Source organism: Oncorhynchus mykiss, chromosome 30 (assembly GCF_013265735.2).
Source record: "Oncorhynchus mykiss isolate Arlee chromosome 30, USDA_OmykA_1.1, whole genome shotgun sequence".
Taxonomy (NCBI): Eukaryota; Metazoa; Chordata; class Actinopteri; order Salmoniformes; family Salmonidae; genus Oncorhynchus; species Oncorhynchus mykiss.
In genome coordinates, this window is record NC_050570.1 from 10,074,296 (window position 1) to 10,175,874 (window position 101,579).

The window sequence follows — 101,579 nt, forward strand, 5'->3', positions numbered from 1 at the left end:
TAACGCTTGGGAAATCTTTTTGTATCCAAATCCGGCTTTAAACTTCTTCACAACAGTATCTCGGACCTGCCTGGTGTGTTCCTTGTTCTTCATGATGCTCTCTGCGCTTTTGACGGACCTCTGAGACTATCACAGTGCAGGTGCATTTATACGGAGACTTGATTACACACAGGTGGGTTGTATTTATCATCATTAGTCATTTAGGTCAACATTGGATCATTCAGAGATCCTCACTGAACTTCTGGAGTTTGCTGCACTGAAAGTAAAGGGGCTGAATAATTTTGCACGCCCAATTTTTCAGTTTTTGATTTGTTAAAAAAGTTTGAAATATCCAATAAATGCCGTTCCACTTCATGATTGTGTCCCACTTGTTGTTGATTCTTCACAAAAAAAATAGTTTTATATCTTTATGTTTGAAGCCTGAAATGTGGCAAAAGGTCACAAAGTTCAAGGGGGCCGAATACTTTCGCAAGGCACTGTAATTTGAGTCAATTGGAGGTGTACCTCCGGATTTATTTCAAGGCCTACCTTCAAACTCAGCCCCTCTTTGCTTGACATCATGGGAAAATCAAAAGAAATCAGTCAAGACCTCAGATTTTTCTTTTGTAGAAAACAAGTCTGGTTCATCCTTAGGAGCAATTTCCAAACACCTGAAGGTACCGCATTCATCTGTACAAACAATAGTACACAAATATAAACACCATGGGACCACACATTCACCATACAGCTCAGGAAGGAGACGTGTTCGTTCTGTCTCCTAGAGATGAACGTACTTTTGTACGAAAAGTGCAAATCAATCCCAGAACAGCAAAGGACCTTGTGAAGATGCTGGAGGAAACAGGTACAAAAGTATCTATATCCACAGTATAACGAGTCCTATATTGCCCTAAAAGCCTACTCAACGCAGAAGAAGCCACTGCTCCAAAACTGCCATAAAAAAGCCAGACTACGGTTTGCAACTGCACATGGGGACAAAGATCGTACTTTTTGGAGAAATGTCCTCTGGTCTGATGAAACAAAAATAGAACTGTTTGGCCATAATGATCATCGTTATGTTTGGAGGAAAAAGGGTGAGGCTTGCAAGCCGAATAACACTATCCCAACCGCGAAGCACGGGGGTGGCAGCATCATGTTGTGGGGGTGCTTTGCTGCAGGAGGGACTGGTGCACTTCACAAAATAGATGGCAACATGAGGACGGAAAATGTTGTGGATATATTTAAACACCTCAAGACATCAGTCAGGAAGTTAAAGCTTGGTCGCAAATGGGTCTTCCAAATGGACAATGACCCAAAGCACACTTCCAAAGTTGTGGCAAAATGGCTTTAAGGACAACAAAGTCAAGGTATTGGAGTGGACATCAAAGCCCTGACCTCAATCCTATAGGACATTTGTGGGCAGAACGGAAAAGGCGTGTGTGAGCAAGGAGGCCTACAAACCTGACTCCGTTACACCAGCTCTGTCAGGAGGAATGGGCCAAAATTCACCCAATTTATTGTGGGAAGCTTGTGGAAGGCCACCCGAAACGTTTGCCTCAAGTTGAACAATTTAAAAGTCAATGCTACCAAATACTAATTGAGTGTATGTAAACTTCTGACCCACTGGGAATGTGATGAAAGAAATAAAAGCTGAAATAAATCACTCTACTATTATTCTGACATTTCACATTCTTAAAATAAAGTGGTGATCCTAACTGACCTAAAACAGAGCATGTTTACTTGGATTAAATTTCAGGAATTGTGAAAAACTGAATGTGGAGGAGTTAAAATGGAGTGTCGCCTTGCTAACATCTAAAAGTAGAAGTCACAGGCTTTTTTAATTTCCCCTGAAAAACGGGACATCCGGTTGAATGGGCTATGGAAATATAGACCTTTCTCTCAATGAGAGTCAATATCACAGATTATATTGGCCCTTATCCAAAAGAAATCATAAAAAACAATGTCACAATCTTTGTTCAAAAAACATTTAATTTGCTTTAGGAAAGAGGGATTACAGTACACACCGATTCATTCGGGTTAAGGTAACCAATTAAGAATAAATAACTGGCCATGTTAATAGAAACTCATACAGTCATTAAAATAGGAGATCAAGTCGCTCATCATAATTGTCTTTGTTGACATTCTCTTGAAAACCCCTCCTGGATGAATTCATTATTTCATCTTTAGGTTTGTAAGCAGCTCAGAGGAAGCAGTGTATCTCCTGACCTGGATGGCGTTCCCTTTTTTTGTCCAGTTACCTCGAGCACAAGTTTACGATCAGTTTACCCCACTCTAAATTCTACCCTTAAAACCAATAAGAGGTGAAATAAAAACTGGCATTGGATCAGCGTTGAGGCAACTTGTCTTCCCCAAAAGTGTGCCGTGAAAAGTCAAGTTTTTACCATATTAAATATATGGTAGTGTGCATACAAGTGGGAGGTGACCGTTCCAACACCTTCTGATGCTTGTCCACAACCCTGCTCACACTGAGAACTGTTGACATTATTTGACAGAATATATTTATTTTTTTCAATTGGAATATCAATTTTTTTAAATAAAATACATTGCAATAAGCTAAAGTGGAGTGTATAAGAGATTGTGAACACAAACAAGGCACCATGATCAGTTCCCCTTTGGGAGAGTGGTTTGCCATCATCAGTTCTTTTGGCATGTGATTGGGAAACACAAGAACACTCTTTCCTGGAGTCTGGTTTGTGATGGGCACATTCCCAGACGTTCTCAGCTAGTTTAGCAGGAAACCAGACGCTTCCTATTTGTTTACGTATAATTATTATTTTGTTGTAAAAATGAGCCACTATAAAAATTTTAAAAAAAAAAGTGTCAATCTATATATACTCTTCTGAAGGTAAGATGTTTTGGTCCTCGAATGTCAAAATGTACAAAACATTACAGCTCTCGTGTTATAGTTTAGGACAAACTAAATAAGTGGAGATTGTAGCAAACAATGAGAAAAAACCTTGATTAGTGAGGGGGAGAGAGAGAATGGCCCCACCCAGAATAAACCCCTAGCCCCCATCTATCTAGGCACTTGTGTAGAGCTGAAAGGTCGGTGCTACAACCATATTGCTTATCATTCTTTGATATCTAACAAAAGGGTTAAGGGGCTAGGGGTGGTTTCTGGACAGGGCCTAAAGGGGTAAGGGGTGGTTTCTGGACAGGGCCTAAAGGGGCTAGGGGTGGTTTCTGGACAGGGCCTAAAGGGGCTAGGGGTGGTTTCTGGACAGGTCCTAAAGGGGCTAGGGGTGGTTTCTGGACAGGGTCTTGAGCTTGAGGAGGAAGGGGGAGGATTTGAGGCATCACCCTGGGGTGTTCCGCTGCCTGTAATAGGTGTATCTCGAGTTTTCTTGATAAGCAGCGTTTTTCTCAGGTGGAGTCATCTAGAAGTAGGGCACGGCAGTCAGCTTGTACCACTTGATCGTCTCCTTGCTGAGGTCGAAGTCTTTGAGTGTGAGCGTGACGCCGCCTAGGTAGCAGTTCTCTCTCAGCGACTCGGCACTGAGCACGCTCAGTTGTAGCTCCCGCAGCCCCAGGGTCTCCTTGCTGTAGCCACTGTACACCAGCTGAGGAGGTGGAGGTAGTCAGACTAGTTAGCAGCAGTTTGTATAAGTTAGATCAGTCACACAAGCAGATCAGGAGAACAGTGGCAGGGTAGCCTAATGGTTAGAGCGTTGGACTAGTAACCGGAAGGTTAATAGTTCAAACCCCCGAGCTGACAAGGTACAAATCTGTCGTTCTGCCCCTGAACAGGTAGTTAACCCACTGTTCCCAGGCCGTCATTGTAAATAAGAATTTGTTCTTAACTGACTTGCCTAGTTAAATAAAGGTAAAATAAATTTAAAAAAGTGACACAGCAGGTCAGGACACAAAGTCGTGACAAGTATGACAATTTGCTACAGGGCCCTAATGGAAATGACCAACATGCTACACCGATTTCACTCACCATTTCGTTGAAAGTGGGATTCCTGGTCTTCCTGGATATCTTTGTTTTGCGCTTGGAGGTTTTGTGGGGGTCTGGGAGCAGGTAGGTTTTCACATAGGGGTTAGGGTCTGTCCCCTCCTCAGATACCTATGAGCAGTTAGTTAGTGGAGCATTAGCTAAGGCCAAACTGAGGATTCACGTTCGTAATTCAATCCAATACAACTTTATTCATCCCATCAGGGGCAAATAAATGTCCCTTGAGATATGTTTAATGGTAAATGAACCACCACGCTGCCTTAGCCCCATCTGTAAGGCTGAGGATAAACAGTATAAATTCATTATAAAAATGCTAAAAGTTTTGAGTGGTGCGCTAGTTAGGATTGGGCCCTGTGAGCCACTGTACTCACCAGGTCCCGGATGTGCATGACCATGATAAAGAGTGTGCTGTTCCTGTAGGACACGGACAGCTTCACCTCCCCCTCCACTCTGCCGGAGGTGGGACTCAACGGTGGCTTATCTGCAGAACAAATCCCTCGTTAAAAACTGTAGTGGCGACAATGGTCATACATAGAGAGCGTGGGCTCAGGTTTACCTGGTGCTCTGGCCGTCGTCTCCAATCCTTCCGTCTTGTCGTCTCTCGCGATCGGATGGAAGAATGTGTAGATAAGATCACACTGATAGAGAGAAAATGATCAGTGAAAATTGAGTGCGTTGGGCTTTTTACGTGTGTGTGTGTGTGTGTGTGTGTGTGTGGATGGATGGATGTGGTGGTTAGGTGGGTGGATGGTAAGGTGGGTGTGTGTGTGTGTGTGGATGGATAGATGGATGTGGTGGTTAGATGGTAAGGTGGGTGGGTGTGTGTGTGTGTGTAAGTCACCTGTGTGACCTCTGTGGAACTCCTCAACAGGTTTTGAACATAACCGTTGAGCTCAATCTTCCTCTTGGCCGCCACGTCCTTGATGTGGGTACGGCCCAGCACCATCCTATTAGGGAACCTAGGGAGGAGATGGGGAAAGATTAGTGCACTAACAAGAAGGGTGCATCTGTAGTACAAGTGGGAGCTCCCTTTGGTGTATCTCCCACTTTGGCTTTCTAAGGTCCAATAAGGCAGACTTTCAACCTTCTCCACATGTGTGTCTGTCAGTTTGTGTGTGTCTGTGTGTACCCTGGCAGCTTCCACAGAGGGAAGAGGATGCAGAGCTTGTTGTGGAGCTCCTGGAACTCATCGAAGGTGCGGAAGAGAAACTGGGCCTCGCTCTGCCCCTCGCGCAGGAGCCTCACCACATACGTCTACAGGAGGGGGAGGGAGCGGAGGGGGAGGAGGAAGAGGAGGAATTTGAGCTCATCTTAGTCAGAATTCCATTAATGTTGTGACTTCTCTATATAGTTTGATTTACACAAAGAACTCTGTATGCCAGATATGTGTTCTTCTGGCATCCTATAGGAAAACTAGGCCCTGTCAGTGAAGGAACAGTGAGACCATGGTATATGAAAACACATCAGTAGACATGAATATATGTACGTCTCTGGTTGGAGACTCACGTAGTGCTTGTCGGGGTTGTATCTCTTCTGGAAGGAGAAGATGGAGGCATCGCGGATGCGCCCCTCCTGCTTCAGCGTGTAGGTCTTGGGGGAGAAGGACAGAATGGGCTCGTCGTTGGACGGTAGGCCAGAGAAGCGCAGCTGGGCCAGGTTGTGGATGAAGAAGTTGAACTTGGTGGCCACGCTGCCCAGGCTGGATTCGATCAACCTGGAGGGAGGGAAAGAAGGTTAAACTTCAGACAAAAGGGAGTATGTTGTTGAATTAATCTATTACACAGAGGAAGAAGAGAGACAGGAGGTAAATGGTAGATATAACATGGCTAATAGCAGCATTTCACATCAATGTTTTAGGCTAGTAACTGGGAGTTCTAAGGCGTTCATAATGTTATGTTGCGGTGATGTATATATACACTAGAATACTAACAGGGGGTGCTGTTTTGAAGCCACTGTAAATCCATCTTGGTACTCCACCATCATTGTAAAAAACTATTTGGGAAGCTATAAAAATATATTAGTCTACATGTGTTTTTGCCACGTTTATTCTTAAGAAATCTAAAAATATATAAAACATTTTCTGGATGAAACATTGAATTTCACATTCCTGCTATAGAAACACACTGAATAACAGATTCCCTACATGGAACAACAGTCCCCCCAAAAAATCTAAAGGAAGTTAGGACAGACACTTCAGAACAATCTGAGAGATATAAGAAAGATCAGGAAAAACATTATTTATCCCTTATTTTAGGTACTAAACTTTCTCCATATATACACTTCCATTCATTTTTTAAAACTGGCACTGGGGATATTCAGGTGGGTCTTGTGGGCGTCCCATCATGTCAGAGAGTCTCAGCTTTAGTGGGGTCATATTAGTGTGTAGCCCAAACCGATCAGACAGAAGTCAGACGAGTCTAGTGAGTGTCCTAGAGCAAAACGGAGAACACCATCGTGTTCGTAAGTCTCAGCTTTCAAATAGTTTGATGGACGCTGCAGACGGACGCTGCAGACGGACGCTGCAGACATTTTCGTGAGACTGAATATCAGGATGTCTCATGATCTGACAAACACCGCTCTAGCTCTGTCACCTTTCACCCCAGATGTCTCATGATCTGACAAACACCGCTCTAGCTCTGCCACTTTTTACCGCAGATGCGGAAGGGTGATATCGGTGGATTGATACACAGCCCATGCAAATAAAAACACATCTCTCTAGCTTAAACGGACGGATTTGTATGGGGATTTTATTATTATGTTAGATTTCTGAGGGGGAAGCAACCATGAAAAGGCCAAGGGTTAAAGTAACAATTTTTAGAAAGTACTAATGTTACTGTCCTCACTACAACAAAAAAGTATTTATATACAAGTCATTTTGTCCTCGAAACATTTAAATGAAATACTATAGAATTCAATTCATTCCTATGGGGGACCGCAACACTGGCTTCAAAGCCTCTCATTAGCCAATACATAGTATCAGCAATCCAGGTATCATTACATTATTATTTTATAAAACCATTTAACAAAACAGAACATACAAAGACATCACACAAACATGAACTACATCACACCTGCCCAGACCCTGTGGTGGTTATTTCTGTATTATCAAATGAGGAGAGAAACTTATCACACAAGTTTACACTTCAACTAAATCTTTACTCACTTATTAATGAGGGAGCAGGTCAATACAACACACACAAGGTGAATAGAGTGCTTGAAGAATACAGAGACACAATAACTGCTTAGTCTTGGTTGGTTCCACACCTCCCCAGCAAATCAAGGCATCATAAGCTTCCTTGTTTTCTTCTTGTGGCCAGGTGTATCGGGTCATAGTGGACAAACAAGTGATAAGGACAGTTCCGTTTACTCCCTTCTCCAAGCTAGCCTTCGTTCTCTTCCATCTCCCCACAGCTGTGCCCTTGGAAGATAGTAAATGAAAAGGATGGGCTGAAGATCTGTGGTCACTTCTCAGAGGCTCTTGGTCATTTGCCGTGTGGTCAGGTTACTCAGAAGCAGAGACCTTGAAACAATACAGGTCTATCTGTTCCTCAAGCTTATCTCTATCATGTCCTTGACTACAAGACCAGCTGTGGGGAGTGAACGTGGAAGAGAAGAACCATCTTCTCTCAGAAGCACAGCATTGGCACTAAAGATACGTCTTTACAATTTGTTAAGCATGTTATTGTTAACTATTAATATTAAACAAATCAGGTAAATAGTGATTTATTTCTCACAACCCTTCTCCAAGGCCCGCATTACTCTCCGCCACATGGTGTCAAAACACACCATAATGTTTCTATACATCGCCCACACACTTTCAACACTTAGATAAAGAATTGGACCTTTCCATTGTGTTAATGACAGAGGATTGGTTGCAGTCCAGGGTTTATATACATCCTTGTTATGCTGCCACCAGCTGGGCATTGTGGGGAAAGTCCACAGTTTCCCACTATTCCATTTCAGCCAAGTTAGATTTTATTTGAGACTACGGTTTGCTTTTTTCAAGTGAAACTAATTCAAGCTCCTAAACAGAGTAAGAGTTCAGGTGCATTTTGCACTGTAAGGCAGAACAATGGCTGTGACAGAGGCTCAAAGTGGAGCAGTGCAACTTGTTTCAAGATAATCACCAGAGAGTTTGTGGGAAAACAAACACTTGACAGACAGCACCTGGTGAAGATGGTGGCCTCTAATATATTATGTTGAAGGTAGATTGCGCTTCCTATTTGGCCTTCTTTTGAAGACTGCTCATTAAGAAATGCTAGCGGCCATGATTCAAGCCAAACGAGTTGTCTTGAGGTTGTGTTATGTTTGCACTTCGTACCCTGGGAGGTACTGTTGTTTGTCCCTCCAGAGTACTGTTGCAAAATTCCTGGACCTTTCAATAAATTTGCTGGTTGTCCCGAGATCCTGGTTGGAGGATTCCCGGAATCAGGAGGGAATAAGCAACCCTAAGTCACCGTAGCAACGTTCTGAAAATAGACGCACAATTTTACATCTAGCTAATGTTTTTGGTGCAGTATTTCTCAAGTGAAAACATTTGCAGGAAAAACTAGACGGTGCACTGCATATAGTCAATCGAGTCGGGAAAATCTGTCTGCACGCTCAAGACTGATTGCTGAGAACAATAACATGTCTACAACTTCCTCATCAGCGGTCAAAGTATCGTAAATACTACTACTACAAGCTACATGATGTTTATCAGTGCCCAAAATCACTAGCTGGCAAGCTAAGTTCCAACTCCGTGTCTGTTAATGAAGCTAGCAAATAGTAGCTAGCAAGCACATTGAGCAGCCAGACCACAATCAGCTTGTCAAGTCCCTGGCGAGTGGCGACGTGCGCTTCAGTGCCATTTTGTTTTTTACAACTTTCTCACTATCTATTAATAACTGAGTATGCGTCTGTCTGGCAGAGTTCCATATCAGGTTGGGGGAAAAACAACATGTTCGCAAATGGGTTTTGGAATATTGACAAGTTGCAGTTAGGTGTGTTCTGATTGTTTCATTTCTCAAGTGATTGACACTAGAGTCAATCAGCCCGTGGCCAACCCATGAAGGGTTTAGCGCCAAGGGTTATTTCAACATGACATTGGCGGGCGACGTGTTGTCTTAGGTAAACAAGTCAGAGGGTCTGCGTAATGGGCAGGTCTGTCTCACTCTCAGGAGGTTCTGTCTGCTATATGATTGGATAGAGCACATGCAGCTGTTACTGGGCAAGTGGGCATGATCGTAACCCATACCCAATACCTCAGTAAATTGTAACACAGTCACACAAAAAAAGTGTTTTGTGCGAGAGACTTTATGACCAAAACAATCCTATTAACACATGTTTCTGACCAGGGGTTGGAACCCAAATTATTTTCCAATCATTTAGTTCTGAACAGAACCACTATTTTTTTCATTCTGTTCCACTCTTCAGAACAGCTAAATAAAGTTCTGAACTGGTTCAAAATTAAGTTTATATCCTTCCTTTCTGTACCTTTTTTTTGTGGGGGGGGGCGGGGCTTGACACTAAGTTACTTAACCAAACTTTGTGGATAGAGCAGCTTGCTATGGCGTGGGCACGTTATTTACATGCATTGGACAGACAAGTGTAGGACGCAAGATGCAACTGAAATTTTGCAGGTGGGGAGAGTGTGAAGGAGGGTGGAGGAGGACGGCTTGGCTTGAAGCGCTGGGAATCTTCTTGTTATGACATGCATTATCTGAATAAGGCCCAAAGAATTATACCTACGGAGGACCGGCTTCTATGGAGGAACGTTGAATGTCTTTGTTGGACCAAAACTAGCTAGCTAGCAAGCTTTTCTGTAGAGCGGCACCAGAATAATAAAATAAAAACACGTCTTACCTTTTTGAAGTTAATAAATCCAATGTGAAATGTGAACTTTAGTATCCTTAACTAGCTTTGAAAAAGTTAATCCATTCTCTAATTAAAAATATCTCTCCACAATTTCTGAGTCACACTTGTAACGTCAGTATTATTCTAGTAGAGGGGGAGGGGCAGGAAGCTCACAGAGGCAAAGGTTTTCAACTGGCAGGCAGACACTGGATTAGTTTGAGGTCTTTGCATAGGCGCTTTGTTGCATTTTTTGTGTGACTAAAAAAATGCCCAGAACGTAAAATAACATGAATGACCGTTTCCCATCCTTTTAAAATAATGCTTCTGTTCCGAAACAGTATAGATCACAGTCATTCCCTGGTTTTGATTCTGTTCCTCAAAATATTACGTTATTTTCCGGTTTGGTTCCAACCCCTGTTTTTGACTATATCGATGCCACATAGGCTGTTTAAACCAGATAAGTTGGTTCATAAGGGGCAGTTGATCGTTAATATATGGTAATATGTGTCTCTATGTACCTGGTGAAGAAGATGGTGGCCTCTGCGTCGGTGGTCTGGGGCTGCAGAGCGTCGTATACATACTTCAGGTCCTGATTTCCCGTCAGCTCTGGTAGGCCTGACAACGTCATCTGTCAATCACACACACACACACACACACACACAAATTTGTTTTGCTTTGAGACAGTAAAAAACGGTTTTATAATTGCAAATGCAATACATTATAATGTACAACAAAATGATTTAGTAACAAAAGACTATAAGAACCAATGATTTGAGGAAGGTAATACTGTAGCCAGCAAGGTTTGATTCGAGGCTAGAGTAGAGCATTTGAATCCCTAAGATAACACTCAAGAAATTCCTTGGGCCATCACCACGGCCAAACAAAAAATAAAATACCCAGGCAAGGAGGAGTAATCAGGAGAGTAATCATTACCAGTTATATACTAGGCTGGCATCACACTTTTAAAAACACTTATTTCATGAAGCAGTCTCTTTGTGACCCATCCATCCTTCAGTGGTCCTGCGACTGATCTATCTTTCAGCTGTCCTGTGCACCTTGGCCTCCCCTCCATTGGTGTAAATTATTTATCATGCAAACTCAAGGAATGCCAGGTAAATTCCTATAAAAGGCCAATGTAGTTATACGACTTGAACTTGGTCTTAACTAGTCTGGTCCCAGATCTGGTTTTGTTCCATTTCCGACTCCTCTGGTCGTTGTCACGTTAAATGTTTGGCATGACAACAACCATAGGAGTAGGCTATACAGTACATGCTGATCTGGGACCAGGATAGAACTGGAACTTGAGAGTAGAGTTTTAGTTATTACCAGGGAGAGCAGGTTGAGGATGAGGCCTGAGTGTTTGCGGATGAGGTTGTAGGCCTGGGAGCACAGGTCCACAAACAGCTGGAAGCGACTGGTGGGCCTCTCTCCCCCGTTGATCACGTAGGCCATGTCAGAGGTAAGCACGAATGGAGCACGGTCCCTGGGAGAAGGGGAGGGAGAGAAGGACTCAATAAAACATGGGACGCATGTAACCTGGTTAAATGGTGTGCATAGCGTTCAGTCTGGTTTAAAGCTGGAATCCTTAATGGTGAAACTGCCACGTCTGTTTGCAAAGTTACTACAAACCACAAACTAAGTTCTCTTCCCTCAGACTTTGACGTGCGATAGAACAGCAGAATATCTACTGCACATGTTTATACCACGACACTCCTCACCTCCACTTTGTCAACAAAACCAAAACAACAGTGTTGGGGCGGACACTGTTTCCACCCACTGCAGAGTCCATCTTCAACCAAGCTGGGCCTACATGTCATTTTGTATGGACAGCTGAGAACAACCTACTTTCTGGTTTCCCAGGTCTAAGTCAGAGAAAGAACACTCAGGCCCCATCTGGAGTGCAAATGGTTCTCAGAGCACACGTCCTTGTTGTCAATAAACCTTTACTTCTAGTATTTTAACTAAGCACACAATTGACTTTTACTAAGGAGTGGGAAGAAACAGTAAAAGTTAGGGGGGAGGGAGTGAGGGAGTGTGCTAGAAGAGTAGTGTGTCAGATTTGTTAGCACTGTTGCATGTGCTCTGGAGGAAGCAGGTTACCCATGTTAACACTGTTACAACGTGTGTTCTGCAGGAAGCAGGTTACCCATGCTAACACTGTTACAACATGTGTTCTGGAGGAAGCAGGTTACCCATGCTAACACTGTTACAACGTGTGTTCTGCAGGAAGCAGGTTACCCATGCTAACACTGTTACAACGTGTGTTCTGGAGGAAGCAGGTTACCCATGCTAACACTGTTACAACGTGTGTTCTGCAGGAAGCAGGTTACCCATGTTACAACGTGTGTTCTGCAGGAAGCAGGTTACCCATGTTAACACTGTTACAACGTGTGTTCTGCAGGAAGCAGGTTACCCATGTTAACACTGTTACAACGTGTGTTCTGGAGGAAGCAGGTTACCCATGCTGAACACTGTTACAACGTTTGTTCTGGAGGAAGCAGGTTACCCATGCTAACACTGTTACAACGTGTGTTCTGGAGGAAGCAGGTTACCCATGCTAACACTGTTACAACGTGTGTTCTGGAGGAAGCAGGTTACCCATGCTGAACACTGTTACAACGTTTGTTCTGGAGGAAGCAGGTTACCCATGCTAACACTGTTACAACGTGTGTTCTGGAGGAAGCAGGTTACCCATGCTGAACACTGTTACAACGTTTGTTCTGGAGGAAGCAGGTTACCCATGCTAACACTGTTACAACGTGTGTTCTGGAGGAAGCAGGTTACCCATGTTACAACGTGTGTTCTGCAGGAAGCAGGTTACCCATGTTAACACTGTTACAACGTGTGTTCTGGAGGAAGCAGGTTACCCATGCTAACACTGTTACAACGTGTGTTCTGGAGGAAGCAGGTTACCCATGCTAACACTGTTACAACGTGTGTTCTGGAGGAAGCAGGTTACCCATGCTAACACTGTTACAACGTGTGTTCTGGAGGAAGCAGGTTACCCATACTAACACTGTTACAACGTGTGTTCTGGAGGAAGCAGGTTACCCATGCTGAACACTGTTACATGTGTTGTAAAGAAGCAGCTTAGACCACCGCAGGTAACATTCTTACCTTTTGAAGCTGCCGAACATCTGGGCGTGGCCCAGAAACTTGCCAAAGTCGATGTGGAACATGTGACCGGTGGAGCGCAGCATGATGTTGTCGTTGTGGCGGTCGCAGATACCCAGCACGTAGGTGGCCACGCAGCAGCCCGCACACGAGTAAATGAAGTTCTCCGAAGCCTGGACACACACAGAGAGGGGCAGAGAGTCGTCGTCAGATACACAACATTTTCACACTATCATGCCGAGCCAAACCAAACTGTGCTGGATTGGATTTCTTTGGTTCACATTGCCCTCTTCAGCACTGTTCCAGCAACTATGGTGGACGTGTAACCAGGGCAGCTCAGAACAGCTGGACTTGGAGCCATTCAGCTCAGTGTGAAAAGCCCTACAGTATCTTGTCCTCAATCCAAAAGGAACTCGGAACTCTGAGCTAATGCTCAATAGAGATCTGCATACGTAAATTGGGACTTTCAGCTGAATCATGCATTGATATCAAGGACAAATCAGTGTGTAACATTTATGCATATTGAATACAGACAAGAAATAAAGCGTAGAAGTCATCATCAGTCCCAACCTCACCCTCTGTAAGAGTCTGTGTTAGGGTTCAAAGGTCAGAGGGTAAAGTTTCGGGGTCAGACAGTTACCTTGTCGTACTCGTCCTCAGCGGGGTTGTACTTGCGGAGCCACTCCGCCAGGGGCTTGTCCTTAAAGGAGCCCGTCACCCCATACTCCGCCTGGATCTTCCTCAGGGTGTCGGAGGACGGCACCAGCTCCACCATTCCTGGCAACACACATACAGAACCACGTCAAAACTGCAGGCATGGCATGAGTACACATTTATAAATTAGTAAACCGGATGTAATATGACGCAGAGAACCAAGTTCATCAGCAATCATCTAACAATCACCCAATGAAATCTGTCTGAGACGGTGCAGTGGCATCCACTTTGAGCTAGTTTTATAATGGCCAGAATGGTAGAATCAGAGCCACAGAGGTCGTGTTGTGATGAGGACAAACAGGTTTCAGTAAGTTTCAATCAAATCAGAATGATTTAGCTGGTGATTTGAGTGTGAGTTCTAGTCTGTGTGTGTAGTACCGTTGTCTTTCCCGGTGGAAATGCATTTGAAGTTGACGATGCGCAGGTCCAGTCCCTCCTGAAGCCAGATGCGGTCCATGACCCGGATCATCTGCAGAGCCAGCATGTCCTGCCTCAGGTCCTCTCCCACCTAGTAGACCACACACACATTAGTTACCATCCACAGATACGTATTACAATATTCTCATTAAGGAGTTTCATTCCATCTGTGTGTCTGCAAGTCTGGTCAAACAAAGACTCCCGAACACATTCTATCGTCAGGGTCTGGTGTTATATTATGCCACCAGGTGGTGCCGTTTCAACTATGAAAGACAATGCAAACGAGTGCAGTAACTGATCTCTTCCCTATGGAGAAGATAATGGACAAGGCAGCGTTGATATTAAGCTGTTATAGCATCAAAACACAAAGGGAACTCTTTAGAATGTATTCCTGCATTCCTTCAAGCTTCAAATACTCCAGAAGGAATGGTGAAGTCTGCTGTAAGTCATGCAGAGAATGTGTTCTAGAACGTGTCAAGGTATTTCATGGATTACTTAGTATTACATTTGAGATAAATTGCTTGTCTATGGAATTTTGCATCTTTTCAGAGACTCTGGCGCCATAGAAATATAATCTAGTCGTCTAATCTGATATAAATAGCTATGTTTGGACCCCCATTCACAAAACGTGGCCAGAATAGGAGTGTTAATATAGGTTCAGCAATTTACAAGGCAAAACTGGTCCTAGATCAGCACTAAATATATCCCAGGAGTGTTTAAAGTAGGAATGCTGATCTAGGATCAGCGTGTCCCAGCCACCCACCTTGAACATGACGTTGATCTCCTCTCCCAGAGGGTCGGAGTTCACCAGGGCCAGCTTCAAGGGCACCGCGTTGGAGTTGAAAAAGGAGCACGACTGTACATACACACGTGCGCAAACACACACACAAAGAGAGAGCCCCTGTGGTTAGTTATACAAGCCTTCCTTGGCCCCTGGGAGCACTAGCCTGCTTTAGGGAGACAAAGGGCGGATTTTATTCAATGAGGGGGCATCGCCTAGGCTTGTCTGGTACGAGATTGTGGTCAGATACACCTCTGAGCAAAACACATACTCCAACAACAAATACGACCTCTCATATACAAACACACTTGCCCAGCGGTGAGAAACATGGCCGTGAGAATGGAGCAAAACACTCAGACAGGAAAAGAGGAGCAATCGGGGACAGCACACACACACACACTATTCTAGTCAACGGCCTCTTACAACAGAGGTGGTGGGGGTAACTGAAGTGACCTGTAGATGAAGTGCCAGTCAGCGTTTGGATGGTAGAGGTTATGGTGACGTCACCAGTCACTAGGACGACTACATTATGTGTCAGGGTTTACCGAACATCCATATGCATTGGGTGCGAAACACATTAGGGCGGCTACCCACAGGGCTCAAAATCATATTTACATGATTGTAATTAGTCTTAGCAGAAGATAAATTATCCTAAGCAAAACATTGCCTGTTGCCCAACTCTCTTCCTGGAGATCTACTGTCCTGTAGGTTCTGTCCAACCCTCTTCCTGGAGATCTACTGTCCTGTGGGTTCTGTCCAACCCTCTTCCTGGAGATCTACCGTCCTGTGGGTTTTCAGTCCAACCCTTATTTAACACACCTGATTCTACTAATTAGCTGTTCAACAAGACCTTAACTAGCTGAATCAGATATGCTAAATTAGGGTTGGACTGAAAACCTACAGGACAGTAGATCTCCAGGAAGAGGGTTGGACTGAAAACCTACAGGACAGTTGATCTCCAGGAAGAGGGTTGGACTGAAAACCTACAGGACAGTAGATCTCCAGGAAGAGGGTTGGACTGAAAACCTACAGCACAGTAGATCTCCAGGAAAAGGGTTGGGCAGCCCTGCTCTAGTCTATCAATCCATTCCAAATCTTTAAACTATACATGAGACAGGGGTGGCATATGTTGGTCTTGCCTAGGGCGGCAGCAGAACTGCTAGAAAAGGGCCTGAGGAACACAATTTGCCTCTAATTTACTTGCGTTTGCAGAGGACATTGGCCTGCTCAAAGTGAGCTGCTGCTGTTGGGAAATCAAAACTGTCCAACTCCTTGGAGCAGCTTGATGCACATCAGCCTTGTTACCTTGTACTCAATAAGGAGCGAGCTGGAGGCTGTCTTTACTCTGTTTTGAAGAAAGAATCCCCTCTAGGCGGACACACAATTGCAATGGATTTTTTCGGGCAATTTCGCGGGCAACTATTTATTTATTTTTATTTAAAAATCAGCCAAAAGCTGGCTAACAGAAACCCTGGTATGGGTCATAGTCCATATGTTGTTGAGATGGTAAAAATTATTTTGATGGTCAAATGGGCATTTGCAGAGTGAATGGTCAAGCTTTGGGTCACTCTTTCCATTGGTGGACAATGGCCTTACCTTGATATTGAGTTGTTTGGCCTCCAGGCTGGGGCTGAGGGGCAGCCTGCAGCTGTTCCTCTGGAAGAATGACTGCATCCTCTCCAGACCCTCCTGGAGCACCACCTGGAGACACATACAAATAGTTGAATTACTGTCAACCAATTAACGTTTGACAGCGCTTTATTTCATCGTTTAGCTGATATTTACAACAGAATTACAAGGTAAAAATTGGAAACTTAAACTATTTTTAAATAACTGGTACCAAATGAAATAAAAGTGATTTTAACCATTTCAGTCTCGAGACCCCAGCAAAAATCCTATTTGAATTTATCTGACTTTCAGTTAGCTGCATGTCCAGCCCTTATATTTAGCTTCACAATGAAGTGTTTTATCATTTCCCTTTCAGGACAACCAACCAGGGCTAAAAGTAGAACACAACCCTATTTGACAAACAGTTGCATTCATGAGTTTTATTGACAAATGTCAATAAACAAAATAAAGTCTGCTCAAAATGAATTTACATGAATGCTGTAAACACAGAAATTGTTTGCTGAGTGGGAAATTAATATCCAACTAGTCAGTAACAACTCTATGTGAACTTATTAAACTATTATAGACACTATGTCCAGGGATTTCCTTTTATCTTCTACGTAGAAGAACCTCGTACTTTCTAACAACTTTTATGTAGCTTGTGAGCGTCATAGAGCAAAACATGTTACATGTGCATGTTCGATAGAGTCTCAGCTTTTCATAGATAGCTTTTAGTAGTTTGTAATTCAAACCATTCTGGCCCCGGGTCCCATCCGAGATCCGCCCTCGTCTCACAAACACCGCTCTAGCTCAGCCCCGGTAAATTACACAGACGGTTGGTTGGTACCAACGGATGCCGAAGAAATAGACGAGTTCTATAGCTCAAACTCACAATGTTGAAAAGGGGTTTGAGGTCCTAAATCACAGGGGCGGGACTCATTGGGTTAACAGGACATCCCTACCATAAGTAAATACAAGATGAACAGCTGACTGTAAAATAAAGTATCAACAAGCCCTTTTAGAGGCTCCCTGAGGTATAGGTTGGACATTCTAGTAGTGTTTCCTAGCCCCATCACCTGTCGTGTGGAGCCCCCGGCCTGCCGGACCTTCTCGGCCAGCTCCCCCAGCAGAGTGACCAGGCGGGTCTGTTTGTCCAGCTCATCCCGGAGGCCGGCCCCACACAGACACAGCAGGGACCCCAGCACTTGGTCATACCTCCGGCCAAACGCAGGGTCTAGAACTGCATCTCTCAGTAGCCTGGTGGGGGAGAGAGGATCCGAGTACAATGGATCAAACAAAGCTGTTGATATCGCTAATAGCTCTGTAGAGATTACTGTGGCTTTTTAGATACTACATGTAGTCCTACGACAGTTCCCAGCCTAGATACTGACGTAAAATGATCTGTTTTGGGTGTCCGGGACAAGCACACTACCTCCTGTTCCATAAAGGTCCAGACCACTTAGCAGAGGCCATGTATATCTATATACTATGCTACACAATATATTATGCTATATATTATACTTAATAAATAAGGCCCGTGGGGGTGTGGTATATGGCCAATATATCACGACTAAGGGCTGTTCTTACGCACGACGCAACACAGAGTGCCTGGACACAGCCCTTAGCCATGGTATATTGGCCATATACCACAAACCCCCGAGGTGCCTTATTGCTATTATAAACTGTTTACCAATGTAATAAGAGCAGTAAAAATAAGTGTTTTGTCATACCCGTGGTATACGGTCTGATATACCACAGCTGTCAGCCAATCAGCATTCAGGGCTTGAACCACCCAGTTTATAATATGCTATGCTATGTTATATACACCATATTATATACTATGCTACTAGTTCAGTGGGTGGAGACTCACCAGTACAGGTAGTGGGCGATACTGACGTTGCCCTGTGCTCTGGACAGTAGGAACATGACCAAGGCATTCTTTAGGTGACACTCAAACTTCAGGGCCTGAGAGAGCCAAAAGAACAGGGACAAGGAGATGGGGTGAGGAAAGCATTCAGAGTCACTAACAAAATGATTTCCTGTGTGTGTGTGTGTGTGTGTGTGTGTGTGTATATATACACACACTGTCTACCTGCACTAGCTGAGGCAGGTAGTCGGCCAACTCGTCATCACTGCTGGATTCGATCCAGCTGACAGCCACACTCCTCACCTCTGTGTCAGCAAACCTGCAGGACAGAAACAAAGACCGACAGAGTGACCTTCAACCTATGTTCCTTACAGTAAAGTACAATCTGACTGTCTACCATTTATTGAACTATAGTCAAACAGGTGATTTAAGTAGTATAGGTTACATTCTCTTAGCTCTCAAGCTAACACACACAGAAATATAAAAGACTCCGGTGATATCAACTTGCACCTCCCATTTTACAAATCAAACTTTTTTCTATTGCCAATGAATCAAACTCGAGCTCTCTCAAACAACTTCTCTCAACGTTTCAAAAAAAGTGTATCAAGTGTTCAAGAGAATCTGTGTGTATGTGTACGCCACACGTACTTAGAGTGAAGCAGCTCCAGGGCACAGACTGGTTGAAGCGAGGGCCAGTGATGGAGGAGGGAGTGGATCTCAGCCATGCTGCCCCAGTCCCAGCTGGGGGCGCTGGCCAGCACCTTGGGCAGGCTATGGGTGTAGGCCCGGCAGTGGTGCCGCTGATCCCACAGCAGCTGGCGGTCGGCCCGCGTCAACCTGGAAGAGGGAGGGAAGAGGGAGAGGCATAAACAAAATCAACCTTTTTTTTATTTGTATTTTTTTAACACTTTTATTTTCTCCCCAATTTCATGGTATCCGATTGGTAGTTACAGTCTTGTCTTATCGCCGCAACTCCCGTACGGACTCAGGAGAAGCGAAGGTCGAGAGCCGCGCGTCCTCCAAAACACAACCCAACCAAGCCGCGCTGCTTCTTGACACAATGCCCACTTAACCCGGAAGCCAGCTGCACCAATGTGTCGGAGGAAACACCGTACACCTGGCGACGACCGTGTCAGCATGCACTGTGCCCGGCCTGCTACAGGAGTCGCTAGTGCGTGATGGGACAAGGACATCCCTGTCGGCCAAACCCTCCTCTAACCCGGACAACGCTGGGCCAAACCCTCCCCTAACCCGGACAACGCTGGGCCAAACCCTCCCCTAACCCGGACAACGCTGGGCCAAACCCTCCCCTAACCCGGACAACGCTGGGCCAAACCCTCCCCTAACCCGGACAACGCTGGGCCAAACCCTCCCCTAACCCGGACAACGCTGGGCCAAACCCTCCCCTAACCAGGACAACGCTGGGCCAAACCCTCCCCTAACCCGGACAACGCTGGGCCAAACCCTCCCCTAACCCGGACAACGCTGGGCCAAACCCTCCCCTAAACCGGACAACGCTGGGCCAAACCCTCCCCTAACCCGGACAACGCTGGGCCAAACCCTCCTCTAACCCGGACAACGCTGGGCCAAACCCTCCTCTAACCCGGACAACGCTGGGCCAAACCCTCCTCTAAGCCGGACAACGCTGGGCCAAACCCTCCTCTAAGCCGGACAACGCTGGGCCAAACCCTCCTCTAAGCCGGACAACGCTGGGCCAAACCCTCCTCTAAGCCGGACAACGCTGGGCCAAACCCTCCCCTAACCCGGACAACGCTGGGCCAAACCCTCCCCTAACCCAGACAACGCTGGGCCAAACCCTCCCATAACCCGGACAACGCTGGGCCAAACCCTCCCCTAAACCGGACAGCACAGAGGAGGTTAGGGGTTAGGCTGGGAGCAGCACAGAGGAGGTTAGGGGTTAGGCTGGGAGCAGCACAGAGCAGGTTAGGGGTTAGGCTGGGAGCAGCACAGAGGAGGTTAGGGGGTAGGCTGGGAGCAGCACAGAGCAGGTTAGGGGTTATGCTGGGAGCAGCACAGAGGAGGTTAGGGGTTAAGTATAGAGGTCGACCGATTAATCGGTATCGGTTTTCATAACAATCGGAAATCTGTGTTTTTGGACACCGATTTGGCAGATTTCTTTTTTTTACACCTTTATTTATCCTTTATTTAACTAGGCAAGTCAGTTAAGAACACATTCTTATTTTCAACGAGGAACGGTGGGTTAACTGCCTTGTTCAGGGGCAGAACAACAGATTTTTACCTTGTCAGCTCGGGGATTCAATCTTGCAACCTTACAGTTAACTAGTCCAACGCTGTTACGCGAATGCAGTAAGAAGCCAAGGTAAGTTGCTAGCTAGCATTAAACTTATCTTATATAAAACAATCAATCAATCATAATCACTAGTTGACGATCACATGGTTGATGATATTACTAGTTTATCTAGCGTGTCCTGCGTTGCATATAATCGATGCGGATAAACATCAATGCCTTTCTTAAAATCAATACACAAGTATACCTGCATATTTAGTTAATATTGCCTGTTAACCTGGCTCATTGCGAACTCTGTGAAGACTATTTCTTCCGAACAAAGACAGCCAACTTCGACAGACGGGGGATGATTTAACAAAAGCGCATTTGCGAAAAAAGCACAATCATTGCACGACTGTACCTAACCATAAACATCAATACCTTTCTTAAAATCAATACACAGAAGTATATATTTTTAAACCTGCATATTTTGCTAAACGAAATCCAGGTTAGCAGGCAATATTAGCCAGGTGAAATTGTGTCACTTCTCTTGCGTTCATTGCACGCAGTCAGTGTATATGCAATAGTTTGGGCTGCCTAATTTGCCAGAATTTTTTACGTAATTATGACATAACATTGAAGGTTGTGCAATGTAACAGGAATATTTAGACTTTCCACCCATTAGATAAAATATGGAAAGGTTCCGTATTTCACTGAAAGAATAAACGCCTTGTTTTCGAGATGATGGGTCATTAATATGGTCGAATCCGGAAACTAAGGCTCGTATTTCTGTATTATTATGTTATAATTAAGTCTACGATTTGATAGAACAGTCTGACTGAGCGATGGTAGGCCCCAGCAGGCTTGTAAGCATTCATTCAAACAGCACTTTAGTGCGTTTTGCCAGCAGCTCGTCGCTGTGCTTCAAGCATTGAGCTGTTTATGACTTCAAACCTATCAACTCCCGAGATTAGGCTGGTGTAACCGATGTGAAATGGCTAGCTAGTGCGCTAATAGCATTTGAAACGTCACTCGCTCTGAGACTTGGAGTGGTTGTACCCCTTGCTCTGAAAGGACCACAGCTTTTATGGAGCGATGGGTCACGCTGCTTCGAGGCTGGCTGTTGTTGATGTGTTCCTGGTTCGACCCCAGGTAGGGGCGAGGAGAGGGACGGAAGCTATACTGTTACACTGGCAATACCAAAGTGCCTATAAGAACTTCCAATAGTCAAAGGTATATGAAAAACAAATCGTATAGGAGAGAAATTGTCCTATAATTCCTATAATAACTACAACCTAAAACTTCTTACCTGGGAATATTGAAGACTCATGTTAAAAGGAACCACCAGAAGTTCTCATGTTCTGAGCAAGGAACTGAAACGTTAGCTTTTTTACATGGCACATATTGCACTTTTACTTTCCTCTCCAACACTTTGTTTTTGCATTATTTAAACCAAATTGAACATGTTTTATTTTATTTGAAGCTAAATTGATTTTATTGATGTATTATATTAAGTTAAAATAAGTGTTCATTCAGTGTTGTAATTGTCATTATTAAAAATAAATGTAAAAAAAAAAGATAACGGCAGATTAATCGGTATCGGCGTTGAAAAATCATAATCGGTCGACCTCTAGTTAAGTGCCTTGCTCAATGGCAGTAGGTGAGTCATAGGATGGGTCAAAAAAGACCACTGCTGACAGGGTCATCACTATCTGGCAATAGGATGGACAGCAGTGCGACATTATCGCTACCAATGCCAAAATTCTTCAACCTTACCCAGTCTAAAGCCATCTACTAGTTGGCAACGTACCCTCTGATGATATACCCTTTATTGCACATGTTAGTACGTCCTTTGTAACTTGGTCATCTAGAGACCATACCAGCCATTTCCTTTCAGATCAGTGAAGGGAACTGAACAAGTGCACACTAGCTGAAGTCTCTTGTTCTAAGATAATCTTAATGACTCGGAAATACGCCCTAACAAAACAGATGGCAAAAGAAGAAGTTCAAACCACAGAAGGTTAACATGGGAGTAAATGAGAGAACGCTCAGAGAAAGTCAAAGGGATTAGTGCCTCAGAAGAAATGACTCTCTGTGGAGGCTGAAAAAAGCTAATGGATCTGGCTGGCAGCCTGGCAGAGGTTGGCAGTGGGTTTAAGTGGGCATTTATATGCCCACAATTAAACGTCTGGGGGAACAGACACCCTGGAATGAGAACAGGTCTATGGTCTGGGAGGACTGGCGAGTCATTTGGGCATGAAGACTTGAAACTTCCATCATAACATCCTACATAAGAGTGTTATAATATGAAATTTGTTGCTATAAACCTGGACTTGGAACTACTCTCTGGGTGCAGGTATAGGGCACCAGCCTGCATGAAAAACACAACTAGACAATCATTTGTGCCAGGTGTGATATCTCTCCTAAACAGCTGGGATTAATGTCCCTAGCCACCCAGTAAGGTGTGATATCTCTCCTAAACAGCTGGGGTTAATGTCCCTAGCCACCCAGTAAGGTGTGACATCTCTACTAAACAGCTGGGGTTAATATATAATGTATATAACGGTCCTGAATTTGTTGTCTCCTTTTCTTAATTCCATTTTAAACGTGGAAAATAAAGCCAGTAAAGATATGTCACGGCAGCAGGTAAAGTAAAGATACGTCACGGCAGCAGGTAAAGTAAAGATACGTCACGGCAGCAGGTAAAGTAAAGATACGTCACGGCAGCAGGTAAAGTAAAGATACGTCACGGCAGCAGGTAAAGTAAAGATACGTCACGGCAGCAGGTAAAGTAAAGATACGTCACGGCAGCAGGTAAAGTAAAGATACGTCACGGCAGCAGGTAAAGTAAAGATACGTCACGGCAGCAGGTAAAGTAAAGATACGTCACGGCAGCAGGTAAAGTAAAGATACGTCACGGCAGCAGGTAAAGTAAAGATACGTCACGGCAGCAGGTAAAGTAAAGATATGTCACGGCAGCAGGTAAAGTAAAGATATGTCACGGCAGCAGGTAAAGTAAAGATATGTCACGGCAGCAGGTAAAGTAAAGATATGTCACGGCAGCAGGTAAAGTAAAGATATGTCACGGCAGCAGGTAAAGTAAAGATATGTCACGGCAGCAGGTAAAGTAAAGATATGTCACGGCAGCAGGTAAAGTAAAGATATGTCACGGCAGCAGGTAAAGTAAAGATATGTCACGGCAGCAGGTATCAGCTTATGACAACAGACGCAACAGTTATGATGACAAACTGTTAAGAAACATCCATCATAAGGCCCTACATAACACTACTATAATTGTAACAGTTGTCATGGCAGCTAGTATCAGCTTATGAAATCAGACCCATCTAAGATGCTAACACCCTTGCATAATGCCTTGCCAACTAGCTAGGGTCTTTGCCTAAGACGTTGATTCATGAGTATATTTGGTGTCAGTAGTCACCACAGTCAGTGCCACCTTAATTTGTCCTGTTGTAGGCTGTGTTTACTTTGGCTTAGCACCTAATTCACCAAACCTGCCCTTGATAAACAAATGCCCTACGGCTGGGACATAACGTAATCTTTGTGTATTAAGTCTTAAGCATAGGAACATTTGCATGTGCCCAATTTTTGGGGAATACCTTAAAACCTTGGCTGGATCTCATTAGAACGTAGACAGTGATGATGTAATCATCTAAAACAAAGAAAAAAGCTACACAATACAATAGTGTCTTTAAAACTTAGCTGTTACCTTGTAGACAGGCCAATCCCAAAAATAAGAACTCTAAGCAACCGCTGAACAGTCCAACAGCGGAACAGACCAACACAAAATCATTATGCGATACACACGCCCGTAAGTCAAATGTTTCTCTAATTGATATCGATCAGGATTTCGGTAAAGTTCTAGCCTGTTACATAAGCGGATCTCAAGTTAGGGGGGGGGGGTTGGCCTTACTGAAGTGCCCCAGTAACTCATACGTACCCGAAGGTGGAGGCTCGGCTGCAGAGTTTGTCCACCTGGCGACGCAGGTCAGGGTCAAGCTCCTCCAGGGTGTTTGGATCAGGGCTGGGTCTCTCCTGGGGTTCCACGTACAGCACATCCACCGCTGGGCTGGGGAAGTCCACCTGAAGGGAGTCAGAGGTCATGGAATGGTTAAGGCATCCGCATACTAGTTTTGGTTTGTTCCTAGCAGAATTTGACTAGGCGAAGCGAATGTCTGTGCCTTGTATACACCCTTAAAAATACATTTGGTTGAAAAAATTGAAGAAAGCAGTAATATTACTGTTTGTCACCTTTTTGAGACGCCATAGCAACAACATAGGTAGAATCAATCTAAGCCAAATCAAGAAATCTGTCATACATGTGTACGTTTTTGCATCTAGCTAAGATGTTGTGCCGTGTTTCTCAAACCAGTCGTCTCTCATTGGACAACAAACACTTAATTGAAGAATCCCTACTCTTGACCAATAATCAACGAGTGGGGGCGTAGACATCAGCTGCAGAACTTCGGGTGCCACAAGAAAAATAGTTGTGTGCTCGAACAGCCGGGGAAAAAAATAGTCAATAATGCTGAACACCAAAACTAACAATAACGTCACAAAATATTGTCGTAATATATGCTCAAACTGTTTGGACTGGAAAGCATACGGTAAGCTCTAGGTAGACACACACTTATTAGGTCGCCACAGAAGAGGAAATATGTTTGTGTAAGGGGAGTGTGTGAGCAAGACCTTGGTCCTAAATACTTAACAATAACCAATATATAATAACAAATAAGCATCTTCCATTTTCTTGAGGTAAAAACAGATCTAACATGACTGAACAGGTGCTTGCTTTCCAATGGCAGAATCACTGATTGCTTTGAGGAAGTGTGCATTTAAACAGTGCCTGTACATTACAATATTGCCGAAGATTACCATTAAAGTCAAAGGCCATTCCAGTAATTCCCAATTATATTGGTTGTAAAATTTCACATTTATATGGGTATTCCCGTGTGTGTGTGGTGTTTGTGTATTTTATTTATTTAACTAGGCAAGTAGTGTGTGTGTGTAGAGTGGTGTGAGTGTGTGTGTGTGTGTGTGTAGAGTGGTGTGTGTGTAGAGTGGTGTGTGTGTGTAGAGTGGTGTGTGTGTGTAGAGTGGTGTGTGTGTGTGTAGAGTGGTGTGTGTAGAGTGGTGTGTGTGTGTGTGTGTGTGTGTGTGGTGTGTGTGTGTGTAGAGTGGTGTGGTCACCTGCAGTATGATCCTCTCAGCCAGGTTCTTCCTCCGGCTCCCGGCTGCAGCAGAGGAAGGCTGAGGAGACGTCCACAGACACAGCAGCTTGGTCCCACTCATCAGCACCCTGAAACACACACCTAAGTATTAACACACATAGTCACACACACCACTCTATATCCACCCACCACTCTATACCCACCCACCACTCTATACCCACCCACCCCACCCACCACTCTATACCCACCCACCCCACCCACCACTCTATACCCACCCACCACTCTATACCCACACACCACACCCACCACTCTATACCCACCCACCACTCTATACCCACCCCCCCCTCTACACACCCCCCCCCCCTCTACACACACCCCACCCACCACTCTATACCCACCCACCACTCTATACCCACCCACACACCACTCTATACACACCCACCACTCTATACCCACACACACCCCACCCACCACTCTATACCCACACACACCCAAACCCACCACTCTATACCCACACACCCCCCCCTCTACACACACCCAACCCACCACTCTATACCCACACACCCCCAACCCACCACTCTATACCCACACACACCCCACCCACCACTCTAAAACACACACACTACTCTACACACGCCAACCTACACACACACACGCCGCCCTACACACGCCTCCCGCACACCACCCTACACCCCCCTACACACACACGCCACCCCCCTACACACACACACGCCACCCCCCTACACACACACGCCACCCCCCTACATACACACGCCACCCCCCTACACACACACGCCACCCCCCTACACACACACACCCACCACTCTATACCCACCCACCACACCCACCACTCTCACCACTCTATACCCACACACCCCCCTCTACACACACCCCACTCACCACTCTATACCCACACACCACTCTCATCACTCTATACCCACACACCACTCTATACCCACCCCACCCACCACTCTATACCCACCCCACCCACCACTCTATACCCACCCCACCCACCAGTCTATACCCACCCACCACTCTATACCCACACACCCCACCCACCACTCTATACCCACTCACCCACCCACCACTCTATACCCACCCACCACTCTATACCCACACACACCCCACCCACCCACCACTCTATACCCACACCCCCCCTCTACACACACCCAACCCACCACTCTATACCCACACCCCCCCAACCCACCACTCTATACCCACACACACCCAACCCACCACTCTATACCCACACACACCCCACCCACCACTCTAAAACACACACACCACTCTACACACGCCAACCTACACACACACACGCAACCCTACACACACGCCACCCGCACACCCCCCTACACACACGCCACCCCCCTACACACACACACACACGCCACCCCCCTACACACACACACACACGCCACCCCCCTACACACACACACGCCAACCCCCTACACACACACACCCACCACTCTATACCCACACACCCCCCTCTACACACACCCCCCTCTACACACACCCCACCCATCACTCTATACCCACCCACCACTCTATACCCACACACCACACCCACACACCCACCACTCTATACCCACACCCCCCTCTACACACACCCACCACTCTATACCCACCCACCCCGCCCACCACTCTATACCCACACACCCCACCCACCACTCTATACCCACACACCCCACCCACCACTCTATACCCACACACACACCCAAACCCACCACTCTATACCCACACACCCCCCCTCTACACACACCCAACCCACCACTCTATACCCACACACCCCCAACCCACCACTCTATACCCACACACACCCCACCCACCACTCTAAAAACACACACACCACTCTACACACGCCAACCTACACACACGCCACCCTACACACACACACCCTACACACACGCCACCCGCACACCCCCCTACACACACGCCACCCCCCTACACACACACACGCCACCCCCCTACACACACACACGCCACCCCCCTACACACACACACGCCGCCCCCCTACACACACACGCCACCCCCCTACACACACACACGCCGCCCCCCTACACACACACACGCACACGTCACCCCCCTACACACAAACACGCCACCCCCCTACACACAAACACGCCACCCCCCTTTACACAAACACGCCACCCCCCTATACACAAACACGCCACCCCCCTATACACAAACACGCCACCCCCCTACACACAAACACGCCACCCCCCTACACACAAACACGCCACCCCCCTATACACAAACACGCCACCCCCCTACACACAAACACGCCACCCCCCTACACACAAACACACAACACTCTGAATCCCCAATAGACAGCGATTACACACAATTAACTCTTGAAATAGACCACAAGACTATGCCATACAACACAACAGACACACAGAAATTACACAACCACACTGCTAAAATGTATATGTGGTTGTGCAATACCGTCGAAAGTCAAATAGGGGCAGGGAGACTTTGCCCAGCAGCTCTGGTCCTTTGCGTTGTTTGTTGGAGTCTGGGGAGCCGCTGGCGTTCTGGTTCAGGACCCCGAAGAGAGAGAGAGTCAGCATGGACTCCAATGGAAGCAGGGCCACCGCCATTGGGAAGTTGATCCTAGAGAGAGAGACAGAGAGAGAGAGACAGAGAGAGAGATCAGTTTGAGCAAAGCAAGGCGCAGCATCGCTTATCCTGATCACATAATGAGTAGTTATTTGTGGGACGTAAGGTAATTTTTGTAGATCAGTGATTCTGCGCAGTCTGACTACATATAGTTCCTCTCACACACACAATAGCGTAAGTATGAATGTGCATCGTCTGTGATATGTAATGGTAGTGTGTGTGTGAGTTGGTAAGAGGGTTCAACGATCACATACTCTCACCACTCTATACCCACACACCACACCCACCACTCACTGACTGTACCCTTAAGGTTCTTTGGATAAAAAGTGTCTGTTATGTGGAATCTGTAATTATTACTGGTAATTGTATCCAGCGGTTGACTAAATGATACATGTATTACAAGGTAACAATCCTTTAAATGCTGTCATGTCTTATCAGTTTGTAGTATTGTCCTGCTATGTTTGTGGTGTTTGTGACTGGGCCTGTGCAAGAGATGCTAAGGAAATTTGACCCTAGTTGACATCTGACCCTAAATGGGAAACTCAAGATTGGTATAGGCACAAAATTCAATACAACAATATTATAGATTAGGTCAGCTATTATTGGTTTGTTCAGTTGCTTCGTGATCATGTACACATAAAAACAGAACAATATACAATGAAAATTCATATGGTTGTGTTATGTATAATGTCTTGTCTAACGGTATTGTATTTCTATGGGTAGAGGGCAGTAGTGACGTACAGTTCGTCCCATTTGATGTGGTAGAAGAAGCTCTTGTAGGTGCCGACTTTCTTGGACTGGATAGGCTTGAACAGGTTCCGGCCATTGTGTGTCAGAGCACACATCAGGTAGTACTTCTCATAGCTGCAAAAGAAAGAAAGGAAGGAACTAATTATTCTGGAGTTAAAATCCATCATTCTATAGAGAGAAAAAAAAAAATGGTGTTAAGTTGGCTCTGTTTATTTTCACAGTTCACATTTTTGATGCAAGACATTTTTGACATTATGAAAGACCTGACAATCCATAAGCTCCAATGAGAAAACCAGGCAGTGAACCATTTAGGATTCCAAAAGATTTCCTATTACTCAACGCCATCTGTCTTGTGCTTCAACACAGCACGGTGTGCATGCGTTCACTGTTGCTGGTGACATGATGCATCACTGTGCCTACAGATGGTGTGTGTGTGTGTGTGTGTGTGTGTCTGTGTGTAATACGCTAGCCACAACAGATCAGAACAGTCCCTCCTTAATGATGAGACGATTCCAGCCATGCCATAACGTTGGAGTAACTGTTAGTTCAAGGCTAAATATTTCCGGGCCTCATTTCTCGTCGTGTTACGGGATTAAAATGTTCAGAGTTCCATTGATATGGTGCTCAGAAAGGTTTTCCATGCCTCCTAAAAATGCACTATATGTATACACAAAAGTATGTGGACACCCCTTCAAAACTACTTCACCCACACCCGTTGCGGACAGGTGAATAAAATTGAGCACACAGCCATGAAATCTCCATAGACAAACATTGGCAGCAGAATGGCCTTACTGAAGAGCTCAGTGACTTTCAAATGTGGCACCATCATAGGACGGCACCTTTCCAACAAGTCAGTTCGTCAAATTTCTGCCCTGCTAGAGCTGCCCCGGTCAACTGTAAGTGCTGTTATTGTGAATTGGACACATCTAGGAGCAACAGTGGCTGAGCCGTGAAGTGGTAAGCAACACAAGCTCACAGAACGGACTGCCGAGTGCTGAAGTGCGAAATAAATAGTCCGTCCTCGGTTGCAACAGTCACTACAGAGTTCCAAACTGCCTCGAAGCAACGTCAGCACAAAAACTGTTCGTCGAGAGAGTGTCATGAAATGGGTTCCCATGGTCGAGCAACTGCACACAAGTCTAAGATCATGCACAATGCCAAGCATCGGCTAGAGTGGTGTAAAGCTTGCCGCCACTGGGCACTGGAGCAGTGAAAACACGTTGTCTGGAGTGATGAATCACGCTTCACCATCTGGCAGTCTGACGGACAAATCTGGGTTTGGTGGATGCCAAGAGAACGCTACTTGCTCCAATGTATAGTGCCAACTGTAAAGTTTGGTGGAGGAGGGAAAATGGTCTGGGGCTGTTTCATGGTTCAGGCCCCTTAGTTCCAGTGAAGGGAAATCTTAACGCCAAAGCATACAATGACATTCTAGATGATTTTGTACTTCCAACATTGTGACAACAGTTTGGGGAAGGCCCTTTCATGTTCAGCATGACAAACAGGTGTCCACATACTTTTGGTCATGTAGTGCTAGCTCTTGGACGATGCCCTATGGATGACGGGCAGAAGGAAATAGCCTGCGATTACCAGTGCCTCTCTTTTTTTTAACCCTCGTTGGCCAAACACAAAGGCACAGGCGTCCGGAACACATTTTCCAGTGGCATTTTGGACCTGCCTCCCTCCCACCAAGCCTGGGTTGTGTTCATTAGGCATCAAACGGAAGAACAGTGACCAAAACGGTCACTGCCAGTGTTTTAAAACATTTTCCATTGTGTGCCATAATGAACACAACCCTTGAGTGAGACAGTCAAAATGGGCCACTCCAAGTCTCCACTGCCGTGCAAGATTGTGCTCACTGAATGGAAAGGTTGGCTCACGTCTGTTCCAGGAAGAAAGATGGATATAGATACAATAGAGCCACGGATACTGTTGTGGAAAATGAGATGTGGAGAGAAACAAGAGGTGCAAGAGATCAAAGGTATCAGTTCTAGGGCCAAGTCCTTCTTAGAGGTGGAAACTATCGTTTCTAGTGTCTTCCTTAATGCAATTAAGTCCACTTCAAATGATGGCACTTTTTTAAAATTTTATATTGAACTAAAATATGTTCAAAAGAACTTGACCAGGGCAATAAAGGTGTGGTGCAAAAAGTGAAAGTTATACCAAATGACAGGCACTGACAAGTCCATTCAGAAATGGGCAAACAGAAAGTGACTATTACGATGGGACTGGTAAGTAACCAGGAGTAAAGAATATATATTTTTTTTACAGGGGGTTTCTCTTTCTTGGCTCAGTTCATAACATACGTTCCTGGGTGTGCAACTGTGCACATCTGCAACAACAGAAGAGTCACTGTCCAATTACCGAGCAACAGCACCTAGCAGACATTCCAGCCTCACGCAACATTCACCAGAGTTGTGGACTCGAGTCACAAATTTCATGACTTGAGACTCAACAGAAAATAAAATAATGAAACTTGACTCAGAGCCTCAAGACTCAACTTTGACTTGAGAAATTATCTGGCCATGTTTTCTAATGCGTTCTCTCTCATTTTGTGGCACAGAGTCTACGGGGATTACTCTACACACAGCCAGAGACCGTAGCATCGCCCTTGCAAAAAAAACCTGCAACAGTTTGGCTAGTGAAACGCACACTCGGCACTCTGATTGTGCCAGCGAACTGACAAACAGGCCGGGTGGTGAGCTAGCATACACATTGCTGATTTGCTGTACCGCTATAGGGTGCAGCACAAACATCAAATTATAGGAAGAGAAGATGATTTATTATGGAAAACAAGCAGCTCCAAAAATTGTTTGGTGATCAAGAATACTTTGCAAGCTCATCAGCAATAATGGGGCAACAATTACTAGCATAGGCCTACTGGTATGTAACAATTACTAGCATAGGCCTACTGGTATGCAACAATTACTAGCATAGGCCTACTGGTATGTAACAATTACTAGCATAGGCCTACTGGTATGCAACAATTACTAGCATAGGCCTACTGGTATGTAACAATTACTAGCATAGGCCTACTGGTATGTAAGAATTACTAGCATAGGCCTACTGGTATGCAACAATTACTAGCATAGGCCTACTGGTATGCAACAATTACTAGCATAGGCCTACTGGTATGTAACAATTACTAGCATAGGCCTACTGGTATGTAACAATTACTAGCATAGGCCTACTGGTATGTAACAATTACTAGCATAGGCCTACTGGTATGTAACAATTACTAGCATAGGCCTACTGGTATGTAACAATTACTAGCATAGGCCTACTGGTATGCAACAATTACTAGCATAGGCCTACTGGTATGCAACAATTACTAGCATAGGCCTACTGGTATGTAACAATTACTAGCATAGGCCTACTGGTATGTAACAATTACTAGCATAGGCCTACTGGTATGTAACAATTGCTTGACATGTTTAATTTAGTTATGAATTTTGCATTTGGAATTTGTTTAAAATTAATTATTACTGTGGTGAGGACGCACCTTAGGCGTGGCTCTTCACTTGCCCTCTCCAAACTCCTGTCAGTGGAGTTACTCTTGTTGAAATGTTTGCTGTTGTTTTCACATGTTTAAATGAATAGGCCCTATGTGGTAAATCTCTATTCCATCTAATACTACAATAAATGCTAGCATTTCATCATTCCATCCCCGAACCTTTCATTGCAACACGTAGACATTCGTTTCATGTTTGATAGGCTTCCGATACATTTTCATTTAGCCAACCATTTCTTACCCTCTGAGTGGCGCGATGTTTATTGTGCACATGCACGTTAACAAAACTCATGAGGTAGAAGTTCTGTGTATTTATTTGTATTCATTGTACGGTTTCCTTTGTTCATATTTCCCGGGTTACGTCTGAGTTCCGTGTGTCTGTGTCCTATGTCTCGGTCATTCTGATTGTGTATAATAGGAACGTGCGTGCCTCAGTGCACATAGAAATTGGCTACGTGGCCTGAGCTCCAGGCTTTGGAGTCAGAACGTTGAATGAGATAAAATTGTTCCATGTATGCATGTGTTGAAATCTCATGAATAATAATTAAGTCTGATTAAGACAAAAGTATGTGGAAATAAAGTTTCACATTGTAGAAGCCGTTGATTGGTGGTAATCGTATGGTCCTAGAGGCCAAGTGCTTATGTTGTGGAGGCCTACCTTTTAGACGACCTGTTAGACAGATTCCATTTGGTTTCTCAAGGGGAGGCTGTACAGCCTTGCCCTCTACCAGTGTCCATTCAGATAGGACAGGTTAAAAGGATTCTCAGGTACATTTGTTTACATTTTAGCCAGTAGTCACAAAGTACCGGAGCATGTCTTTAAGTCTGATACAGAGGCTAATTCTTTTGGGCTATTGCCTGTGTACAGTTCCTTCAGAAGGACTTTAGACCCCTTGACTTTTTCCATATTTTGTTACGTTACAGCCTTATTCTAAAATTGATTAAAAAAGTATACATTTAAAAAAAATCTAATCTAAGCACAATAACCCATAATGGCAAAGCTAAAACTGGTTGTTAGAAATATTTGCAAATTTATACAAAATAAAAAACAGAAATAGCTTATTTACATAAGTATTCAGACCCGTTGCTATGAGACTCGAACTGGAGCTCAGATGCATCCTGTTTCCATTGATCATTCTTGAGATGTTTTTACAACTTGCTTGGAGTCCACCTGTGGTAAATTCAATTGATTGGACATAATTTGGAAAGGCACTCGCCTGTCTATATAAGGTCCCACAGTTGAGAGTGGATGTCAGAGCAAAAACCAAGCCATGAGGTTGAAGGAATGGTCAGAGATAGGAGTGTATCGAAGCACAGATCTGGGGAAGGGTACCAAAAAATGTCTGCAGCATTGAAGGGCCCCAAAAACACAGTAGTCTCCATCATTCTTAAATGGGACCCCTAAATGGAACACCCAAGAGACTCTTCCCAGAGCTCGCCCCCCGGCCAAACTGAGCAATCAGAGAAGAAAGGCCTTGGTCAGGGAGGTGACCAAGAACCCAATGGTCAGTCTGACATAGCTCCAGAGTTCCTCTGTGGAGATGGGAGAACCTTCCAGAAGTACAAACAATCTCCGCAGCACTCCACCAATCAGGCCTTTCTGGTAGAGTGGCCAGACGGAAGCCACTCCTCAGTAAAAGGCACATAACAGCCAGCTTGGAGTTGACCAAAAGGCACTTGAAGGACTCAGACCATGAGAAACAAGATTCTCTAATCTGATGAAACCAAGATCGAACTCTTTGGCCTGAATGTCAAGAGTCACATCTGGAGGAAACCTGGCACCAAACCTACAGAGAGGCATGGTGGTGGCAGAATCATGCTGTGTGGGTGTTTTTCAGGGACTGGGAGACTAGTCCTGATCAAGGGAAAGATGAACAGAGCAAAGTACAGAGAGATCCTTGATGAAAACCTGCTCCAGAGAGCTCAGGACGTCAAACTGGTGCAAAGGCTCACCTTCCAACATGACAACGACCCTAAGCACACAGCCAGGACTGGCTTTGGGACAAGTCTCTGAATGTCCTTGAGTGGCACAGCCAGAGCCCGGACCTGAACCCGATCTAACATTTCTGAAGAGACTTGGAAAATAGCTATGCAGCAACACTCCTCATCTAACCTGACATATTTGATTTGACAGGATCGGTAGAGAAGAATGGGAGAAACTCCCCAAATATAGGTGTGCCAAGATTGCAGCGTCACACCCAAGAAGACTTGAGGCTGTAATCGCTGCCAAAGCTGCTTCAACAAAGTACAGAGTAAAGGGTCTGACTACTTATGTAAATGTAATATTTCCGTTTTTTATTTTTAATACATTTGCAAAAATGTCTAAAAACCTGTTTTTTTTCTTTGTCATTATGAGGTATTGTGTATAGATTGATGAGGAAAAAAAAGTAATCAATTTAAGAATAAGGATGTAGCGTAACAAAATGTTGAAAAAGTCAAGGGGTCTGAATACTTTCCGAATACACTGTATATTTGGTAAATGCACTGGTATATTTTATATGATATAGTGCTTTCACCATTGGATCACCAAGACCTGTAAATAAATCTACACTCTGAGCACGTCAACCTGCTGATGTCATGTCCTTACGACTGCTACATGGTCCCCATTTCACCATTTCATCATCAACATGTGTTGTAGACAAAATCATGAAAAGGGCTGTCTGATAGTCTCAATGAACAGACAAAGACTTGTAGTTGAACAAGTTGTTGCATGGATAGATTTTTTTTTACTTGACTTGAGACTTTACTTGCTCTTAGAATGCACGACTTGGACTTGACACTAGTCTTGACCCGTTCTACTTGGGACTCGACTTGAGACTCGGACCTTGTGACTTGCTTCTGACTAGAATAATAGTGACTTGGTCCTACCTCTGACATTCGCTACCAAACATGTTTGAGGATAAATAAAACAGATGTGTAGCATAGCATCCAAACTTTGTAAAGTGCCACATTGTATTTAGTTAATTATTGGACTGCTAGGTGAGTATGGGGCATAAGTGGGAGAGATCTTTCCTGTTTATTTTTATTATTATCAAACCATCCCCCAAAAAGTAGCTAATAGCAAAACAATGTGTTAGTAAACCGCTAGCTAGCTGCACTACCATGTCAAGCCAATAGGTGGTGCCTGGTAGACTCACCTGCTGACCCAAGCGGCAGGGATGCCATGCATGGCGAACAGGGTGAACTGCAGGTGGTCAGTGGTGCCCGAGGCCTCCTTACAGCTACGCCCCTCCACAGGAGACTCCCCCTCGGCATGCTGGGAGATGGATAAGGAGGAGTCAGAGGAGGAGCTAGAGGAAGAGGAGGCGGGGCAGAAGGAGCGCAGGTAGAGCTTTGCCAGGTCATAGACGGCATCCGTCAGGAAGCACATGCTCTCCTCTACGGGGCTGAGGTGACCTGGAGGAGTCAGAGGGTATGGAGAGGGTCATGTTAACTCAAATGATTTGAACTATTTTTTGTTGATTTCTGTAAGCAGGAAGTTGCGCCACTGTGTGTGATGATATTCGGATCATAGTCTTGCTGAGTCAAACTTTTAAATGTGTGTTTTTTTTAAATGTGACTGGTTGTTGTAGCACTCACCATTTGCCGAGCCACCTAAGGATTTGGAGCCCACCTGAGACAGAAACGTAAAACAGATATGAATGATAGGAATCCTGTCCTGTCCTATCTCTTCAGTTCAGAGAGCTGTTAGTTTAGTTTATTAGGATCCCCGTTAGCAACCGCACATACAGCAGACACTTTATTTGTTCCATAAAACATACACACATGACAAAGTACAGAACTGTTAGAGACAAAATAAATAAGTGATATATTGTAAACAGAACATAATTACTATTTACACACTTATATACAGTAGAGTTAAATCAGATCTCTAGAGAGAGGAGAGGTGCTTTGTTATATATTTTTTAAAGCTAAACTTTCTTTCCTCTGGTGGAGGAGCCTTCCACGATTACATGGCTCTATTCATAACTGTGACCCATTAAATCTGTTTTTGGTTTGGGTACTTTGAAGAAACCCATAGTGGCATGTCTGGTGGGGTATGCATGTCTGCTTGAAGTGTATGCAAATAGATTATACAAGTGGTTAGGCATTTTCTATGGGAGGCACACAGTGCTACAAGTAACTGATGCAAGCAGTAGAATCAGATAAAAAAACATAAAACAAATACACCTTATGGAACAGCAGGGTCTGGGAAGACACGCATACGCATACGCACACACACACACACACACACGCACACAAACGCATACGCACACACACGCACACACACGCTAGCACTCTACACACGTACATTGAAATAATGTTGTATGGTGGTATTATACATTTTGTATTGTAGATATGTAGTGGTGTAATAATGTTATATGATTAATATTATTATAATATTATCTTCATGAACCCCAGGAAGAGTAGCTGCTGCCATGGCAGGAACTAATAGGGATTCCTAATAAACCCCAAGAAGAGTAGCTGCTGCCATGGCAGGAACTAATAGGGATCCCTAATAAACCAGGAAGAGTAGCTGCTGCCATGGCAGGAACTAATAGGGATTCCTAATAAACCAAGAAGAGTAGCTGCTGCCATGGCAGGAACTAATAGGGATCCCTAATAAACCCCAGGAAGAGTAAAGAGTAGCTGCTGCCTTGGCAGGAACTAATAGGGATCCCTAATAAACCCCAGGAAGAGTAGCTGCTGCCATGGCAGGAACTAATAGGGATCCCTAATAAACCCCAGGAAGCGTTCCTGCTGCCATGGCAACAGCTAATGGGGATCACTAATAAACCCCAGGAAGAGTAGCTGCTGCCAGGGCAGGAACTAATGGGGATCCCTAATAAACCCCAAGAAGAGTAGCTGCTGCCATGGCAGGAACTAATAGGGATCCCTAATAAACCCCAGGAAGCGTTCCTGCTGCCATGGCAACAGCTAATGGGGATCACTAATAAACCCCAGGAAGAGTAGCTGCTGCCAGGGCAGGAACTAATGGGGATCCCTAATAAACCCCAGGAAGAGGTCCTGCTGCCATGGCAACAGCTAATGGGGATCCCTAATAAACCCCAGGAAGAGTAGCTGCTGCCAGGGCAGGAACTAATAGGGAACTAATCTCTTCTAAACTTGACCAAATTCAAAACAGAAATCCTTCTCTTTCATTATTAGATCTTCAATAGACAAATATGATGGTTCACTGTTGTCACTTCACTTCTCATTTTGTGCACTTTACTAGGTGAAATAGTCGTTGAAATGAATGGCTACATCAAAAGGTCGGTGCCCAGTAGTAGAGACGTGAACAACCCATACATTAATATATTAATATAATATATTAATATATTCATATGATGTTTATGCATCGTTGAACGTACCTCTGGCGAGCGTGTCCTGGGGAGGTTGACTGAGCGTTTGACTTTCTTGACTGCCTCTGTGATGGCCTGGGTCTCTACCTCATCCAGGGCACAGCACAGGTTCTTCACCATCTGAACCACCCCATCCACAGTCTTATACTGGGTACTCTGTGGTGGAACAAAGTCATTGTTCAGAGTGTGTGTGAGAGCAATCTCTATTGAGTTACTCAACAATGCAAGTGACTCTTGAAACAGCACGTCTTCCAGGAATCTATAGGCCTTTCGCAATTGTGTGTGAACTACCCACGCAACGCACAACCCCCATTCAACGCCTGATAGCAATTCTGCACCACAACCCCACCATACATGTTTAAGGCCTTCAATGCTGCATCAAAGAGGTGAATTAACTTCATAAATTACCTCATTCTGCAGGCAGATGTTGACTTGATTGTGATAGCCTTCCAGATAGTCGGCCAAGCCTTGCCTGGGGGGGGGGGGGGGGGGGGCGAGAGAATCAACAGATAGTTATTGGGAATTCCAGATGGCCTTATTTGGATCCAGACAATGGTGAAGATGATGCGATAAGAAGCAGAAAGAAAGTTCCTACCTGGTGACCTTTTCCTTAAACAGCCTCTCCACTTGGCTCAGGTGCCTCTCCAAGTCCACCGGAGAGGAGTCATCTTCCGCCTGCATGCACACAAAGCATGAAACAATGAGATCTCACTGTGATCTCACTCCAGTCTCACTAGGTCCTCAATGGCTGCAGTCCAAACACATTATTTTTACCCCCTCAGCCCCCTCAGCTAGCCACTTTCCCTTGGGGGAATCCCCATTGTAACCGGATGGAGTTTGATTGCCATCTTAAATGGAGGTCCAATTCAATAACGTAGCCACCCTCGGTCCTCGATTTAGCTCAAGGGAGCAAGTGACATGGTCACGTGGTTGACATGACCCACAATTCAACACAAACTGTAGTCACGTGTCATACACTGGTGGCCACGAAGTTTCATATTTAATCAACACAGCTGCATTTTCGACAAGACAAAATGATAACACGAGCTTGCTAAAATATATGTATGTAGATGAATTTAGCATTGGCAAATTGGCTTAGTCTTGTAGTGAGTAGCCTATAAAAACGTAGCTAGCTTCATTAACATATTTTTGGCAATTCTGAAATGTATTGGAATAAATGACCAAACAATAAAATTAGCTGGCCAGCTATGGGTAACTGTAACTAGCAAGCTACCTGACAGGAGTTATATCTAGCTATGTTAGCTTACTAGGTACATTAATAGCTTTAGGTTGGTTGTTTTTAAGCTCAACTTCAAGATTTCCACCAAGAACGTTGTCTCTCCGATCATTACTTTCCCTCGCTTGGGCAAGGCACATTTAAGGGCTGAGGACCGAGTTTGGACTGCAGTTTCTCTAGCTATTGATGTGAGATATCTTTCTCTCTCTGCAAGTCTGCCCGTCGGTCTCTCTCTCCGCAAGTCTACCCGTCGGTCTCTCACTCCGCAAGTCTACCCGTCGGTCTCGCTCTCCGCAAGTCTACCCGTCGGTCTCTCTCTCCGCAAGTCTACCCGTCGGTCTCTCTCTCCGCAAGTCTACCCGTCGGTCTCTCTCTCCGCAAGTCTACCCGTCGGTCTCTCTCTCCGCAAGTCTACCCGTCGGTCTCTCTCTCCGCAAGTCTACCCGTCGGTCTCTCTCTCCGCAAGTCTACCCGTCGGTCTCTCTCTCCGCAAGTCTACCCGTCGGTCTCTCTCTCCGCAAGTCTGAAAGTTTGTCTTTCTGGACGTCTGTCTGTTTCATTGACCTTCCTCCAGGCCTCTGACCTCTAGCTGGTCTTTCTTTGTGACAAACGCACACTCACCAAAGTGATACGTCGCTGATTGGTTTGTTGGTTTGGGTCTTACCGATCGTGCCAGATCCCTTCTCATGGTGCTCTGGGAGAGCAGCTGGAGCTTGATCTCTGCTTCCCACTTCCTGCAGCTCTGTACATACTCGTGGCTGCCCAGGCTGTGTTTACTATGGAGAGGACACAGGACCATAGGGGTCAAAGGTCAATATGATATCATGGCACCAATCGGAAAAAAACATCAGGGATTACCTTGGTCCAAAAAGAAACACTCATGTTCTTCTGTCTTTTCAATCCATTTTTAAATGTTTCCTGTTGCCTGCTCAAATGAACAACACCCGGCAGTAATATCCTTATGCTCAAACAATTGTGAGGCACGGGCCCAGTTCCATTTTAGCCTTCAGGCCCTAGCCCTTACCACCTCTCCTTTTGACATATATAGATCAAACGATGGAATGATGTCAGCAAAATAATGATGGTGGATCCACCTAGACATCCTATAGGCTACAGTGGGACTTCCAGCATCTTGTTTAACTTCTTGCGGATCAGTGAGACGCTACCGTCCCATTTCGACAACATCCGGTAAAATTAAAATTAATAAATATTAAACTTTCATGAAATCACATGTGCAATACATCAAAATAAAGCTTAACTTGTTATGGCTGCAATCCTGATATCGGTATAAGTGTCATCAACAACCGCTGAATAGCATAGCACTACATACAATAAATATTACTATAAATATTTATATTCATGAAATCACAAGTGCAATATAGGAAAACACAGTTAAGCCTTTTGTTAATCCATCTGTCGTGTCAGATTTTGAAATTTACTTTACAGCGAAAGCAATCCAAGCGTTTGTGTAAGTTTATCGATCGCACGATAAACATTAAGTACACTTAGATTCAGGTAGCTCGGTCACGAAAATCAGAAAAGCAATCAAATTAATCGTTTACCTTTGATGATCTTCGGATGTTTTCACTCACGAGACTCCCAGTTACACAGATGTTCCTTTTGATCTTTAGATTATTTTTAGATCCAAAATACCTCCGTTTGTTTGTCTCGTTATGTTCAGAAATCCACAGGAAAGAGTGGTCACGACACCGCAGACAAAAATTCCAAATAGTTTCCATAATGTCCACAGAAACATGTCAAACATTTTTATAATCAATCCTCAGGTTGTTTTAAAAATATATAATCGATAATATATCAACCGCAAATGTCTTTCACAGTAGGAGAGGGAAAAGCAATAGCTATCCAAATTCTGTTGCGCAAGCAAAACTCACGTGACCACTTGACGCGATGTTATCGCTCTGGCTCATTTTTCAAAATAAAAGCCTGAAACTATGTCTGAAGACTGTTGACACCTTGAGGAAGCGATAGGAAAAGGAATCTGGTTCATATCCCTTTAAATCCAGCAACGGGAGGCTATGGAACATGGAGTTTTCAAAATAGAAGCCAATTCCTGTTTTGATTTTCCTCAGGGTTTCGCCTGCAATATCAGTTCTGTTATACTCACAGACAATATTTTGACAGTTTTGGAAACTTGAGTGTTTTCTATCCAATACTAATAATAATATGCATATATTAGCAACTGAGACTGAGGAGCTGGTCGTTTACAATGGGCACCTTTTCATCCAAGCTACTCAATACTGCCCCTGCAGCCATAAAAAGTTAACTTGTTGTTAATCTAGCCGCCATGTCAGATTTCAAAAAGGCTTTACGGCAAAAGCAAACCATGTGATTATCTGAGGACAACACCCAGCACACAAATGCATAACAAATCATTTTCAACCAGGGAGTTGCGACATGAAAGTCAGAAATAGCGATATAATATATGCCTTACTGTTGAAGATCTTCTTCTGTTGGCACTCCTAAAGGTCCCAGTTACATTACAAAATGGTCATTTTGATCGATAATGTCTTTCTTTATATCCATAAAAACTCAGTTTAGCTGGCGCGCGAGCTTCAGTTAATAATCCACTCGGTTTCCTTCCTTCAAAATATATAAAAATATATACAAAATTAATCCCAAACGTTACCAATAAACTTATCCAAACAAGTCTATCAACGTTTATAATCAAACTTTAGGTACCCTAATACGCAAATAAATGATACAATTTAAGACGGAGAATCGTTATTGTCTTTACCAGAGATAAATACCAAAGAACGAGCTCTAATTCACGCGCTTGAAAACACTACAGCCAAAATGGAAGCCACCTAGAATTTTTTTTTTTTTTCTTCCAAAAACCAGCCTGAAACTCTTTCTAAAGACTTGACATCTACTGGAAGCCCTAGGAACTGCAATCAGGCACGATTTCGCCCTATTATTAAAGTACCAGCCATTGAAATCAGTGGTATGATGAGGGGGGGGGGGGGGGTTGTCCTCTGGGTTTCGCCTGCCATTTCAGTTCTGTTATACTCACAGACATTATTTTAACAGTTTTAGAAACTTTAGAGTGTTTTCTATCCAAATCCAATTATATGCATATCCTAGCTTCTGGGCCTGAGTAGCAGGCAGTTTACTTTGGGCACGCTTTTCATCAGGAAGACAAAATACCACCCCCTAGCCCAAAGAGGCTAAACACTTAACACCCACTTAAAAGTTAGAGTTTCCATGAATCTAAAGAGTGAGAGGGGGACCTGACTTGAGATGCTATGCTTAGCAGGGAACAATGGAAACATCGGCGGAGTCTAATTCCATCACTTTCTGAGGGCTTGCCAAGACCAGACAAGGCTGGGAGAGTCTTGATAACACACACACACACGCACGAACTTGTAGCGAGACACAAAGCACTCAAAATGTGCGCACGTATAAGTATACACACAATGTGCCTAAGACCTGCTATTGCGCAACCCCTCCGTTGTTTATTAGTAAAAGCATCCTCTGCAAAATGGCCAAAAGGAAACATTTTCCTAACACAATTAAAAGACAAATAGCTCCCTGCTTGTGGAATGTTGGCAGTGATCTTATTGATATCCTTCTTTTTATCTCACTCCCCTCTCTCTGCCAGGGGACATTGAGGCGGGATTGTGGGAAACGCAGGGGTCAGTGAGGTTTCTGAGTATGTACAGAACTCACTTTTGCAGCACCTCCTCCTGGCCGCAGACCTTGAGGACGTAGCTGCCAATATCCACCTGGTTGAGGTCGTCATGAACCCAACATAGGGCCTGCATGATGAGGAGTTCCACAGGAGAACTCACTATGGGGTAGAAGGTGGTGGGTGGGAGAGAGAGCGAGGAGAGAGAGAAAGAGGCGGGAGAGCGAGAGAAAGAGGCGGGAGAGAGAGAGATTAAAAGAGGGGAGAGAGAAAAGGGGGGGAGAGGAAGGATGGTTAAAACAAGCATAATTGCATACACAGACCTGTAAAGTGTATCCTTCCCTTTTCCCTTCTTTGAAGTAATCACTGATTAGACATGATTGGTGAGCGCCAGCCCTCCACCACAGGGCTTTCAATGGTCTACTCATTTGTAATCAGTGAACACAAGAAAGGGAGAAAGGAAGAATGCACATGTAAAGAATTTGTACAGGGTCATAGGCTGCATCTCACACTACTAAGGGGCATCAGGCATAAAGCAAGATGGCCTTTGTCTATGTCTAGTCACAGGTAGGAGGGGAGCAGATTTTAATTAAAGGAGGAGGATAGATCTAGTGATCCACGCAATAAGTGAAGATTCCAAGTCCAAGAGGCTCAATGGAACTATGTCCGAAACGATCACTCATGTAAAAACAGTCAATAATTGGCCCGACAGAAGTTTAATTTTTTTTTTAATACCATGGAGGGCCTCTTGGATGGATTATACTCATACTTAACCTGTTCCCAGACCTGTCTTGCCAACTTCTATAGTCATGATAATGACCGTATAGGAGTTGTCAAGATATCATAAACAGATCTAGGACCAGGCTAATTCATATTCTATTACCATTTTCCCTTATTCAATAAAAACAGTTAACCGAATCCAGATCTCAAGATGCTACAGTACTCTGTTATTGGAAAACACATGTCAGCATGTCTCCTTCTAGGAAATATGTGTGTGTGTGTGTGTGTGTGTGTGTGAAACCTGACACACAACAGATCTGCCACTTCTGGCGGGGGGTTACTGCCTTCTCCGTTTGATGCCAACACACACACGAAAAATCACCCCGGGCTCTCCAGCAATAACAACCCCACACCCACTGAGGAATGGACCGGATTAAGGTACCAATACTAGAGGGATTCAGAGCGTGTTTTGATTGGTCACGCCTTGGTAGTGGGTGGGTGCTGTGAGGTGGCTTTCTAGGGATACTTGGGAGGCTAAAATCATCAACGACCGAAGAGGGGGGCCTTTTGGTAGCCTGTTCCCAGATCTGCTGGTGCTGCCTTGCCTCCTGGTTATAGGAGGAGGCAAGACAGCACAAACAGATCTGGGACCAGGCTGGCATTTCCGAGGGTGTGTGTTGATAAAATAAAAAAAATAAAAAAGACTCTACAAACTCACACATTGTGCTGGAATGTTTGAGACGTGCAAGGTCACACACACCAACATGGGTGTTAGGGGGTTGGTCTGGTCTAAAGCCGGATTGGTGTCTATGATTACAGTACTAGTCTAGCAACACAGCAGGATGCTAGGCAAAAGGAGAACATAACAAGTGAGAGAAAGAACATACCAGAAGATAATAAGAGAGAGAGAGAGTATGATGGCCAGTGCATTTCAGAGAACTGCAGCAGAGTTAAAAAGAGATGGTTTGATTAAGGTGGCATCCAACACTCAAAGCCACAAGACATCCACCTCAGCCAGTTCCCAGGGTTTCCCCTCTCCCCACACCAGGGTATCACTAACCTAAATCTTGCTGTTGGAGATTCTAGCCTAAGAAAGAAGTCATTATCTCCCCGGTAACAGAAGCCAGCTCGGCTCTGATTGGCTGTTAAATACAGTAAGAGTGTCAGCGGAGAGCAGAGAAGCTGCAACAGTAGCAGTTGGGGAAAGAGTTGTCTGGGAAAGAGTTGTCTGGGAAAGAGTTGTCTGGGAAAGAGTTGTCTGGGAAAGAGTTGTCTGGGAAAGGGTCGGCTTTGGAGGGGTTGCCTCGGAGGCGGAGCTACAAACCTGGGGTCAGCCAATGACAACGCACCCCCAGAGAGTAAACGAAAAGCCCTTTGGATGAATGAGAAGATAATATAGAGAAGGCCTTATACAGTAACTACTGCAGGACAAGTGTATAGAGAAGGCCTTATACAGTAACTACTGCAGGACAGGGGTATAGAGAAGGCCTTATACAGTAACTACTGCAGGACAGGGGTATAGAGAAGGCCTTATACAGTAACTACTGCAGGACAAGGGTATAGAGAAGGCCTTGGGGTGACACAGGGACAAGGATACAGAGAAGGCCTTTGGTGCAACACAGGGACAAGGGTATAGAGAAGGCCTTTGGGGCAGGGGCCCAACCTTTTATGTGAGGAGAGGGAATGTGGCATATTCCCACAACAACAAAACATATTTAAAAAAATGATAATAGTAAACTGGCTGATCCCGAATGCTGCTTCCTCCTTCAGACCTCTCATCCAGTGTTCTTATCTTCTATCAGTCTTAAAAAGGGAAATGCCTCAGATACAAATAGAAAAGTCAAATTAATTGGAGTTGGGTTATTGAAACCTGGAAGAGCTCCATTCTAAAAATGTTAAATTAAAATAAAAAAATTAAAAAAAGAGGCCAATTGATGTCATTGCATACTTTTATGGGTATAAAGGTGTCCACCACGAAGCCTGCACACTCAGGAACGGGGACCACGGAGCACCTGTGTTTGGGTCAGGGTTGCAAAGAAACGTTCCTAAAATTACTAGGTTTTCCAGAAATCCCGTTTGGAGGATTCTGTTTCCCCTCCTGATTCCCGGGAACTCTCCTATCGGGATTTCTGGAAAACCTGGGAATTTTGAGAACGTTTATGGGATTTAGCAATGTTAGTAGGTGTATTGTGTTATTGTCCTTACCATCGCAGGTGAAGGTGACAGGCTCTTGGGACTCGGAGATCTCGATGGACACCTTGACGCTACAGCCATTGTCCCCGCCCCCGTCCCTCTGAGGGATGACTGCACTCAGCACATACCCCGGGTTGGTGTGGAGGTCATCATGGGTGAACTTTGACCTCAGGCTGAAAAAAAAGAAGCCAGTATGTCATCTTTACCGTTCATAAACTTCATATCCTTAATTATCTTATTTGTATTTCCTTAAATTAGCTTATCTAGAAGTTATACACCCATAAACTAGTAGATAATCCATTTATGATCCATTCTCCTACTTAACTTCCCATAAAAAAAAATAAAACATGTATTTTCACATACATTTCACTGTACCTATCTAGTGTGTTGTTTTACAGGGTCAGACAGACATATGCCGCCCCTGGAGCAGATTAAGTGCCTTGCTTAAGGACACATCAGCAGATTTTCACCATGTCGGCTCAGGTATTCGAACCAGCGACCTTTCAGTTACTGGCCCAACGCGCAAACCACTAGGCTACCTGGCGCACTTTTACGGCCCCGTACTTCCTTATGGGATCCAAAGAACTTCAAAAACTCTTCTGCTTTGCTGATATTTGTTGCATATCTGTGTTTATTGAATAGTGTGTGTGTGTGTGTGTGTGTGTGTAGTGTAATGCAGGTGTTCATCATGTCAGAGTGATTCCCAGAGCACAGATATTCATCACTGCACCCTGAAAGGACTGGAGTGAGGCTGCATACCGAATCATTCAAACATTATAGCACACACACACACACACGGTGGCTTACGTTGCTACGTCTTCACAGAAGGCTACAACTTCTAGGTTCTGGGCTTCCTTCTCCTCCAGGGCGGTGTACAGTACTCTCACAGGTCTCTTATCGTGCTGCGAGACAACGACACACAACACAACAGTAAGCAACCAGAAAAACGGTACATGGGCCAAAACACACATTTCAACCTCCATTGTGATGGTGTATATGTTTACTGGTGTTCATTTCATTTGGAATTTAATTGGTGTTCGGTTAGTCATGTATGTATGTATGTATGTATGTATGTATGTATGTATGTGTGTATGTGTGTATGTATGCATGTATTGTAAACAGATTAACACACAAAAACTTGCAGTAAAGACAGGAAATACAAATGAGCACCCTAACACTAAATTGGACCAATCCACGAATACATTTACACATTATACAAACTGACTGAGGCTCTATTCATTTAGTCTTGTGCATTTTCCCCAAAGTAACTGAGGTGTTTAGGAGAGGTGTATGCTGACGGCTTAAATAATGAGGAGACATTTTGATATGAACGCATTGAATCCCATCGAGTGAATAAACAGCAAGTCAGGAAGGGCAGAGACTGGGGCAAAAAGCTACACACACACACACACACACTAAAAGGACCCCCCTAGAAATTGAGTTCTGGGATTCCTGGATGTAGTGTGAAAGCTGCCGGGAACTGGCAGGAAGTACGCCCCATAATTTTACAAACTAGCCATCTAAGAATGCGTTTCCTTTCCTGTGCAACAGGAAATTACCAGCAAAAGTCCCGCCTCCTCTTCATCGTCTACTGTGATTTGGCACAACCGCACAAGAGGTGTGTTGGAATTTAGTGACATCACGATGCACACAGAGGAGCGCTGGAATTCAGTGACATCCCGATGCATGAAAGAGAATGACTGATTCTGCTCAGAGGGAATTGGGGAGGGTAACAAAAATGCCTGGTATGCAGAGTCCCTTTCGTGTGTTGTTCCATGTGTGTTACATTTTAAACCAAAAAACACAAATGTGTGATTTCTAGGACACGGACTAAAAGTGGCATCAGAGCACAGCTTTACACTGAACAACATTCCACTAGCAAAGTAATTGCACCTGGAGAGCCAATCACGTTCTCTGTAGCCGATGGAAAACCTTTAAACAGGTTAACATTCAGAAGACCACAGGGCCAGATGAATTACCAAAGACGCGTACTCCGAGCATGCACTGACGAGTGAGCTGGCAAGTCTTCACTGACATTTTCAACCCATCCTCAACCCAGTCTGTAATACCAACATGTTTCAACAAGACCACCATTGTCCCTGTGCCCAAGAACGCTAAGGTAACTTGTCTAAAATGAATATCACCCCATAGCACTCACATCTGGGTTGTTCGCCAATGCTGGAAGGGGGGCCTTCCCCCAGAGTGAAAAAGTTTGGGATCCCCTGCGCTAGAGAACATTGCCGGGCGGTGCTCAAACATAAGCACCAACACTTGATTAACAGTGTAAACTATTGTAGAGGATTTATTGCACGAAGAAATATATCAGGATTTTTTTTGTTTTGTTTCCTTTACAATAAAATGTAATCCTATAGCCTATTTTAGTTTCCTTTACAATAAAAACACTAATGTAATCCATTTGATAAACTTTATTTGTAGATTCGATTAGTAATAGAGTTAATAGGAAAAGTCCAGTTACAGCTCTGTTTTACAAAGTAGAAATTAAAAAGATGATAATAATAAATAATAAAACAACCCCAGGTGCAATGATTTGCCTAAACAAAAGCACCAGCGCATGAACAATCATAAAGGATGAATTCCATTAAAAAAAATTAATGACAAGATATAAAGTAATTTGTTGATCGTATTGGAAACTGTATTGTGGCCTTATACGCGTGCCTTTTCACATGAATCAATCTAGTCTTCTCTTTATGCTTCGTGGCCACAGTCGGTACACATTTTTCGGGGCTTTGTGCGAGCAAGCCCCACAAACAAAATTGATTGAACTTCAGTTTACGGGCCTTGTTTTGTGTGCACATAACGCACGTGTGGCATGGCCTCTCTAAAGAGGTTGTGTGGCATGGTCTCTGGGGAAAAAGGTCCACCCCATACCGATCATACCAAAATGACTCGAACATTCCGCGGACACACAAGAGTACAATAAATTCTTTGAGTTCATCCATAAACATGTCTCATGTACGGTTTCCTTTTCTGTGCGCATAAGCAACAGTACAATCTGATATGCTGCAACATCTGCATGTCAAACTCATCACTCCTTTCTACCCAAACCGTGATATCCCTCCCAGACTCCTGTCTCACCGTGGCAGTTGGGATTAACGTCTATTGGCTCTGTTGTTTTTCTGCGGCGAGACTCAGGCATCGGAGGCAGAGGCTCGAAGTAAACATCAGAATCAGATTACTTTTCATCAGCAACGTCGATTTCAAGTTCAATAGCCAACCCACCATCCAACTCATCTAAATTCTGCAACATTTGCAATGCTGTCAGTGCATCCGTTTGTTTGGTTGGGCTTGCTATTGTATGGTTGTACTCAGCGTCTATAAAATGGTATATCATTTCCTGAGTCATATCAATCTTTCATAATAAAATAAGACCGCCCACGACTCTTCATCATTACACTATTGTTCTAAATTCAATCATCCTCTTCACCCTCAGAATTCAGATCAAATTCAATCACCCTCTTCCTCATTCAGTTCATTGAAGTCACATGCACCATTATCAGTTTGTCAGGTGTCTATTGCCCATTCATTGATGACAGAATAGCATATTTTAATTGTATGTTATTGGTTTTTGCTTTTATGTTTTGTTGCAAGTGGTCATGTTCTGAATGCATGAACAGCACGGATATTCTTGGAAAAAGTGACAGTTGGAAATAGAGCTGCACCTCTTCAATTGAGAGTTATATGACACTAATACACTACTGCTGGTTCTTTCTGATACTATATAGAAATTAAAATGTCTTACATGCATGTGACTCTGAAGGAGGATTTGATAAAGTGATGCTCCTTTCCAGGCATCTGTAAATTACATCTCTTCCTGTACAAACTGCTAGGCCTAAGTCACTCAGTTTTTTTTTAATATAAATGGACAATAATCTATCTATCTATCTATCTATCTATATATAGTCTATAGGTTAACAGGTTAACAGCCTATTGGTTAGAGCGTTAGACTAGTAACCGGTAGGTTGCAAGTTCAAATCCCCGAGCTGACAAGGTACAAATCTGTCGTTCTGCCCCTGAACACCACAGTTAACCCACTGTTCCTAGGCCGTCATTGAAAATAATGAACTTGTTCTTAACCGACTTGCCTAGTTAAATAAAGGTAAAATAAATTTTAAAAAATGTAGGCATAGTTGTGGTGGGCCTGACTGGCATTGTTCCTTTCCTGCTCATCAACTTTGATCGAGTCAAGGATATGTTTTGTATTATTCTGAAGGCCTAATGCAACACATAGCATATTTTCGTTTCCCTTACAATACATTTGATTAGTGATAGAGTTACAGTCAATAACAGTCCTGTAACAGCTTCTTTTTACAAAAGATAAACATAAGAGAATGGCATCAATTCGCAAGGCACACGGTCAAATTATTAATATGAGCGCCAATTCTGATAAAGAGGCATAACAAACATTACACTATTGTTGTTCTAAATGAAAATCAACGTCTTAATCGCCCATTCCATCCATGTCATTCTGTGGGCTGGTATCGTTGGTGCATTCAGAAAGTATTCAGACCCCTAGACTTTTCCCACATGGTTACGTTACAGCCTTATTCTAAAATGAATTTAATACTCCCCCCCCCCATACAATGTCCCATAATGAAAACAGCTTTTAGAAAATGTATTAAAAACAGAAAAACCAAGCCATGAGTTGGAAGGAATTGTCCATAGAGCGCCAAGACAGGATTGTGTTGAGGCACAGATCTGGGGAAGAGTACCAAAAAATGTTCTGCAGCATTGAAGTTCGTCAAGAACACAGTGGCCTCTGTTTGGAACCACCAAGTCTCTTTATAGAGCTGGCCACCTGTGGAGATGGGAGAACCTTCAAGAAAGACAATCATCTCTGCAGCACTCCACTAATTAGGCGTTTATGGTAGAGTCGCAAGACGGAATTCACTTCTCGGCAAAAGGCACATGACAGCCTGCTTGGAGTTTGCCAAGAGGCACTGAAAGACTCTCAGACCATGAGAAACAAGATTCTCTGGTCTGATGAAACTAAGATTGAACTCTTTGGCCTGAATGCCAGGCGTCACGTCTGGAGGAAACCTGGCACCATCCATACGGTGAAGCATGGTGGTGGTAGCATCATGCTGTGGGGATATTTTTCTCACAGCAGGGACTGGGAGACTGGTCAGGATCGAGGGAAAGATAGAGAGATCCTTGATTAAAACCTGCTCCAGAGCACTCAGGACCTTAGACTGGGGTGAAGGTTCACTTTCCAACAGGACAATGACCCTAAGCACACAGCCAAGCAAACAAAGGAGTGGCTTCATCGCTCTGAATGTCCTCTGAATGTCCTTGAGTGGCCCAGCCAGAGCTCGGACTTGAACACGAGCAAACATATGAGTTCTGAAAATAGCTGTGCAGCGACGCTCCCTATCCAACCTGACAAAGCTTGAGAGGATCTGCAGAGAAAGCGAGAAACTCCCAAAATACAGGTGTGCCAAGCTTGTATCATCATAACCAAGAAGACTCAAGGATGTAATCGCTACCAAAGGTGCTTCAAAGTACTGAGTAAAGGGTCTGAATACTTACGTAAATGTGATATTTCCAGTTTCTAAAAACCTGTTTTTGCTGCCATTATGGGGTAGTGTGTGTGGATTGATGAGGGAACATAAACATTTATATATAAATATATTTTAGAATAAGGCTGTAATGTAACAAAATGTGGAAAAAGTCAAGGGGTCTGAATAATTTCAGAATGCACTGTATATTGTTTTATCAAAATATTATAATTCATTGTTTTTATTTCGTATCCCAATACCTGGGTGTATGTAGTAATGCATGAAAACAAACTGATTAAGAACATTTGAGGTAAAAAAAAAAAAAAAGAAACCTCCAATGTTTTATCGGAGCCCCTCTGTCGGGCACCATCTTAACCATAGTTAAGATGGCACCCACACACACACGCTGCTGCTACTACTACTGTCTGTCTATTATCTATCCTGTTGCCTAGTAACTTTACCCTTACCTATATGTACAGTACATCGCTACCACAATTACATCATACCCCTGCACACTGACTTGGTACTGGTACTTCCTGTATATAGCCATGTTATTTTCTACTCCCTACATTCTACTCGCTGTTGTCTACAAAGCATGTGAAATAAAATTTGATTCTACACTTCCAAAATCTAAACACGCACACTTAATGGCCAGCAAGGTAATGTCAGTTTTGTTTATAGAGAAGGTCCCATCTTTCCAGTTGTTTATAATAACAGGATGTTATGGCTGTCTATCTGTAACTGATGAAATGAGTAGTACAATGGTAATGCTGTACTGCAACATAAGAGTCTGCCTTCTTCATGTTGGTCATTCAGCGGGTGAAGAACAGAGCAGATTAGCTCATAAAATAATGCTCACTTTGCTCAGCGGTTCTTAAAAACTTCACACAAGCAAAACCAACAACTCGGACATGAAATGTGACTGAACCTAGAAGTGGCATCAGGGTCGTGTTCATTAGGTGCCAAACGGAAGACAACCGACTGGAATATGGAAAGACTACCTGGACTTGTCCAATAAGAAAATGCTTATTTTAGCTTTCCGTTGAAAAAAAAAAAAAAAAACGTTTAAGTATTTGTTGCGGAGAACTTTTACAGAGACAAACATGGTTTTGACCTGAAATAGTATTAAAATGAAACATTTACAAAGCAGTGTGCTAGTAGCGTCGACTTGGCTGAGACCCCAATCTCTCGCTCTCACCAAGCACCTTGTACATCCCATCTAGCCAGGCAAGAAAGGAGTGAGGGATTAGCAGTGTGTGTTTTTATACACAATCCATTCATTGAAAACAAACATTCAAAGATAATCCAATGAGGCATTGTGAGCGGTGTGTTCACTCACATCCCACCTCAGGACAGACACCGGGATGTTAGACAGGCCTGTCTTTGTATTCTCTGTTTCATTGTCTGACAGGGGTGAGTAAGTGAGTGAGAGAGAGGATGGGTAAGGCCCATGTGACTCACAGATCATTAATCTAATGTGGTTTGCTTTAGTCCACCCTACTGTTCTAAGTCAGGTCCAGTCTGCTTTACAGCTCCTCCGTCTTAGGTCAGTCTTAAGAGTAAACAGTAAACCACTTTATTGTCCCAGGCTTGTCCAGTTTTGCTGCCTGTAGCAGTCCTAGAATGGTACCTACTTCACTAGCCCAGGTTATTAGTGGTTTAGTATTGTACTTTCCTTCTTTCTATTGTACTTTCCTCAACCTCTTCACCATTCTTGGTTGGCCCTGGTTAACTAGGTCAAGAGAACCAGCTGACCAAAGGAAGTCTAACTTCCTGATTTGAAAGAGGAAGTCAATGATTTCTCTCTAGTTTAAACTTCCACTGAGGAATTATAGAAATCAAAATTTTCAACAAAAGTTGCAGTTGTTGTCTAGCTAGGACTTCACCAGCTATTTCAGAGGATGCCATTGGTGTTGTTTCCCTCACCCACAATTTTTACCCACGATGTACTTCCTGTTTGTTGAAAGTAAAACCGGGTGAGAGGTGAAGACACAGAGTTCACTTGTATCCATCGTCACTCTGTAGGCCCATCGATACACCACCACACAGGGCGTATGGACGAGATCAGTATGCAGCACGAGAATTATAATTTAGTCATAACTGCTCTGCCATTTCCTGGTTTCTAAAATTCTAATAGTTTGCCTAATTTCAGTTTATATGTCACAAAATAAGCAAGTATAGTGTAGCAAATCATTGTGCCATTTAAACCGCTGTGAAATATGTTTTCCCATAACCAAAAATATTGTATTTTCAGCTGGTGTACAAAACTGAAAGTAAAAATATTTTTAAAAAACTAAAGAATGGGAACAATAGAAATAACACACACAGCACCAATCTACTGCTTCTTAGACTTGCTTTCAATGAGAATGACAGATATAACTCAAATTTGTATGTGAATGAGGTCGGGTCACCCAAAAAGTTACATATTGGGAAAGGGATATACTGACCTAGTCAGTTGTACAACTGAAATGTGTCCATTCATCAACTGTGCCCATTGATCCACTGTCCCCACACACAGAAACAAGCACCATAGCCTGTCGTAACAGGCAAGTCCTAGCTAGTACTCTGCTGTGACGACACAGGCGTTCTGTGCGTACAAAAGTCTTGACTTCGCAATGACTGAACTCTATGGTGCACTTCAGTGCTCTGTTGCAGGTGGTGATGTCCCCTGGGCTTACAGCATGCTGGGAAGTCCTCTCGGCTTTCCAATACAAACTGCAGGGGGAGCTGGCCTGACTAAATGTTTTTTTTAAATCTGAGACATATCCGTTGTTTGAGCAGTTAATGTTGTTTGCTTGACTTTGCTTCTTCAATACTAGGGCCCGGCCCTGGGCTTAGCTACCACAGGTTGTCAAAGAGAGAAAAAAACAAACAAAAAAAAACAGGCAGATGTAAATACAATTGTTACCTCCTGAACTAAGCGCACTTGTTTAATTTAATACAAGAGCAAACATTACCACAGAAACAAACTCCACCTGCTTTGCAACATTTGATGCCAGCCCTTGTAGTGTTATCAACAACAGGCTTCCTTACACCCAACCTGTTAATCTGGAAGGTAACAAAATAGCACTCTGGCTCGAGTAGGGAGTTGACTGTGATAGGTTGTGGGCCAGATTACTATGGGTCTGGAAACCGATAAGGGGTGTCTTGGTCTGTAGAAGGTAACACTACACCACTGTGCCATGCTGGTTGAGAGTAGTGCTTTGCCCACCAGCACTCTCACAGTATTAAACACTCGGCCTACATGAGAGCGCCTGCTGCCATGGCAACGCTGGGCCGCTCTGGGGCTTGTCAGATGAGTCTGCAGTGGGGCATGGTGGGGAGCTGTATGGGCTTGTCCCCGTTTAGGCTATACCAACATTACTGCTGCCTGGCAGCTAGGTTAGCAAACTAGGGCAACGCACTGTTAAGGCGAAAGCATGTACAGATCGACATGAATGCACACATCCAGACGACACGTTATGTAACAGTAGTATGTTTAACATACAGACATAGGACAGGCAGCCATAAACGTTCACAGAAAAACAGACAGCAGAGTGAACTGGACCTAGTTCTCAACTAATGGTATACAGTTGGTGACAGACACATTGAAAGGGTTTTAGGTAAATCTGACATTTCACAGATATTTGTTAAATCAAATTTTATTTGTCACGTGCCGAATACTAAAAGTGTAGATTTTACAGTGAAATGCTTACTTACACACTAATAGATGAAAAGATAATAGTAACAAAATAAAATTATAATGAGCTACATACAAGGAGTAACGGTACCGAGTCAGTGTACTGGGGCACGAGGTAGTTGCAGTGATTGATCGAGGTAATATGTAGGTTTGGTTTGTACTACCAACCTCATCAAAAAAAAGAAATGTCTTCTCATGTCAACTGTGACATCTTTCTTTTGGTGTTTTTCCAGAGTTAGTAGAAAGGCCTCTTTTAGTGTCCTACGTTTTCATAACTGTGACCTTAATTGCCTACCGTCTGTAAGCTGTTAGCGTCTTAACGACCATTCCACAGGTGTATGTTCATTGAACAAGCATGGGAAACAGTGTTTAAACCATTTACAAAGAAGATCTGTGAAGTTATTTGGATTTTTAGGAATTATCTTTGAAAGACAGGGTCCTGAAAAAGGGACGTTTTTTGTTTGTTGCTGAGTGTATGTACATGTAGGTAAAGGTAAGCAGAAACTGTTTAACTGTTCAGCAGTTTAATGGCTTTTGGCTAGAAGCTGTTCAGGAGCCTTTTGGTCTTAGAGACTGCTACCGCTTGCCGTGTGGTAGCAGAGAGAACAGACTGACTTGGGTGGCCGGAATCTGACAATATTTAGGGCCTTCCTCTGACACCGCCTGGTATAGAGGTCCTGGATGGCAGGGAGCTCTGCCCCAGTGATGTACTGGGGCATACACACTGCCCTCTAACGCTTTGCCGTCAAATGCCGAACAGGTGCCATACCAAGCAGTGATGCAACCAGTCAAGATCCTCTCAGTGGTGCAGCTGTAGAACTGAGGATCTGAGGGCACATGCCAAATCTTTTCAGTCTCCAGAGGGGGAAGAGGCGTTGTCATGCCCTCTTCACGACTGTCTTGGTGTGTTTGGACCATAATAGGTCCTTAGTTATGTGGACACTAAGGAACTAACCTTGGCAAGCTTGGACACTGGGACTATGGTTGTCTGCTTGAAACGTGGGTATTACAGACAGGGTCAAGGAGAGGTTGAAAATGTCAGTGAAGGTCAGCACTAGGTGGTCAGCACATGCTCGGAGTATGCGGCCTGGCAATCGGTCTTGTGAATGTTACCCTGTTTAAAAGGTTTTTACTCACATTGTCCGGGAACAGCTGGTGCGCTCATGCAAGGTTCAGTGTTCCTTGCCTCGAAGAGAGCTTAGAGAAGGCATTCAGCTTGTCTGACAGGTTTGCATCACTGGGCAGCTTGTGGCTGGGTTTCCCTTTGTAATCTGTGATAGTTTGCAAGACCTGACACATCTGACGAGCGTCAGAGCCAGTGTAGTAGGATTTGATCTGCGTCCTGTACTGATGCTTTGCCTGTTTGATAGTTCGGAGGGTGTAGCAGGATTTATTTTTATAAGTGTCCAGATTTGTGCCCCGCTCCTTGAAAGCGTCAGCTCTAGCCTTTAGCTCAGTAAGGCTGTTGCCTGTACTCCATGGCTTCTGGTTACGATATGTATGTATTGCCACTGTGGGGACGACATCATCCATGCACTTAATGAAGCCGGTGACTTATGTGGTAAACTCCTCAATGCCATGGGATTAGTCATATATTCCAATCTGTGCTAGCGAAACTGTCCTGTAGCTTTGCATCCGCGTTATTTGACCACTTCTATATTGAGCGCATCACTGGTACTTCCTGTTTGAGTTTTTGCTTGTAAACAGGAATTAATAGGATGGATTAAGTCAGATTTGCCAAATGGAGGGTGAGATTTGTATGTGTCTCTGCGTGTAGAGGTGGTCTAGAGTTTTTTCCCTATTTGCACAGGAGACATGCTGGTGGAAATAAGTTGAAACGGATTTAAGTTTCCCTGCATTAAAATCCCCGGCCACTAGGAGCACCACATCTGGATGAGCATTTTCTTCTTTGATTGTGGCCTTATACAGCTCGTTGAGTGCGGTGTTAGTGCCAGCATCGGTTTGTGGTGGTAAATAGACATCAAGAGGTTCATAAAAGGTGCTATCCCAAAAGTCCCCCTATTCACTTCATAGTGCACTACTTTGGACCATCATAGTCAATGTACAGTAAACAAAGCAGGTGTCCTGCTTACTATGCCTCCAAGACAGTGGGGGAAATAAACAAATGACGCCGTTTATATTTAAGACAATCATCTCATGCAGAACGGAAATTATGGTCTTTCTGTGGGAAGAATGTGACAGCAGCCAATTGTCCCCGTTCCGACACAGAGAAACACAATGAGACAGGAAGTGGGCTTTCTGGGAACGCCACACACATACAGGCAACGCCTTTATTCCTTATTACTAATTTATTCTCTCATTACGAAATCTCTTTTCTGACTAAACCAGACTAAAAGGGAAGAGACACGGTAAATAAAAAGTGATAGACGAGTCATTGTGTATATAGAGAAGTTAGAATTGATTTGTGGCCTCCCTTCAGTTGAGCTCAAACCCACTGACAAATGCTTCAGACAGATGGTTGCTCACTTATAGGAAAATGGAGGCGAATGGTATTTTGCGCCACATGCCTTCGGTCCTGTCCCAAATCTCAGAAATGTTGATTAAAAAGAGACCGATTTGGAGTAGAAAGAGCATCTTTCCTCTCAAAAAGGATTTAAAAAAAGTGGAAGTATAGGAGGTCAAGTCTTCACAAAGTGTGGGCAACCATTCCAGACTACTCGGCTACATGCTTTGGGAGCCAAAATGTATGTTTTGGCAGTGCTGGTATGATGTGGGACTTGTTACCTAGCTGTTTTGGCTGGGCTTTGTTGAACCCCTTTAAAATTATTTTATTGTGCTAGAATCTTACCCATTTGTTTTGGCTTGTCACAAGGGCTACATTTAGACAGTCAGCCCAATTCTGATATATTTTTCCACTTATTGGCCTTTTGACAAATCACATCAGACCTTTTCACATTAGATATTTTTCAGAGCTGATCTGATTGGTCAAGAGACACAATTAGTGAATTGGGCTGCCTGTCTAAACACAGCCATTGTGTGGGCAATGGGCATCGCAACCATTACTGATTGCTTGGCTAGTGGTATTTGCTTTAGGGACAAAAATAGAGGTTTCAGTTTCAGAGTTTTTATGATCGTCTTATGCAAGTAGAGTACTAGACATACCTGATTGTTTGGCTTGTGCTGGGAAGCGGATTCTGGGATGGTGAGGGAGTGGCTCCTGGTGACCCCCGCCCCTACCGACAACTGCCGAGGCTGAGAGCGACTTGCGAGATGACCCTTCACCTCAGTTGGTGGACTGCTGCCGCCAGCCCCTCCCTCAGTCTCATCTAGCAGCACGGCGTCCCAGGGGTCCCCGCCGGCTGGCCCTCCCACTACAGTCACGGTGCCGCTCGGTGCCGGTGAGGTGCCCTCATCACCCTCAGCTTTGCACCTGTTGAGCGGGTCCAGGTCCAGCCACTCGAAGCGGCTGACGGCAAGTGGTTCCACGGCAGGTGGCGGTGGGTTGGGCGCCAGTGACACGGCACAGGTCGGGGCAGCATCCAGGTCAGTACTGGCTGACCTGCCGTTCTTCAAGTATTCCGAGGTGCTGTGGATCTTGTGGAAGAGCTTGGCCATCTCCGGGGTGACGGTGGGCTGATGGAACACCATGGCTCCGGGCTGCTGGATAGGAGTGAAGGCCATGAAGGAGGTCTGCGGGCCAGGCAAGCCCATGTAGGGCGGCATGGCTGGAGAAAAGCCATTCTGGAAGGAGCAGGTCTGGGGCTTGGAGAACGGAGCAGAGGGGAACATGGGAGCCTGATGGTGGGTTGGTGTGGACACGCCGGAGCCGGTGGAGAGGATGGAAGGCGTCCACTGGCCGTTGGGGAAGGGAGAGGTAGCTTGGCCCCCTGGGTAGGAGGCGCTGAGGTTGAATCCCAGCAGCGAGGAGGGCCGCGAGGCCTTGCCGCTGTTGGCCCCGAAGCTGTCGTCCAGCAGGAGCTTCTCCAGCTCCTCATTGGTCAGCTTGTCTACGTCGATGTCCTGGAACTTGTCATTCTCCGCCTGCTTCTTGGCATCGGGGAAGACTATGAGGTCCTTCTCTGGTCGGCTGCTGGAGGAAAGAGTGGGCTTTGGAGCGGCAGTGGTCGCCGGGAGCGTGTGTCTCTTCTCCCTTTGTAGTTTCGCTAAGGCCTCCGCTTCCATGCGAAGGGCCTCCTCCTTACCCACAACCCCCATGGGCTGGGTCACGTCCAGCTTGAACCCATTACCACTGGATATCTGGGCCATGATGTCAATTTGAGGGTGCCATGTAAGTCGAGATTGTAGTCAGCACGGGTGACAAATGGGTCAGACGGGAGATTTGTTTATTCAAACACCTGGGAAAGGACGAGAAAAGAGAGCAAGTCACAATATATATATATATATATTTTTTTTAACCTTTATTTAACTAGGCAAGTCAGTTAAGAACAAATTCTTATTTTCAATGACGGCCTAGTGGGTTAACTGCCTTGTTCAGGGGCAGAACGACAGATTTGTACCTTGTCAGCTCGGGGGTTTGAACTTGCAACCTTCCAGTTACTAGTCCAACGCTCTAACCACTAGGCTACCCTGCCGCCCCAATACACAACACAACACAATACAGCCATCACCAGGAACAGTCTACAACCACGACAGGGTCCGACAGAGGCATCTGTTCTGCATTTAGGGAGCCATTTCCATAGCCAATAGTAAAGTCTGCAAGACAAAAAAAACTAGTCGATCCTAATGCCGTTACATTTTAAATAGCCTAGCTGTAAGGGAACAATGTATTACCAAGATTTATCAGCTATAATCACACGGGACCTTTGACTGTGACTTGTAAAAACAACAGAGCAAGAGGCTTACTGACATCCTGAAGTATCGAAGTTGTTCAACATGTAGAGACAGCAGAGAGAAAATCCCTGACAGCCCCACATACACAATGATGCACAGTCAGGGTCAAGGTGGAGACCATAAAAGGCCTGTTAAAGTTTACTGCACCTGACTAGCACAAGGACTGTCACATGGGTTTCACACTATAGTGCAATGTGCTTCAAAATAAACCATCTTTCTTACTGATTTCACTGAGTGTAGCTACAGTACGGATCAATGTCATAAGTGACTGTTATTTGGCTTGTGTGTGTTATTGGAGTGAAGAGTTGAGAATCAGGCCAACACATCTACTGCATGCCCTTTTCATTGAAATTGATTGTCTGTCTCATACAGCAGCAAGCAATAGCCATGTTATCAGAGGCTTACTTCTTCCTGAAAATTGACAACCATGATATAGGTAGGTAGTTAAATGATGTCGTATAAAATGTTTCATAGACAGGCTAAATGATAATACCATGATATTACAGTGCCTGTTTTTTGTATTTGTTGTCTTCTGTAACAAATCTCAGCAGTATGGTGCAGAACATTAACAGGCCTATGTGTTGTGATAAAAACATCTCCCTGGCTGCAACGTGTGCATTCATTGAGATCCTCAAAACGACACAGCGCTCCTATTCTCCTCACTACCCAGGCCCTCAGTCAGAGTTCTCCCCCCAGGCAACACAGCCCTTTCCTGAGCTCCCCTCCCATAGTAGTGAAGGCTAGCTGTGCATGGGATCTCCAGCTAGCCTAGCGCCATTGTACCAGAGGAATTTGGCATGAAAGGCAGCCAGACGGGTCTCTTTCTCTCTGTATGCTACGGCCCAAGAGTGTCTTATCAGCTGTACTAATATCAGATCCTGGGCAGAGATTCCAGCGGTGGCAAACCAACGGAGGGAACAGCACTCAAACATTTGTCTAGCAGCTTTGTGAGACAGACAGCTCTGCCAGACAGACATCGACCGAGTTTGATCTGGGTAAAGAAAACAGGAAGGCAGAGTGGTGGTACTGGATGATTTTTATTTTGACTCAACATCATGTAGCCTAGAATATGCAGTTTGTTAAGTTTTGCCCTCAGTCTTCCTTTTAAAAAGTAGCCTATACTTGGAGTAGATGCAGTGGGCCATGGCATCTGTTCATGCTATAGGCTAGGCCAGTGGTTTTCAAACATTTGATAGTTTTGTTGTAGCATTAAAATAGCTCACCTCAATCAAGGGCTTGACAGTTAGTTGACACGTTGAATCAGGTGTGCTAGCTCTGGAATAGTTCAAACATATGGAACGGCTGAGGGTCCCCGAGGAGAGGTTTGAATCGAAAGGGCTGCAGTAAGGGATCAGGCCTATATACATTTTTTATCTTGAAGCTTTGCAGAAGGACTGCCAATGACATTCAAAGTAAGGGTCACTGAGGAAGAATGAGCGAACGCAAGACTATATGCAATATAAATGACAGAACGACGGATAATAGGCCGAGCTGAATTATCGGGTCGATAGTCCTTTTGTAGTCTTTGCCGATAGTAAAGCTGCTGCTATTGTACCTCCCACTCACCACCTGAGCCACGAGCACTGCACAATGCCGAGGAGTGTCTGAGACAATCAGCAGCAAGCAACAAGCTAGCCCATTATCCAGTGACCAAAACCAAACTCCTATTGCAAATATTAGTTTAGTTAATTGACGAATAAAGGCTTGTGTCAACATGCCCACCCAGACATGCATGCAATAGCAAGCTAGCTATGTGAACTGTTAGCAAAGATCACAAGAACTGTGTTAGCTAGCTATATTAGCTACTATGTTAGCTAGCTAGATAAACATGGAGCTAAGATATCAGATAGGAGCTAATAGCCAACGTAGCTAGCTAACATTAGCCGGTTATCATTTTGAACTTGCACCATTTTCGGCAACGAGCCATCTGACTTGTGGTGCAACGTTAGCTATTCGCTGGTGTGCTGATCTGACCAACTGCAATCTTATCCAGAAATTGACAGTTAGTAGTCGCATTACATTATTGTTGTGATATGGAACAGTGTTTTAAAAATGTTTAAATAAAAAGGTTAGCAATAGGTTTAGCTTCCTAAGAATCTTCCTGCATGTTTATGCACCAAGAAAGCTGAAGATCGGCGCTCGTGCGTTCACCCTTCTCAAACTATGGGCAGATTTGAGTCATTCAGACAGAACAGGCATCGTCGCTTCATATTCTTCCCTAACCTCACTCTCCTTGTCAGATATTAAGCACATTTATGGCTTGGTAGCAAAAGTCATCGCCATTGAGGGAGTTCTCATAGTAGCAGTAAACTGCAGCAAGTGATACGAGTGACAGAGAGAGATATGAAAAGGAGCAGAGTTACAGCCTAGCTCTATCCAATCGTAGCAGAAGGATCAAGATACAGTGCATTCGGAGAGTATTCAGAACCTTTGACTTTTTCCACATTTTGTTGAATTACAACATTGTTCAAAAATGTATTACATTTTTTTTTCCCTCTTCAGCAATCTACACACAAGACCCCATAATGACAAAGCGAGAATAGGTTCAGAAATGCTTGCAAATTTATAAAAAAATATAATGTATTTCATTTAAGTATTCAGACCCCTTGCTATGAGACTCAAAATTGATCTCAGGTGCATCCTGTTTCCATTGGTCATCCTTGAGATGTTTCTACAACTTATGTTGAGGCACAGATCTGGGGAAGGGTATCAAAACATCTCTGCAGCATTGAATGTCCCAAAGAACACATTGGCCTCCATCATTCTTAAATAGATGAAGTTTAGAACCAAGATTCTTCTTGGCCGCCCGGCCAAACTGAGCAATCGAGGGAGAAGAGCCTTTGTCAGGGAGGTGACCAAGAACCCAATGGTCACAAGAACCTTCCAGAAGGACAACCATGTTTGCAGCACTCCACCAATCAGGCCATTATGGTAGAGTGGCCAGACAGAAGCCACTCCTTAGTAAAAAGGCACATGACAGCCTGCTTGGAGTTTGTCAAAAAGGTATCCAAAGGACTCAGACCATGAGAAACAACATTCTCTGGTCTGATGAAACCAAGATTGAACTCTGAATGCCAAGCGTCACATCTGGAGGAAACCTTGCACCATCCCTACGGTGAAGCATGGTGGTGGCACCATCATGCTGTGGGGATGTTTTTCAGCGGCAGGGACAGGGAGACTAGTCAGGATTGAGGGAAAGATGAACGGAGCAAGGTGCAGAGAGATCCTTCAAGAAAACCTGCTCCAGAGTGCTCAGGACTTCAGACTGGGGCGAAGGTTCACCTTTCAACAGGACAATGACCCTTAGCACACAGCCAAGACAACACAGGACTGGCTTTGGGGACAAGTCTCTGAATGTCCTGAGTGGCCCAGCCAGAGCCCGGACTTGACCACGATCTAACATCTCTGTATAGAACTGAAAATAGCTGTACAGCCACATTCCCCATCCAACCTGACAGAGCTTGAGAGGATCTGCAGAGGAGAACGTGAGAAACTTACCAAATACATGTGTGCCAAGCTTGTAGCGCCATACCCAAGACGACTGCCAAAGGTGCTTAAACAAAGTAATGTTTTTTTTTTTTTTATACATTTGCAAAAACTGTATACCCCATAATGACAAAGCAAAAAAAAGGTTGTGTGTAGATTGACAAGGGAATAATAAAAATAATTTTAAAATAAGGCTGTAACATAACAAAATGTGGAAAAAGGGGTCTGAATACTTTCCAAAACACTGTTCAACCTGCCCATTTCTTGACAGATAGCTGAACTAGCCAATTTAGTCATTTCGTCCTGGCAGCCAAGTTGTTTAGAGATGTGTCCTAACAGAAACACATATCTATATAGATTGATATCTCCCTCTCTCTCCCCAGAGCACGGAATATGGTTTATCTCAGCTCACTGGTCACCATAGCAACACCCACCCGTAGCACGTGCTCCAGCAGGTATATTTCACTGGTCATTCCCAAAGCCAACACATCCTTTGGCCGCCTTTCCTTCCATTTCTCTGCTGCCAATGACTGGAACGAATTGCAAATATCACTGAAGCCTTAGATCTCCCTATAACTTCAAGCATCAGCTGTCTGAGCAGCTTACCAATCACTGTACACAGCCCATCTGTAAATAGCACACACAACTACCTCATCCCCACATTATTACTTACCCTCTTGCACCCCAGTATCTCTACTTGCACATCATCATCTGCACATCTATCACTCAAGTGTTAATGCTAAATTGTAATTATTTCACCTATTTATTTATCTATGGCCTATTTATTGCCTTACCTCCCTACTCTTCTACATTTGCACACGCTATACATAGATTTTTCTATTGTGTTATTGACTGTATGTTTCTTTATGTGTCACTCTGTTGTTGTCGCACTGCTTTGCTTTATCTTGACCAGGTCGCAGTTGTAAATGAGAACTTGTTCTCAACTGGCCTACCTGGTTAAATAAAAGGTGAAATAAAAACACTAAATAAGCATCCATGAGCACAAATCATGACATTACGTTGAAAGCATCTGCATTGAATATATGTTATTTTATATTCTCAAACTAACAGCAGTGCCTACAGTATATGACGTCCTTCCACACAGGGGTGAAATGCTAGAGTGATGTTTCTATGGAAATGTTGTTGATTAGTAGGCTAATGGAAGTCCAATGGAAGGCAAACAGATTGTTAATCATCTGTGGCACCATAGACTCCACTGATCAGCCAAAACAAGCTCAATAACTCAATGCACGCACACACTCCTATTGAATATGCATTCACCTGTATTGTAGGCCAATGCCATCTTAATTTACCCCGTTTATCAAGAGATTTGCCATTTATATAACAATTATTACCATTACGTTGTTTGTTTTTACCAATCTAAGTACAATTTATTGTTCGATATTAAAATTGATGCAGTAATACATAAATGGCTGCCTGGAAAATTGTCATCAACATTTTCTAATTCAATGATAAGCCCCCTAAAAAAAATACACATCGGACATTCTCTAATATAAATGGATGGACATGAATCGCAAAAAAAAAAAGAAGTTTATAACAGAATGTACCCAAATGTCTCTTACATTTAGCCTCCACATTAGGCTACTATGTGGGGCTGCAGGAAGGCAGGCTAAACCTACAGAACAAAAGATGACCGGAGATGGGCATCATGTTTTAGAAGCACTTAAAAGGGAAAGGGTGAAATTAAAATAAAAAAGCAGTTGGAGAATAGGCTCAAAGTAAAACATATCTGTGGTGCTGTAAACGATGTTGGGCTAAATTCCCTAATGACGTATCAAAGTAAAACGTGTTAAAAAGACAAACGATACTCGAAGCTACCTACTACTAGGGAAATGTCTGTTTGACTAGAATCATTTATGAAGAATGGAGGGGTCACGGCACCAAATTACATTCTGAGTTTGGAACTTCCAGAGATCATTTGTTCACTCGATTGAGTAGAATAGCCTCTTTTACATTTCAAATTGCCTAATAAAAATATAAGCTAACAATCTACTGGGCAGCAGATCAAAGTACAAAACAACATCTTTAAGAAAGGAATAAGTAACCAGGTCAGTTTGTACAGTGATGGCTGGGCTAAATCTAAAATGCTGAGCTTCCTGCTGCTTTGGGTCCAACAGAGAGCTGGTGCAACAAGAAAGAAACACATTGACATGAATTTAGAGTCCACGTTTAAAAGTAGAGTCTCAATACCCTTTACACAACTACAATGTCACATATTATTGACATAGATGAGATTTGAGAGGTAAAAGTATGCAACAAAGTGGCAATAGCCTAACTCAAAATGTCAGTTCATAACCTCAGTACATGTGCACTTCGATACTCATGGTTCCCACACGCAAACTCTGCCACAAGCAACATTTCCATCCACAGTTACTCGGATAAAGTCATACTGTATAAATAAATATCACAACTGTGATGGAAACGGCGCGTTCGACGCGGTGGGAACTTTGTGTCTTACAGTTTATTACGCAAGAAATGGTGGAAATGCCTTTATGCGCAAATATTACTATAGTAACCACCATATGACTTGAGAAAGCAAGCCGTTTACTAGGCTACAGATTAAATAAGTTATGAAGACCTTCACTGGGTGGTGAAAGTTCACAGTGATCTTGATGTTCTTTTCCAATAAATATCGAGGGTCTTATTCTGGTGACATGATCGATGCTTGACGGCCGTTAGACAAATAAAAATATGAATTGCTCTTACCCATAATCTCCTCATGTGGACTAGCCTACCCACACTGTATCTGCAAGCTATTGGCTAGAGAGCACGTGTCAGAGTAGGCATATTTGCTATTCAACACAACAGTTTGTGACAAAACTAATCGGTAGAGTTGAAGATGTGATGGAAACACATTGAACTTTAGATTTGTATTCGGTACATGAAAACTTAAGTGAAAAAGTACAGTGGGTGTACTATGTCATCATGCACTGATTTTTATCCACAACAAGTCTGTTGAGTGGAAACACCACTGGTGGGAAAATGGGCATATTTTTTTTGTGCAGATATTTTAAATAGTCACATGAAAATCTGTCGCCAATTGGATGGAAAACTAGCTAGACACAGATCCTGCCTTTCCTTCGGGGAAACATTTCTGATGACTGGGCAAATAGTTATTGGACAATCAAAGGAGCACCTGCTTCTCCAGTCTTTCTGTAGTAACATTACCAACTGTTCTGCTGTAACTAGGCTAAGTTTAACAAAACCATAATGATCATCTTTAACACCAAGATACTTGCTATGCAGTTGAACAACGACTTTAATTTTAAAATCCTCCTGCTCCTTATAGGACACATCACTGCACTCTATACTCCTCTGTAAACTGGTCATCTCTGTATACCTGTCGCAAGACCCACTGGTTGATGCTTATTTATAAAACCCTCTTAGACCTCACTCCCCCCTATATGAGATATCTACAGCAGCCCTCACCGTCCACATACAACACCCGTTCTGCCAGTCACATTCTGTTAAAGGTCCCCAAAGCACACACATGCCTGGGTCTCATCTTTTCGGTTCACTGGAACCAGCTGCAAACAAACTCAAACTGGACAGTCTTTATTCAAAGACGCAATCATGGACACGCTTACTGACAGTTGTGGCTGCTTTGTGTGATGTATTGTTGTCTCTACCTTCTTGCCCTTTGTGCTGTTGTCTGTACCGCTACAATGTGCTTCTGCCATGTTGCTGTCATGCTGTGTTGTCATGTTGTGTTGCTGTCATAGATCTCTTTATTTATTTTTATTTCACATTTATTTAACCAGGTAAGCTAGTTGAAACCAAGTTCTCAATTACAACTGCGACCAGGCCAAGATAAAGCAAAGCAGTGCGACACAAACAACAGATTTATACATGGAATAAAAACGTACAGTTAATAACACAATTGAAAAACAGAAATTCTATATACAGTGTGTATACAGGTTAAAAGGACTTGCCTAGGTAAATAAATATTTTTTGTAACTGTAACACCTGACTCGAGCTGAACTTTGAAGCCGATCCTATTACTGTTGCCACAAATACAATTCGTACTTTGATATGCACACGTGTCAAGTAGGATTTCACAAATTGAAATGAATAATTTAGAGTTGATTAACTAGTTAGAGATAATTCAGAGAATAAACTTGTCAATATAGTTTGGCTACAGTGACTAACTTCAAATAGCCAGACAGAGTGAGAAATCAATTTAAACATCGAATAAATTTTGGTACGCGACGGTGGCATAACTACGTGTCATTTGTCTTGGAATAATGTGCTCTGGAGGCGTCAAACGTTTATCTTCGTTGATCAGAATTTTGCACAACACTGATTCAATAATTTAAAGCACTCCGTGACCTGCCAACAAAGTTAAACAACAAGGAAGAAACGCAGGAATTTGAGCGCGAGCAAAGCCCGAATACCTGACACATTTTGGCCAAATATAGTTATCGGTATCTTAACTTTTCCATACATATATTATCAGTTAATAAATATAATTTCTCACCTTTTAGCGGTACGATGTTTGTAGCCATTTTTCTGAAGCTGCAATTTTTATCCATCCACTCGCTCGCGCAGACACAACGTCAGTTCCTGTTGAGGTAGTTTGGTTTGATCACGTTTCACCAAAATCATACAAAATTGGGAAATAGCGTCACCATGTGCCACAAAACAGAAAGATGACAAGGAAAAATAATACTGGAAAATCTTTGGACAATGTTGATGTTATCTGAATCTCTGATTATAATTTGTTTCTTTATGCGTGATTGGCTATTTGGTGTCACTGTCCTCAGGATCACAAACAATATGAACAGCTAGTAATTTTATTTTGTATGCTCCATTTGTAGTCAGATGTTTTTACTTAGCTTGAGAGTTAACTACTATGAGAAAAACAACAAACAGAACAGCTTATTCAAATAAAATAAAACAATAGCTGTATCATCTTAACCTCAAGACACACGGCATGAGAAATTCTAAGACATTTACATTTGCATTCAAATTACTATTGTAATTCTTGACTCCCAGAATGACTCAAATACAGGCAACAGTTGAGACTGGAATGGGTTGGACCACGTCCCAATTCAGCATCTCTTTGGCTCTGATGTAACTCCGCCCACTTGCTTTACACAGGTTTGTAAACGCCACGTACATCTTGCTTCACAGCACCTTGACCAACAATTTCAAGAAAACAATTTGACTGACTACTTCTGCCCAACTGGCTGCCAACGCGACTTTTTCACAGAGCAAAGAGAACATTTCTACCCAATGAGGATGGTTGGGGGCGGGGCGTTACCATGGCAATTAGCCGTTCGGTTGGTCTTACTAGGAAGAGGCTGGCCAGTGTAAAGTGCATGACATCTGTAAACAGACTCCAGTCTTTTCGAATTGTCTCCAGGGTTGGATGAATTATAGCAAACGTAAAAAATAAAAATAAAAAACTGAAAAGGTGGGCACTGTCAAAGTAAGTTTCTGTTTCTGTTTTTTCAATTAAATGTAGTATCATACTATTATGGACAAATTACATTTCAGTAGTTGGAGATCGTGCGTGCTCTATCCACACCCTACTTGTTCAACACTTCAGTACCTAGCTAGATAGTTATTATGCTGCTACCTGTATATCTTCCAAATATATCCAGAGTTCATTAGAATATTATCAAAAAAGAACCACAATATGAACCTGGTAAAATTAGATGGCTGGATAACATATGTAACAGAACAAGTGCAACACTATTGACTGCTACTGCTGATGTGGTCATGATGTTACACCTAAACAGGTTGACAGGGTTCTCTTTCAGGTGTCAAAGCCCAAGAGAACTGGGCTATGTTCAGTTGCTAAACGTTGTTGAACACTGCAGATAGAAATGCAACCAACATGATTTCTTGTTCTACATGTCAGAGAGGCACTTTTGTTCTGCATAACATATCTGAACGTTCCAAAACGTGTCCTGCTCCCTTTTATCCCATAGACAAGGGAGTGGCACAGTCACCATGGTTTTATTCTGGTTGAGGTTACTGTGGGGATTAAGATTAAACTAGTTTAATTTGTCAACACGTTGGTCAATAGTGAGGTGGGGGTTCACTGGTTCCAAAAGCATCGGCCACGTTTCCCAGGCCAGTGAGTTTACTGTAAGAGGGTGATGTTTACTGAAGAACAATGCAGTATAACCCTGTTTCTTCATGTTACCTATGAAACATTTAGGAATTTAATATGCCCTATATATATGAAGAGATCGTTTGGCAACACACAATATCAATGACTTACCTATAGGCTCGAATAGATGCTGTATATCTTGCCATTCTGTCTGTGAAATAGTAGATTAGTGTCAGTTCATTTAACCAACCGTGAAATGTGTCTATTTGACCATTAGCCATTTCTCATAGTTTCTCTTGAAGCAGCTGTTTATGTAGTCAATGATTAACCTCAGCTATGTGATGTTCTCCTCTGTACACAGATGTTGTGGAGTAAAGCCTTCTGCCACTACACTGTGCTCCTCCTGAGCCTGTGGTTCTGTGTGGAAGCAGTGCCCATCGCTGTGGACAAGACTGAAGTGGAAACCCCAGAGGAGAAACTGGAGGCACCACAGAGTGTAGTGAGTGGATAGTGGAGTGTGTGTGTTGCAGTACCTACATTGCCTTCGGAAAGTATTCAGACCCCTTGATTTTTTTTCTCCACATTTTGCTACGTTAAAGCCTTATTCTAAAATGTATTCAATGTACACCGTACCCCATAATGACAAAGCGAAAACAGGTTTGGAGATTTTTTTCCCACATTTATAATAACAAAACAACAACAAACGTATTTACATAAGTGTTCAGACCCTTGGTCCACACAATCCTTTACAGACTGAAACCAACAGGTCTGTCCATTCTCTGGTCCACCCTGTTCTTTACAGACTGAAACCAACACAATATCCATCATTACACCCAGAGCCATACTGTATATAGGAGTGCATTCGGAAAGTATTCAGATGATCATCCTTGAGATGTTTCTACAACTTGATTGGAGTCCACCTGTTGTAAATTCAATTGATTGGACATGATTTGGATAGGCACACACCTGTCTATATAAGGTCCCACAGTTGACAGTGCGTGTCAGAGCAAAAACCAAACCATGAGCTCTGAGACAGGATTGTGTCGAGGCTCAGACCTGCGGAAGTGTACCAAAAATGTCTGCAGCATTGAAGGACCCTAAGAACACAGTGGTCTCCATCATTCTTAAATGGAAGAAGTTTGGAACCACCTAGACCCTTCCTACAGCTGGACAAACTGAGCAATCGGGGGAGAAGGGCCTTGGTCAGGGTGGTGACCAAGAACCTGTTGGTCACTTTGATAGAGTTCTAGAGTTCCTCTGTGGAGATGAGAGAACCTTCCAGAAGGACAATCATCTTTGCAGCACTCCACCAATCAGGCCTTTCTGGTAGAGTGGCCAGACGAAAGCCAATCCTCTGGAAAGGCACATGACAGCCCGCTTGGAGTTTGCCAAAAGGCACCTAAAGTCTCTGACCATGAGAAATAACATTCTCTAATCTGATGAAACCAAGATTGAACTCTTTGGCCTGAATGCCAAGCGTCACGTCTGAAGAACACCGTAGGGATGGTGCCAGGTTAAGCATGGTGGTGGCAGCATCATGCTGTGGGGGTGTTTTTCAGCGGCAGGGACTGGGGAGCCTAGTCAGGATTGAGGGGAAAGATAAACGGAGCAGAGTGCAGAGAGATCCTTGATGAAAACCTGCTCCAGAGCGCTCAGGACCTCAGATTGGGGCTAAGGTTCACCTTCCAACAGGACAACGGCCCTTAGCACGCAGCCAAGACAACGCAGGAGTGGCTTCGGGACAAGTCTCTGAATGTCCTTGAGTGGCCCGGACAAAGCACTGAGTAAAGGTTGTAACTACTTATGTAAATGTGATATTTCCGTTTTCTTATTTTTTTTGTTGCAAAAATTGCTAGAAACTTGATTTTGCTTTGTCGTTATGGTGCATTGTGTGTAGATCGAGATTTTTATTTTTTGTGAAGTTCATCATAATTTATTACAGTTGTGTCATTGCATGACTCCAAGTTTACTTCGATAGGATGGTTATTATATTAATATTTGTGCATAAAGGCATTCCCACCGCCATTTGTCGCATACTACATTTTACAGACACAAAAAGATCCCACCATGTCGAACGAACATCATCTGTCGTCATTTATAAAATTGTACCGAAACTACCTGTTTCCGTCACAGCTGTCGTGATTTGTTTTTGTACGCACTTGGAGCATGAATAATGAGTCAGAAAGAGGAAAGGCTCTTAAAGAAATACACCACTGCAGAAAATGGAAGGAGGTCTAGACATATCATAGGCCACATGTGAATCCAATGTAAACCTCTCCCCTTTCCACTTACTTACTACAATGTGGATTTAGATTTTTTTTTTTTTTCAGGACACCGGGCTTCACTATGACCGCTACCTCAGGGAAGTCATTGATTTCCTGGAGAAGGACCAGCATTTCAGAGAGAAGCTCCACAATACAGACATGGAGGACATTAAGGTACCCCATTAGCTATAGCATTTGCAGGGCTGTGTTCATTAGACACCAAATATATTTTTTTAAACGTACTGAAACAGAGATGGGCTACCTGTACTCGTCCAATAAGAAATGCTCATTTTATTTTCCTGTTGCAAAACATTTTCAGCTGTTGTTCGTTCCATGCCCTAATGAACACGATCCAGCTGGCCTGGTCGGTTTCCTTTGATTGTTATTGGCCCTAAAATGTCTGGCTGCTCTTGTTTCTGAGCAGCAAGGCAAGCTGGCCAAAGAGCTGGACTTTGTCGGCCATCAAGTGAGGACCAAACTGGACGAGCTGAAGAGGCAGGAGGTGAACAGGCTAAGGACGCTCATCAAAGCCAAACAAGACGCTGAGGGAGGGCATGGTGCGCTGGTGTATCTGTTATTCAAAATGTCATTTCCTGTCTAAATGGCTGCCATCCTATGAGCAGGAATGTTTGTCCAGTTGACAGGACATGATGCAGTGCACCACCAACATCCTAAGATTGCTATAGTGTGTCACATAGGAAAGTGGAAGTGCCTTGAGGCTATTGTGCAAGTAAATAGGAAAGTCACATGTTGTGAAATGTCTATATTGACACATTTGCGAAGAGGGGTTGAGGTTCTACTACCGAGCATGGTCTTGCACTCAACCAAGACCGTGCTTACATTGGAACTGCCAGAAATACTTGGCTGTGGTCACTGCCAAAGCTAACGTGCAGTTGAGTCGGCCATCAAAAAACTCTCAACTGCCTGTGAAATGTTAGCACATTCTTTTAGCGTTGCACTACAAATGTCCACAATGTCAGTAACTGCTTGGTGTCATCAGTCAACATGGTGTGACTAGTTAATTATTAAGAGGGGATTTTAATATGGAACATTTCAGAGAAAAGGTCACTATCATTAATTACAAGGATTTGAATTGCGGATAAACGTCAGCTGTAACTACACAATTACCTCATCATATACAGCCTCCATTTTGTCAGCAGTTTTCAGCAAGGGACTTGTAACCACTTAACTCGTATAGTATTAGTTTCCCTCCTAATTAGAGCCTTCTCTACTCTTTCCCCTCAGAAATGAACCACAAGGCGCTGCTCAAGCAGTTTGAGTACATGAACCACATGAACCCACACACCTTTGAAGTGGAGGACCTGGATAAGCTTATTCAATCGGTAGGGATGTTGTCCATGCGCACTACACCAGGGATCATCAACTAGATTCAGTCTCGGGACAATTTTTTTTCTTGAGTGGATGGTCGAAGGACCGGAACATAATTACATATAATTTGTAGACTGCAAATTGACCGCAAGACCATGTTGACTATATATATATATATATATATATATATATATTTGACTAAAGCATAATTTCAAACCTTGCTTACATTTGTATAACATCATGCCTCTCTATTATGCGTGTGAATACTTGGGAACAGATTTCCCAAAATGAAAATCCCTTGGAGCTGATTTCGCCAGCACTACACCATTTTGCACTACACCATGATACAATGATTTAAAATGGCCGCACAACGGTTCTTAAAACCACCGTGCTCAGAACTTGTGGTGCATGTACCAAAATTAAACCAGGTTCTATACTGAAAAATAGTTTTAAAAGTTCACACACTGACAATGGCCTTACAACCAAAATGTTTGCTCTGCACTTGTCTCTTGAATGAATAAGCAACTCTCTGGTGAACGAGGACATCCATTTTGAGCCAACAGCCCAAAGGGGTTGTAGCCTTAAAGCTAACTTGCTGTGTTTGAATAGAGGCTGTATTGGAAAGTTCACCCTAACCATGCACACCACGTACATGTGCTACACCTGGTGAGAAAAAACAAACGTTTAGAGGACCATCATTTGCACTTAAAACTAATCACCAGGAACATGTCTTTCTCACTCTCTTCTCTAATGGTCTCGTTCCCCAGTTGTTATTGGTCTCTGACACTGAACAGTGGGCTTGTATAGTATTTATTTAAATTCCAATTTTCAGGTGAACAAAAAGGAGAGCAGTCGTTGAGGAAGTCAATCCAGTTTAATACAATAATTCAGGGAGACCCCTCCAGAACACAAGCATAGAACACGTCTAACAGTCCTCTGAGAAGGCACCTATATTAATCAGACCGTACCAAATATTCTGTAAACATCAGCCCGAGAGACTTGTACAAAGTCACAACATCAGCGACTACAGGACCACACTGTGTCACAGAGATATTTTCAGTGTACCTTCTGCAGCTCTGGCATCAATCACTATCAAACATTCAACACTGACACACATTTGATACAGGCAGTTAAAACGGGTCAAAGGTAAGAACATGCATACATAGTTACAACAGATAATTGTAGACTCACAAGTGAAAACGACCTAATTAAATATGGTACTTAAATGTACATGGTTAAGTCCTGTTTCCCTGCCCAAGAGAATGTATCTGTATGCGTCTCCCCGAACATAAAATCATGTTTATTACATAGGAGGCTGCGGAGGGGAGAAGGACTCTTACTAATGTCTGGAATGGAGTAAATGGAATGAAACCATAGAAACCATGTGTTTTGAGTTCAATACCATTCCATTTGTTCCGTTCTAACCGTTACTATGAGCCCGTCCTCCCCAATTAGGGTGCCACCGGCCGCTTCTGATTTATTACATATCAATTCAGATCCCAGTAAATCAAATACTGGAAAATAATTAATCAAATCATTTCTCATTACACAGATCTATCAAAATGTTCACTTACCTGGTAAAATTAGGGTTGCTATAGGAAGAATAAGAATGCTTTATTTTTTTCTGGTTGATATATATAGGCTACTAATGACTTGGAGAACTATGACCAGAAGCGTCACGAGGAGTTTAAGAGGTACGAGATGATGAAGGAGCACGAGAGGAAGGAGCACTTGAAGAACCTTGACGAGGAGCATCGCAAAGACGAGGAGCAGCACTATGAAGAGCTGAGGAAGAAACACGCAGACCATCCGAAAATCAACCACCCTGTAAGACGTTTGCCTTGATACTGTAACTAAACCCAAAATCCACCACCCTGTGAGGCATTTACCTTGATAATCAACCCCCCCCCCAGACATTTCAGTGACATTAAACCCCAAATTCATTAGCCTGGTCTCAGATCTTTTTGTGCTGTAGACCTGTAGCCAACCATAAGAGTTGGCTTCACAGCACAAACCGATCTGGGACCAGGCTACAAATTGTGTGTGTGTGTAGGGCAGTCAGGACCAGCTGAAAGAGGTCTGGAAGGAGTCAGATGGTTTGGACCCAAATGACTTTGACCCCAAGACCTTCTTCAAACTCCATGGTAAGTCCACACCAGAAGCTATTCACAGCTTGAAAACACAGAACAAAAGTATAATAAAATAATATTGTCTCACATTCTCAAATGACACACCAACCACAATGAACCCTATTGAGAAATTATGTCTTGCAGACACCAATGGAGACAGCTACATTGATGAGCAGGAGCTTGAAGCCCTGTTCACTAAAGAGGTGTGTGTGTGTGTGTGTGTGTGTGTGTGTGTGTGTGTGTGTGTGTGTGTGTGGCTGGAGCAGGCCTAGTTTTGAAATATGTGTGTTGTGTTTTGTAGCTGGAGAAGATGTACAGACCCAATCTAGATGAGGATGACATGACAGAGATGGAGGAGGAGAGACTGCGCATGAGGGAACACGTCATGAATGAGGTGAGCTGATACGAGGGGTGGGGTATGATGGGGTCACTGAGTCATTCACACAGCCAACAGTTTTCCGGATTTTACCCCACTGCTTCTTCAGTCAACCTACTTGCTGACATTGACTTCCTTTCGTCTGTACTCAGGTAGACACCAACAAGGACAGACTGGTCTCCCTGGAGGAGTTCCTGATGTCCACAAACAAGAAAGAGTTCTTAGAGCCAGACAGCTGGGAGGTAAGAGACAGGCCGCCACCACCTGCTGCCACCTGAGGTGGTCAAGAGTACAGACATGTTGTTGATCCTAACTCTGAGAGGCTATGCAGTAATGGAGCTTCTACCCTCTCCTCTCGTCTCCTCCTCAGACTCTGGAGCAGGCTCCCGCGTACACTGACGAGGAGATGAAGTTGTTTGAGGAGCAGCTGGCCCAGGAGGAGAGCAACCTCAACCAGAAGAACTCAGATCTGCAGAAACAGAAGGAGGAGCTGGAGAGACAGCAGGAGAAGCTCAATGCCCAGAAAGCTGAGCTGCAGCAGGTAACATAAAACAGTAGCGCATAGCAATGTTATCATTTACAAAATGTTAGCATAAACAGCTAACAATCCATTAACAACTAACGTACCAGTTTGACACAAAATGCATCTGCAGCACACAGCAGCAGAGCTTTGACACAGTAGAATCAAGTACCTTCAGTATTAGAGGGGTAACCAACTTAATAAATAAGTGACTTGTAATTTGACTGTTTATTGTGTGACATTGGCTCACCCTCAACAAAAGAGAGCTGTTTCATCTACAATTTTGTTAATTGTAAAAAAAAATTGAACTGAGTCATCACTCTCCCATGTTGTTGGTGGATAACTTCTTCTCTTGTCTGTCTTCTCCTCAGGCTGTGGAACACATGCAGATAATAAAATCGGAAAAAGCAAACGCCGCCATTGAGGTTAAAGGTTAGTTCAAGTTGCCTTCAGTTATAATATCCTCTTTCATAGACTGGTATTACCATCATTAATAATAACTATTGGTCGAATCCTAACTTCCACTTAAGTAGTCATGCATTGATGTCAATGGGAGACCAAGTCAACATTTGACTGAAGAGGAAGTTAGGATTTGCCCCTATCTGTTTCAAACACGGGGATGATGTGTTAACTTGTCTTTAGATGGCGGCGCTACAGTAGCAGTGCCCCCTGGAGGTCAAGCATTGCCAGTACTACCAGGAGACAGCCTACCTCTACCCCCCGGTCACCAGCAACACTTACCTGCACGCTCTTAGCAGGCCCGGAAGCTTTTTCTGTGTGTGGATCTGTGTGTTTGCGTGTGTGTATATATAAATCTCGCAGTGAATCAGTTTTAGTCTGTTTTAATGTGTTGTCAGACCTCCGGATTTCCCAACACACACCCAGTCCAACAATTTCCGGACAATAGCTAATCCAATTAGAATGTAGCCTTTTGATTTTGACCCACTTCTAGTTGTGGCATTCTGTAGCTGACAGGAGCAGCCAGCACAACCGACAAGACTTGAAAGAATCTGAACCAGACATTCTGTGGACAATCCACTCTTCGTTATTAGTTCATTATAACCTATTGACAACCACGGCACAGTTCTAGATGGGATGTGCTTTGGGAGAAGTGGGAAGAGTTTTTGTTCCTGAATATTAGCAGAATGTGTGCAGTATTTTGTTTTCTACCTAGTTAGGTAGGCTACCCGGTGGCATCGCTTCTTTGGAGAAACATGTTTAAAATACATTTGGTTGAATAGTTTACAGAGGTGGGAAAATAAAGGTCAAATGAATGCCTATTTTGACATGCTGCTTGATAGTATGTCAACCTCAATAAGTTCAAATTTACCTTGATAATAAATAGCCTTGCCGATTCATTCCTTACATTAATAATTGCCCATACACAGATAGACTCCTATTGGCTTCACATCAATGGCAATGAAGGCATAAATAGTTATTTTCAGTATTACATTCGTTTTAATTGGATTTTGTTAATTAAGAAACTATTATTGAACTGTAATTCAATATTGGCCACCTTTTTTTAACCTGCCATAAACTGCCATTCTTCCTCTTTGAACAAAAACACCCTGTTGATGTGGACTGTAAATGTTATTTATTCCATTGTGGTTGATACTGACAATAGTAGTATTGGCATTTCATTTATCTTAGTGGTGACTGTCTGTTTACTGTATTTGTGTGTGAGTGCTTGTCTTTGTGTGAGAGTAAGTACGAGGATCACAGATTAGGAACAAAATCCATGGATTTGTGAGGTAATACCATGGATATTCAACATTAATACCACAGATCTATACTTAATACCATGGGTATTCTACTATACTTAATACCATGGGTATTCTACTATACTTAATACCAGTGGTGTAAAGTACTTAAGTTTAAATCATTTAAAGTACTACTTAAGTAGCTTTTTTTGGTATCTTTACTCTACTTTTTTTTTTTTTGACAACTTTTACTTCACTACATTCCTAAAGAAAATAATGTACTTTTTACTCCATACGTTTTCCTGACACCCAAAAGTACTCATTACATTTTGAATGCTTAGCAGGACAGGAACATGATCCAATTCACACACTTATCAAGAGAACATCCCTGGTCATCCCTACTGCCTGATCTGGCGGACTCACTAAACACAAATGCTTCATTTGTAAATAGTGTGAGTGTTGGCGCGTGCCCCTGGCTATCTGTAATTTTTTTTTTTAAACAAGTAAAACGTGCTGTCTGGTTTGCTTAATAAGGAATTTGAAATTATTTATACTTTTACTTTTGATGCTTAAGTACATTTTATCAATTGCATTAACTTTTGATACTTAAGTATGTTTAAAACCAAATACTTGTAGACTTTTACACAAGTGTTATTTTACTTGGACTTTAACTTTTACTTGAGTCATTTTCTATTAATATATCTTTACTTTCACTGAAGTATTACAATTGGGTACGTTTTCCACCACTGCTTAATATCATGGTTCCGTTCCACAGGAAGAGCAGTAAAACAAATATAGGAAACTACAGGCCTGTGACGATCCTCAGCACCTTATCCAAAGTTGTTGAGAGATTCGTTTTTAATCATCTTGGGGATAACTTCTCGAGCACAAACTTCTTTATGAACTCCAATTTGGCTTTAGAACAGCTTATCTGCCTTTTTGACCACATCTAGCAGGAAAAGTGAGAAGGGGAACTACAGGTATGGTCATGTTAGAATTGCAGTAAGCTTTTGACACTGTGAACCATAATTTTCTCCTAATGAAACTGAAATGCAAGTGTCTAAATGATGTAGCAGTGAATTGGTTTAGGTCTTCTCTGACCAACAGAACACAAGAATGTAATGTTGGTGATGTTCTGTCAGAGGCCAAATAAATATCCTGTGGAGTACCGCAGGGATCCATTTTAGGCCCTCTTATTTCTTATATACGTTAATGATTTGCCAGATACAGTAAATTGCAAACTCCTACTTTATGCTGACGACTCAGCCATACTGGTATCAGGGAAGGATACAATTTACATAGAGGAGACCATCAGGAAGGAATTGCATTTTGTTAGAGATTCGTTGACTGACAACAAATTGTTGTGACATTTGGGAAAAACTGAATTGATTTTGCTTGGAACAAAACTTAGATTGCTTAGGGCTGACAAGATAAAGGTAAACTGTGCAGGCAAGGAGATTGAATCTAAAACAAGTGTGACTTATCTTGGTGTGTCCCTAGATCAATCCATTTCTGGAGACCTGATTGCTGCTAAAATGGTGAACACATTTTAATTGTTATATGGGTAACACCAGATATTTTAACATCAAAGTCAAGAAACTGCTTGTCTCAACCTTCATTCAGTGTCATTTTCATTATGCTGCTCTGCTTGGTATAGTGGGCTATCAAAAAAGCTGAAAAAGAGAATGCAGGTTATGCAAAATGTTATCAGGTATACGCTAAATGTCAGGTGTATTTATTTGAATGATAGGTATGAAAATAATGTTTTAATGTGATTTTTAAAGTTAGGGGAAAATGCATTGAGTAGTGCCACTTTTTAGCATGTCAATATAAATGTATGTATTTATGGTTGTTCGTACTTTTGTCTTGCCTTTTCATCATTATATGTGTTATTGTTTTACCATCGAGGACCACTTTGGAAACAAGCGTTTTAATTAATACTTTCAAGTGATATCCTCTGGGTTCACATTGTACATTTTGTTGTATATGTCTGTTACCCAAAATTAATTCAATTCAATGGATATTCTTCTATACTTAATACCATGGATATTCTACTATACGTAATACCATGGATATTCTTCTATACGTAATACCATGGATATTCTTCTATACGTAATACCATGGATATTCTACTATACTTAATACCATGGATATTCTACTATACTTAATACCATGGATATTCTACTAAACTTAACACCATGTATATTCTACTATACTAAATACCATGTATATTCTACTATACTTAATACCATGGATATACTTAATACCATGCATATTCTTCTATACTTAATACTATGCATATTCTATTATACTTAATACCATGCATATTCTTCTATACTTAATACCATGGATATTCTTCTATGCTTAATACCATGGATATTTTCTACTTATACTGTACTTAATCCAATGTATACTCTATTATACTTAATACCATGTATATTCTACTATACTTAATACCATGGATATACTAAACACCATGGATATACTTAATACCATGCATATTCTTCTATACTTAATACCATGGACTTACATAATATCATGGATATTCTTCTATACTTAATACCATGGATATTCTATTATACTTAATACCATGGATATTCTTCTAGACTTAATTCCATGTATATTCTACTATACTTAATACCATGGATATTCTATTATACTTAATACCATGGATATTCTTCTATACTTAATACCATGGATATACTTAATACCATGGATATTCTATTATACTTAATATCATGGATATTCTTCTATACTTAATACCATGGATATTCTATTATACTTAATACCATGGATATTCTTCTATACTTAATACCATGTATATTCTACTATACTTGATGCCATGGATATACTTAATACCATGCATATTCTTCTATACTTAATACCATGCATATTCTTCTATACTTAAAACCATGGATATTCTTCTATGCTTAATACCATGGATATACTTAATACCATGCATATTCTTCTATACTTAATACCATGGATATACTTAATACCATGGATATTCTTCTATACTTAATACCATGGATATTCTTCTATACTTAATACCATGGATATTCTTCTATGCTTAATAGCATGGATATTTTCTACTATACCAAATACCGTGGATATTCTTCTACATTATTCCTAGTTGCATGTCTGACTACAGTAGCTTCTGTCCACAGGTCTGACCATTCTCTGATCCATCCAATCCTTTACAGACTGAAACCAACAGGTCTGGCCATTCTCTGATCCATCCAATCCTTTACAGACTGAAACAAACAGGTCTGACCAATCTCTGGTCCACCCAACCCTTTACAGACTGAAACCAACACAATATCCATCATTACACCCAGAGCCACACTGTATATAGGAGTGCCTTCAGAAAGTATTCAGACACCCTAACGTTCTTCACATTTTGTTACATTACAGCCTTATTCTAAAATTGATGAAATTATATTTTTTCTTCATTAATCTACACAAAATACCCCATAATGACAAAGTGAAAACATGTTTAAGAAATGAAGTATTCAGACCCTTTTGCTATGAGACTCGAAATTGAGCTCAGGTGAATCCTGTTTCATTGATCATCCTTGAGATGTTTCTACAACTTGATTGGAGTCCACCTGTGGTAAATTCAATTGATTGGACATGATTTGGAAAGGGACACACCTGTCTATATAAAGTCCCACAGTTGACAGTGCATGTCAGAGCAAAAACCAAGCTAAGAGGTCGAAGGAATTGCCCGTAGAGGTCAGAGACAGGATTGTGTTGAGGCACAGATCTGGGGAAAGTGTACCAAAAATATTCTGCAGCATTGAAGGTCCCCAAAAACACAGAACACAGGCCTCCATCACTCTTAAAAAAAGTTTATAACCAACAAGACTTTTCCTAGAGCTGGCCCCCCGGCCAAACTGAGCAATCGGGGGAGAAGGGCCTTGGTCAGAGAGGTGACTAAGAACCCGATGGTCACTCTGACAGAGCTGTGGAGATGTGAGAACCTTCCAGAAGGACAACCATCTCTGCAGTACTCCACCAATCAGGCATTTATGGTAGAGTGGCCAGAGTGGATTTTGCCAAAAGGCACCTAAAGGACTCTCAGAACATGAGAAACAAGATTCTCTGGTCTGATGAAACCAACATTGAACTCTTTGACCTGAATGCCACGGGTCATGTCTGGAGGAAACCAAGTACCGCTCATCACCTGGCCAATACAATCCCTTTGGTTAAGCATGGTGGTGGCAGCATCATGCTGTGGGGATTATTTGCAGCGGCAGGGACTGGGAGACTAGTCAGGATCAAGGGAAAGATGAACAGAGCAAAGTGCAGAGAGATCCTAAGCACACAGCCAAGACAACACAGGAGTGGCTTCTGGACAAGTGCTTGAATGTCCATGAGTGGCACAGCCAGAGCCCGGACTTGAACCCGATCCAACATCTCTGGAGAAACCTGAAAATGAATGTCAATGAAGCAAGTCAGATAAAGCAGATGCTAAGCTACATGACTGTTTTGCTAGCACAGACTGGAATATGTTCCATGATCCTTCTGATGGCATTGAGGAGTACACCACGTCAGTCACTGGCTTCATCAATAAGTGCACTGATGACGTCGTCCCCACAGTGACTGTACGTACATACCCCAACCAGAAGCCATGGGTTGCAGGCAATATCCGCACTGAGCTAAAGGGTAGAACTGCCACTTTTAAGGAGCGGGACTCCAACCCAGATGTCCATAAGAAATCCCGCTATGCCCCCGACCAACCATCAAACAGGCAAGGCATCAATACAGGACAAAGGTCGAATCGTGCAACACCTTCTCTGACGCTCGTTGGATGTGGCAGGGCTTGCAAACTAATTACAGACTACAAAGGGAAGCACAGCCGAGAGCTGCCCAGTGACACGAGCCTACCAGACAAGCTAAATTATTTCTAATCTCGCTTCAAGGCAAGTAACACTGAAACATGCATGAGAACACCAGCTGTTCCGGATGACTGTGTGATCACGCTCTTCACAGCTGATGTGAGTAAGACGTTTAAACAGGTCAACATTCACATGGCCGCAGGGCAAGACGGATTACCAGGACGTGTACTCCTAGCATGCGCTGACCAACTGGCAAGTGTCTTCACCAACATTTTCAACCTCTCCCTGTCTGAGTCTGTAATACCAACATGTTTCAAGCAGACCACCATAGTCCCTGTGCCCAAGAACACTAAGGTAACCTGCCTAAATGACCACCGACCTGTAGCATTCACGTCTGTAGCTATAAAGTGCTTTGAAAGGCTGGTCATGGCTCACATCAACACCATTATCCCAGAAACCCTAGACCCACTCCGGTTTGCATACCGCCCTAACAGATCCACAGATGACGCAATCTCTATTGCACTCCACACTACCCTTTCTCACCTGGACAAAAATAACACCTATGTGAGAATGCTATTCATTGACTACAGCTCAGCATTCAACACTATAGTGCCCTCAAAGCTTATCACTAAGCTAAGGGCCCTGGGACTAAACACCTCCCTCTGCAACTGGATCCCCCAGGTGGTAAGGGTAGGTAACAACACATCTGCCACGCTGATCCTCAAGACGGAGGCCCCTCAGGGGTGCAGGCTCAGTTCCCTCCCGTACTCCCTATTCACTCATGACTGCACGGCCAGGCATGACTCCAACACCGTCATTAAGTTTGCAGATGACACAACAGTGGTAGGCCTGATCATCAACAACGACGAGACAGCCTATAGGGAGGAGGTCAGAGACCTGGCCGTGTGGTGCCAGGACAACAACCTCTCCCTCAACATGATCAAGACAAAAGAGATGATTGTGGACTTGGAGGAAAAGGAGGGCCGACCACGTCCCCATTCTCATCAACAGGGCTGTAGTGGAGCAGGTTGAGAGCTTCAAGTTCCTTGGTGTCCACATCACCAACAAACGAATATGGTCCAAGCACACCAAGACAGTCGTGAAGAGGGCACGACAAAACTTAGGAGACTGAAAAGATTTGGCATGGTTCCTCAGATCCTCAAAAGTTCTACAGCTTCACCATCAAGAGCATCCTGGCCAGAAAAAGGACAGTTATTAACAAATAATGGGCCATTATAATTTCTACTTATTACTTTCGATCTGGTTTTCGATGTTCAATTAGAAATGGTGGTTTGGTACCTGACTCAAAGCACTGCTGCTAGCACTGCTGTGCTCCACAACTAAGGCTGCCTAACCAGCGTAACAGATACATCTCTTTGTATGGCTCTGGGACACATCTACAGTGCATTCAGAAAGTATTCAGACCCCATTGACTTTTTCCACATTGTGTTACGTTACAGATTTATTTTAAAATTGATTCAATCGTTTTTTTTCTTCAATCTACACACAATACCCCATTATGACAAAGCAAAAACAGGTTTTACTTTTTAAGTCTCTGGTTTTGAATCTGAATATAGATATCTGAATGCATCTGTGAAGTTGAATATATGAAACTTTGATAAACTTGAATAGTTGCTTGTAAAGTTGATACACAGACAGTGAATGCAATATCTACCATATTGAAACAGAATATATAAATATTAAATTACATTGAAATTGAATTTTAAAACTGAATGAAATATTAATTCAATTCAGTTTCAAATCATGAAATACAAGTTCAAATGATGAATTCTATGATTCAATTTGTGCATTACAAATTCTAAAATATGAAATTAAAATTCAATATCCTAACGCAAAATTATAGAATTCAAATACAATTTCTGTTGAATATGCTTTGGTATTTTTCAGCTTCTTTTCTCTCCCTGTTTCTTCGTCTTACTTTGGCCATTAAAACCACGGTGTCCATATTAACCGCACGGCTGCAAAGTGAGCGGAATTGGATTCCACTCTCAAAGCCTCCTGCAGTGAGCGGAATTGGATTCCACTCTCAAAGCCTCCTGCAGTGAGCGGAATTGGATTCCACTCTCAAAGCCTCCTGCACTATTTCATCCAAACGAAAACGTTGGTCCACTACCCCCACAATAGCCATTTTGATAACAGGTTTCAAACCTGCCATCAAAGCAGACGTACACATTCTATCAATGTACTCACATGTACCTAGTCTTTTTTTCCCCCTGAGTACATCTATTATTTTTGGTTTTATCGGTTTTGCATTTCTGTTTATAGAACGCTGCTTGTTGATCCACATCAAAACGGATTGCGTATTTAGCTTTAGATTATTTTCTTCCATGTCATTGTGACAACTCACAATAGCATCTCGGAATTCTTTATTAGATTGGAATTTTCTGTCAGCAGTGAAATGCTGACCAATTTTATCCAGTTTGCTCCCAATAAAATATTTTTATTCAAGCCAAATTGGTAGAATGCTTGTGCACTTCTTTCAGCACATCTATGGCTTTTCTGTATTTCCTCTTCTGTTCTCCCTTTTACGGGAGTTTCAGGAACCACGGATCTCAATGGTGGCTACTTCTGCACCTCTCTCGACGCTGTCCAGGGCATTTAGATTTCCTAATTCATGGCTCTAATACAAGCCCTCTATCAACTACTTTCCAAAATAGTGATACCCACTTCCCCGGAGAATAGCTGTGGTATTTGTGCCTATTAATTGGTCACGGCACCTGATACCTTGTATTCGAGACAATACTGAAGTATCTGCCAATTTACTCATGGAGAATACAGGTGACCTAATGTCTTATACCAGTGTCATGCTTACACACGTAACCACACTTATTCACAGTTCACAAACTCTCTCCTTATTGCTACTGCTAATACACACAAATCGTGTTCAAACAACTTTAGAAAATATTTGAGCTTTTCTAACCATGAATGTGTCTCTCCTCCAGAACTTATAGGTAACCTTCTTATCACCATCCACATACCCTCCTGTTGTCCTTCTCCATGGACTACCTCCTCTACAACCTACCATACTAGTACACAAGCATAACAATTTATCCATGCACACACACTCTACGGCCTTACAGCCACCGCGGCTGGACCTTTCACCCCCCCCCCCCCCCCCCCCCCCCTTTAAGGATTTACCCCTTATGACTTATCCTCTGTAGGTACCAGGCTGCTCTGACTTACCTTCCGGGACTTACTCTGTTCTTTATGTTACTCGCAGGAACCAACCCAATCAGGATTCACCCCCTCGGACTTACCCTCTGCAGGGACTACCCTGCTCAGGCCCCCTAGGGCCCCCAATCCCTAGGTCTACCGGTAGTATTTACAGTCGGCCTACTGAATAAACTCAGGATTTTCAGATCTGTATCCGGTAGTTTGTATTCAGCTTACGACTCTCTTCTAGAAACTTTATCTACATTGTTTTTTATGTGCCGGCTCCTGTTTCACTGACGCAGACTCTCCAGTTTGACTATAAATCGTGGTGAATCATGCTGACAACGCCAACTGTTAGGTTCTGACAATCAGAGTTAAAAACTCAAACGGATGACTAGAAAAAGCTCAAACCAAGCTTATTCACCCAGCTGAAAAGAAAAAGACATGTTTCCACAAGTAAATATATTTATACCCTCTACTGGTCAGAGTCAAATCCTTGCACATCTAGACAGCCAATACATCTCTGTTGCTAGGCATGAACTTAAGTGGTTCCTCTCATTGGTGTTGTCATGGTCCTGCCTCCTATGTTTGTATGTCATAGGACTGTTCCTCCTCACAATATCTGACCTTACCCCTGCCCACATTCCTCACTCCTTCTTAACTCGCGGCTGTCCTACTTTATCAGTGACGGAAACCAGACCGTTGCCCTTCTCCTCTCCATAGGATACATGAGATTTAACTATAACATGTTCTGACAGAATGTAAACGTTCTGCACTCCCCTTTCTCACTCAGTACATTTGCATACACCCAGTTCTAATATGTTAACATGAATAAGGATATTTTAAATTATTTCAAGATAGAACCCAGCACTAGGAACAAAACTGTCTCTCTCTCTCTCTCTCTCTCTCGAACCCCTCCCTTTCTCCCTCCCTCTAAACACACCCCTCTGACAGAACCAGGAAGTCCCTCCCCCTCCCACAAACTCTCTTCTGAGAAAACGAAACTTATCTGAGTCTCTGTGTCGTCTGTCTGTGTGAGAGTGAACAACCATCCAAATGGCTCAGCAGGCAGTTCTGCTGGACCAGGACCAGTTCTGTTGTTCTGTCTGCCTGGATCTACTGAAGGAACCAATCACCATCCCCTGTGGACACAGTTACTGTAGAAACTGTATTGAGGGCTGCTGGGATCAGGGTGTTCTGAAAGGCTATAGCTGTCCTCAGTGCAGACAGACCTTCACTCCAAGGCCCACTCTGAGGAAAAATAACATGTTGGCTGAGGTGGTGGAGAAACTGAAGGAGACAGGACTCCAGGCTGCTCCCCCTCCTGCTCTGTGCTATGCTGAACCTGTAGATGTGGTGTGTGATTTCTGCACTGGGACCAGAAAGCAGAAAGCCCTCATGTCCTGTCTGGCATGTCTGGCCTCTTACTGTGAGACTCACCTCCAACCTCACTATGAATCTCCTGCTTTCAAGAAGCACAAGCTGGTCAAAGCCACCGCACAACTACAGGAGAAGATCTGCTCTCATCATGACAAACTGCTGGAGGTTTTCTGTCGTACCGATCAGCAGTGTATCTGTTATCTGTGTACAATGGATGAACATAAAGGCCATGATACAGTGTCAGCTACAGCAGAGAGGACTGAGAAACAGGTAAGACCAGAACAACTTGTTGGTGACTGTCTGATAAGCAAAGAATTAAAGACACATTAGGAACTAAGACTGTTTGAATATGAGAGAATTCAAATGAAATCGATCCTCAGCAGAACAAATATGAACACAAACCTTGAGGATATAGATTTTCTTAACCTAGATGCTCCAAATGTATAACCATTGTAATGTTTAGCTTAAACTCCCTGATACATGTAGGTCTACTGTAAAACTGTAATCATTCACATAGCAACAAATAAATATCATATTGAAACGGTACTATATCAATATTTTAGACCTTCCTCTCTATGGGCCCTGTCATATGACTATACTATTGATCTACTGGACAAATAAAGCTTGATAGCTCATTGAAGAGTGATTCTCCACAGAGGCAGCTGGGGATGAGTCAGCAGAAGGTCCAGCAGAGATTCCAGGAGAGAGAGAAGGAGCTGAAGGAGCTCCAACAGGCTGTGGAGTCTTTCAAAGTGAGTATTGTTGACCAGAGGAGACACACCATTTCACTTCTCTCCTCCAGTGAGTGAGAAAGCGAAATTTGCTTGAGGGCACTAGAACAGTCTGCAGCCCTTGGCCTCTCACTACTAGAATCTGAAGTCAAATATCTACTATTTGCTGATGATCTGGTTGCTTCTGTCCCCAACCAAGGAGGGCCTACTACAGCAGCACCTAGATATTCTGCACAGATTCTGCCAGACCTGGGCCCTGACAGTAAATCTCAGTTAGACAAAAATAATGGTGTTCCAAAAAAGGTCCAGTTGCCAGGAACACAAATACAAATTCTGTCTAGACAACGTTGTTCTAGAGCACACAAAAAACATACATACCTTGGCCTAAACATCAGCGCCCTAGGTAACTCCCACAAAGCTATGAACGATCTGAGACACAAGGCAAGAAGGGCCTTCTATGCCATCAAAAGGAACATACAATTTGACATACCAATTAGGATCTGGCAAAAAATACTTGAATCAGTTATAGAACCCATTGTCCTGTATGGTTGTGAGGTCTGGGGTCCGCTCACTAACCAATAATTCACAAAATGGGACAAAACCAAAAATATCCTCTGTGTACAATGTAAAACACCAAATAATGCATGCAGAGCAGAATTAGGCCAATACCCGCTGATTATTAAAATCCAGAAAAGAGCTGTTAAATTCTACAACCACATAACAGGAAGCGATTCCCAAACCTTCCATAACAAAGCCATCAACTACAGAAAGATGAACCTTGAGAAGAATCCCCTAAGCAAGCTGGTCCCAGGGCTCTGTTCACAAACAGACCACACAGAGCCCCAGGACAGCAACACAATTAGACCCAACCAAATCATGAGAAAACAAAAAGATAATTTCTTGACACATTGGAAAGAACAAACAAAATAACTGAGCAAACTAAAATGCTATTTGTTACTTAACAGAGATTACACAATAGCAGAATACCTGACCACTCTGACTGACCCAAACTTAAGGAAAGCTTTGACTATGTAGAGACTCAGTGAGCATAGCTTTGCTATTGAGAGAGGCCGCCGTAGGCAGACATGGCTCTTAAGAGAAGACAGGCTATGTGCACACTGCCCACAAAATGAGGTGGAAACTGAGAAACACTTCCCAACCTCCTGCCCAATGTTTGACCATAGAAACACATATTTCCCTCATATTACACAGACCCACAAAATAATTTGAAAACCAATCCAATTTTGATAAACTCCCATATCTATTTGGTAAAATACCACAGTGTGCCATCACAGCAGCAATATATGTGACCTGTTGCCACAAGAAAAGGGCAACCAGTGAAGAACAAACACCATTGTAAATACATCCCATATTTATTTTCCCTTTTGTATTTTAACTATTTGCACATCGTTACAACAGTGTATATAGACATAATGACATTTGAAATGTCTTTATTATTTTGGAACTTTTGTGAGTGTAATGTAATTATCTATTTCACTTGCTTTGGTAATGTAAACAAACATATGTTTCCCATGCCAATAAAGCCCTGAATTGAATTGAGAGAGACCTCTCCAATCACGCTGAGCCCCACTCTGGGGAACAGGCTATCTGGGCTTCCAGTTAGAGAGAGAATAGACTGTTTAATCTGGAGCCTCTCTCTCTCTTAACAGCACTCTGCACAGGCAGCAGTGGAGGACAGTGATAATATATTTACTGAGCTGATTCGCTCCATTGAGAGAAGGCGCTCTGAGGTGAAGAAGCTGATCAGAGCCCAAGAGAAGGCTCAAGTGAGTCAAGCTGAAGGACTCCTGGAACAAGTGGAACAGGAGATAGCAGAGCTGAGGAAGAGAAGCATTCAACTGGAGCAGCTCTCACACACAGAGGATCACATCCATTTCCTCCAGGTAACTAAACTGCCTTGTTACATGTGATATGAAAATGAACACATTGTGAAACTTCAGTTCTGTTCTGTGTGTGTGTGTGTCTCTCTCTCTCTCTCTCTAAAGTACTCTCTCTCTCTCTCCAGCATTATCAGGCTCTCTCCAGTATCAGTGTATCTTCAGACTTACCCAGCATCGTTGTCCGTCCTCTTCAGTACTTTAGAGATGTGAGTAAGACTGTGTCTGAACTGAGAGAGAAACTAGAAGACTTCCTTAAAGGAGAATGGACCAAGATCTCCACTACAGGTGTGTTGAAAATAATAAGAACATCAACTTTAGACCATTGAAAGTTCCCAACTAGTCATATACATGTGGAATATGGTATAATGATAACATTCCCTCTCTCTGTCAATGTGTTTTTGTGTCTGTAGTGAATATAGTGGATGTTGTACTGCCTCCAGAGCCCAAGACCAGAGAACAGTTGTTACAATGTGAGTCTCTTTATTCTGAAGTAACAAATAGCCTATTTTTACTGACACACAACTCCTATAGAAATATCGATAGATAGATAGATAGACATATAGATACTGTAGATAGATAGATATCAATAGTATATCTAATAAAATACTGGGTATCTATCTGACTCATATTTCTCTGATCTCTGCTCTGCTCTAATCAAAGACAGGGTAGATACAGTATCTGACTTAACTTATTGTTCTAACTCCCCTCATTGGTCTCTGCTCTGCTCTTCTCCCAGATTCCTGTCAGCTCACACTGGACCCAGACACAGCACACACACGCCTCTCTCTGTCTGAAGGGAACAGAAAGGTGACCTATACAGGCCAAGTCCAACCATATCTTGATCATCCAGACAGATTCACAAATGACTTGATGGTGCTGTCTAGAGAGGGTCTGTCAGGACGCTGTTACTGGGAGGTGGAGTGGAGTGGACGGTGGGTTATTATAGCAGTCTCATATAAAGACATCAGCAGAACAGGGAGAGGTAACGCATTTGGATTGAATGACAAGTCCTGGAGTTTACAATGCTCTAGTGGTGGTTATTGTCTCAGACACAATCATGTTGTGACTAAAGTATCAGGCCCTCGGTCCTTCAGAGTAGGAGTGTACCTGGATCACAAGGCAGGTACTCTGTCCTTCTACAGTGTCTCTGACACAATGACGCTCCTCCACAGAGTCCAGACCACATTCACTCAGCCACTCTATCCTGGGGTTTGGCTCAATAGTGATAATGGTACTGCTGAGCTGGTTAAACTGTACTAGGGTCCACATAGATAGTAGTCATGCTGGTGTAGTCTATAGCTGAGCTGGTTAAGTTGTAGTAGGGTCCACATAGATACTAGTCATGCTGGTGTAGTCTATAGCTGAGCTGGTTAAACTGTAGTAGGGTCCACATAGATACTAGTCATGCTGGTGTAGTCTATAACTGAGCTGGTTAAACTGTAGTAGGGTCCACATAGATACTAGTCATGCTGGTGTAGTCTATAGCTGAGCTGGTTAAACTGTAGTAGGGTCCACATAGATACTAGTCATGCTGGTGTAGTCTATAGCTGAGCTGGTTAAACTGTAGTAGGGTCCACATAGATACTAGTCATGCTGGTGTAGTCTATAGCTGAGCTGGTTAAATTGTAGTAGGGTCCACATAGATACTAGTAATGCTGGTGTAGTCTACAGCTGAGCTGGTTAAGTTGTAGTAGGTTCCACATAGATAGTAGTCATGCTGGTGTAGTCTATAGCTGAGCTGGTTAAGTTGTAGTAGGGTCCACATAGATAGTAGTAATGCTGGTGTAGTCTACAGCTGAGCTGGTTAAGTTGTAGTAGGTTCCACATAGATAGTAGTCATGCTGGTGTAGTCTATAGCTGAGCTGGTTAAACTGTAGTAGGGTCCACATAGATACTAGTCATGTTGGTGTAGTCTATAGCTGAGCTGGTTAAACTGTAGTAGGTTCCACATAGATACTAGTCATGTTGGTGTAGTCTATAGCTGAGCTGGTTAAACTGTAGTAGGTTCCACATAGATACTAGTCATGTTGGTGTAGTCTATAGCTGAGCTGGTTAAACTGTAGTAGGTTCCACATAGATAGTAGTCATGCTGGTGTAGTCTATAGCTGAGCTGGTTAAACTGTAGTAGGTTCCACATAGATACTAGTCATGTTGGTGTAGTCTATAGCTGAGCTGGTTAAACTGTAGTAGGGTCCACATAGATACTAGTCATGTTGGTGTAGTCTATAGCTGAGCTGGTTAAACTGTAGTAGGGTCCACATAGATACTAGTCATGCTGGTGTAATCTAGAGCTGAGCTGGTTAAACTGTAGTAGGGTCCACATAGATACTAGTCATGCTGGTGTAATCTATAGCTGAGCTGGTTAAACTGTAGTAGGGTCCACATAGATACTAGTCATGCTGGTGTAGTCTATAGCTGAGCTGGCAAAAAAAAAACAAAGCACAGATTTATCAAGACATCAATTGCACTATAATGGTGACCAACAGTGCCAACAAACTGTTAGGGCCTACATAAAGCTTTCCCAACAGCAGAGTCCCAACACCTTACCACTGCTACACCTGGTTATCAGCGGAGCCTTGTCTTAGCAGTGAAACCGTTAAATCAGCCTCATTTACTGCTTAAAAAAACCCATTGCTGATATGGCTGACTTGTTCTATTGAGATGTACAAACTATGGCATAAGGGAACGACAAGCGCATAAGAGGCAATCCGTAATGTTGATTATGACATTAATGAGCGAGCTAGGACGCTCTGTATTTTCTGCTGGCTAGCCACACCACCACAGAAAGCACGGAGCTGGGCTGGAACACCTGCAATTTGGAGCTGCAATACTCAAGAAAACAAAAAATGTGTCGTCATTACAGGTGAGACACATTTAAACTGGTCTGGGTCTCATCACAGTATAGACACATTTAAACTGGTCTTGGTCTCATTACAGTATAGACACATTTAAACTGGTCTTGGTCTCATTACAGTATAGACACATTTAAACTGGTCTTGGTCTCATTACAGTATAGACACATTTAAACTGGTCTTGGTCTCATTACAGTATAGACACATTTAAACTGGTCTTGGTCTCATTACAGTATAGACACATTTAAACTGGTCTTGGTCTCATCACAGTATAGACACATTTAAACTGGTCTTGGTCTCATTACAGTATAGACACATTTAAACTGGTCTGGGTCTCATTACAGATGAGACACATGGGTCTAGAGGTCTCTAGTGGTTGATTGTTGGTCTGGGTCTCACTGGTTCTGTTCCAATCTGTCCTGTCTCCATCTCTGGTGCCAATACACCAACATCATACACTCCAGACCTGGGTTCAAATACTATTTAAAATCTTTCAAATACATTGAGCATTTGCTTTTGCCTGCCGGGAGTGTCAGGTGGTCAGGGTTTTGCACGATTATCATTTTTCTGTTGCTTCCATTGTACCAGCCAAGTTTAATCAAGCCCACATAAAGTTTTAGAAATGATTTCAAATTGGGAAATTGTAATACAAGGTTCAGGATGGCAACTTAATTCTCTTCAACGATATTAATTGCTGAAATGTTTCCCAGCAGCTTCTTGGTCAGAGCACTATTATAACACAGTGTTATTACACATCCACATTGACATGGAAAGGAAACATGATTACTGTCTATGTGTAACAGTCTGACACTGTGATAGATCACTCTGTTACATTGACATGGAAAGGAACCATGATTACTGTCTATGTGTAACAGTCTGACACTGTGACAGATCACTCTGTTACATTGACATGGAAAGGAACCATGATTACTGTCTATGTGTAACAGTCTGACACTGTGATAGATCACTCTGTTACATTGACATGGAAAGGAACCATGATTTAATATCTATGTGTAACAGTCTGACACTGTGACAGATCACTCTGTTACATTGACATGGAAAGGAACCATGATTACTGTCTATGTGTAACAGTCTGACACTGTGATAGATCACTCTGTTACATTGACATGGAAAGGAACCATGATTTAATATCTATGTGTAACAGTCTGACACTGTGATAGATCACTCTGTTACATTGACACGGAAAGGAACCATGATTAATGTCTATGTAACAGTCTGACACTGTGATAGATCACTCTGTTACATTGACATGGAAAGGAACCATGATTAATATCTATGTGTAACAGTCTGACACTGTGATAGATCACTCTGTTACATTGACATGGAAAGGAACCATGATTTAATATCTATTTGTAACAGTCTGACACTGTGATAGATCACTCTGTTACATTGACATGGAAAGGAACCATGATGTAACAGTTTGACACTGTGTGGTAGGTTACCATATTACTTTGACTAACCATTGTTATGGATACTTCTAAATTCTTATCTTAATCCTCAGAATTCATACAGTATGGAACACCTGTAATGGGAATTTAAGGTTTGTGCTTTTCTTTTATTCTGCGTCCCATTCATGTGCTGTTCTATAAACCAGTTTCTGTATTCATGCAAGTGGTTGACTGAATAAATCCTCCTCTTATCAGTAACTGCAATTTGGCAGTAGGCCCAGACCTTGTTTTGAGAACAAACGAAAGATATCTCAGTTTCAAGGTCTCAGTTTACAGAGGAGAAGCCTTGTGAGGTGTTGGTCTGTCACGTTATGTTATGTTATGAAACAGTATTGGTCAGTCACGTGAATGAAACAAAACGGTAACGATTAATTAAGTATGCTAAATCATGCAAATATAACTTGTCTGTGTATAGCCATATATAAGACAACTGCTGGGTCTGCCCAGGGAGAGCTCCTGATTGACATGTGTACTATGGTGCAATAAGCTGGTTGGAACCTCTCCAGGGCGCTGACAATAAACAATGGTTCATTTAAGATTGACTTTGAGTGTCCCTGTGTAAGAATTTCCACAACACACCATGTAGAAGACATAGACATATCATTACATACAGTATGGAACACCACGTAGAAGACACAGACATATCATTACATACAGTATGGAACACCATGTAGAAGACACAGACATATCATTACATACAGTATGGAACACCACGTAGAAGACACAGACATATCATTACATACAGTATGGAACACCACGTAGAAGACACAGACATATCATTACATACAGTATGGAACACCACGTAGAAGACACAGACATATCATTACATACAGTATGGAACACCACGTAGAAGACACAGACATATCATTACATACAGTATGGAACACCACGTAGAAGACACAGACATATCATTACATACAGTATGGAACACCATGTAGAAGACACAGACATATCATTACATACAGTATGGAACACCACGTAGAAGACACAGACATATCATTACATACAGTATGGAACACCATGTAGAAGACACAGACATATCATTACATACAGTATGGAACACCATGTAGAAGACACAGACATATCATTACATACAGTATGGAACACCACGTAGAAGACACAGACATATCATTACATACAGTATGGAACACCATGTAGAAGACACAGACATATCATTACATACAGTATGGAACACCACGTAGAAGACACATACATATCATTACATACAGTATGGAACACCACGTAGAAGACACAGACATATCATTACATACAGTATGGAACACCATGTAGAAGACACAGACATACAATTGAAATCGGAAGTTTACATACGCCTCAGACAAATACATTTAAACTCAGTTTTTCACAATTCCTAACATGTAATCCTTGTAGAAATTCCCTGTCTTAGGTCAGTTAGGATCACCACTTTATTATAAGAATGTGAAATATCAGAATAATAGTAGAGAGAATTATTCATTTCAGCTTTTATTTATTTAATCACGTTCCCAGTGGGTCATATGTTTACATACACTCAATTAGCATTTGGTAGCATTGCCTTTCAATTGTTTAACTTGGGTCAAACATTTCGGGTAGCCTTCCACAAGCTTCCCACAATAAGTTGGGTACATTTTGGCCCATTCCTCCTGACAGAGCTGGTGTAACGGAGTCAGGTTTGTAGAACTCCTTGCTTGCACATGCTTTTTCAGTTCTGCCCACACATTTTCTATAGGATTGAGGTCAGGGCTTTGTGATGGCCACTCCAATATCTTGACTTTGTTGTCGTTAAGCCATTTTTTCCACAACTTTGGAAGTATGCTTGGGGTCATTGTCCATTTAGAAGACCCATTTGCGACCAAGCTTGAACTTCCTGACTGATGTCTTGAGATGTTGCTTCAATATATACACATCATTTTCCGTCCTCATAATGCCATCTATTTTGTGAAGTGCACCAGTCCCTCCTATAGCAAAGCACCTTGACAACATGATGCTGCCACCCCCGTGCTTCACGGTTGGGATGGTGTTCTTCAGCTCGCAAGCCTCCCCACTTTTTCCTCTAAACATAATGATGGCCATTATGGCCAAACAGTTCTATTTTTGTTTCATCAGACCAGAGGACATTTCTCCAAAAAGTACAATCTTTGTCCCCATGTGCAGTTGCAAACCGTAGTCTGGTTGTTTTATTGTGGTTTGGAGCAGTGGCTTCTTCCTTGCTGAGCTGCCTTTCTGGTTATGTCGATATAGGACTCGTTTTAATGTGGATATAGATACTTTTGTGCTTGTTTCCCCCAGCATCTTCACAAGGTCCTTTGCCATTGTTCTGGGATTGATTTGCACTTTTCGCACCAAAGTACGTTCATCTCTAGAAAACAGAACGCGTCTCCTTCCTGGGCGGTATGACGGCTGCGTGGTCCCATGGTGTTTATACATGCATACTATTGTTTGTACAGATGAACGTGGTACCTTCAGGTGTTTGTAAATTGCTCCCAAGGATGAACCAGACTTGTGGAGGTCTACAATTTTTTTTCTGAGGTCTTGTCTGATTTCTTTTGATTTTCCCATGATGTCAAGCAAAGTGGCACTGAGTTTGAAGGTAGGCCTTGAAATACATCCACGGGCACACCTCCAATTGACTCAAATTATGTCAATTAGCCTATCAGAAGCATCTAAAGCCATGACATCCTTTTCTGGAATTTTCCAAGCTGTTTAAAGGCACAGTCAACTTAGTGTATTTAAATTTCTGACCCACTGGAATTGTGATACAGTGAATTATAAGTGAAATAATCTGCCTGTAAACAATTGTTGGAAAAATTACTTGTGTCATGCACAAAGTAGATGTCCTAACCGACTTGCCAAAACTATAGTTTGTTTAACAATACATTTGTGGAGTGGTTGAAAAGCGAGTTTTAATGACTCCAACCTAAGTGTATGTAAACTTCCGACTTCAACTGTATCATTACATACAGTATATCATAGATGACATATGGAAAATATAATGTAAGGATTTATAACTATTTCCATGACAGTAGCCTTATTACTGGTTCGGGTTACTGCTGCTGGTACAGTGGAATAATGAGGCATCACAGTACTTGTTACACCACTGTACTAACAGGACCAATTACACACCAATAAACACACTGTGTTGGAATCTCCCTCCTACAAACATAAAGTGTTACATCATTCTCAATGATCAGTCAATACATACAGTATTAATTTCACATACAGTACATTGTATCCATTTCAAGTCCCCCTTCCCCCATTGTAGCTATTATCTATAACACATTGTACAGTTTTACGACCACGTATGAGTTATTATGGGCACTTATAGTTAGTGTCATATCACATACGTTTAAGGCATTACAAAATTCATTAAAAGCATTATACTCTGTACTTCATAGAAACTGTTATGCTTTATATATTCTAACCACTCTATTTAATGTATTCCATATTAAGGGTCCTAAACTGGGAACTAAAATATTTGTCTCTAACATTGTGTACAGTTCTCTCAAACAATCAGAAATGAACAGTAAACATTACAGTCGTAAAAGTTTAAAAGTAATAGAGACATTTCAAATGTTATAATTCAAGTGCAAACAGAGTGAGCCGGTCACCAGACTGAGTTCTGGAGGTGAAATGGAAATGAATGAGGGAGAGTTAAGTGAGGTAGAAGGTGTGGTGAAGAGCTCAGAACCAGAGCCTGACATCAATGGACATGATAAAGAAGAATCTGGTGCAGTAGGAGTTACATTGTTGGAGAAAGTGGATCCATACCTTTTGGCAGATCCATGTGTGGTTTCAGGGTGGGAGGGAAAGGAGTTGGGTGCAGTTGAATCAGTGAAGGTAACCTGTAGTGGACTTGTCATATTTGTTTGTGTTTCTTCTGACCAGAGGGAGTGGGCGCTCCGTGTCACGCAACTTGGGTCAAGATCTGTTTCTTGCTTTGTTCTTAGGAACAGGGCACCATTGAAAGGAGGGATTTCTGGGGTAGCGTTAAGTGTGGAGGTGGAGCAATTGAAGTTGAAGATTTGTGGTGTTTTTGATGCCCGCTGTTTGGTGCAACAGAGGAGTCACTGTCAGTCCTTTTGATTCTTTACCTGACAAAGTCATGTTAGGATATATCATTTGTCCTGTTAGAGTCTTTGTGTTGAATCCACTGAGCTGTTTCAGGTGCAACGTTTATGGTCATGTTGCAGCAGTTTGTAGGAGGGAGATTCCAAGATGGGGGAAGTGTGCATGCAGGAGGTCATGTGATAGAGGACTGTGTAGTTTCGGTGGATACACTTGGGTGTGTCAACTGTAGGGGTGTCCATGTTGCTGGGGATCAGAAGTAGAAAAGATCAAAAACTACAAAGAGTCACTCATTGGCCCCATTACTAAGGTCACCAACACATCTATTGGTCTCGGTGTGTTTCCAAGGGTATGGAAGTCGGCCATAATAACGGCCATTTTTAAATCAGGCGACCCTGCTGACGTGAGTAACTACAGGCCCAATTAGTATACTACCTGTGGTGTCAAAGGTTGTTGAAAAGTGTGTAGCAGAACAACTGATTGCCCACCTCAATAACAGCCCCTTCACATTACATTCCATGCAGTTTGGCTTCAGAGCGAAACACTCCACAGAAACGGCCAACTGCTTTCTTCTGGAAAATGTGAAGTCCAAGATGGACAAAGGGGGTGCTGTTGGGGCTGTGTTTCTGGACCTAAGGAAGGCTTTTGATACTGTTAACCATGAGATTCTCATCACAAAATTGTCCAAGTTCAACTTTTCCCCTGATGCCTTGAGATGGATGAAATCATACCTTGAAGGCAGAACTCAGTGTGTCAGAGTGAGCAATGAGCTGTCGCCCACTCGTAGCTATGATGTGGGCGTGCCCCAAGGGTCAATACTGGGGCCCCTCCTGTTCAGCCTGTACATTAATGATCTGCCTTCTGTCTGTACTGGGTCTGAAGTTCAAATGTATGCAGATGATACAGTGATATATGTGCATGCAAAGAGCAAACAACAAGCTGCACAAGAACTCACTACTGTAATGGTCCAGGTTACAAAGTGGCTCAGTGACTCGTGTTTGCATCTCAATGTGAAAAAAACTGTTTGCATGTTCTTCACAAAGAGGGCAACAGATGCTACTGAGCCAGATGTCTATGTGTCAGGGGAGAAGCTCCAGGTGGTATCCGATTTTAAGTACCTTGGCATCATACTTGATTCCAACCTCTCTTTTAAAAAGCATGTGAAAAAGGTAATTCAAATAACCAAATTCAACCTAGCTAATTTCCGATTTATACGAAATTGTTTGACTACAGAGGTAGCAAAACTGTACTTCAAATCTATGATACTCCCCCACTTAACATACTGCTTGACTAGTTGGGCCCAAGCTTGCTGTACAACATTAAAACCTATTCAGTCTGTCTACAAACAGGCTCTCAAAGTGCTTGATAGGAAGCCCAATAGCCATCATCATTGTCACATCCTTAGAAAGCATGAGCTCTTGAGTTGGGAAAATCTTGTGCAATACACCGACGCATGTCTTGTATTCAAGATCCTTAATGGCCTGGATCCCCCTCCACTCAATATTTTTGTTAAACAGAAAACCCAGACATATGGCAGCAGATCCACAAGGTCTGCCATGAGAGGTGACTGTATAGTTCCCCTAAGGAAAAGCACCTTTAGTAAATCTGCATTCTCTGTGAGAGCTTCCCATGTCTGGAATACACCGCCATCAGACACACATAACTGCACCACCTATCACACTTTCACAAAAAACATGAAGACATGGCTAAAGGTCAATCAGATTTGTGAACATGGTCCCTAGCTGTGTGTTGCCGCTTTCCATGTTGTCTGTTGTCTGTAGCTTGTGAGGTGTGGAAACACTTTGTTGCTTTTATGAATTTTGTCTTGCTGCTTTTTGTTCTATGTTGCTCTGTCTGTATGCTACGTCTTGCTTGTCCTATGTTGCTCTGTCTGTATGCTATGTCTTGCTTGTTCTATGCTGCTATTGTCTATATTGTAATTGTTTTTAATAACCTGCCCAGGGACTGCGGTTGAAAATTAGCCGGCTGGCTAAAACCGGCACTTTTACTGAAACGTTGATTAATGTGCACTGTCCCTGTAAAAATAAAAAATAAACTAAACTAAACTAAAGTGTCTGGTGAAAGAGAGGCAGGTTGAGGTGGATAGAGTCAGAGTAGTGCAGAAGGTGTCGTATGCTGAGGCAGTGAAGAAAGTAGAGGAGGATGGGTCAAGGGTGAGGGATCCTGAGAGGATCCCTGTGAGTAGTAGATCTGTGCCAGCACAGAGGGATAGGACAACGAGTGATATATGCTTCAGTAAGGTTAGCTTCTTAGCGTTCATAACAATGGTTATCAACTGTACCGCAGAAATGGAACGTAAATCACAGAATATAGATGTTGTGGTGGCAGCTGCATCGAAGTATTTGGTCATACAAGATTTGACTTCAGAAGAGTTACAGGGTGTGTTGAGTGGTGGTGTCCAGCCGTCCCAGGTCGTTGGCATGGTGCAGGAGCAGATAGGGTCAAAGTAGTGGAATGGGGTAGTGGGTTTTTAATGACTGTAGGGTTAGTTGGAAGGGTGGTTTTTAGTATTATTATTTTTGGCTTCTTTCTTTTTGGTTTTTCCTTTTCCCCTTTTGTATCACATAGTAAAATTGATTTATGTTCTAGTCCCAGTGGGGGCAGTGACATACTGGATGCCAACCGCTGTTAAACTCCAAAGAAGAAGAAACGCTATATTAAATCTTTGATATTATTTCTATGTGCAGTGTTGTAACAATGTCTCTCTTGTGGGAGTTGGTTGTGTGAGGGTGCTGTGGGTCGTGAGGAGGGCTACTATTATTTTTCTTTACTTTTGGTTCTTGCGTACATTCTTTTTTTTCAGAATTTCTTTTCCCATTGTGGAGGATTTGTTTATTGGTTTCCACTACTTATCGTTTAGAGTTGAGGGGGGAGTAGGGGTAGTTTGTTTGGGGTTGTGCGGCATGATGGCCACGATAATGTCAGCCGAGTGGGGAAGAAACCCTGTTTCTTCTGAATGGCTTCAGATGCGTTCCGGAGAATGGTGTGGAGGACGTTTTGCTCATGGTCAGCAAACAGGTGGGAGTGGAATATACAGTACCAGTCAAAAGTTTGGATACACCTACTCATTCCAGGGTTTTTCTTTATTTTTAAAAAAATGACAAGAGTGTGCAAAGCTGTCATCAAGGCAAAGGGTGGCTACTTTGAAGGATCTAAAATCAAAAATGGATTTAGATTTGTTTTTACACTTTTTTTGGTTACTACATGATTCCATATGTGCTATTTCATAGTTTTGATGTCTTCTATTATTCTACAATGTAGAAAATAGTAAAAATAAAGAAAAACCCTTGAATGAATAGGTGTTTCCAAACTTTTGACTGGTACTGTGTACACTCTGCATCCAGAATGTTTGTGTTAATGAAAAGTATTGTTGTCCGGCTAGTTGCGAGTGGGGTGTGTTGGTGCCGATTTGGCCTCTTTTAACCCTGCCAACAAGAGTTGTGGTGGCTAATCTGCCTCCGTTTATTACGTACTAACAGATCCCCAAGGAGTGGGTTCATTTTGGTAGGTTT

The 101,579-nt window shown here is 43.0% G+C and overlaps 3 protein-coding genes across 3 annotated transcripts; 2 read left to right on the forward strand and 1 right to left on the reverse strand.

Annotated features, from left to right (window-relative positions):
• Positions 1–1,947: 1,947 nt before the first annotated feature.
• On the reverse strand, positions 1,948–68,232 carry LOC110522731 (phosphatidylinositol 4-phosphate 3-kinase C2 domain-containing subunit alpha). Its single transcript, XM_036969413.1, has 34 exons — positions 68,214–68,232; positions 67,735–67,820; positions 58,062–59,254; positions 46,551–46,645; positions 45,756–45,916; positions 42,872–42,992; positions 39,849–39,960; positions 38,543–38,622; positions 38,356–38,419; positions 37,957–38,103; positions 36,185–36,218; positions 35,743–36,001; positions 29,086–29,208; positions 28,171–28,338; positions 25,745–25,853; positions 24,495–24,637; positions 18,937–19,125; positions 18,514–18,607; positions 18,292–18,386; positions 17,498–17,678; positions 16,410–16,514; positions 14,796–14,888; positions 13,994–14,123; positions 13,542–13,678; positions 12,905–13,074; positions 11,114–11,270; positions 10,306–10,415; positions 5,459–5,666; positions 5,082–5,206; positions 4,794–4,911; positions 4,509–4,590; positions 4,324–4,433; positions 3,938–4,063; positions 1,948–3,557 (listed from the first exon to the last, which is right to left on the reverse strand). Exons 3-34 carry the CDS (start codon positions 59,163–59,165, stop codon positions 3,375–3,377), a joined length of 5,133 nt encoding a protein of 1,710 aa, XP_036825308.1. The 5' UTR covers positions 59,166–59,254; positions 67,735–67,820; positions 68,214–68,232; the 3' UTR covers positions 1,948–3,374.
• A 303-nt stretch (positions 68,233–68,535) lies between these two features.
• nucb2b (nucleobindin 2b) lies at positions 68,536–77,500 on the forward strand. The gene is made up of 13 exons (XM_021598752.2): positions 68,536–68,688; positions 69,680–69,817; positions 71,649–71,756; positions 72,007–72,139; positions 72,828–72,925; positions 74,553–74,738; positions 74,965–75,055; positions 75,185–75,243; positions 75,342–75,434; positions 75,569–75,658; positions 75,787–75,957; positions 76,308–76,368; positions 76,579–77,500. The coding sequence occupies exons 2-13, from the start codon at positions 69,680–69,682 to the stop codon at positions 76,689–76,691; spliced, it is 1,341 nt and encodes a 446-aa protein (XP_021454427.1). The 5' UTR covers positions 68,536–68,688; the 3' UTR covers positions 76,692–77,500.
• Positions 77,501–86,663: 9,163 nt separating this feature from the next.
• Positions 86,664–90,971, forward strand: LOC110521292 (tripartite motif-containing protein 16). Its single transcript, XM_021598755.2, has 6 exons — positions 86,664–87,301; positions 87,688–87,783; positions 89,433–89,666; positions 89,789–89,948; positions 90,074–90,133; positions 90,400–90,971. Exons 1-6 carry the CDS (start codon positions 86,708–86,710, stop codon positions 90,921–90,923), a joined length of 1,668 nt encoding a protein of 555 aa, XP_021454430.2. The 5' UTR covers positions 86,664–86,707; the 3' UTR covers positions 90,924–90,971.
• The last annotated feature ends 10,608 nt before the right edge of the window (positions 90,972–101,579 follow it).

Bases quoted from the DNA above. Each gene is read 5' to 3' on its own strand.
- LOC110522731 (XM_036969413.1), bottom strand. From the start codon at position 59,165: ATGGCCCAGATATCCAGTGGTAATGGGTTCAAGCTGGACGTGACCCAG. The intron at 36,002-36,184 runs GTGAGTGCTACA...TGACTCCTCCAG, and splicing joins CTTAGGTGGCTCGGCAAATG to GTCACCTCAGCCCCGTAGAG. The intron at 16,515-17,497 runs GTGATGGGGCTA...ATGTGTCTCCAG, and splicing joins CCGGGGGCTCCACACGACAG to GTGGTGCTCCAGGAGGGTCT.
- nucb2b (XM_021598752.2), top strand. From the start codon at position 69,680: ATGTTGTGGAGTAAAGCCTTCTGCCACTACACTGTGCTCCTCCTGAGC. The intron at 72,140-72,827 runs GTGCGCTGGTGT...CTTTCCCCTCAG, and splicing joins AGACGCTGAGGGAGGGCATG to AAATGAACCACAAGGCGCTG. The intron at 75,659-75,786 runs GTAAGAGACAGG...TCTCCTCCTCAG, and splicing joins TAGAGCCAGACAGCTGGGAG to ACTCTGGAGCAGGCTCCCGC.
- LOC110521292 (XM_021598755.2), top strand. From the start codon at position 86,708: ATGGCTCAGCAGGCAGTTCTGCTGGACCAGGACCAGTTCTGTTGTTCT. The intron at 89,667-89,788 runs GTAACTAAACTG...CTCTCTCTCCAG, and splicing joins ATCACATCCATTTCCTCCAG to CATTATCAGGCTCTCTCCAG. The intron at 89,949-90,073 runs GTGTGTTGAAAA...TTGTGTCTGTAG, and splicing joins GACCAAGATCTCCACTACAG to TGAATATAGTGGATGTTGTA.